At 38.3% G+C, this 104,812-nt stretch overlaps 5 protein-coding genes across 6 annotated transcripts; 2 read left to right on the top strand and 3 right to left on the bottom strand.

Annotated features, from left to right (window-relative positions):
• Window positions 1-5,432: 5,432 nt before the first annotated feature.
• On the top strand, window positions 5,433-22,168 carry LOC109039233 (cytochrome P450 6a2). The gene is made up of 5 exons (XM_019054641.2): window positions 5,433-6,626; window positions 7,481-7,869; window positions 12,690-12,917; window positions 13,582-13,833; window positions 21,981-22,168. The coding sequence occupies exons 1-5, from the start codon at window positions 6,157-6,159 to the stop codon at window positions 22,151-22,153; spliced, it is 1,512 nt and encodes a 503-aa protein (XP_018910186.2). The 5' UTR covers window positions 5,433-6,156; the 3' UTR covers window positions 22,154-22,168.
• An 891-nt stretch (window positions 22,169-23,059) lies between these two features.
• Window positions 23,060-39,737, bottom strand: LOC109039258 (ubiquitin-conjugating enzyme E2 W). The gene is made up of 6 exons (XM_019054668.2): window positions 39,487-39,737; window positions 37,585-37,676; window positions 37,021-37,123; window positions 26,517-26,672; window positions 25,608-25,683; window positions 23,060-24,158 (listed from the first exon to the last, which is right to left on the bottom strand). Exons 1-6 carry the CDS (start codon window positions 39,511-39,513, stop codon window positions 24,145-24,147), a joined length of 468 nt encoding a protein of 155 aa, XP_018910213.2. The 5' UTR covers window positions 39,514-39,737; the 3' UTR covers window positions 23,060-24,144.
• Window positions 39,738-42,531: 2,794 nt separating this feature from the next.
• LOC109040278 (uncharacterized) lies at window positions 42,532-50,653 on the bottom strand. Its single transcript, XM_019056155.2, has 5 exons — window positions 50,214-50,653; window positions 49,321-49,575; window positions 48,512-48,625; window positions 46,740-47,076; window positions 42,532-45,814 (listed from the first exon to the last, which is right to left on the bottom strand). Exons 1-5 carry the CDS (start codon window positions 50,376-50,378, stop codon window positions 45,582-45,584), a joined length of 1,104 nt encoding a protein of 367 aa, XP_018911700.1. The 5' UTR covers window positions 50,379-50,653; the 3' UTR covers window positions 42,532-45,581.
• Window positions 50,654-50,956: 303 nt separating this feature from the next.
• Window positions 50,957-58,282, top strand: LOC109039290 (ubiquitin-conjugating enzyme E2 J2). Its single transcript, XM_019054712.2, has 6 exons — window positions 50,957-51,232; window positions 52,159-52,381; window positions 52,798-52,923; window positions 54,301-54,409; window positions 54,988-55,116; window positions 55,902-58,282. Exons 2-6 carry the CDS (start codon window positions 52,233-52,235, stop codon window positions 56,154-56,156), a joined length of 768 nt encoding a protein of 255 aa, XP_018910257.1. The 5' UTR covers window positions 50,957-51,232; window positions 52,159-52,232; the 3' UTR covers window positions 56,157-58,282.
• A 965-nt stretch (window positions 58,283-59,247) lies between these two features.
• per (period circadian regulator) lies at window positions 59,248-100,652 on the bottom strand. 2 transcript variants are annotated; one of them, XM_019054685.2, is made up of 27 exons: window positions 100,330-100,652; window positions 87,506-87,601; window positions 86,487-86,579; window positions 85,841-86,030; window positions 84,776-84,880; window positions 84,182-84,418; window positions 83,299-83,500; window positions 82,157-82,399; window positions 81,397-81,582; window positions 80,522-80,676; window positions 79,017-79,127; window positions 78,394-78,534; window positions 76,612-76,727; window positions 74,119-74,250; window positions 72,847-72,978; window positions 70,657-70,750; window positions 69,784-70,049; window positions 69,003-69,193; window positions 68,279-68,385; window positions 67,798-67,890; window positions 66,328-66,452; window positions 65,132-65,252; window positions 64,688-64,750; window positions 63,731-63,853; window positions 62,996-63,109; window positions 62,105-62,203; window positions 59,248-61,373 (listed from the first exon to the last, which is right to left on the bottom strand). In XM_019054685.2, the coding sequence occupies exons 2-27, from the start codon at window positions 87,589-87,591 to the stop codon at window positions 61,347-61,349; spliced, it is 3,552 nt and encodes a 1,183-aa protein (XP_018910230.2). In that variant the 5' UTR covers window positions 87,592-87,601; window positions 100,330-100,652; the 3' UTR covers window positions 59,248-61,346. The 2 variants fall into 2 exon arrangements, with proteins under 2 accessions (XP_018910230.2, XP_018910235.2); XM_019054690.2 differs by lacking the exon at window positions 84,776-84,880 and having other exon boundaries at window positions 100,330-100,651.
• Between the last annotated feature and the right edge of the window lie 4,160 nt (window positions 100,653-104,812).

Consider the following 104,812-nt stretch of genomic DNA (forward strand, 5'->3'; position numbering starts at 1 on the left):
AATTGTTCGAGTCCTTTGTCTCATCCGCGGCCCATTTTGAGGTACAAATTGTGGAACCTGGCGTACTCGTTGCTGGTGCATCATCATCCGAGTCTGAGGTATCAACAGATTCAATGGGTTGTGGAAAAAATCTCTGATACTCTACATACAGGTTAGCCACACCTTCCACTATGCGAGGATCATCATTAGCAATATTTCCTCTCTCAAATGCTTCAAGAACTTCTTGTTCAGCAGACTGTGAGTTAGCAGCAGCTTGTAAAATTGTTCGAGTCCTTTGTCTCATCCGCGGCCCATTTTGAGGTACAAATTGTGGAACCTGGCGTACTCGTTGCTGGTGCATCATCATCCGAGTCTGAGGTATCAACAGATTCAATGGGTTGTGGAAAAAATCTCTGATACTCTACATACAGGTTAGCCACACCTTCCACTATGCGAGGATCATCATTAGCAATATTTCCTCTCTCAAATGCTTCAAGAACTTCTTGTTCAGCAGACTGTGAGTTAGCAGCAGCTTGTAAAATTGTTCGAGTCCTTTGTCTCATCCGCGGCCCATTTTGAGGTACAAATTGTGGAACCTGGCGTACTCGTTGCTGGTGCATCATCATCCGAGTCTGAGGTATCAACAGATTCAATGGGTTGTGGAAAAAATCTCTGATACTCTACATACAGGTTAGCCACACCTTCCACTATGCGAGGATCATCATTAGCAATATTTCCTCTCTCAAATGCCTCAAGAACTTCTTGTTCAGCAGACTGTGAGTTAGCAGCAGCTTGTAAAATTGTTCGAGTCCTTTGTCTCATCCGCGGCCCATTTTGAGGTACAAATTGTGGAACCTGGCGTACTCGTTGCTGAGCTTCTTGTATCCTCCTACTCTGACGGAGTGCAGTTCCAGAGGGTCCAGGCGCAATTCCAGAGGGTAGCATTAGCTAGGACATGACACAGCTTTAATAGCTTCGAGTGGCATAGTGGGCGTCTTCGTCTGGAGTCTCGCCTTTGGCACACTGAGCACTGGACGTGGTCCAGTTTACAAGCCCAGAACGGGGCCGTGGTTGTCCTCTGGCAACTAATGCATGTAACGATTTCTAAGAAAAGACCAATGACTGAACAAAATTTCCGAGGCGAATCTCTTTCTTTCTTGGATATGAGCAAATACATTCGCTGTCATTTTCTCTGATAACAAGACTGCGTTTTTAAGCAAAACTTTATAGCACGGTGGATATGAGCAAATACATTTGCTGTCATTTTCTCTGATAACAAGACTGCGTTTTTAAGCAAAACATTATAGCACAGTGGATATGAGCAAATACATTCGCTGTCATTTTCTCTGATAACAAGACTGCGTTTTTCAGCAAAACTTTATAGCACAGGTCCCATCGGCCGTACGGATTCTCTTCGCACTTATGTGCGAAGGCGTTGTGTGTACACGTCAAGTAACGGAGTATTACGTTGGGGTGGGACCGCGTCATTTCCACGTGGTTCTATGAAGCTCGGGCTTAGCTCCGTAGCTGATTTTTCCCGGTTTTTTCACCGAATTGTCAATAAAAACATTTCCATCGGTCAGTTTAGGACTGGATAAACTGGTCAGGGGAAAGAACTGTAGCACAGACCACAAATTTCAATTCATCAACTTGGTCCGAAAGAAACACGTGTTCCACGCGCCGAGGTTCGGAAACGCTCTTAAAGAAGATAATTTACATGCTGCCTGGTGAGTAGCAGTAGCTCCCGTAGAATTATTTCATGGCGAGGACCGTGCGCGGACTCTGTCTCTCAGGGTTGATGAAAGATCCACCCTCTCCCGGGTCCAATTCAACAGTTGTAATAGGATGGTGATTTTGGAACGGGCGGGAAGAAGTCAAAAAAACTGGGGGGGGGGGGGGCGGCGGCAGGGGTACGAGATGAAAAGCCACACTCTCCAACTCCTCATGTACAGTTTCTGATTAAACTGTAATCGGTTGAATTATATGAAAATCATGACTTGCATTTAATTCTGTCTAGCAAGGTATAAGTAATCATTTAATCGAACACTTATGTTGATCGTAAATTTTACAAATTACACGCTCAATTCAACGCATTACAATAAACACAAACAACTACAATCTCTTATACGATTCATTGCAGCTAAGATATAGTGAGGAACACCGGCAATGTTGAAAAATCTGTAAATCGTAGAGAAAACATAGGTGTACGGATTGTGAGTAATGATCAAATAAATTTATCGAATTGGAATACGGGTGATTCATCTGCAGCAAATTTAATTATTTTATATTGTTAGTGAGTTCAGTTTTGGAGTTCATTCGCCAATTTCATTTTTTAATTGTTCTTCCTCAGTTTAGGGCTTCTTCTAAGTTTTATATGGTGTGTTTAGCTGCCTGGAGTTCCACCTTCAGTAGGCCTTTGACACTCTTAAGCTCCTCGATTTTCTTTTTGAGGATCGGAACCTCGTTAGAGCGCTTATGTTGGGACGATGACTGTCATGAGCAGTTAACCAGAGTTTCATGGCGAACGCCCAGTTCTTGCAATTGTCGGACCCCTTCAGCCTTTCAATACGTGGCATCCGTACTTCTGAAGTCATGGTTTCTAAATCACTCAAAAAAGTCACTTGACGATATAAGCAGCTTTTCTTCGGTGATCACTAGACACACGATACACGAGGACAGCCTAAAAGGCTTCAGCAAGGTTATTATTGTAAAACCGAGGTTTCATTCCGAACAAAACAAAACAGCACTACATTTTAGGAACAATCCGAACAATGTGATGTGTAGGCCCATAACCTGTCACGAGTAATCCGCTCGCACAGCACGTAAGTGTTTAATTCTGATCGCTGGCTTGTTCCTCTCTGAATTTTGAGGTTAGCAAGTACGCTGCCTCGCATATCCCGTGCGGGAGGGTTGGCCGCCCCTGTTGTGAAAATGTTTTTAATTTGGTATGGAATGACCCCTTTAGGCCTCCGTGAGCCGATAAGCTCATACCCTCCGTATCTAGGTATTCCAAGGCAGCCTGCCTCACCTAGTGTCCGTATTTACGAGGGATGTAAATAATAATATGCTTTGAATTGAAGAAAAGCATAGCGTTACGTATTGCCAAGAATCGCCACTACCTCTAATCAATTGCAGTCTTTTAAGACTGTTTGATGTATGCATTTTTTCCAAGTTCCCAACTCAAACCAGTTACTTATTTTCTTGCTACATTTTTCTTTTTCTTTTTTTGCTGGAAATAAATCTTATGTCATCCTTCATACTCACATGTACTAGACAAACTGATTTGTCGACTTACCAATTTTTTCAGCTAATATACGGCACTCGCATGTTATCCACGAGTAGGGTTTCGTAAATGGTTCTGTATGATTCTTTATCAGTTGCGTTATCCCTGTTTTCACATTCGGCCAATGGCATAAAGACTCATTATACATCCACTCTCTGGGGACGACAGACACAGTTTTTTCCTTAGTGAACTCAACAACATTGAATGAGGGAGGAACTGAGACCATTTTCTAGATTAATTCTGCAAGCAAATAAAAGAACAAAATAAAATTTGGAAGGGAATTTTGTACCTCATACGTACCTTAGCATTTGGGTACGTGTTATTATGTCATTCGATATGAAAAAAATTGCTTTCTACATGAAAAAGAAAAAACAATGTTAGACAAAGATAAATAAAATAAATGCTTCAGAATGCTTAAATTCGCATCTTGTCTAGTGGTCCACTATCCTGGCGAAGGACCAACCTCCGTTCTTGACTGAACTTCTCATTAATATGAGAAATTTAAATGCTATTTTTTATCATTATTTTATTAACTCAGCGGTATAGTAATATTCTGCAGCATAGAAGGGCATTGTCATCATCACCCTCTACGCTCCTTTAATTTCAAATTGTGTGGTATTCTTATGACTATTAGAGACTTTATTTTACCAGAGACGTGACCGCCAGTGGCAATTCTTGAAAGTTGGCAACATAGTATTTCCGCCATTTAAATGTATGTAAAACAATCGATTCTTGGCGAGGCAAATTGCCTCACCTAAAATCGATTTTTTTTTAATAACTTTAAATGTAAGGAAAACAGTGTTGCCAACTTTCAAAAATCTCCACCGTTGACCGTTAAATCAATTTCTTGTCATTCTAGTCATTTATAATTTAATAGTTTGTACTCTGTTCACGTTTTGCTTTTCTCTCTGTGAGGAAAAAAACATGTCTATCCATACTTACCAGTGGCGGAATCTCATGACGGCATCAGAATTCTTTTCTAGGCAAAGCTTTTTAAAGAGCACCCTCATGGTCGCGCCCTAATTGTTTCTTATTTGTCCCCTATCTCGCCACTGTTTTTCACATATTGTCACCGCTGAATTTTAGGTATCATCAGGCTGTGATTTTTTTTAACGAGTAGATATTATTTCAGAACTTAAATTGATTGTATTACTATTCTTCAATGGTGTAAATTAGCTTCAGTATCAATTTTGCCACTTGACCGACTTGTTTTCAAATTCTCTCTAGTAGTATACTATAGGAACTTAGGTGCCATGTGCTTAATTTTTGCACTTCTTTTTTATTTTTGTATGATTTTTCATGTCTGGGTTCTTTTCATTATTGAATGTTGTGTTGCCGTATGAAGGCGCATAATGAAATTAATTTTAATTTAACTTGTGTAGCTCATTACCATTCTGAAGTGTGACATTATTTTAATTTGAATTGTACTCTCAACTTTTTTATGTTAATAAATTTTCTTCGTTGTCTGAATTCTACCCAAGTTGTGATCATTACTTTTTTTCCATCATAATTGCTGATAGTGCTTGTGAAATACTTCGTAACATAGTCACCAGATTGCCGGTTCTCGTATTTCTCATGTCGGTCCCGGGTTCGAATCCCGGTGGTGGCGTCTTATTTTCACGGAATTGACGAGTATATCTGCTGAAACCGATTCTCCTCGGCCCTAATCCCTGAAAATTGGAAAAGCCTGGAGCATGGAGATCCCACGATGTCTACGGACACTAAACATTGTCTAAAGTTGGCTGAAGGTGCTAGACACGAAGCCATTAAACCAGCAGAAAAAAAAAAAAAAAAACTTTTGATTCAGCGCCACAGGCAACAACCACCAGGTTCACAAAAAGAATCATTTTTGATGACGAAGCATCTCTAAAAATGGAACTCCTAATGTAAATAAACTAATGCAGTTGAACAACTCAAATGGATTGCTCTTTGTTTCAGTCTTAGGTACATCCTCGACTCTATCAGTTATTTACCTACCTGATAAGTGCCGATACATTCCCATTCGTTTATTGACAGAGATTATATGTATTGTTTTTCAAACTGAATTGACGTAAACTATATTCTTTTCAATAGTAGTCTGGTAGAATGATGTCAGGGGCACTTCATATGCTTAATGATCCTATTTCCATAACTTCCGCCTTCCGAAAATCAGTCGCTACAGCACAGAACTGCAGCGCTTCATTGTGATTATTCAGTCGTGACACTTACTCGATTTAAGGTTCTTTTTTTGTGCATTGACTTTGATGTAAATACTCAGTCTTAAATATCAGTGAACAGTTTATTCAAAATACTACTTTACCTAAAATAAAAATAAAAATTTATGAAAAGTGAGAGCCCATTTACATAGCAAATACTGGATCACTCTCCAAAATACTTTTATCTAACAAAAATGAGGAATCTACACTTTTAATGGCTTGGAACCTTTTTTTAAGTGATAACGTATTTGTGTTAGTTTATATCCATGCCTCATTATATAATTGATAATGTAATCAAATCGGACCAAGCGCCTTTTTCAGCAGACTTTTTACCGCAGCATGACTGCTCACAATCAGTCCGGGAGTCGAAATTTAACGCGTTTCGACGTGCCGACTATTTAATATCCGTGATGTGTCAATTAATGATCTTCGTTTTGTATTCGACAAAAAAAGTGAATTAAGTGCCGATTTGTGCGATTCCAAAATGCATTACTATTAAATCTATTGCTAAATAATTCAATTATCCTAAGTATGATAAGATGCTTCTCTAGTTTTACGTTTCAAGAAAAAAAAATCAGTAATCGAACAGAGACAAGCATAGAAATTCTGCAGGAGAGTTAAAAATAACCGGCGTTTGTCCCTGACGGGTTGTCTCCTCCGGTTCTTTTTCATATCAAGAGAATTGCAAATTGTGCTACGATGATTTCGAACCTAACTTTGGTCCTCATTTTCATTTTATTGACTCTGATTTTTTACCTGATCGTCCACTTTAAAAAGAGGTACGAATACTGGCAGAAACTGGCCGTCCCGTACGTAGGGATATCCGGGGACATAATTTTTGAGACAAGAAAGACTAAAGCCGAAGCCCTCCAGGATCGGTACAATGAGCTTGCCCCGGAGCCCTTCGGTGGTTTTTTCCAGGCTGCCGTTCCGTTCCTGATCGTCCGCGACCCTGAACTCATACGCACGGTACTAATCAAGGATTTCTCGCACTTCACCGACCGTGCAACCGTTGTCTACGAGGAAATTGATCCTCTCACCTCTCACATATTCCTCCTGAAGGGCCAGCGCTGGAAGAACATCCGAACTAAATTGGCCCCAACTTTTACATCCGGCAAACTCAGAGCCATGTTTCCGCTCATGGAGCAGTGCACCGATGTCCTGAACGGGTAACTAACCTTACTCAAATCATTATCATTTACAGATTGGGGTAGGCTGAGGGTCATTGGCAGTGTTGCCACAGTCAGGGAAAACCGGGAGATTTTAGGGAATATTAAAAAGTCAGGAAAAACCTGGCAATGTCAGGGAAAATGACGAAAGTGTCAGGGCAAAATTGTAATTTACTCCTATTAGCCTTCCAGAATGGATTTGACGTTTGGAACAACGAATTTTGCCTGGAAACTATTTCAAATTATGTCTTTTTTGCCATCATATTGTATGTTTCATTCGTCAGGAAATTTTACTCAAGTGTGTCAGATCAGGGAACTGTCAGGGCGCTTCTTGCAAGTTAACAACACTGGTTTTCCTTTATTTAAATCTATATCAAAGAATCGATTCTAGGAATGAGACAGCCTGCCTCACCAAAAATCGATATAAGTATTCAATGGATTTAAATGGAGAAAAATTAGTGTTGCTAACTTGCAAGAATCGCCACTGGACTGAGGCAAATCTTCATAGAGTACATAGAGTCGTAATGCAATTGGGAGAGCTGGCGCCACTTTTAAGCATTTTCCATGTCCCGAATTCCGAGACTCCTGTGTGACGCCGGGTCACTTTTTCGATACATAATCGATTGTTTGCGATACACGGGTACCCGGCCATCCGATGACAACAACAACAACAACAAAGGAGATAGGAATTACCACGTATTCCACACCGCCATTTTGGATCGAAAATGTATCGAAAAAGCGACCCGACCTCGGCGCACACCGGGCTCGGAATTCGTCGAGCAGAACATGGCGCCAGCTCTCCCATTTACATTACGACTCTATGTACTCTATGGGCAAATCTTCTACACTGGCAGGTACCTGGAGGACCAACTGGACTCTTCCGCCGAGATCGAGGTGCAGCAATTGATGATGCAATTCGCGATCGACGTGATCGGGACTTGCGCCTTCGGGTTCAACTGCAACGCCATCTCGGGCTCCGAGTCAGAGTTTCGGGCGGTGGCGCGCAAGATGAGCCCCGGCTTCCTGAAATTCCGTCTTCGACACGTCTTGAATTCCATCAGCCCCAAAATCGTCCCTTGGCTCGGATGGAAAGGCATGAACCAGGAGGTAGAGGACTTCTTTATGGAGGTCACACGAGAGGCCATCAGACATAGAGAAGAGTACGAGAACAAGCGGACCGACTTTATGCAGCTTCTCATAAACCTGCAGCACGAAGAACGGAAATCCCTTCAAAAGGATACCGGTGAGTACCCCGCACAGTGGATCGAGTCAATAGGAGAGGTTGGACAAAATTCGGGAACTTTACACGCTCTATAAGCGTTTATAACTCCGTTAATACAAAACTCTGAGGTTCGAAAAGTGGCTACATTGATTTCCTCGTGAACTTTTCTTCTGCAAGCATACCTTGAAATTTAAAATGTGACGAAATGAACATCAACATTTTCAATTTTAGTAAAAAATGTGATGTCCGACCTCTCTCATTGATTCGATCCACTTTGCGCCGAAGTGGATCGTCTGCACTTTCGAAAACGATCCCTTAGTCGAACCATCAATCGATGGTTTCTGGATACTTTTTCAAGGAAATCCCAATCCCAAGTATAGCATGAAACGCCATAAATTCTAATTGCCATGGTAAAATTATTGCCACTGCATCGGAATGTTGTGTATCTTACTTATCTACCGATTGCAGGAACGTCTCTAATTAAAATTTTATTGCAATGAAACTGAAATGAGTTGCAATTTTTCTCGGCAATGCATGTTGCCTCTCTCTGACACATGGAGCTCATTTTGTTGATCGTTCAAAATCGGCATGTACTGACCAAATGCTGTAAAAATATTGCAATTTTATTGCCTTTATAACCGCAATGGAGGAGTTGCGTTTTGGGCCTTTTCCGGCCCCACCTGGATTTTGCTAAATGTTTCATATTTTCAAAGTACTAGTTTTAGGTAGACTCTGTGCCAAATATTAGACCGAACGGAGCCCATGCAAGGGCGCAGCAGCGCCTCAAACCCAAAATCCTGGAATCGAAAAACAATTATTTTCGTCGACTTTTTCGACTGTTATCACTCTTCCAGCACATGATTCTTGTGTATTTTTTTGCGTACTTTTCGTTTCTGGCCTTTTTAAAGGCCTCCGATAAATTTTAAGGGGCCTTATGGCCCATTGTTGCCATTTTTGGCCCATTTTTAGGGGTTTTTTTCCATTTAACACATTCAAAACTCAACTTAATCCAAAAACTGTGTACATTTTTGAAAAGTACGTAAAAAAATGAATAAAAAATGTTCAGTAAAATTTTTTCCTATGTTGCCAAATTTCCGAGAAAATTGGTCCCAAAGTGTCGAAAACGGCAAAAAATCGATAAATCGCCGCGTCTAAGGTTCAAGAAAGTGGAGTACATTTTTCATACTGTACCAGATAACAGCTCTTATCCATCCATACAACATACTAAAATATCATAGTTGTACCTGGATTCCCACGATGTGAAAATTGACCGAGATGTCGATTTTAGCGGCCTTTTTATACTTGAAGGCAGCTCTTTTGAATGTTTTTCGACCTTAGTCACCCTCTATGGGTGTGTACTATATGTATTTTTCTACGTACTTTTCATATCTGGCCATAAAAATGGCTTCCTGTGAGTTTTAAAAGGCCTAACGGTCCATTGTTGCCAATTTTCACCAATTTTTAGGGGTTTTTTCAAGTTTACGTGTGTGAAACTTAATTTAATCTAGAAACCGTGTACAATTTCGGAAAGAACGTAAAAAAATACATAGAAATGTGATTTGTACCTTTTCCCTACGTTGCCAAATTTTCGAGAAAAATCGTCCTGAAGCGTCAAAAATGCCAAAAATTGGATTAATCATCACGTCGGAGGTTCCAGGAAGTGAATTTCAAGTTTTTTTTCACTACAAATAACGTATCGAAAATGGAAAATTGCAATGCATCTCAAGGAACATGTAATGGCGCAGATGAACGTGACAAAACGGGCCCTCAAGGTGCTTTTACTTTATCCTTCACTCCAGTTCACCTCTTTATTCCTGTAACCTCGAGATAATCCTTGGTTCTCAAGATGCTTGCTACAGGCCAAATATACCGAAGAACAGAAAATGCGTGGAGAAAGTGTCCCACGATCCACATGAATGTCATAATTCACTTCCTGGAACCTCCGACGTGATGATTAATCCAATTTTTGGCATTTTTGACGCTTCAGGACGATTTTTCTCGAAAATTTGGCAACGTAGGGAAAAGGTACAAATCACATTTCTATGTATTTTTTTACGTTCTTTCCGAAATTGTACACGGTTTCTAGATTAAATTAAGTTTCACACACGTAAACTTGAAAAAAACCCTAAAAATTGGTGAAAATTGGCAACAATGGACCGTTAGGCCTTTTAAAACTCACAGGAAGCCATTTTTATGGCCAGATATGAAAAGTACGTAGAAAAATACATATAGTACACACCCATAGAGGGTGACTAAGGTCGAAAAACATTCAAAAGAGCTGCCTTCAAGTATAAAAAGGCCGCTAAAATCGACATCTCGGTCAATTTTCACATCGTGGGAATCCAGGTACAACTATGATATTTTAGTATGTTGTATGGATGGATAAGAGCTGTTATCTGGTACAGTATGAAAAATGTACTCCACTTTCTTGAACCTTAGACGCGGCGATTTATCGATTTTTTGCCGTTTTCGACACTTTGGGACCAATTTTCTCGGAAATTTGGCAACATAGGAAAAAATTTTACTGAACATTTTTTATTCATTTTTTTACGTACTTTTCAAAAATGTACACAGTTTTTGGATTAAGTTGAGTTTTGAATGTGTTAAATGGAAAAAAACCCTAAAAATGGGCCAAAAATGGCAACAATGGGCCATAAGGCCCCTTAAAATTTATCGGAGGCCTTTAAAAAGGCCAGAAACGAAAAGTACGCAAAAAAATACATAAGAATCATGTGCTGGAAGAGTGATAACAGTCGAAAAAGTCGACGAAAATAATTGTTTTTCGATTCCAGGATTTTGGGTTTGAGGCGCTGCTGCGCCCTTGCATGGGCTCCGTTCGGTCTAATATTTGGCACAGAGTCTACCTAAAACTAGTACTTTGAAAATATGAAACATTTAGCAAAATCCAGGTGGGGCCGGAAAAGGCCCAAAACGCAACTCCTCCTTTATTTCGATATTTTCATTGCACCGTGCCACTTGGAATATTGCCACGCTGCAGTAAGTAAATGAGGTATTATCGCAGGTACCCAAAAATTGACAAATGGACACTTCCACTTCAGAATAATTGATTTCAGGATATAGCCGTCAACGATTTTTTGTCCGCGCACCTGTTTTGTCCAGGAGTTAACGTCCACGCGTAAAATAAGCAACAGTGACTTGGTCCAATTAAGCGTAATATTTTGGTCCGTATGTACCAAAAAATTATATTCGCAATCGGAATAAGAAATCTGAGCCATAGAGGGAAGTGTTTGTGGTTTAACTCATTTTTTAAATGAAATGTTGCTTCCTTTTTTTGATTCATCTTTTCAAATTGTCATTGGTGACTACCTATTTGGTTTCATTTCTGTCCTTAAAATGTTCGATATCAAATTAACCTTTTATAAACCTCCTTTTTTATTTCTTTTTTTCCCCTTTTTTTTAAATGAATATCACTTCATTTTAAAAACACTTACATGTTTAAAACGTGGCAAATATTTGTAAAACTTTTCCCAAGCGATGGAATCGATATTAATCTCCATGAGACGCTGTTGTGTTGAAAGAAACCGTACAAAAATGAATAAAAGAGGGGGAAAATCAAGAAGCACGCAATCTTTGCTATTAACCAATTTGTAAATCGATCTTTTAGAGTCAAATACGTTCAATTTGGAGCGCTTGGTTGCGCGAACACCGCGTTGCCGCACTGTAAAAACACAAAATATAGAAGAAAAAATTAAAGTTTTATGGAAATCATTCAATTTGACACGCAACCACTCTATTATTTTCAAAACAAATATTATATTCTCCTCTAATAAATACTTTTTTTCCATCAATTTATATGAGAATAATCCATGCGCAGGGTTTACAAATAACATTTCAAAATCATGAGTTGAAAAACGCTGATTCAGCGAGTTTAAATGTTGGAGCCTAACACGGAGCGGAGCGGTGTGCTACACGCGAAAAACGCGCACTCCGCACTGCGGGGCGATTATTGAAATGATATCGACTGTATGTCAGCGCTTTGTCGTGTCGCGCCATCGACTAAGCAATTGCTTAGTCGATGGCGCGACACGACAAAGCGCTGACATCATCGACTAAGCAATTGCTTAGTCGATGGCGCGACACGACAAAGCGCTGACATACAGTCGATATCATTTCAATAATCGCCCCGCTGGCGCCTACAAACCTAAATGGAGACTTCACGCATTGCGCAATGCTTGAAGTATCCCCTTAGGTTTGTAGGCGCCAGTGCGCGGCGGCGGCGGACGCGCCTCAAGCAACTATTCACAACACAGGGTTTTTTACAATGTCACACGAAATTGAAGGTGCTCCAACTCATTTGCACATTATAAACAAAATTGTACGATTAATTTAAAGTTCAAAATATTTTTTCTCCCATTTACATTTTTGACGGAGAAAATTTACAAAATTACGACTTGTTGAATTTACCATCACTCCCAACACGCTCCCTCTCCAAATGTGGTTTTGGTACATTTATGTCAAACTAGGTCCATTTAAATTCAATTTCCGTAACACGAATAAAATTGCAGTTTTGTCACTCGAGATTAATGATGCTAATTGCGAGCAATCCGATATCGACGGTGAAACTACCAAACCACGTATCTCGGTTTGTGACGTCGCAGACTTCCTGTCATACTTTATTTTTTAAATGAATAACTACTGAACATCCAGTCTTGAAAATTTCTGTGATTTTTCCTCTTCGTGCGGAGAAAATTCTGTGAAAATTTCAAGGAATGATATTTATTTGGTCTACTTTAAAAAAATAAAATGTACGAGCGTAGATTTTTAAACACCGCAACCGAGATACGTGGTTTGGTAGTTTCACCGTCGATATACCGTTTCAGAACTGGTTTTCTCTGACTACATCGTCGCAGCGCAAGTTTTTGTCTTTTTCGTGGCGGGCTTTGAAACGATATCCACGACGCTTGCTACTTGCTTGTACGAGTTGGCGCTGAACCCGGAGGTGGCAAAGAAAATTCACGATGAAATCGAACGGGTCTTGGAAGCACGAGGTGGAAAACTGGACTACGACGCTCTGAAGCAGATGCGTTACATGGAGTGCGTCATCGAAGGTGCGTAATAAAATCAGGAAATCATAAATTCGTGACTTAAATGAAGCACTTTCTTTGTAGGTATCTATCTGGATGGGCTCAATAACCCATTCAGCTCTGATAAAAACCATAAAGGACTGATCACAGAATGCACCGAGCATCTTTGCTCTGGTTTAAATATTCGAAGGCTCGGTAAAAATCATGATTTAGCTGGCGGGAGCATTTCACAACTGGGGCACACACGCGGGGCGATTATTATTTTCTCACATAATTTTCTCTTCAAAACCTAATGAGATCCTAAAATGTTACATTAGCGGCGTAGCGCCCATGTAAGGAAAGAGAAGCACACTGCTTCCCCTATTTTTTCAGTTATAATATAAACGTAATTATTTTCCGAGTGCTGATGATGTCCAAGATACAGTACCTAAAAATAAAGAGTTGAGTCTTTTCTGCATCGAAATTTTAGTCAGTAAGAATCATCCAAAGCAATCGCTTTTACCCTCTTACTCACGCTGCAACACTGATCATTAAATGACGCAACTATTCGACCTCCTAGGCAACGCTAGGAAGTATCTTTTCATATTGAAGGCGCTTCGTTTTCGTCGACTCTCTTCAAATCTACACTGTTGATAGCCATGATTGATAATAAATTAACTTGAGTCTATGTTTTATTTGCTCTTTCCAGAAACTTTGAGAAAGTACCCACCTCTTGGTTTTCTAGAGAGAACATGCACAAAAGCTTACGAATTACCGAACTCACATGTGCTAATCAAAGAAGGCACGAGAGTGGCGATTCCGGTGTACGCATTGCACCATGATCCTCAGTATTTTCCTGAGCCTGAGAAGTTCGACCCCGATCGATTCAATGATGAAAATAGGTCGAGAATTGTCCCTGGAACGTATCTACCGTTTGGTGATGGTCCAAGGATTTGTATTGGTAAGTTAAATGAATTTATATTTCTTTGCCATGTGATGAACAAAAAGTAGGTAAGATATGATTGCAAGTGGTAAAAGGGACCACAGAAGCATTTCAGTGGAGCTATATAGTTTAGTCAGGTCGTAAAATCGAATTTTAAAATTCATCCCTGGTAAAAATTGGCGATAGGAGCTGCGTTTCAAAATACCATAGGATTTCTTATAGCCGACTAAAGAAGGCTATTGAAAATCATATAGCTGGCTGTAGAAAGCGGAGCAAATCATATAGCCGGGCTATACGAAGCTATAAAATAGTATACAGTCGGGGCTATAGTTCCTATCACCGTGCTTTACACTTTAGGTATCGCCGTTGGCTATAAAAGGCTATAGGAAATCGTGTAGAAATTCGTGTGCTTTGGAAATCATTAAGTTTGATACGGAACTACCTTAATATTTACAAAACACACATTATATTTTCCTTTAAAACATATTTTTTTTCATCAATTAAAATGAGAATAATCCATACAGAGTGTGCAAACATTTCAAAATCATGAGTTGAAAACCGCTGACTCCGTGAGATTAAATATTAGAGCCTAACACAAACGGAGCGGCGACGCACTGGCGCTTACAAACCTAACAGGGATACTTCACGCATTGCGCAATGCGTGAAGTATCCCTGTTAGGTTTATGTAGGCGCCAATGCGCGTTCCGCGCTCTCTGCCCTTAATCGCCATCGGCTATGAAAGGCTATAAGAAATTGTATAGCCGGCTTTAGGTCTATAGTATTTTGGAACACACATTCTACTGCCAATTTTTATCAGGGATATGGTAAGTAATATAATATATGGTAATATAGGTACCTAATGCTATCTGTGTACTAAGGAATAAGTTGTGAGCGGTCTTAGTCCTTGGGCTGAAAAGAAGCTTGAAGTTCACAGCCATAATTTCATGTCCTCAACATGATGGATTTAGGCTTCTGAATAGTTGTTTCTCAACGCACGTTTCTGGAACGACTGGCTTCAAACCGTCACAATTCCGGTTTGGTCTAAAATTTCATTGCCTCCCCCCCCCCCCCCCTCCCCCCTCCCCTATAATGATCGCAAATTTCTTCTTGACGATCTGTCAATGCTGAGTGAAAACTAATTCTGAGTCACTATGTATGGTCCTTTTTTTGTGGATAAACCTTTCTTGAGATGTTTCAACGCCATGTACCTAAAGCGGGTCTGGAAGAGGTTTTTTGTAATAGAATTGTCTTCAAAAAATATGCATTAAGTTTATCATGAAAAGCCGATGCCACGTACTGACATACGTCATTTGATGTATGAATTTCATTTTTTTCTTGTCAGAGAAAATGGCTTGATAAACTGTGCTGAATATTTTTTTAAATATATATTTATAATCGAAGTGATAAACAACTGACGAAATTCTATGACACCTATTTATTCACTCCATCAGGATTTTTTTCCCATAAATTTTCGGCAAGCATTTTTTGGAGAAAATCGAGTGAAGTGCGGTATTTCCCTAAGGGGATCCTCATATAGGCTGCAGGGCTCAGCCCCTCCTCAATGACGTCATCCAAGTACAACAAGTAGCAAAAGCTACCTGCTGAGGGGGCGCCGCCCCCCCAGACCCCCCCTTTCAAATTATATATGTGAGACTTTGAGTATCATAGAAGTCGTGCGGCGACATGCCGAATGAAATGCCAAAATTAAAATTATTGGATCAGATGATGAGCTGATAAAAGCCTTACCCAGTAATTTGGGAACATTTCTGACACAGTTTGGTTGCTTTAACTATCACTTTGATTTGCGAAGTACAAATCGTTTTCACTTCGTATGTAGTTAAATTTGATTTTGACTGACTTAGTTTCTGATGGATTCAAATTCATAATATACATTTAGGTTCCAGGGAAAGAAAAATGCAGATGAGCTACACTTCACATGAATATAGATTGATTAAAAATAAATAATCCGAAGAAGTGATGGAATAATTGATAATTGTTTACTACAGTAAATACTAAACCTAGGATTCATAGGAATTTTAAATAAAATCCCACCCATCACTAAAATAACCCATATGTATATACTCGTGGTGCCTGCTCTCGGCTCGATTTCGCCGAATGGAATTCTTTATCATCGCGGTTGTCCTTGTTGCGTGCGGGAGGAAATGAAGGCGCGCTCGCAGTAGCAAGAAGCAGACGCGCCAGGTTGCTTGCGACGCGTGAATGTAGCTTAACCTCCACAGATTAACAAACCGTCGAGCAGCCACGCGAAAAGTCCTATACCTACATAGAGAAAAAAAAGGAGGTATTTGCATCTTGAGGTTTGTTTACCCTGTGACGTAGGTCTGTACAACCTGGCCAGCGAAATCCGAAATTCGAACTATGAAAAATTGACCATAATTTCCGATTTTCCGAGGTGTAAAATACACAACTCAGCAGAAGAAAAAAAGAAAAATCGATTCGATATTTCTGGAGATAAATGTATCGATACGGACGATAAATAAACGTTGAAATATCGATACAATATTTTGGTCTAAAATATCGATAGTCAGGTGGCGCGGAGCGTCTTCGAGGGGTTGGGCCGCGTAGTGGCCAGTCGCTAGACGATAGAATAATCGCACCCGAAGCCAAATTGAGCCTCATTCGAGCGGGTCTCAAAGGGGGGCCCAAGGCTGCAATCGCGACCGAGCCTCACAGCGGTCCCGCTAGGCTAGCGGCCACCGACCCTCGGAAAAGTCGTAAAAACGAATGACTCAAGTTCACACGTGCAGGGCTCGGTGCATTGCAGCCAAATTGGTCTGTTTGTTATTCAGGGATAGTGTCCTAGCATAGGTTTATTTAAAAAAACAATTAAATAAGAGGAGGGATTTCAACCCTGAACAATGTCCTTCCCCCCCCGGACCACGGACGGCCTGTGACCCTGGCCGGCCCGGCCCGGCCTCTATGTCAGTTTCGGTGAGCACAGTTACAGAGATGGACCATTTTTTTTAGGGAGCGAACAAATCAAAATTTTGAGCCTTAAGTTGGTCGCAACCATATCCGGAAGTCGTTACAGTGACATTTTTGTGCAACATGCTTCTGTGGAAAGTGCAATACTTAATGAATACTTTTGACAAATCGTGTTTTTTCCGGTTTGCACTTCAAACGTGATTTATTTGTGGAGTGTCATACGTTCCTTTTTGAATTGAAAAACTCGTCAGATGCATTGGGTAATAAAGAACAGCATCTCTCATTTCTTAACGCAGGGGGCGGCAAATTTTGCATTTTTTTAAAATGTAGGTTTAAAAAAAATCGGATTCAGAAAAAAAAAATTACAAACGAGAAAGCGTCTTTCGGTGACACAAGAGACAGCACTTTTAATTAGTCGAGTTAAGAGAGAAACTAAACACGCAATTTGGCATGGAGCGGTGCAGCAGTGATGATGGGGACTTGAGATAAAAAGGAGAAGCCCTCAGCGCGGCGCACGGTGAATCGAGTCAATGAGAGAGGTCGGAAAAAATTTGGGAACTTAAAACGCTCAGAACTCCGTTTATACAAGAACCTAATGTTCTGCAAGCTGTTCCACTGGTTTTCTCGTGATATTTTCTTCCAGTATCACCCCTTGAACTTTAAAATGTGACGAAATAAACATCAACATTTGCAGTTTTTGTCAAAAATTTCATGTCCAACCCCTCTAATTGACTCAATCCACTGTGCGGCGGTCGGCGTGATACGCATAACGCCTACAAGCCTGTACGAATACTTCACGCATTGTGCCAAACACAGTGCGGTCAGCGCGGCGCGTCAGCGGAAGTTAAAATTATTAAACCACACTTATGTTTGTTCTTGCATAATTTTTATGTACCTTCATTTCTTACAAATGGAAGGCCTTGTTCACACATACTTAGATAGGTTTACGGAACTTAACTTTCGCGCAAAGTTCCGTGCGAACTTTCGCTAGTAGTGAGGGGCATAGTGTCCTTTCTTTTAATTTTTCTTGTTTTGCCGGTTGAAGATGCGGGTGTGATCCCTGCGAAACGTCCCGGGTTTCTTATTATATTTTATGTGTTTCTTTTTATTATTTGCGGCCTTAGTCCCGTTTTAAGTTGTTTCTCTGTTACTGTTTCGGGCCGATTAAGTTGTTTTTTATTGATGTTTCGAAACGAATGAGAAGGGGGCGGCAAAATACAGGTGGCCCATAGGCAGCAAGTAGGTAAATCCGGCCCATGGGCGGCAAGTAGGTAAATCCAGCCCTGTTTTTTAAATGAATTTTGAGTCAAATTTACGTGAGAAATTGATTTACCAAGATTATTTTTCTTAATTAAAATTAACTTTCTTTTTAATACAGTTTTTACGTAAATACATTTGTTCGTAATTTCCAATACTTTTTACGAAATTTTTATGTTAATTTAATAATTATGTAAATTTGACTTCCTTTTCCGAATTTTTTCTTTTTTCGCGTTTTACTGTGACTTTTAACAATTTTAGACTTTCTTTCCTTACTCTAGTAAGGATCTAGTCGTCAGAATCTATCCTGAACGACAACTTACATTCATGGAAAATAAAGCTTTAAATGTTCCTGACCATTTGTTACCATCCAAACTCACTAGAACACATTGTATAGGTATATGAAAAATTTGAAGAGCATCGCTGTCAAAAGCTAAGTTCTCCTTCAATTTAGCTCTTTTTGTATGGTCTACAGGTAAGGACAAAACTAACTGTTTTTGCTAAACGCTTACTATTTTTTATTCATAAAATTTGAAAGTCTCAATGAAAGCAAAGCTATGTCCAATCACAGCTAGGTATTTTTATTTTGAGACTGCACATCCCAACTTCTCCCACTTTTTCAGCCGAATTATTTTTTTTTTGGGCTAGATTTTGGTTGGTGCAGTAATGCTGATGGTTATTTTTAGAAGACTATGATGGTGAAACCTAAAGTTTCCAATGATATTTTATCAGCATAGTAAACTCAACCACGACTTCAATCATAAATAATTCCATTTAACGAAATCAAGCTGAAAGGCACAAGTAAGGGTTCATGAAAGTTGAAGTCATAGCTCAACATTATAGGGTAGGTTCAAGTAACTTTTAACGTGTTTTAGACTGTTTTTTCTTACTGTAGACCCTGAAAAACCACTTAAATTCAAGGAAAATAAAGCCTTAAATGTTCATACCCATTTTTAAATGTCAGAACTCACTAGACCACATTATATTCATGATAAATTTGAAGAATATCGCTGTGAAAAGTTGAGTTTTCCGTAGATTTAGCACTTTCCGTATGGTCTTTAAGGTAATGACAAAAAGTGCTAAATTGAAGGAGAACTCAACTTTTGACAGCGATATTCTTTAAATTCATCATGAATATAATGTGGTCTAGAGAGTTCTGACAGTTAAAAAATGGTTATGAACATTGAAAACTTTTAGTTCGATGAATTGAAGTTGTCCCTTAGGGTCCATTAGCGCTAAGGAAAAAAATTCTAAAACTTGTTTGAACCAACCCTATAATATTCTCCCACAGGATTCACTTTCAGACAGTAATAATTATTCAACATAAACATCAACCATTACTGATAAATCATCAAAGATCCTATTGGGCGAAATTCAGCCAAAAAGCACCAGTTTGGAGTCTTGACATTTTGGCCACCGTTGGTTGCTTATTTACGCTATTAAACTGTGACTCGATGATAAAGAATGCCATAGGGCGACATTCCGCCGAAAGGCACCTGTGTGGGTTCTTTACATTACGGTCACAGTTGATTGCTAAACGCTACCAAACCATGGCTAAATGATCAGAAATTCCATTTGGCGACACATGTTAACACTCTTTGAACATCTGAGGTATGAGTTCTGGAAATTTTGGCTATACTTGGTTGCTAAACGCTACTTAACAGTAAATGTTCAACAGTGACTTGATGATAAAGAATGCCATAGGGCGACATTCCGCCGAAAGGCACCTGTGTGGGTTCTTTACATTACGGTCACAGTTGATTGCTAAACGCTACCAAACCATGGCTAAATGATCAGAAATTCCATTTGGCGACACATGTTAACACTCTTTGAACATCTGAAGTATGAGTTCTGGAAATTTTGGCTATACTTGGTTGCTAAACGCTACTTAACAGTAAATGTTCAACAGTGACTTGATGATAAAGAATGCCATAGGGCGACATTCCGCCGAAAGGCACCTGTGTGGGTTCTTTACATTACGGTCACAGTTGATTGCTAAACGCTACCAAACCATGGCTAAATGATCAGAAATTCCATTTGGCGACACATGTTAACACTCTTTGAACATCTGAGGTATGAGTTCTGGAAATTTTGGCTATACTTGGTTGCTAAACGCTACTTAACAGTAAATGTTCAACAGTGACTTGATGATAAAGAATGCCATAGGGCGACATTCCGCCGAAAGGCACCTGTGTGGGTTCTTTACATTACGGTCACAGTTGATTGCTAAACGCTACCAAACCATGGCTAAATGATCAGAAATTCCATTTGGCGACACATGTTAACACTCTTTGAACATCTGAGGTATGAGTTCTGGAAATTTTGGCTATACTTGGTTGCTAAACGCTACTTAACAGTAAATGTTCAACAGTGACTTGATGATAAAGAATGCCATAGGGCGACATTCCGCCGAAAGGCACCTGTGTGGGTTCTTTACATTACGGTCACAGTTGATTGCTAAACGCTACCAAACCATGGCTAAATGATCAGAAATTCCATTTGGCGACACATGTTAACACTCTTTGAACATCTGAGGTATGAGTTCTGGAAATTTTGGCTATACTTGGTTGCTAAACGCTACTTAACAGTAAATGTTCAACAGTGACTTGATGATAAAGAATGCCATAGGGCGACATTCCGCCGAAAGGCACCTGTGTGGGTTCTTTACATTACGGTCACAGTTGATTGCTAAACGCTACCAAACCATGGCTAAATGATCAGAAATTCCATTTGGCGACACATGTTAACACTCTTTGAACATCTGAGGTATGAGTTCTGGAAATTTTGGCTATACTTGGTTGCTAAACGCTACTTAACAGTAAATGTTCAACAGTGACTTGATGATAAAGAATGCCATAGGGCGACATTCCGCCGAAAGGCACCTGTGTGGGTTCTTTACATTACGGTCACAGTTGATTGCTAAACGCTACCAAACCATGGCTAAATGATCAGAAATTCCATTTGGCGACACATGTTAACACTCTTTGAACATCTGAGGTATGAGTTCTGGAAATTTTGGCTATACTTGGTTGCTAAACGCTTCTTAACAGTAAATGTTCAACAGTGACTTGATGATAAAGAATGCCATAGGGCGACATTCCGCCGAAAGGCACCTGTGTGGGTTCTTTACATTACGGTCACAGTTGATTGCTAAACGCTACCAAACCATGGCTAAATGATCAGAAATTCCACTTGGCATAATGGAGATGTTGCATGTGTGAGGAATTTGCGATTTGACTGTTGAATCTTGGGTAAAAGGTCACGAGAAACATGATGGTGCCACTGGTTTTCACTGAAATCATCTCCCAAGCTCAAAAAAAAGCACTCTAGTTGAGGCCAAAATGGAGGGAATATCCCACCCTACCCTGAGAGTCCAAGTCTAGATCAAGACCAGCTCTCCATGCAAAGATAGGGAGCTAATACATTGACAGGGCTACCAATTTATCTGGGGACTCCAAAACTGAAAACACGGCAACCCTGCTAATGTATTTGCTCCCTATCTTTGCATGGAGAGTTTGTCTTCATGTAGACGTGGACTCTCAGGGTAAGGTGGGATATCCCCTCCATTTTGGCCTCAACTTGAGAGCTTTTTTTGAGCTTGGGAGATGATTTCAGAGAAAACCAGTGGCACCATTGTGTTCCTCGCGAACTTTTATACAAGAATCAACAGTTAAATTGCAAATTCCTCGCACATGTAACATCTCCATTGGGCCAAAATGGACCGATATCAATACCTCATATGTTACTTGGTTCCTCGAAAATTCTCCTCTTGGACTTAGCCTAAAAGTGTGGACACTTTTTAGCCTCCGGCGAAACCTAGAGTCTATACGGCTTCGCCGCACGACTAAAAAGCGCCTGTTAATCAATTTTAAATCAACATTTCCACCTAATACATACGCGTTTTAGCAGTATAATACAATAAACTTGTTTTTTTCTTTATGCTCTGCTCTCTATTATTTCAGGAATGAGATTTGCACTAATGGAGGCGAGAGCTGCTTTGACTTTGATCATGAGGAACTACACAGTACATGCAACTCCAAGAACACAGATCCCTTTAATTTTTGATAAGAAGCCATTGTTACTTGCACGTCCAGAAGGCGGCGTCTTCCTAAGATTTCAAAAGCGAGAGAATTAAATAGTTTCACGATCATTCAATGACTTATGTTTACTCTCTTTCCATAACCTAGAGATTTGCACCAGTTATATTTGTTACGCCTTTTGGTGTATAAAATATTTGCAGAGATTTTCCAAGGGTGATTTAGTAATGACAGGAAAAATTGATAGGTATGTGTGACACTTTGAAAAAAAAAGGGTGCGCGAATTTTAACCAATTAAGTACCATCCCTTGAAGCATGGGAAATTAATTGTGCTTTACCAGTAAAAGTAATGTACCCTTCAACATATGGGTAGGTATGCAGTCTCAACTAGGGGTGTAATAATAAAAAATGGTTATTTTATATTGTTGTAATAGTCACATGAAGTCAACTTTAAAGCATTCAACTTCAAGGAAACATACGATTTCTCTCAGTTTCAGATTCTATGAGATTGTGACGCCATTACAACTGCAGACCTCCCTTCCTTACTTGATGTAAATAAATTTTTTTACAGATGCAAGACTATTCACCTCCTGTCCTGATACATTTTTAAGAATAAATTTTATAAAAAAGAAAAAAAACGAAATCCACCTCTTGATCAAAATTTGATCATTTGATTACATTCTTCAGTTTGTAAATCTATAAGAAGGAAAATCAGAATATTAAAAAGCTCAAATTTGAGAGAAAAAAATCAAAGAAAATGCTGACTCGTTTTAGAACCTTGCGTGGTCCCTTCTTCAAGACTGAAATTCCGATTAATTGAATTTTCCAATTCTTTTTCCTTTCTTATTCATCCAGGGCACAGTTTGTTGCCTCATTTTTCTTTATTAGTTTCAGTTTTGATTTTGTTTCCATATATTTCATTGTAAATCTATCTTAAGTTTTGCCATATTTAATGATGCGAGTTGATTGAAACGGAAATGAAGAGGGAAAAAAAGAAGGCAGAATTCAAAATTTTGTCAATATTTATTGGATCGCTTACGCAGATGGAGGGTTTTGATGCCTTTGGAGTTTACAGTGAATAATTGAACTTTTATTATTGTTGGTAATTTTATTCCCTTAGACAAGTGGACAATAAAACAGAAAAGGAGGTTGCTCCAAAATAAAAAAGATTTTATAAGAGGAGAATGTATGCCAACAAAAAGTTGGGTGGAGAAGCAAGCTAACTGGTCGATTTTGGGGAAACAAAATCAAAATTGGGAGTCCCATTTCGGGGAAAAAAGTCAACAGCAATAAAAAAATTGGTAAGGCGTGGTTTTAATAAAATTTTACTCCCTTCATGCGAGACATGAACAATAGGGAAAAATTAGTAAACATGTAATAGAGATAAAATTAGGGGGGAAAAACTGAGGCAGGATAAATGGGAACGATAAAGCTTCACCTTGGGATTGACATTTTTAAAGAACCATGGGCACACAGAGGGGATACAAAAGTCATCAGAGTCGCAAAATCGAAACGTTAATTTGACTAACGTTAATTTCACTCAACACTATATTACACAATAACAATAAAACACAATGGCAATTAACGTCAAATTACAAGTACAAAATCAGCTGGAAACATATTTTTGAGGGGAAAATAACATAGGACGTAATTAATAAACTGTTCCAATCGCTTAACAGCTGTGATGGACGAAAATTAAAACGAGTGAGAAGCAAAAGCGGTTCTTCCGAGGGAACTTAGACCCAGTCAATTTTAGAGGCTCGGAAATGTCAAAATGGGGAATATAGAAATCATGATGGGGACAAACCTAGGGATAGGGGGAGGGGCAAAAGAAAACCGATCCAGTATCTTCAAAAGTCATTGTGAAGAACATTATGAAGGGAAGGATATGGTTTTGATCGATGATTACAGGGAAAATAAAAAATTTGGAACGAGATAACAACTTCACATAAAATTATACGAAAATTAATAATATTTACAAGCATGCAGGTATGTACACATCGTAATAAGTCAGTAAAATTCACTCATTATCCTTAACGTACTAGAATACAATCACAGACCACTAGAATTTGCATCGTTTCTTCCAGTTTCACACAGTGTCGTCTACAACAAAGAAAAAGAAAAGGAAAGCATATTAAAATTTGACCAAAGAAAAACATTTCACTCCAATATGACAATGATGATACTGGCATAAATTATGACTGAAAACTACTGAATGAGCTACAAAAGTATTCTGTAAATTAAACATTGGTGTTGATTGATCATATTTCATTCATATTTCCATTTGTCTCATAGTACAAACTAAAAAATGATGAAGATTATTTATAAGAGGCAGCTTTCCTATCACATGTAACTTTTTGAAAGGGTGACTAATCATAGCTACTCCGAAAAAATTTAAGATTTTTTTTTATTTCACACATACTTTCTCAAAAATTTCCAACTAAAAAGTCCAATATATAATATTCTATGGGGAAAATGAGGGAATATTTTGAAACACCCTAATCAAGATATGTGACCGTATCTGTGAAAAGAAACCTCATCTTAGGGGGGAAATTGCCCTTAACATTTTGAAAATACATGACGGAAGAAAATCCAGAAATTTTGATGTAAGTTTGATCTTGAAAGTTCAAAAATTGAAGAGGACATGAGAACTGAAGTTTCAAGGCAAAGATTCTTAGGTTGTAGTAAACTTAGTCTAAGTTTTTGAAAAAAATTGAGAGAAAATTTTTTTTCCCAGAGGATGGGGTCCTTTTTCTCAGATCAAGTCGCATGTGTGTATTCATAGTTTGACCTTAGATACGGAGGAGGCATCGGGTCAAATGTCTTAGGGCTATGAGAGGAAACTTCACAAAAATTCTACATTTTTCTTGCGGGAAAGAAATTTCTTTTAATCTTTAAATTGATCCTGAAGTTCTTGGTTTTTGGTCATTAAATTCACAGACACAAACAACATGTGCGACATCATATGCTTGAATCTGCAAGGATTCTGAATGGAGTTTTCTAGGTGACACTTGAAATGAAGTTAAAATGACATGGAAGAAAATTGAGACTATTGCTAACAGCATGGATTCAAATAATCCTTGATTGTTCCTTTAGAAAGTACAATAAAAATTAGGTAGTGAAGTGTATGGGTTCTTAAGGTGAATTTAGATCAATTATCCTTGAATGTGGCGGCCATTTTAGATAATGCGCAAAGTTGTCAGGTTGAAAAGATTCATTTGTATGATATGGGGTACTCGCTATAGTCTTCTTTAAAGAACAAGAATCTTAAGAATACCCTCATTTTTTGTTCAGATTGTGAATTTAGAGTGAATTTTAGTCTTTCCATCGGCACTTATCCTGAACTTTAAGTCATTTTCTAAAGGAAGCATCTCTCTTTTTTGCTCTAGCAAACAATTGCAACATACCTCCTGATGTTTATTGAACGTTTCTCAGCCACTGCCAAAGGTTCAGTTTAGGTTCCATTACAATTCACAACTAGAGGCTTCCATGGCTTAAGGAAAAAAATACTAAAAATGGGCATAATCAGTAAGAAAAAAAAATGAAACATACCATGATACCACCATTTTGTCTTCTTAGGATTTTTGCTGCAAGTTTTCACATAGAATGCATTGTCTGATGGCCTTTTCTAGAAAGAAAAACAATAAAAATTTGCTTACCAATTCAGAATTTATTTATTTTTTTTTTCATTTTTAAATTTAGTTTTTTATTTTTTTTTTCTGTGATAATCAATGTGTTCATACCAACTTACCCTTTCTAACCTTCTCATTGCATAATCAAATTAAATCAAATCACGTCAATCAAGTATCAACAGGCAAGAAATGTATATTGATGGATATTGATCGTCAGTTACCAATTTGATAGGAATCCATTTGTCACAGAACCACCTTTTTCATACCACCAGTTTGGTTAGTATATACCAGCAAGAGAAACTGTAATAGCAATATTGTGCTTTTTTTGCGACTAAACATTATTTAGCCATTTTGATCATGCAACGAGAACCTAGCTTTAAATCAAGTTTTACATCAGCCAAGTTTAAAAGTTGTCATTATTTGGGCAGTCTCTAATGTTTTAGGTGAGATTTCTCCAAAAACGTTTCATCAGGTGACTACTAAGTATTTGCAGTACCAGCTGCAATCTAATCTGCTTCGACTAAATGTTAGTTCTAAGTTTTAGTCCCCACATTGATAAATGAAGATTGTTAGGGAAAGTAATTTAGCAAAGCTAGCAATTTTCACCTCAATTTGGCGGAAAACATGCAATCTTGACGATAATGCACCATATCCTTTCCACTTGTAAAACCCATTTAAGGATTCTCCTCATTTTTAAATCTGTTTTTGGGGCCTGCTTACTTTTAAAATCCTTTTGCAGGGCCTTCCCATTTTGGCAACCTTGGCTCGGTTGACAGTATCTCATGGGTGCAAACAAATGTATTCGTAAATATTTTAAAGAAAAGCATACCTTCTCCTTGCAGCTGCTGAGCATTGAGATGATGGACAGGCAGACAGACTGCACCGACAGCGCTGGTGACCAGTCCTCTGTGAGTATTGATAAGCAAATATGCCCATTACTGTAGACATGTGGATGCACTGGAATGTTCGGCCCTATAAAAGTGACCTGAGAAAATTCTGCTGATTAGTTTTCAATTATTACTCCGTGGTAAAGAATCACCAAAAATATACACTTCTTCTATTCATAAATAAACTTGTCAATACCAAGGTGCATGTTTTGTGAATCTAAATTGGTCACATCATAAAATCAAAACGATCTAAGCAGGGGTCCGGAGCTAGCTCCGAATCGGGCTCCCAGGGTGGAGCTAGCTCCGGCCCGGAGCCAGGATTAGGCTCCATGGTTGGAGCTAGCTTCGGGCCGGAGCTCTGGCTCGAGCTCCAGGCCGCAGATAGCTCCGGCCTGGAGCCAAGATTAGGCTCCACGGTCGGAGCTAGCTCCGGGCCGGAGCCACGGATCGGGCTCCAGGTAGAGGCTAGCTTCGGCCCGGAGCTAAAATTTAGCTCAACGGTTGGAGCTAACTCCGGCCCGGAGCCCCAGATTGGGCTCCAGGTTGTAGCTAGCTCCGAACTCGGAGCTAAAATTAGGCTCTGCAGTCGGAGCTAGCTCCGGTCTACAGCTAAAATGTGGCTCCATGGCCGGAGCCAGCGTCGGTCCGGAGCTAAAATTAGGCTCCATGGTCGGAGCCGGCTCCGGACCGGAGCTTCTGAGACTATATATTTGGCTTGGCTCCGGCTCCGGCAACCGAAGCTGAGTAAAAGTAACATTTAGCAGGAATCCGGCGCTCGGAGCCTGGAAAAACAGATTCGTCTAGGCTCCGGAGGTCGGAGCTTTGGGCTGGAGCCATAGCTCCATTACGAAACTGCTTTATCAGATGTATACGATTTTTTGCTTCGATTTTGGGCCGAATAATTCGTCAATCGTCGCAAACAGTACTAACGATTGATTCGTGGTTGTCAAATCTACAATTTAATCGGAGCCGAATAATTCGTCAATCGTCCGCAAACAACTAACGATTGATTCATGGTTGTCAAATCTACAATTAATCGGAGCCGAATAATTCGTCAATTCGACAACTAATTGGAACCGAATAATTCGTTAGTTATCAGCAAACAACTAACAAATTATTCGTGCGGCGTTAAGTGAAGAAATAATCGGAATCAAATTATTCGTGAGCCGTTAGTTTAAAAAACAATCGGGATCGGGACCAAATAATTCGTTCGTTTTAGCAAATAGTTAATGCATTTTTACACTCACACGTTTACACTTTGCTTTTCTGGAAAAAATTTACGGTTGAAATTGAGATCCACTCTTAAATACATTCCGATTACTATCAATTGATCCACTCTCGCAGTCAGGCCCGCCACAAGGGGGGGGGGGGGGATACTGGGTCACTGGTACCGGGGCCCGGGTCCCGGAAGGGGCCCGTGCCCGTGCTGCCCGTAAAAAACCACTACGAATTCACATGCAACCCTTGTTTCGTTAGAAAAAGTGAAAAATTTACCCTAAAAATTTCGCAAAAGGTGAATAAATTTTCAAAAACACGCTGGGGTACTGTAGAATTCTTCTTAAATTTTCAAGATTTTCAGTACAGAAGGATATTTTTAGTAACTGCAATTCATTTTCTTCCGTCGTCAGATGCTAAGAGTCTCCAGTCAGGGCATCCTCGACTTTAATGGCTCATGGCGCAACTCCCTTGCCATACACAAACGAAGGGGGAGTCCAGGGGGCCTGGCCCCCTTAGAATTGAAAATAGTATCATAGCCCTCCCCCCCAAAAAAATAAACATTTTCCAGGTGTTTTGAATGCAACAATTCGCGCGTATTTTGTGCTGACAGTAGAAAAAAAAGCGTACTTATTCCGAAGCGGGAAGGGATTGAAGCGGAAATGTTAAGGTGCTCAATCCCCCATGATTTGTGGTTTGAAAGAGAGCAGTGGAGGTTAGGAGTCGTAGAGCGCGAGGGAGTGCTGTAAAGCGACTTATATGTATGTATGTACTTATTCCGCAGAAATTGATGGAAAAGTTCGTCATGGAAGCTTCAAAACGCGTCCGAATAGATTTATAAATTCAAACATTTCTCATGGGGTGGCCCTCGGACTCCCCCTCCCCCCGGTGCTTGGGGCGCGGGCCTTAAAACTGGTACAAGGGCCCGAGATGGGATGTGGCGGGCCTGCTCACAGTGATTACTTATACCTCAAAAGCCGGAGGTAGACGTTCCCGAAATATTTTCTCGGGAATTTCCGGCACTTAACTTTTCTGGGAACCTTGAATTCCTAATCTGATGAAAATAAAATAGATGGATATAAAATTCATAGCATATCGAAGCCTCACTGCGTTAAGTATCTGCTTCGCGCCGGCGGCGCCATCAGCCGCCGACCGTGTCTCTTATCTTATTCCTTTAGCTTCCGTGCATCCCTTCACGGAGTTCGCCAGACGTTCAGTCGTACGTCCGTTTTTAGACCTTTTTGACCGTTTGCTTTGAACTGGTTGTGTTGAGAGTGACAGTGGCCTCCTCCTGTCGTCCAAGACCATATTGGCACCCTTGCGCCTCAATCGCGTCATGTCTTATCTTTTCGGGCAAGGTATTCATGCACTGCTACGACCCGCTCGGCGCGGCGCGGCGCGGCGCTCGCTCACCTGATTCCTATAATCAGCCGGTACCGCTCCCCGGATCTCGGTCTCTCTTTATTCACCTTGTTTTCCTCATCGTTTCGTTGCCTTCGATCACGGCTACCTTTTTCTTTCATCCGAGTGTGGAGTCAACCATCTTTTCACCGTCACCTCTGCCTGTCGCATTAAATGTATGGTTCCAATTCACTTTTCGGTGATTAAACATCATTACGGCTTCCCATTTAGATATTAATACACTCAAAATTGGTACCCCATACGATTTTGATGTGCTGAATCCGAATTTGACCTCAGATTTTCTCTAAAAAATCATTTTTAAAATTTATCACCATGTTTTCACAAAAATCATGAACTCTTATTCTCATGCAAGTAGGCCTGTCCCCGAAACGATCGATCGATTTTTTCGATCATCGTTCCAAGACCTGTTCCACTTTGAAACATCGCTTCGATCAAAATGCCGTTTCGTTCTGAATGCCGTTACGATCAAGATGTTAATTTGTAATGTTGAAACAAGATTTACCATGTTCAGCAAATAATTGCAGATGAATTTTCATATTGATCACAATAATTTTTTCCCCCCCCGTTTCGATAAATAAAAGCACCAGCGTTAAAGACCATAGCAGCTCTGTCCCTAAATTCTATTATTACCATGTGTTTTGTTTACTTAGAATTACCAAAAATCATTCCATGTGCTTGTCCCCCTCCCTCCCTCCCTCCCTCCCAAAACAAAAAAATAATTTAACCAGGCAAACCATGAAAAGACCATGTCTCGATTCTCGTATATTTATTTCGATTACTTTATCAGAGCGATCGATCAATTTTGATTCAACATGCGCTTATCGCATTCACCCCAATATTTGGTAACTAATTATTTGTGACGTATCAGAGGTTCGCTGCTCTACCTCTCAATCTCAATACGGAGGGTAGGTATGGATTCGATCGACATGAATCGATCAAAAATTAAAAACGTGAATCGATCGACGTGAATCTATCGACATCGATTCGATCGACAAATTATTTAGAGGTGTTTTTTAGAGGTACAACGTCGCGAAGTTTTATAATATCGTCTTTTTTACTATTTTTTGCTATTTTCTTCAATTTTCTCAAAAAACAGTCACACGTTTGCAGGTCTTAATATTATCAGGAAGTAAAAATACGTGGTATGCATCGTTACAGCCGAAAAACGAAATACCGCGGATCGGCCCATTGTCGCCCCATTTAAGTCAATGTAATGTTTTTGGAGATTGTCAGCCTCACTGCGGCACCGGGCACGTGTTAATATACTGTCGGAGGACGAAAATATTTGGCAGGTATCATATTTGGATGGTAAAGATCTAATGTAGGGGGCGCCGGTTCATTGAGCGAAAACAAATTCCCATGTTAACTTGGACCACCCTATAAAGCTTGCGTCTTGGCCCGCGCGTTCAGCGGCCGACCGCGGTGCGCCCCGCCGGCCCATAGCCTCACGTCGTCATTGGACCGTTTGTGACCTTCCAGGCCCGCCACATCCCATCTCGGGCCCTGGTACCAATTTTCTGGCCCGGGCCCCTAGCACAGGGGGGGGGGGGGTCCGGAGGGCCTCCCCCGGGAAATTTTTGAAATTTTAAATCTATTTGGACGCATTATGAAGCTCTTATGATAGAGATTTTCCATCAATTTCTGCAGAATAATTACGCCTTTTTGTTTACTTTCAGCACCAAAAACTTTCGAATTGTTGCATTCAAAACATCTATAAATTTTTTTTGAGGGGGCAGATGATAATTTTCAATTCTATGGGGAGCCGGGCCCCCCTGGACTCCCCTTTCGTACGTCTATGGCAAGGGAGTTAAGCCATTGAAGTCGAGGATGCCCAGAAAGGAGCCTCTTAGCATCCGACAACGGAAGAAAATGAAACACAGTTACTAAAAATATCATCCTACATATACTCAAAATCTTGAAAATCTCTAAAAAAGTAAGAAAAATTTTATAGTGCCCTAGCGTGTTTTTGAAACTTTATTCACCTTTTGCGGAATTTTTAGAGTAATTTTTTCACTTTTCCCTACGAGACAAGGGTTACACATGAATTCGTAGTGGTTTGTCACCTGCGTCACGGGCCCCTCCAGGGCCCGGGCCCCGGTATCAAGGACCCAGTATCCCCCCCCCCCCCTTGTGGCGGGCCTGGCCTTATACGCTTGAAGACACGCCAAAACCGACGGAATTTCCGACCTAAGAACTGCAATATGCAATTTTGCCTCAAAATTGATACGTCGGTTGCCAAAATTTTTAATTTTGGATTTAGGCCCTTTAGGCCCTTTGAGGCACTGGTAAACATTTTTTTAAAAACATTTTCCTTTGAGGGAGTTCTTTTAGAGATCACATAGAAACTTTTTATGGGTTGAGCAACTTGCTTTTCGCAAAACTAAAAAATAAGGTACACCCTACCCCCCCCCCCCCCTTCCGCCATCTTGCCATTAGATCTGATTAAATGAAAACGGAAGTGAAGAATTAAGTTCACCCTCAACTCTGTAGATACGATTTAAGCGGCTCAGAAGTTGAAATAGTTGTATTCTGTATATTCGCAAATCTGTACACCGTCTTCTGTTTAAGTATTGTTGAAAGAAGGGCAAAAGCATACGTTTAAACAGGACCAAAGCTTCTGATTTTAAGCCCAATAATCTTTCCAAAAATAAATTCCGATCTCCGTCCGAAAGCACAGAGCCACATGTATATTAAAAACTCCTTAACAAGTTCGGGGCACCGGGCACCTCTGCTCTGATTATTTGAGTCCTTTCTACAAAAATAATTATCCAAAGACACCGTAAAATTGAAGGGGGGGGGGGGGTTCACGGAGCCGAAGATGCCGCACAAGAAACAGTTACCTCTCCTGTTTTAGGGAAAACAATTTTTAAAATCAAAACTGAAGTGGTCAAAAATATTGTGAGGCATAATCCGGCATTATTAGACTAGAGTACCTGTATAGCGAGAGTATGGACAGATCGCTTCATGAAGGGCTTAGGGCCCAAAAGTGCAGCCACCCTTCTAACCAACTTCTAACGCACAAAATTTCACTGCCAGTCTGCAGATTCCAATTCTAACCATGATGGCAAAGAATGTACAGAAATGAGCGTTCTTCCGCGAAATTGTGTAAATTTATGCAAAAACTGAGTCAAACACGTGTTTAATAAACGACGGTTCGTAACAATAGTATTAGTAAATCGTTCTGGATAATTGAAATTCATAGGTTGGCTGCATTTCTGGGCCCTAACTTTATTCGCAGAAGCATCGGTGAAGGCCTGATGGATTTTCGGAGTTTCACATCTGTCCATACTCTCGCTATACAGGTACTCTATATTAGACAAGATTCCAAAAGTGAGGGAGGCAATCGAGAATGCAAAACTCATGCGTGAGAAGTCACTCTGGCGGATTCATTAGTATGAGGGAGTCAGAGAAGAAAGGAACGGAATGGGCAGGGAGCGAACGAAAATCTGAGGGGAGAGCGATGCGATCGACGGACGAAGGTGACAGACTTGACACTCGATCGAAAAGGTATCCGTGATCGAGGTAAAACAAAATCAATATAAGGAAAACAAAGTGAATGAGGAGAAGGGAAGTTGGCAAGCGTGTCCCGGGAGGACTGAGGAGGGACCGAGTGTGAGTGGGCGAACTTGCCCGGAACTCCGGCTGATAAGGTGTGAATGAGGTGCCGCCGTGCCACCTAGGTTTCGGTTCAGCGAGGAGGCATTGTTACTCATCTCACAACAAAACCAGTTCAACGCAATCGGTCAAAAATGTGTAAAATGTACGCATAACTGAAAGAGAATGTGAGACAGACTCCAGAAAAGGATGCTATGAAGGGAGATAAGAGACGCGGCAAGTCCGGCGGGCGGCGCGGCGCGGCGCGAGGCAGGTACGCAAGTACGGAACGCTGTATGACGGCATTGATGTCCAAATCATTCGAACTTGTGTTCAAACAGTAGCGCTGATGAGCAGGCTACTCATTGTCAGCCACTGCGCACCCTTCGGTGCATAGCAGCAGTTGGGAAGCATTCTACGTATTCGCTCACTTTTATAACGTGATTGTAAAAAATCTGAGTCCTATTTCCAAAATCTGATTAGAGCGGGCTCATCTCGAAACAATTTCCTGCCGATAGCCGCAAGAATCATGGAAATCGGCTTAGTAGAAGGCTCAAATGAACCGTGAAAAAACATGAAAATTTAAATTGTTTAAATGGGAGAATTCGCAACTTTACCACGTAATATAAAAATAAAACCTGGGTCATATTTTCAAAATCTGAATAAAGCGCGCGGGCTCATTTAGAGAAAATTTCCCATCGACAGCCGCAAAAATCATGAAAATCGGCCCGGTAGAACGCTGGAACTAACAAAAAGCGTTACCAGATATGCAAATTTAGGAGGTCTCGGAGCTTATATATGTCGCAGGCAATTCGCAATCGCCGGCAATTTACAAGCTGGTGGTGGATAAATATAGGAAATCATAAAATTCAGAAATAAAAGAACGAGATTAGAGTGCTGATTATGTTGCCTGTAATGTGAATAGACACTTTTACATCCTGAAAAACGTGGCAGGAATATGCACACTTAGAAGAGCGTGTAGTGAACTCTGTGACATTAGTTGGATTGAGATCGGACAGGCAACTAAACTAACATCGTGACAAAACGTAGAGTATCACAAAAAATGAAGGCGCTTCAAGCTGAGCTCATACTTTTGAAGACCATAACCCTCAAAAATTGCATTACGCCGATGCGCATCATTGCGATTTATTGAAACAACGTGTGAACCGCTTGCAAATTGCCGGCGATTGCTAATTTCCTGCGACATATAGATAGATATTATATCCTCTCTCCATTATCATTGCAAAACCAGCCTAAACGAACAAACGCAAAATCGACCAATTTCTCGAAATATTACTTTGTACTTAGGCGGTTCTAGACCTTCATGCTTGGAGGTGCCCAGAGGTGGAAAATGTCGGAGACCGATCCCGGAGGGGACGATCGCTCAGGGGAGGCCTAAGTTTCGGCCCTCAAGTTTTATCCCTTTCCTACCCTCCTTTCTCTTTTTTTCTCCTTCCTTTCTACTTAAATGCCTATAAATTCAATGTAGAAAATTGTTAGCAAAACTTTCCATCAAAACTACAATCTTACGAGATCCCCCTCCTCCCATCACCCCTTGCCCGTAATCATTGAATACCTGCAGATTTCAAAAATTCATGAAATAAAAATATTGCCAATTTTTTGCGCTTCATAATACGATTTTTATTGACGTTTTTACTTGCCCAAAAGCCTCTTTCACGGTCCCGGTAACCGTACTTAATTTTTGCTTGGGGGTGCACGGCACCCACTGGCACCCCCGTAGAACCGCCTATGGCTTTGCATCAGCACAGAACAAACTGAACTATGTTTTCTTCACGAAACTCCAACTCCGTGCTCGAAGCTGCCAAATAAAATTTAAAAGCTACGCTCAGGGGGCCGGAGCCTACTATTTTCCAAGAAGCTCCGGCTCCGACGCCCGGAGCTACGAAAATAAAATCCTTGGATTGGCTCCGGAGCCCGGAGCCGACTTATTTTTTCAAGAAGCTCCAGGTGCGGAGCCCGGAGCCAACTATTTTTCTCATGGTGCTCCGGCTCCGGAGCCCGGAGCTAACTATTTTTCTCATGAAGCTCCGGCTCCGGAGCCCGGAGCTGGAAAATCAAATCAACTGGCTCCTCTCCGGAGCCCGGAGCCTTGTAGTTTTCTGAAGAGGCTCTGGCTCCGGAGCCTGGAGCTGCTAAATAAAATTGACTGGCTCCGCCCTGGAGCTCGGAGCCAACCATCCCTATCACGAAGCTCCAGCTCCGGAGCCTGGAGCCCAATATTGGGTCCAAGAAGCTCCAGGCTCGGAGCTGGAGCCTGAAAAACGAGAAGGAGCCGCCTTGGCTCCGGCTCGCTCCGGATCCCTGGATCTAAGGAAAAGCATGGAAGGCTATCAGATATTTTGCGATTTCAGAACATGTAGAGACTTAAGGAAGAAAAGATTCTCTGACTTTCCTATATTGCTTTTGACCAATGTGATAGAGGTTTTCTAATTTTCGCTCCATTATCTGCTGAAATGCACTAAAAAAAGAAACATCTCTACTATTAATCTAATGACTGTTGTCCAAGTTCTATATTGATGTTCAAAATAAATCCAATGACTACCAAGCTACTAGATACTACTGACGAGACTGACTACTAGTCATGGTACAAATTTAAACATTCTGATAAATGGTTGTTCTTCAAAATTTTATGTAAAACACGATTTTCCTCTACAAAAATTACGGAAATTAACTCATAACCAAGATTGCGTTTTTATTTAGCACTGGTTACAAAAAATTTTAATTTCCTGTTCACAAGAAAAACCTGAGTCTATGTTGATCAAATTACCCTTTATAACAGCCTTGGGCTTCTTAATCCAGCACAATTTCTTTGCCACACAATGTTCTTTAAGGCATTAACAACTGCTGAGCCGAGGCCGTGAGATTGAGGTTGCCATATTTTCATACCACAACCACTGTTACAGTGTTACATCAACGTTTGGTGTGCGATTAAACTCAAGAAGATCATAGATTTTTATGAGGGGAAAATTTGAATTTATGCATTGAAAATTGTTAATATCTTGCTTAAAAGTCACTTCCAATCATTTTTGTTGAAAAATCATATTCAAGGTATGTGAAATTTTGATGAAAAAACTAATCATAATTGTTAGTTTTGCACCTTGTCTAATGGTCCATTGATCTAAACATACTTTTCACAACAGTTGGAGCTTGTAAGATCAAATAAATTGGACCAAAGTAAACATTCTGATCTTTTCAGGGATAGGTACTACCTGCTTTACCTGACTTTTCCAGCTTCATAGACTTAGTTTTGGCAGTTCATTTCAAAAGTAATTTTCAGTAATGTTCCTTAAATAATATGTACAGAAAATGCTTTTCTTCAAACATTCAAGGACATACAAGGTAATTCATAGAGTTAAAAAAAACTTGACAACTTCAAAAATATAATTTAAGATAATTTGATAACTTCAGCATGTGTAGCAGTAGTAATTAAAAAAAGTTGAAACTTTTCCATAGTTATACACTCGGCAGGTAAATGATCTCTCACAGCTGACAGTCTCTTTTCCTTTGTCCACCATGCAAGTCATCAAAAAATAAATAATTACATAGAATAGTCCGATATTTTTTCTTCTGTAGTGTTTTACCTGCTGCACTGCATGCACAGGTTATGCTGTGCAAATTCAAGTAAAGTCTGAGCACTTACATAATTTTGGAGAGACAAAGAATCAGTTAAGGTTGGGAAAGACGGGCCTTTAAGGAATGATTTTGTGCACCTATTGCCATGAGGAAAATGATGAGTCTCTCATACAAAAAAGTGCATCTCAAACACAATACTTCAAAATTTCTCACTAAGAATTTATTTGTTTGTAAGAGAACTGTCAGATGCAATTCTTTGCATGAACGGTGATTTTGTTTACTCTAGTAAGGAAAAACGATACTTTTGGAGTAATTTGGTGAAAGTTCTCCCAGAATAAAAGAGAGTTTTCCCAAAGTTCAGAATATAAAATTTTTAGACATACTGAAACAATGCAAACAAGATCTGTCCCTTTGCCCAAGAAACGATGGAGAATACAACTAAGATCCCTATTACAGCTACACTAATTTCTTCACTTTAAGATTAATTTTTCTCCTATTTGCCATCATAAAGAAAGAATGGGGAGAATAAATGTAAGCTCAGCACATCAAATAGTTTCAAAAAAATGGAATGAAAAAAAAAAAAATTGACTGAACAGATATACTAGAAAACAATTCTCATACCTCTGGAGAATCAAAGGGGTATTTGGGGCTAAATTTAAATTGAAGCTGAAATTCTTCTCCGGCAAACAGAGTTTCATCAGCCCCTTTCATATAAATTGTCCATCTGTGGAATAGAAAGAAAAAATAATAGAATCGGAAGAATATCGAATGCTCATTGCTAGGTATTTTAAGTCAGACAAGTTACTTGCAATCCGAAGATGAGGAATACATTAAAATTATCGAATTAAGTTCATACTTGGAATAAGCAACCTACTCAATAGCTACATAAAAAGCTGACAATGTAATTCCTTGAAAACTTCCTTGAAGTCTTCTTCTGTTAGCAGAATATTTTGTGTAAAATTCAAACAATTAAGTTGGCTTGGTTCTCTACATAAAAATAAAATTGGCGCTGCAACTTTGAAGCACAAGGATAGAGATACATGGTTTTGCACTTGGGCCATTGATATGAAGCACCCTTTTGACAAAATTGATTCTTCTTGTCTAGTAACAGATGTTTTGACAACTTGCTGTAAGTTAGCAAATATGCACCAGGCAAAAAATAGGAACTTCATTGAAGTTACTCACATGCTTAAATTCTGTTCTGCCTTCTCACTATCGACTAGTACACCTGGTGGTGGATCCTTAATTAATGACAATAGTTCCTTTTGCAAGCGTTTCTGCAAAATAAAAAAGAAAGATCAATACAATGAGATTTTGAACATACTCTGAAATAATATACGATGGACTCAGTGATTAACTGTAATCTCAATACAGCTGTCTTCATTTATAAGACTTCAGTACTTTTTAATATTGACGGTAGAAGAAAACAGATCTATTTGACACCCAGTATGGACACATCTCATACGCTGTGAAATTTGTATATATTTTTTGGCCAGTACATGGGCTCATTGTAAGAACAGGGAAGGTTAGGTCAAATATTTAAGTTGATTACAACTCGAGCTCACTTATCCTGAGGCAAGACATACGTGATTCTTTGATTAAACCTGAAATGGTACCGGTCAACAGAGTGATCAAAGCATTCAAGTGGTGCTACCAATGTGTGTTAATAAGGACAAAAGTTGACTTTCATCCCAAAATAAGCGATGATACTCTAGATTACTCATCGTATATCGAGTATATCATACTCATTGGGAAGAAGTGTTCAAGTTTTCTTTTTTCAGATATACACAAAATAATACAAATAAATATTTTCACTGAAATGGATCCAAGCATGGATGCAGAATCTTCCAAGCTCCCAATTTTTCACGCGCCCGCCTGCCGGCTTTCAACATTTTTCTTGTCAGCTTTCCATGAAATTTTTCTCCGATTTTCAAAGTTATGACCTCTTCCTTCTTCTTTAGTCTAATTTGACCTTGCCTGAACAAAGGGGGGCAGGTCACCCTCAGAAAGTTGCTTTAACTAATCCTACGGAAAGAGATTTCCGACTTCGATTTTACAGACTGCGTACATAGTTATAATCTGTTTTGTATCTTTCAAAATGGTCTCACAATTGACCCTTCAGAAATTCCTAGTCTTAGAACTACTCCTTATGTAAAAATGTGTTATCCATAGATAGTGACAGAACTTAGAGAGAGAAACTAAGAGTGTATTCACGGCTGGGAAAATAGTACAGATAGAGCGGCCTTAAAATTTACTATCATTTACTCGTACATTCCAATGAAACACTCCGGAAACCTCTTTTCATCCTTTCCAAGCAACTGTAGCTGAATTTCTTAGGGAAGCTAATTTGCATCCATGATTGCTCCTGCGAACTTTCAACAATAAAACCTTGTGCTCATTGCTTCCGATTGTTTCCTTCAAATTTATCATCTCCCTGTACTAATCACTGTGCCATGAATTTATGGTGAGATTTGTAAAATGTAGATAACTACCGTGAGCAATACTCTTAGTTGGTTGACATAAAGTTTTGTTGAACAATGGAACAATGGCTCTGCCAATGTAGGAAGTAGGTAAATTGTCAGGTAGGTGGGCATGTACAATCTGTTAGAATTTAATGTAGGCAAATGGGAAACACTTCCAACCAGAATAATGGAATCACACTATGTAAATAAGCTAATAGCAATCAGCAGTTGTTGATCATGATGTGATCAAAATAGGTGATAATGTCATCAGGTGAAAAGTGATCATGTGATAAGTGACAGGCTACGGACGCTTGGACGTGCAAACCTATCATGCTGTTTGGCTAAATTTGGGTATTCTAATAAATTTATTGGGGTAAGATGAACGGAATAACGGAAATTTTTCTGTCTTACGCATGATAAAGTTCTCAATTTCTTCGACTAGTTCAAAGGTTGAGAAAGAAACTTGCAATGTCAATCACTGAAGTACTCTGAGACAGAAATGGTGATAACTGTTCTATTTTAATTGTTTTTCATTTAACGAAAACTTTAGACCGAACGTAAGTGTTAAAACATGGAAAAGTGGAAGGAATTACACAAGCAATGCGTGCAAGAAGATGCTATTTACCTCGCTTGGTCGTGGCAAAGATGTCATAGCAGCCTCCGCGGAAATTTTGAAGATTTTTTTTTCACACTTCGCACGAGAAAACTATACGCGAGCTAGGCGACTTGGAAGCACTCTCCATGCAACATCAGATGAGATGCATCGCGGTTTGTAGCTGGGGATCGTGAAAAATTAAAATAATCCGTCTGTAAAAGGTAAGAAGCTCATAAAAGTACTCTCTGTCTGATACTTTACTTTACTTTATCAATCAAAACATATCGTAATAACCAAAAAACAAAAGAGCCTGCCACCTCTGCTCGCCAACCAATGGGATGCTTTGTTTCAACTCGTTCCATCTTTGTGTTGCGAACCGGAAACAGAGAGCTTGGACCGGAAATGACTTCACATATCACGAGGCGGAAATTTCAAAATTATCTCTAGCCTCTTGGGTCTTGTGTGCGTTGCTAAAGAGGGTGCACTACAAAGACATTGGTGCACTATAGTCAGCAAGCCAGGAGTCAAACTCGTAGAACTAGAACACTGATAAAAGCATCCAGACGGAACTAGGCACAGCGCCATATTGCCGAGAGTGCTGCAGGGCCGGATTTTAGCGGACATGGGCCGCGGCCCAAGGTGGCAAATTTAGGTGGGGCCAGAGTTGCTAAAAGAAATTTCATCGAATGAAATTTCATGAAATTTCACAAGAAATTTCATGAAATTTCTTTTTTCCCAATGAAATTTCTTTCGACCGACAAAATGTCAAAAATGCTTATTTTTTCTAACAGAATTTGTTTTTATTTTTAAAGAGAATAATATTCGTCAATTAGACCAGTTGGAGCGCGGTCTTCTCTCAGCTTTTCTCTTCTGGTCTTCTCTTACTCTTTCTCTTCTGGCAGTTCTGGCTCATCAAGGGGAGGGGGACCGGGGACCCTAACTTCAAATTTCAAACTGTTAATTTCTGAAAAAAATCAGAGACAAATGAAGAAATCATTTAAATTGTTTCAAGGATAGTTCAAGATCCCTCCCTCCCTTTTGTACAAAAAAAGAAGGATATACTATTAGGGGGTACTTAGTACTCGGATTCTTTATAGTCAAGAAATTTGTTTTGCTCCAAATATGAAAGCTAACGTCTTACTTTATCCGTAAAATTTATTTTGGTGTTCAACCGGTACGGCTGTGTGTTCAACCAAAATTTAAGATAAAAAATTCAAAATTATGTTTTTGCTGTTTTACTCAACTTTCTGGGCATTTCTAAAGTTCCCTTTCACAGTTTACCACGTGTGTGTATAGGGACTTAAGGAGATTCATAAGTTTCAAGGGTTTAATCCTGAATTCTGCGTGTTAAATGAAATTTCTTTTTATAATCTTTCATGAAATTTCTTAACTCTGGCTGGGGCCAAATTTTGCAATTTTTTTAAACGTCGATATAAAGACAACTCGGATTCAGAAAAAAAATTACAAACGAGAAAAGGTGACAAAATCTCTCATTTCCCGAGAGTATACCTCCAATTTTGTCGTTTTTATGTGATACAATGGACAGCACCTTTACTTAGTCGAGTTAAGAATAAGAGAGAAACCGAACACGGAATTTCGCCTGGAAAGGCGCGGCGCAGAGAGCAATGATGACGAGAACTTGAGATAAAAAGGAGAAACCCTCGGCGCGGCGGTCGGGATGTAACACATATTAGCGCCTACAAGACTGCATGAATACTTCACGCATTGCGTCAAAGACATGCGGTCCGCAGCGGGTGGCGTGAAACGCATAGCGCCTACAAGACTGCATGAATGCTTCACGCATTACGTCAAACACAGTGCGTGCAGTAAGACTGCAGCAGCGGTCGGTGTGAAACGCATAGCGCATACAAGACTGTAGGAATACACGCATTGCGCCAAACACAGTGCGGTCAGCGAGGCGCGGCGCGGCGGAGGAAGTTAAAATTATTAAACCACATTTATGTTTCTTCTTTCATAATATTTTCGTTCATTTCATATAAATGGAAGGCCGTATCTACACAGAGATAGGTTTACGGAATACTTAACTTTCGCGCCAAGTTCAGTGAACTTTTGCTAGTAGTGTTGACAGGGCTTTCGCAAAAAATGTGTCCAACACGAGTAAACGCATCTTATGCACCCCTCCGCCTCCGGCACGTTCAATTGATGGTTTTTATTGATGTTTCAAAACGAAGAGAAGGGGCGGCAAGGGCCCTGGGGTGCTGAATACCTACAAGAATTGGGTGAGGTAGGGGCGAGGAAGGAGGAAAGAGAAAAGGAAATGGGAGAAAAAGAAAGAAAAAATAAGGAGAAGGAAATAATCCGTTTTTTATTATTTTTTTTTTATTTTTTTTTTTTTTTTTTAAACGATTAAATTTCATTAGTAGTCAGACTGCCGCTAGGAAAGCGCCGCATGACTCCGCGCGTAGACCGCTTTCGTCAGTGATGGAGCTCGATCTTGCCGAGTGGGAATAGACAGAAAACGAGGGGGAAAAGAGAAAAAAGAGGGGCAGGAAAAATTGGGACGAGAATAGATAAGCAATGACAGGGGCAACAGACGCCTTTTGGGAGTCAATACTCTTTAGAGATTTAATTTTTAAACAAGAAGGCGTCTTTCGGTGGCGGGGTTCATTGTGTCCATCTCTTCGAAAAAGGGTGACGCATAGAAAACGCCTTTATTTTGAAAAATACTTCCTAGCGTGGCCTCGATGGCTGAATAATTGCATCACTTACTAACCCATGAATAAGCGTTCTTCCAGCGTAGTTTCGTGAGCAATACGGTTGTCTCAGATGAGTAATTCTGATAGAAAGTGAACAAGAAAGCTCCCCTGAAAGATTCTCGTGGATAACTGTCTTCAGCAAAATCGACCAGTCTCTACTTTCATACTTGTTTCTACTGTCTAATTTTCAGTTTCCTGATTGATGTCCTAGGTGTTGTTATCATGCTGAAACGTTACAGTCCTTGGAAGTCTTTTTTTTTTTTTTTTACCTCTTTTATTGTGATTTCTTTTCCTCAAAGACTTGGTAGGTACAACTTAAAATTTTCAGGTTTTAGAAAATAGAGTAAGAAACACTCAATTCAATTAGAATTCTTCAATTTTTTTTTTTTTTTATTTCAACAGTATGAGCTAAAAAATATAAAAAGTAAATTTAACAATTTATTTTATTACATTTTTAAATTACTTTTTTACTTTACCAAAGTAAATACAAGCAGTCAAATAACATAGAATCATCAGGAAAATTATGCTTTAAAGCCAGACATATATTTATACCTATATACATTTAAGTGCAAAACGAAAATTTTCCCTGAAAGTGCTTCGTTTGAATTGTTTCCCTCCTTTCCCCCTTTATTTTGCTCCTTATTTTTCTTATGAAATTTGGAGATTGTTTCCAGGACACTCAGGTTGATTCTCCAAGAAAAAAAAAGAAAAAAAGAGGAAAAAAACTGTTGGGTTTAAAATAATTCATTGACATTTCAACGGTGTAAGTCGGCAATCACATAACTCGGTTTGTGACGTCGCAGACTTCCTGTCATACTTTATTTTTTAAACGGAAAATTAAATGACAGAAATTCTTTAAAACTGCCACGATTTTTCTTCTCTGTGCGAGGAAAATTCTGCAAAAACTTCAAGGAATGATGTCAGTTTGTTCTCCTTTAAAAAAATACCATAGAGGCCGAGATTTTTAGACACTGCAAACGAGTTATGTGATTGCCGACTTACACCGTCGATTTATTATTTTTTTTGTTAAAAAAATTTGTCTCTCTTTCCAACAGAGCTCATGAAAAATATAAGCACTGGCACTTGCAGGAGTGCGTATCGTTGGTGTAAGTGGGCAATCACATAACTCGGTTTGCGACAGCGCAGACTTCTTGTCTTACTTCATTTTTTAAACAGAAATAACTACTCAACGGCAATTCTTTAAAACTGCCGTGATTCTTGTTCTCTGTGCGAAGGAAATTTTGCATAAACTTCAAGGAATGATGCCAATTTGTTCTCCTTTAAAAAAATAACATAGAGGCAGAGTTTTTCAGACACCGCAAACGAGATATGTGATTGCGGACTTACGCCGTCAATATATAATATTTTCTGAACAAAGCCAACAATTTTTTATGTAAATAAGTACATCCTTCCATTGAGAAGCTTAAAAGTTTAATGAATAATTTTGCAGCAAGGTATAAATACGCCCAATGTTTTTTTTGTATTTTGAGAATAAGTAGGTAAGCATTAATTCCAGCAAAAATTTGCAAAAATCAAAGACTATTGATTAGTATTACACTATAACTTGTGAATCAACGAAAATAAAGAAGTATTGTAGTTCTGAGTAAAAGGGGGAAAAAAGGAAACACAAAACTCGAAAGTAGGTAAGTTTGAAATTGTGGTTACAAAGGAGAAAATTATACATTGCTTGACAAGTAAGTGATACTTACTCCCATGCACACTACATTCAATGTGCGTGTGCCAATAGGAAAGTAATAAATAATCAATTATAAAGCTTGGGTACCAACTAAATTGAAAATACTTGGCAAGCAAAGCTGATTTAACAGTCCAGAAGATGTAGACAGCGTTTGCCAAAAAGAAATTACATAAGAGCAACATCATCCTTACAAAAAGCACATATCTGCATACAAAGATCAATTGCAGAAATGCTGTTTCTGAAATGAGCCTAAACATTTGTTATGTTTTTTGACTATGGCTGTCCATAAAAAATTGATTAAAAATAAGAATGTTTACAAGGAGTTAAGGGAAATGATGTCAGAAAAAAAAAATTGATTGCCTCTTGCAGATTTCAAAAATACTTTTAAGTACGGCAAAAATCCCTGATTAATGTCATGGTGATTTGGCCAATACGAGCTAATGTATAGATGGTTTTATAGAGACAAGAGATAGGGTTGTAATTATTGTATCTGAAAGACCCTCAGTTAGATTCATTCTTAGCTGAAATGTAATAGAATCACTCTCATGCCGAAATGTTTACTGGGATACTATTTATTTGCAAAATCAAAGCTTGGTATGATTAAAAATCTTGATTGAAAATTTCACTCAAAAAAATCATTAAATTAGCCTCAATTATGACTCGCTCATGAAAAAATATTGTTCCAACACAAAAATGTTTAAGATGCATACAATGTTTTGCAATTTTGGTTACTTTATTGCTGATTCATCCGCTTTGCCTTCTTGTTTCATGAACATTTTCATTATTTAAGGAATAATGTAAGAAACCAAAAAAGAAACAAGTCTGGCATCTCTAAAGAGAAAAATGTCTGCATTTAATACACATATTAATAGTCAAACTGAATACAATGACCCTCTCCTTTAGAATCATCACCTCTATTTTTTTTAAAAGGAGGACTATCAATAAGGGTTTTATTAGGACTACTGCAAGCTGAATTTCTTCAACTTTACGATTTATTGCTCATTGAGGATCTGTATTTTATGGGATGCATATTGAATTGGTCATTTCCTGTCTCTGCGGTTTTACTGCTGGCTTAAACTTGGGACTGAGGGCTGACTTTGGTGAAAAATGCGGGTTTGCGGTTGAATACAAAAAATCCGCATATTTGGTCAAAATCAGCCTACAGGCCCATAATTAGGCCAGCAAGGGACTTGAAAAGAGACCAAAATTGACCAAATCATGATGCATTCCATAAAATATAGAACCTTAAGAATTGAAAAAATCGTAGAGTTGAGGAAATTCAGGGTGGGCCCGAAAACGTCTCTTATCCATACCCAACCTCCTTATGATATTGATGTCATTAAAAATGATGACTTCATTGGAACATAATTTTTATGTTAAATCTCACTCCAATCAAATGCAGTAATTTTAATATGTTCAAACACATCAATGTTACTGCTGCATAAGTTTTGATCACTAGCAAAAAGTTGACAGAAAACTTTAAAAAAAAGGATTCAGGCAGTATGTTAATTTTATTTACAATCCATGCCTGCATAAAAGAAGTCTTTTCCAAGGCAAAAGTCTTTGTAAACAAACATTATGGCCCATTGTGTTCGATTAATTGTAAAAAAATTTTTTTAAAAAAAAGGCAAGAGAAGGGTTGCACTTTTTTTAAAGCTCAAGATTCCTGAGGAAACAACTTTGACTTTTTATAATTCACAGATACAACAGTTTCAAATAATTGACACCTCTGTAGCGTTTTCTTTCAGGCGTTTGTACTCAAGCAACGCTGCGGTTTCCGTTACGTTGTAGAAGTATGGATTTTGACTAGAATAAGAGTAGAGTGATTCATTGTAACCATAATTGATGCCTAAAATAATACTGATTGCAGACGCATCATATGCATGACAACCTGCATATCTGTACAGAGGCTTCTTGTCAAAATGACACCCATTTGGCTGAGACCCTGAAAACAAACAAAAAAACATGGACAGTTAGTAAGCTGCTTAGCAAATTTTGGAGATACGCCATCAAGGTAAATATGAATAACTGGATACATTCAGTTATTTTTTTTTGGGGGGGGGGGGCGAGGCAGGGATATTTTTCTTCTTTCTCACAATGGGAATGTTTAATTTTCGGTATTAAATAAGTGATTTTTGAAACCTTGATTCATGCATTTTATCAAGAGAAAAAAAATTATAGTCATTTCTAAAGAATTGAGGGGAGAGAATCACATTTTGAAACTTGAGATGGCTGTTTTACATTCAAATTTTGGGAGCATATTTTTTGTTCTAGAACTCCGCTATGGATACATCTGTTGAAGTAGAAAAGTTACTTGAACTTTACTGGTAGGGGTAACCTATCGGTTTTTGGTACGCTATTGAAACAGCTCTATTAAAAAGTAGAGTGACGATAATAAGACATGGTGATTCCTTATTGCACATGTTCATTCTTTTTGTACGTGCCTAGTGTGTAATGGCTGGACAAACAGGCTTATATCCTAGTTAAAGGAGAAAGAAGAAAGAGGTAAAACCCTAACCGATAGCTACTGGAGTTTTTGGAGCTGGTAAAAATGAACAGTTTTTTGACGCACATACTGGACAACAATCCTTTGACTTGAGCTTGTACAGTTCTGATGAATCCGCCTGTTTTCAACAAGAGCTGCCTTAACAGAGTGTATAGGTTACTTTGAAACAAGCTATACTGAAGGCTTTACGGACAAGGATTCACTTGAACATCTCTACTTGACTAGTATGGTGTCCTTCATTAATCAAATTTGAAAGAAAATTCCACAATTGTACGAAAATAGTAATATACTTTGAAAAAAGGGTTATTACTATTTCACCATCTCTATCTGGCAAAGTTGGAATAAATCAAAGTGAACAACTCACCTACAGGTGCAATACAGTCTTGAAGTAATGAACATTGGACCCATGGTAACATTATATTTTCATGTACAAACTTAGTATTAAATAGCAAAATGCTAGTAACATCAACCATGCGTAGGAAAAAGAAATTGTCGACAGGCATTCGAAAGTACTCAAACATTTTCAAATGTGTCACAGAGGAGACTGCACGGCTAGTTGACCAGCTTAAAACACCTGCTCTACTGGAATTGTTCTTAAGTTTTGGTCGCAAGGCAAAGCTAACCAACCGATGGATATAATTACTCTTTAGTCTGAGATTATTTTCCAAAAACAGCACTGCCCCTGCTCGATTCAAGGCATCCTGAAAAAATAACAAAAAAATGAAGTGAGGTTATAAAGTCAATCAGTCAATGGACCACTGTACAAGGTACGAATTTAAGCATTCTAATACATATTTCTTTACCAGAATTTCACGTAGAACACGATTTACGCAACGAAAATAACTGAAACCAACTTCTAACGGAGATATTAACATTTTTATTTCACATTGGTTAAGAGGAATTTGAACTGCCCGCTCACAAGAAACTCAAAGCTCTACGTGAGGCAAATCGCGCACTACAACGGTTTCAGCAAGCTTCTCAAACAATCAACGTTCATTTCCCACCATGTGTTTTTCAACCTATAAGTAATTTGCTATAGCTGAGCCGAAGTGCCGAGATTGAGGTTGCCAGTTTTTTATATCGCAGAGACTGCCATGATAACGTTTAGCGCGCGATGTGAATCACTTAGAGCATTGAGTTTTCATGAGCGGGTGGTTTCAATTCACGCACCAAGAATCATTAAATACCTTCGTAAGGAGTTGATTTTGGTAACTTTCGTTGTGCGCATCGTGTTTTACGTGAAATTTTGGTGAAGAAACATGTATCAGAATGTCGAAATTCGTACCTTGTCTAGAGTCCATTGTATAAAGCTTGAAGTTGGTAAAAAGAAAATTCACCGTTGAAGACTAAAGAGAATGTGTGACTAAGAGAATGATGGTGATACAAATACTTGAATAATTTGGTCTTCATTTCTGATCTTTTTGATCTTGGTTTTACAGTAATTATTGCAGTTGATTTAGTGCTTAAATTAAATGCCTCATATTGTAATACTGTGCAGCAGCACTACATGCTCTGCAGTAGAACAGCTAAGAATTCTCTCAAGTTACTAAGATGACTTCCTGGCCGCTGTAAGGTGCTGAGTTTGTACTATTTTAAATTACAAGAGACAAAGAAATAAAAAATGAATATATTGAGGGTAGGTCATCTGAAAGGCTGATGTTCGGATATCTAACTATGAGAGAAGAAGAATTGTCTCTAGTAATGTGGGTTTTTTTTCTTATTACAAAAAGATGGCATTGACTCATTCTTGGTGTTCTTTATCTATTTAGCCAAGATTCCTTCTGGAAATTTTTTTTTTAATAGATGCAAGAAGAAATCAAATGAACCAGATGGACACATTTAATTGGAATCAGCTAGCGACACCTAGCGATGCCTGATTTTTTCTGATATTTCATCCTTTAAACAGAAAACTGAGCATTACTGTAACTTGAAATTTTGTAAATCAGGGAAATTTAAGACACTGAAAACGCATTTAGTATTTTAGTTCTCGGTCATAAAAGCAAAACATGAGAGAAAATTAGGCAGTGTAGAATGCAGTCAGGCTGATTTTATTTAAATCTGTCCAATTATAGATGAGTATTTGCACCAGATTCTGACAGCTTGAGTAAGAAGTTTGACGCAAAAAGAGGAATTTACCTGTATTATTAGAGGACGATATGCATGAAAACTTTCTATTGACACATGATTTGGAAAAACACTTAAATTGTAGTCGATAACGGTGCACGAACTGCTATTACAAATGTTGTAAATCTGAAAGAGGAGAGAGAAAGGGAGAAAACAAGGCAATTAGAATTTAGGTTGTAGACACGCAAAAGAGACACCTAAACAAGAAAAAAAGGAAAGGAAATGTTCTACTTGGGGTGTCTACAAATTTGGCTGGGAAAAATTCTAACTTTCAAAAGTTTCCCCTGACTTTTAACAGGGACAATTTGCTTGCATAGAATTGCAAATGATTAATATTTGGGTTTAATTTTGCTGTAAATGACAGAAACAAGAGAGCCTTTTTTTCAGGTAATAGTCAGAACATCAAGAAAAATTGAAATTCCTCAATGAAATGTATTCCTCCTCTATTTACTGTTCACTATTAAATACACCTGGGACTCAGATCATTGAGCCTTGAACCAGACTGAAGCTCAGTTTGATTGTGTGCACAAGGTTGATATTATTTTCAGATTTCAGGTTACAAGACTTTCCAAAATTCCAGTCTTTTTCATTAAATTTCCTGACAAACCCCAGTGTTCCAGACCAAAAGAGATCCTAATGTAGTCTTCCGAATATTGACGCTATGTTTTGACTATCCGCTGGTGTTTCCTACAGATGCGTATTTGAACACTTCTTGAAATGCTGATTTCTTTTAGTTTATTGCAGTCCAACTGAAGATGACTAGCTAGTTATAAATAACATAATGGTGTATTTTCCAAAAGAAATAAATTATTATTACTTACAGTATTTAAGTAGTATGACTGGAAACTTAAATTGTATATTATAATGGTATGGTCAGGAAAATGGCGTTCGATATTCCTTATAAATCCAATGACTCGCATGCTCTGTCCACTGAACATGTAGGTTACAATTACAGGTAAGCTGGAATTCTGCCATGTTGCGACAGGATACAATCTCGGAGAGCTACTGAAACCCAGAAGGTCTAAGTACTGTTCGTCCACTTTCAGGAGCTTCTCCTCAGCAACTTTCAGGTTGTCCTATAACATTGAATAAATAGTTTCTTAAAAATGGCACTTGTGCAAAAAGCCTGCAAACTAGTACTCCGTTAAAACTCTTGCGTATAACAGAGGGAATCTCTCTAACATGAATTGTATGATACCTGCGTTAGAGACCGAGCACAGAGGAAAACTAAAGGGGAGATGCTTCCGCATATTCTAGTCTCTACAGCAAGGTAAGGCACAAACAATAATCAAAGCTCAGTAGCCTGCAGTACCTTCAACCATTATTGTGGTATTTCTCAGAATGTTGCCGCTCAGGCTTAAGTAAGGCATGAATTTAGAGCACAAATAGTACTACTTGCCCGATGAACACTGTAAGTACCATATTTCTCACATAATCTTCGGTAGGCTTTAAGACTCGACAACATCTATCGCTAATGCTTTGATGACATTATCAATCGAGTCCATTGCATTAGAATTCTCTAAAAAAAACCATTGCAATATGAGATGAAGGGTATCTATATTTTGATATCAACAGCCTCTGCACTAGAATGAATTGATGTCCTTCAAATTTTCTGCATTCAGAATATCAAAGCTAGCTCTCTCGAACCTCAGCTTTTTACCATGACAAAATTTACAGTAGTATAACTCATGAATTTGAAATTAAAACAACAAACCTGAAAGCTTTTCAGCTGTTTGTGGGTCTCTGAAACAAGTGTTTGAATAGATGGTCGTTGATCTTCAAATATGAAAAGGAATGTACTCATAGCAACCACAAAAGTGAAACCAAACAGGCATGTCTTGGATCTTTTAAAGAAAACATAGGGATTAAACGAAAACATTGCCTGACAAACATTACCAAAATTTAAGATCTCAAGTCACTTCACTTAGTTTTTTCATCTCCGGAAGCGCTTCATAAAATTTTGAAAACAGCATTTGTCTCCGTGTTTAATGCATATAAGAGACGATTATAGACATAGGGCTACATGGCAGTAGTATTAAATACAAATTCAACAACTGAAAGTTTATATGATTAACTTTAACTTTAGTAATTACCGAGCTTTAAATTCTCTATTATTGTTGGATACAAATACAAACAATAAGACATAACCTCAGTTCAATAATACGTGCATTCATCAAAAACCTAAAATACAAAACCGATGACCAGAAATCGCGAATAGGAATTTCGATAGATTGCTATACTGATCGATAGGGGTAATCACTCAACACCGTTATCTTTAACATACTTTAATTATTTTGAGCAATTATCGCACTAAAAATTTAAGATTTTCAAGTATTTTAAATCCTAATTTTAATAATACGTATCAATCAGGCGGTATTCATTGTTAATTTAAATCAATAGCTATCGATTCACATTTCAATTGAATATATCGAAAGTGCTATCGAATCATTGTTATCTTTCTGGATACTTTTTAATCGTCGTCTGAGCTAGGATATAATAAGGATAATTAGTAATTACAATTTCCTTCATTTTCGCCCACATTTTCGACTTTTCCCACAACTAAACGGATCTGTCTTGCGTCAATTTGAGTTCTCTCCTATTTCGGTGCCCGGATTTTTTTTTTCCTACCGATCTAGTTCCACGAACTTCGTTGTTTTTTGCGCTTGTCAGTGAAGTGGCTCCTTCTTGTCTCTCTGTTTTCCTGAGGACAAGGAAAATCCTTTACTCCAGGAGGTAAGATTTTCCTCTGATCATCAGCTACTGCTTGTTAAGAATCTTTCTCGTTTTCTCAAATTCCATCTTCGTTTTTGGATTCATTGGTCATCTGCTCTAAGATAGATGAATAATACTTAGGTTGAAGTTCGACCAACTCACGATATATCTTAGCCAGGAAAGAATCACAACCGTGAAGAGAGAGCTGACACTGTATCTGCTGAAAGGAGACTATGCCTGCTGTATATTTAAGTACTCGTGAGGGCTTTTTTTTTATCGCGGATCAGGGTGGATCGCAGTGGAACGCACTGGATTGGAATCCTGAGCGATCCGGACCGATCCAAGTGTTCCAAGTGATAAAAAAATCCAAACTTGGAATTTGGTTCGATTTGTTATTGTTTTGATTTTTTGGGGACGGCAACTTCCGTGCATTAGGTTAGGATCACAGTGGATCGCGAGCTCGCCCCACCTCGGAAGAGCGATCCAGCGTTCCACCCTGATCCACCTGGAACGCTTGGATCACGCTGAGGAACGGAATAAAAAAATACCGATGTTCATCGCGTTCCACTGCGATCCGCATAAAAAAAAAGCCCTGTGGTAGCTTCTTTTAGTGTGAGCCTAAAGTCTCAACAGAATGACTGGTAAACCTCCATTAAATTAGTAATGTTTCACTCGGTTAATTATAGATTCGCAACTAGTTTTCACTTCTTCAGAAAGTCTGATCGCTAAGCACATACTTGGTTATCAAACTAAAGAGGCATAGGAAAAACCATTGTTGAATGGTTCTTCTCGTGCAGAATCGAGAAACTTTAATGATTATCATATAACTCTATTTGAAGGCTTGAAAACGTAAACTAATCAATATAAAATACTAAGGAAATTTGCAGTTACTTTAATGTATCAACTGAATATATATATATATATATAATATCATTTTTTCATTCTAGCTGATATGCTCCCAGTCAGTTCGTAAACCAATGAAAATCACTCTCTCCCAGAGCAGTCTTCAGAGGCAGGACAGATGTCGCGGAAAACAAATTTTGGAATGACGAAAGGCAACGGAACTGTAAGCAGTGCCACTGCTCGGCTGAAGCAGGATTACTTTCGCCTGAAGAAAGATCCAGTTCCTTATGTTGTTGCTGAACCATTACCATCCAACATCCTCGAGTGGTAAGTGATTGACTTACTCAATTAAGTATGAGCAGGTAGCAGTTGAGTTATTATTTACAAAATAAGAGGGAAAGAAGGTAAAAATGAAAATCCCTCACCACCAGTGTCCCGTCTTTCCATGGAACCATGTGCCAAATGCGCCCAAAATTTGGGCTTTGGCACTTTCAAATGGGGGAGGAGGCTCGTGGCACTTAAACAAGTTAATGTATCCCCATGTTTTTTTCTTAACTTGCGAAGCAACGACAGTCAATAAAGTGCATGCAAAGAGTTAATTTGGCCCCTAAAAAATTGTAGATGACTCCTAAAAATTGGGCTTCCCATTCAAGGTGGCTCTTGTTTAGGGTGTACGTAGAAAACTGCTTATGACTCAATTTTCCAAGGGAATATTTAAATCAATTCTTTTTTTGCTTTTGTAGGTACTATGTTGTCAAAGGCCCGGACAACTCTCCTTATGAGGGTGGAATGTACCTTGGCCGATTAGTGTTTCCGAAAGAATTCCCCTTTAAGCCACCCAGTATCTACATGATCACACCAAATGGAAGGTAATCAACATTTATGTCTTTTCCATTCTCAAGCTCCATAGTTACACCGAGACGATATTCACTGTAACGTACAGTCAAACCTTACCAAGTCTGTATCATCTGATAGATTGTACTGCCAAGCTAAGGAAAAATGCGGCATGAACCTCCAGGCAATCCCAAATTTCTCCTTCCAAATTGCTAATTTTTAGGAACATTTTTGAATGTCTACCAATTTCTCAAATAATTTTGTTTGTAATTTGATCTAAAGTTTCTGAAAATTGCAAGGAAAAATATTCACAATTCTCCTCAAAAATGAACATTTCATCGAAAGAAATTTGGCAACTCTTGAATGTTTATATGACGTTCTTCCTTAGCACGGCAGTGTAGGAGGGAGCTATGTATGTGCATCGGATGTGGGCATGCACTTCACGTTACTCTATGCCACCACTCTATGAGAAGATTGTGCTTCAAAATCCACAACCGTCTTACAAAGTAAAGGCTTGTGTTGACTGATGCATATCTTATGGTGTGAGGAGGCCTGCCTATTTTTCATTTCTGTATGTGTGGCGCTGCTTTTTCTGGGTGCCGGCTGCAGTCATGGCAGTTACAATGTCGAATAATTCTGACACATTCTGGGCGTAACATTCAAAATTACAAATTGGAATACTGGGAAGTTAGAATATTATGCCAGAATGAGCCCCTGATTCTGATGCATTCCAACTTACAAAGGTTTACCCGGAACAAGGAAAAACTTGATGAATGAATTTTTCTGTAAAAACTTTTATTTTAAGAGCACTTTTATAGCCATTTGTGAAAAGAACATCAAGTTGCACAATCATGAAACTCACGATCAAGTTATGCATTTTTGATCCGACAAGCCTCAAAGCTATGGCCAAAGTGCAAAACCACGTATCTCCATTGCGGCGTTTCTTAATTTCTGCTCCTGTATATTTTTTCAAAGAGAAACAGGCCAACTTTATAGCTTGAAATCCTTACAGCATACTTTGCTTACGGAAAGGGAAAATCAAGGAAGTTTTCAAGCAATTACGTACACTAGCTTTCCAAAGAAAAAATAAAGTATGACAGTCGCAAACAGGGATACATGGTTTCGTACTTTGGCCATTGAAACACTTGGTGCTTTAAATACCTTTAAGTAAGCCTCCATTAATACTATTAAGCTATTTAATGTCTGCTTGCTGTGTGTAACCTAATAATGCTGAGCAATGGCCTTCAATTTTATATTACAAGCAAAATGTTTAAAAAATCACTGTTTCATTGATGGCATTTCAATAGCTAAGTGTGTTGTGCTCGTTTCTCATTCTGTTCTCACCTAAATGAACGGAACCTAAACTTGAGGCATGATCTTTTGGCCAAAACTGTAATTTCTGCTGATTTCAGGTTCAAAACAAACACCCGTCTCTGTCTTTCGATAAGTGATTTCCACCCCGATATGTGGAATCCTGCTTGGAGTGTTGGCACAATTCTTACAGGACTTCTAAGTTTCATGGTTTGTTTCCCTTTCTTTCATAACTATTTTCATCGATTTTGATCAGAAATAAATTGATAGCTATGGTTAATCATGAATTAGTTCCCAAAAATTCACCCGTAGTTCAAGCCAAGCAGGGTGTGGGTGAAGTATGTCTTGAGCAAATGCACAACTTGAGTTAATTGCAACAGCGCAAATTCTTCTCAACCATGCATTTGCGACCAAATTGTTGAGACGGAGAAAGTTTTTTTTTATGAAGTCAGTGGTCTTTGTCTCCTGAGCAATCTTATGACTTGGGTATGGAATTATGGAGGTTTCGTGAACGCGCGCGAGGTTTACGGAAATAATTCCATACTTGGGCACACAACCTGAACACACACATGACCTGAAATGTAATACCGAATACTGATACATACCTATTTTTTAGCATAATTATCTTATTATAATAATTTGTAGAGACACCACAAATTATTTTCTTTTCTCTCATCTACAGAATTAAATTGCATTGTATTTTAATGAATAAATGTTATCTTGTAACTTATTAAGTTTTGGTGTTAGTAATTAGTTAACAACAACTTTTTTTTTGTTTTTATTTCTAGTTGGAGAAAAGCCCAACCCTCGGAAGTATAGAAACAACCTTGTATGACAGAAAGCAGTTTGCAATTCAAAGTTTAGAATTTAATTTAAAGGACAGGTTTTTCTGCGACCTTTTTCCAGATTTAGCTGAAGTAAGTCAACAGTCAGTTATTCCTTCTCTTTGTCTCGTACCATATTTCATTTTTCTTGTGCTTTAATAATTTACATTTCCTCAAAAAGAAAAAAAGTTTTTGCACTTTAAGCATCTCCAAAAGATGTCAATGACACAGTTAGGTACAGCGTATTTGTCATTGATTCCCTTGATAATGGTGTGATTCATGGAAGAAAGTTAACCTTTAAGAAGTTTTATAAACTGCATTTTGTGTTAAATTACACCAAAACAACGGATGTTACAGTTTGTCTCCCTTACTTTGAATATCTGATTTTGCAGTAATGTGCCATCCTATAAAAATTCCCCGCAAACTTAGCTCTTTTATAATGCTATTTTATGGTGATGTGCCGTGCCATCCTATGAAATAGCATTATAAAAGAGCCAAGTTCATGGGTAATTTTTATAATGCTATTTTATAGGATGGCACAGCAATATTGATGCCGTATTGCACTCATCTATTTCATGATGCAAACAAATCAGAAACTGCCATCACTTTTTTTTTTGCTGTGACATTATTTGAGTGCACATTGTCTTCTGGACAATATTTTGTGCAATTGTGCTTATTTAGGAGGAGCATATTTCTTTTTAAAGGAGTTGTGACAATCTTTGTTGGCCTAAGCTCAGATTTTTGGAGGCCATGTGAGCTGGAGAAGGATCCGCATCCGAGAGTTGAGGAATCCAAAAATCGACTTGAGTAAGAAGATTTCAGATCACTTTATTAGTTGTTCCAGAGTATCCTTTAATTCCATTTTGTAATTTTTACAGGAAATTAAAGAAGCCCTGAGAAAAAAAGCAGAGGCCGAGCTGGTGGCGAAGAGCAACACATCGCTGAATAACTCATCTGGTATGAATGGCACTTCATTGGCAAACGGTTCGCTAGGTCCAAACGATGATTCGGGCGGGCTGAATGGCGATCAGGGTCACTTGAGTAGCGCCATTACCAACATTTGTGTAATAATAGGCTTTGCTGCCTTTGCGTACACTGTCAAGTATGTACTTCACAGCATAGCAACAGACTGAATTCTCTCCTGTAAGTATGCCTCCCATTGCGTCCCTTGATGGAGAGCTGACTCCCTATCTCCCAAGGAGTACCGATACAATTACGGAACTTCCAAGTGCTCTAGGAATCAATGCATCTACTTTGAGGTGATCTTGTATCGTAGGATAGGTTTGATCCTCACTTTGGTGATTCTTTGGTTGATATGTTCGTTGCTTTGTCTCAGGAAATGGCACTAGAACTTCCAATAATGATTTCAAAGTTGATTCAGCACCATACCAATATTGTAGCAGTGAGTATATCCAGGCACAATTTTTTTTTTTTTTCATGCGAAAGTTCGATTTTGGATAAATCATAACAACAGCATTTGTGCTCTATCAAATTCTGTCGTTCCTTCCATCTTACAAACTTCATGAGAACTCCCTGCAGTTTCCAAATAGGTTTTTAGTTTTGCCACACTGCAACTTGTTTCTCTTGTAGATTATAACATTTAAAAGTTCTCAAGATTGCATTGAATGGTTGAATGTGGTAAGACCATCCCAATGATTTCAATAAATTTTCTTTGAAATGCTGAGACACACTTTCAGGCATTTATCTCTAAGTTAAAAAGATTTTTTTCCACACAGAACAACCAGTTGAACTTAAAATGATTGAAAAATGATAAAACCCAAAAGTAATTCGATAGGCCTTTTAAATGTTCACATTGTTTATAAATGAATTTTCCTCTCAAGAATCTGTCATTAAATTTTTGATTCGTGCAGTTTCGTTGATTGTTAAAATTGAATTATTACGGTTTAAAATACAATTTTTTTTTCATGATTCTCTTTGTATGATTCAAAAAGAAAAGAAAAAAATCTGTTCAGACCTGCCATCATTCAGTGCTAGAAATGGTCTAAGTCTGGCAATAAATGAAGAAAACACTTGATGATAACTTGTATTGCATAGTTTTTGAGATAAAATTAGTTTTCCATGACTCTGCCAGTTTTTACTGGCAAAAGATTTTAAAATAAGAAAACGCTTATTTGCGAGTTCAAATACGCTTTTTATTACTATTCATGGCATTTTCATATTGGAAGGGGAAGGGGGCCAACAAATTTCAAGAATGATTTCGATGATTTTTTTCTGATGAGCAGTTTTTGTTTTCTTTTTTTTTCGCAAAAAATTAATGTAAAAATAATTCATTTGTATTCTCATGTATTATTGTATGGTTTTTCAAAATTGTAGTGTAGGCAAACCTGTCATCAATAGTGCTTTGGAGGGTTATTGAGTCTTAATCTCATCATCAAGTATCACCTTAAATCCCCCTATCAATTTTCTGAAAAATGGTGCTGTTACTTTCTGTTTTTGGTGGTGGAATGAAGGTACCTAGGGTTAGAGACTGCCTCTGCCTGAAACCTCTCACCGATTTCATAGTACGCAGTGCTTCAGTCTGCAGGGCTAAGAGAAAAATTGGGTTAAAGCTGATCTTAACCAAAACTAATTTTTTTTGCTTTTTTTTTTTTTTTTTTAAATTGGATGGATTTAACGGGAATCAGTCTAACTACATCAGATGTTGTCTAATTGTATCACATGGTCTGTATGTTTTTAACAAGAAGACTAAGCAATATTCTGACTTGAAATTTTGTGAGTATTTTCTCATATATGATGTATGGAAAATATTCACCAAACATTTCAAGGGGTTATGTTTTTTTGATCTCCGTCAAAAAATGAAGACAGAAAGCAAAAAAAAAAAAAAAAAAATGGCAGAAATTAGGCAAAGTGAAATGCTGTTAGGCTGATTCTGGTTGAATATGGGTCCATTTGCGAAATCTATTGGCACAAATCCGGAAGTTTTGATAATAGAAAAATTTCTTGAAAAGTGACATGACATTCATGGTTGCTCTGAATCAAGGGACCATCCCTCTTCCTTTCGAAATGTTATTTTTTACTTATTTTATGTACATTTCAGATCTAAGCTCTTGTTTTGTATCACCTATTATGATTAGTATTCCGGCAGGCGCCCCTCACATTACCTATTAAAGTGATAAATCTAATTAGCCTCCTCAAGTATCCTCCGTTTTTTTTCTTTAATTCATAAATGTTTATGATACATTTATTCTGAGTTAGTTTTATTATTCTTTGTGAAAATAAATGTTATATTTTTGTTTCATCATGTATAGCTATTATTTAAAATTTACTTTCTTTATTTTTACAACTTTCTGTGATCAGACGCTCGACGCCAAGAAATACCATAAACCAACACAGTGATTAAATGAAAATAATTAGAATAAAAAAAGGAAGGGGAGGTACTTCATAACAGGTTTTCCGCTTCAGCACAAGCTTCATTTACCACTTTCACTCTTCAGAGGGAATACATTACATGATTAATAAGTGAATGAATCATATAAATATCGTTTTTCTGTGACAAAAATCACGTCCTTGAATGGAAAATTTCAAGAGAGGTCCTTCTCATTGTTTTCCAAAATCTTCATAATTGAGGCACTAGATGTAGGAAAGATACTTTTCCGTTGCTATGTTTCAGAATCTTTGCTAATATTTCATTCATTACAAGGAAAGTGAATGCATGCATTTTATTAAAATTTTTAACTGTAAAAAAAACTTCTGGGAAAGTCACTCATCATTAGCAACATAGATTCACTAACGCGGCAACCTAGAAGTCGAAGGTGTAAGTCTGCAACCACATAGGTATTTAGTTTGCGGTGTTTGGTAATCTCCGCTCCTATTTTATGTTGAGAACAAATCGGCATCATTCCTTGAAGTTTGCGCAGAATTTTTGTCGCACAGAGCAGAAATATCACGTTTTTCAAGAATTGCTGGTTAGTAGTTTTCCATTTAATGAATAAAGTATGGCAGGAAGCCTGCAACGTTGCAAACCGAGATACATGGTTGCAGACTTATTCCGTCAAAGTGCCCTTTTCGCACCTAGCACTCTAATAACAGATAAAGTTGTCTACATTGTTGTATAATCTGAATCAATTTTCTTTAGCACCACTAATGGTTCCAAAATTCCCTTGGTGCGAGAATGGAGGTGGGCTTAAGCTTTAAAGTGGCTTTCGTTGCCTTCTTGCAAGGTATCATGTGCTGAGTAAGCAATGATCGAAAAAAGCAAGCACATCGGTTCATAAATACAATTTAATTTCAATTAAAAATATAAGTTAATACATAAATCACGATTTTTTACAGGCAATTAAAAATAATTCTGCTTAAATTATAAATTCCGTCAAGTCACCTAACTTGGAACAGACACCTAACTTGGAACAGTTGGGGGAATTTTTCGTCTGCCGCTCGTGGCAGCACTGCTTCTCTCTGTTTGTTTACCTTTGTGTGCGGATCTCACGGGCTATAGGTTAAGGCAGCGAATGAAGCAGCAGAATCCTGTTCCCAACTGTTCCAAGTTAGGTGTCTATTCCAAGTTAGGTGACTTTTTGATCTTTGACGATGATCATTTACGTTCATGATTATCTTTTGAAAAAGTCTCCTTTCTTAAAAAAAATGAATCAGTCCAATTTATACGTTACTAATTGGTCATTTAATAAACTTAGCTTAGAGTCATCAAGATTCTACTGTTGCTGATGACATTATTTTACCAGCCTCAGAAACAGAAGAATAAAAAAAATTAACAGAGAGGAAAGTCTTTCATTACATTCATCAGCATTCAATTTTTTTTATAGAAAAGATGATTGTATTAGTTTATGGTAACTCGACAGTAACTCGAAAATATGAATGTGATGAACATGATCCTTGCCCTGACAAAGATAAAAAAAAAAACAACAAAAAAAACAAAACAGATAAAACTTCTACTTTAACAGTTAAGATGAAATTGTAGGCGATATTTCCTACTTCATTTATCAAATTGTGCAAAAAAATGTCCTCTAGTAACTCCCAAAAATAAAGAGCTTTTACTTCTGATGAGTTCTTTCAACACCGCTTTTCATTAGCTATACTCTAGTAGAATGGAAACTGGCGAATTGGAATTTGGAATCCATACGTCAAAGATTGAAGTACCTGGGCAGAAGAGAGAGGCTGTAGAATTAATGTAAACAAGATAAAACTTGTTGACATCAGAGAATTGATTTACAGGTGGATAGAATTTTTCTTTGGTTTCCTCTCCCAAAAAAATGTTTCAAATAAAAAAGATAAAGACTACCCAGATTACCTACTTATGAAAAGGGGGGGGGGGGGGTGTGTGAAGGAAAACATTTATCTGGAAAGTACAATAGTCATTAGAAGTAAGGAAATTTAAAACCTGGTAAGAGCTGTCAGATTTAGCTAAGACTGTGCAAGACTTAAATCTCTTTAAATGAACCTAAATTTTCTTGCTTTGGGAACAATTAACAGCAAATCGATGGCCGAAGTGCAAAACCACACATCTTCAAATCTGTTTCAAAATTTCCGCTATTTTATTTTTTGAAGATAAATGGTTAAACTACATAACTTGAGATTTATACAGAGTATTTAACGAAGAAGGTAGAAAAATCAAGGAATTGATCAAGAAATTATGTTCACTAGTTTTCCAAAGAAAAAATGGAGTATGACGAGAGGTTGCAAACGGAGATAGTTAGTTTCGCACTTTGGTCATCGAAATTTTTCGAAGACTGGATCTATTTTAGGGCTACTAAATGTCCATTAAATGAGAGAAACAGTTACACAATCTTGGCAACACTTGAAAGCACTTACCTGGTATTTAATTACATAATAATCTTCACCCGCTGACCAATCAATCGGTGCGACAAAAAAGTTATCATAAACCTGATAAAACAAGAGGCTTTCTTCTTTTTCCATGCCCCATGTAAACAGGTAAAACGATCCAAATAAGGATGTTAAGTATGATTTCAGTATGCAGTTTAAGTAATCTTGAAGATCTTCAGTTAAAAACTATTTGAACATCTATTCGCAAATCAAGCCTTTTTCAAGGTCTTGAAGTTTTTTGCACCGCATCTTGAATCATACGCAAAGATATACTCCTAAGTTGTTAATTTCGAACAATTTTCAAACTTCATTTTAGACCTTATCGCTTTCCTTCGATGCCGTGAGCATGATCAGCGTGACACTGATTCTTCTTCCTTTTGATCGGTAAATTACCATCAGAAAGCCATTTCCTTGGAGAATACCATGGTGAGCAATGTTAGAATTGACTGTCAACTAAGAAATGTGCATTTTAGCGATGGTCAAATCCTCCGAAATTTTGAATCTTAGACATATTTTTATCTTCTTTAATTACCACTGGCAGTGACAGTCACCTAGAAATTGAAAACAGTAGAAAATTAACAGAAGGTTATAAGATTCGAATAACTTTGATTCATTACAAAATGATATTGAGTTCTTGTGAAATTATAATGAGTCGTTGCAGACATGAGATTTGGTCTATTTAGTAACTTTGCAAACGCCCAAAAATCAGGTTGAGAATAATGGAAAAGTCTAAAATCCACACCTTAAAGTTCAATATGCTAGGTAAGCTTCATAAAACACCTTAAAATTTCCTACATCAGCCGTCTCTTTTAAGCCATTCACAACCAAGTTTACTATAAAAAGATGAAAAAAATACTTAACTTAGGCGAATCTGTGAGAATGGAAACACACCAACTAGGAAACTTAAAAATGCCAATTTTCATAAAAGCCATTGACGATGGCGTATCTCTGTCGCCTGGGGTGTTTAAAAAGTCCCAAAGTAATTGACCTTTGCCACCAGAAAACTTTTTCTCAAACATTTTCTTCACCTACTGCACTGTTTTTTTATCTCTAAAATAATAATGCAGAGTTGGTGTGTTTTCATTCACTCTAATTTAAATGAAATCTGTGGCAATAGCCTTATTATTGAATTCGTAGAATACCGGGGTTTGTAGAGTGGTATGTTCACTAGCACCCTCCATACGGACGAGAGAAGCTGACAAACTAGCCTCTTTCAGAGGGCATGATGATGGTATTTTTTAACCTTCTACCTAACATAAAATATTTTTCTGAGGAAACTTACGGACACAGGTATAGCAGTTGTAACAGGTGGAGGAAGAGGGGCTTCTTCTTCAAAAATCATGACCATTTTGTCATAGTTGAACGGTTTGCGTTTCCGTGGCTGAGGGCACGAAGAGAGACATTGCAATAGAAAAAAGACCTGAGAAACTGATTCTTTAAACCTTAGATTAAGGCTAGAAAGATGGCTAAAATACTGTTCTCATTTTTTCATCGATTTTTTTTTCAAGAAAAACAAAATTTGAACCTTGTTGAACCTCCGTTCAATTGTACACACTGCTGAGTTGAGTATTGACAGTAGAATTTTACAGATATGAGAAAACATAATACCTAATATTCTTCCAATGCCAAGCTCTTATGAAATAGAGATATTGACTCAGAAGTATGTCAGTCATTAAAAGTTATCCAACTATTGTACCAAAAAACATCCATAGCTATTATTCTATGCTACCATTATTTCCAGAGAAATATTACATTCTTCATTTTATGTAGAAACATGGTATGGTTTGTATATCTAATCCTCTCTTTCCAGCATACATTAAAGTTGCTGAGTCTCTGGTAAATTAATTATGTTAATCTGGGATAAAAATGTATGCCTACAGGATGGGCCAAAAGTTCCAAGACAAATGGCTAACTTTTAAACGGGTGCATATAGAAAGATGAAATTTTGACGCTGTTTCAAGGTCATTCAGGATACTCTCTCAGTAATTTTAAGGAAAAATTTTGGAAATTATAAAAAGTGCTGATAGCTTAAAAACAACCTCAAAATTTCATTTTCTTCTGAGGTGCACCTATTGATAGGTTGGGTGAATGTCCTGCAACTTTTGGCCCACACTTGGCAGTACATCATGCGAGTGTAGGTGGATAGAGGAATGAAAAGAAGATGAGAGCTTACTTTATTGGAAGTTCCTTCTTCGCCACTGCTGGAAGAGTCCTCCAATTTCAAAGAGTTGTAGATACCTTCTAATTCCAAGTACAGAGTACTTAGCTGCTCATTCACCATGTCAGGCTTAAAAAAAAAAAAATAAATAAACTTCATTCTGTGCATTTTACTTTTTCTCATGTTCACAAAAATATACAACTTCATGAAAGCTGGTAGAATGTAACTCAGAATACTTCCTGCAAGCTCAAAGATTTTTAAAACTGCCTATGTAGTAGTGGAAGAAGCTTTCATTCTGGTGTTATGCTTCATACAAAACAATTGATTTCAGCAATTTTTGAAGTGTAATCATTATCAATAGAGAAATTTTAATACATTTCAATTTAAAAATCATTTCTACAAGCTCTCTGAGCCCCTAAATTTTCATTTTTTGTCACAATTTATTCTTGCGTTCTACTGGGTTCATTTCCATGATTTTTGCAACTATCAACAGGTGATAGTCCCTAGATGAGCCCGCTTTTTTCAGATTTTGGATACCCAACTCAGGTTTTTTAATATTAAGTGATAAGGTTGTGAATTCTCACATTTGAACGATGTAACTGTTTATTTTTTGTTAAAATTCGTTTGAAAGATCTGCCAAGCCGATTTTCATGATTTTTGCGATTGTTGATGGGAAATAGTCCCTAGATAAGCCTGTTGTTTGCTTTTCTCAAACCTCGAACCGTTAAGTATTTATCAATGTTTACAAACCTGATTTAGTTTGGCCAGTGCTTTCATATCAGCTTGTAGAACATCAGATATCCCTTTGGTACTAATTTGATAGCGAAACTGTAACTCAGGAGTGATATCAACACCCTCTAGCCATGTCGGTCCCTGTAAGTAAAGAAAAAATGACTAATTAGCACAATGTAAAAATTACATGCTCATCTCATCACCCTCCAGCCAAAACATCACGAGCGCCATTTACACTCAGACGCTACGTTGCCATACATCTCAAAATTGTTAACACTTTTTCCTTAAAACTTTTGCACATACTTTCATGAAAATTTCAGAAATTAATCTTGATGACAAAAGGTACATTAAGTAAATTTGAAGTGATTCTGCTCATTTGTTTTTTCTTAAAAATATTTGACAAGTTTGATGAGTCTGGCAGCATAGTGTCTAAGCACAAATGGCTCTTGTAATACTTTGGCTGGAAGGTGACGATCCATCATTTTGCCTAAGAAGAATATTTACAGATCATATAAAAATAATTTTTAAGTTCTTGATGCCAGAAAGGAACTCAAAGCAATTTTTGCAATTTACATTACAGTTACTTTCCAATTTTTACCATCATCTCATACAGGAAGTTCCAGACTAAAAAATTCGAAAAAAGGGAGCAGAGATTTGCAAAAATATAATACCTAAGCTATTGATCCCTATGATCCCCATGAAATCCCGTCTTTTCCAAGTTACTTCCAAAGTCGAATTTTTAATATTTTGCAATCAAAGCAAGCTAATTTTGAGCCAAGTGCTGGAAATGGAAAAAAAGAGGTTTGCACGAGAAGACGCATGATACTCCTTTCGTTCTTTTTTCTCTTAAAAGTATATTTGGAATTTTTTTTCAGCTGTTTTCTCTTTTTCTACTAGTTTAAATCTTTAAAAAATTTAAAGTTATTTAGCAGAAAAAAAATGAAGAAGCAAAAAAAGTTAATTTGAAGTGCATACTCTTCTGAGGCATTTCTTTCCTTCATCATCATTGGTGCCATTCAGAATACCCCACAATTCATCCTGTACAACAGAAGTTTGCAACATTAACCAAAGAAACAAAATACCAGAAAATGAAAATTTAAAAACTATAATATACTAAGTCTGGACGATAAAGTGAGTTAAGTCAGTTCAATAACTAAGAATCAATAAGTGGTTATTTACTTTCTTGCAGTTTTGGTGCAATCACGCGATAACGGTACAACAAAAGGTTGCGCAATCACAGATTGAAAATTTGTTGGAGGAATCCAGAAATTTGGCACTGCCCTTAAAGGAAATTAATAGGGACTAGGAAAAATATCTAGTAAACCGCAAAGTCTAGAAAATTGCAGACCTGGTAAAGTAGGCTTTTATCGATTTTGTTTTTCTCATATTAGACAATAAAAAGAGTTTTGAAGAAAGTACCTCATATTTTTTCACATCGTCACCAGACGAACTGCGCATACTGTCGTCCATCTTTTCTTCTGTTTTCAAGAATGAATAAAATGAAGAATAATAACTGCTTTCATCACCTGTTTCACTAAAACTGGAAAAGAAACAATGAAAAAATAATGAACAAAATAATTGGACATGCTATATAGCATTTTTAGGAGGGGTTCTGTCGAAGTATATACTTTAAGAAACAAAAATTTCATTTTTTTAGGATACATCTGATTTATATGCATAGAAAAAACCGATTAAAACAGAGGCCATGATTTTTGTTTGAGTTATCAATGAACATTGTTCTAAAATATCTTTAAAAGGTGAATCGCCTATTTAAAGATGAGCGTAAAAGTCAAATTTCGAGAAAACATGAAAAGGCTTGATTTCTTCCACAATTCTTCATATTTCTGTTCAAAAGAACCAAACAATGTTCCCCATACCATCTGTAATAAGACCGTGGTAATAAAAGGAGGGTTGGAGAAATTAGGGAAGAGATCAAACATTTTCATATTTTGGTGGATAAGCCCTCCTTCCACAAAACCGCTCAGCATTGCCATTTTTAGCAGTATTATGATGGTCAAGTGGCATGCATGTTCGATGAAAATCTTGAATTGATAAATTGATAGTTTTGCCACCACTCAAGACTCATTGTCAAGACGCATTGTTTTTACCATGAGAAAGCACTCTGCGCTGCAACAGGTGGCTCGGAAATATCCCACCAAAGCAGATAGGTATTCAAATGCTAATAATAGATTCTGAAAATTTGGCAGTTACGCCTTTTTTCAAAGAACCGGTTCCACTATTCTGCGTTTATTTTATGTTATTGATCTTAATAATTATGAGAATTTTTTGTTACGTTTATATCATGAGTGCCTCCGTATTTTTCAATGTATCAAAGTTTGACAAAGTACAGGAAATCAAAAAATTTCAAAGGAGGGTCGATGTGATAAGTCCTCTCAAAGCAGCTGTGATACTTGTCACAACTAAACCACAATCTAACAGAGAGTGATTTGTGATCACTGAAAAACCTTCGAGAATGTTATAAAATGGGAAAAAAGGCTTTGCATCTGTGAGATTTTTGAGAGACGTTACAAAATCAATGTCTCTCATGATTTCAGAAAAACACTTAAACTAGTGATAAAACACACACACAAACAAAACGTAAAATTAATACTCACCTAAACTCTCCACTTTCCTCTTTACCCCCTGGAGCATTGTCTTTCCCCCCTGGGAAAACATTGGAATTGTAATTGTTCGGAGACACTGATAGGTGTCCACCTTTTCTTGATGCATCTGACTGCATCTACAAAAAAAAAAAAAAAAATTATTATCTTTCATAGTATCACTATAAGTACACTAAACCTTGGATACATCACACACCAACTGCAAAAATGCGAATTTCCGTCGCGGTATTTGTACACTCAAAATCTATGTGCCTGTTTTCTAACACTGTGACATGAAATTCTCACCGAATATTTTTCACATAGAGAAGATAAATCACATGGAAAAAATGATATTGCTGATTTAATAATTACATTGTTAAAAAATATGTCCAACATGTTTAAATGTAGATTTAACAATAAAAAATGCTAATTTAATCGACCCTGTGGTCAAATTAGCTTTTTGCTATATGTAGTAAAATGTACATTTAAAACATGTTGCACATATTTTTTAACAATATAATTGTTAAATTAGCAATCCATTTGTTTCCTTGCTTGGCAGTTTTCAAGAAATAACATTGAGTAGTTTTCAGTGTAGAAAATAAAATGCATCAAAGGTCTGCAATGATGCAATCCAAGATACGTGTCTCTACAGCTTTCACAAATGAAATGAATTTTAAGATGAGAGCTTTGACGAATGGGCCAACAAACTTACGGTTCCACTTGTAGTTCTGTACTACAAAATTAAGTCCAATTAAATTTTGAGCTTTTGTAGGCTAGGGCAAGGTTATTACTTTTTTACAATTTCCAAATTCCTTGTGTTTTCCTCGTATTTTCTCTGTTAAGTTTGCAGATAATAACTCTCTATTAAAAAACATTCATCACAGAGGTGCAACTTCACAGCTCCGCAGAGACTATGGTAACTGAATACTTAAAAAACTACCCTTGGCTTGTAAAACTCCTATCAGACTGTACTCCCCTACAATACTATTCTACAAAATGTCGAGTTTACCTACTGATGTTAAAATAGATGTATTAGCCAAAAGCATGTTTCACAGTCGCTCCATAAACATTTTTGACTGCTTCATATGATCAAATAAATGGTAATTCTTTGACATCAAAATAACTGACATAAACATTTTTGATCAAGGTATTTACCTAAGAAGTCAGCATGTGCTAATAGCTGTGGATAATAATTTAAAATTGAAACAAGAAAACAGCCAGCTTTTGATTTTAAACTTATTTTCACAGTTACTTTTTTACCAAATTAGTGAATTCTTTTCAAAGAAACTACTTTTCTTTTCAATTCCATAGTTAACGCCAAACTCTCTGGGTTTTCCCTTTTTTCCCAGTATAATTGTAGAAACCCTAGTTTTTGTAGGCTAGAGTCTATTTTCCTGACAATGGTCACATGCAGATGTGTGCTATAAAAGAAAAATTCTGAGTCATGATTTGAGTCTGAAAGAAAAAAACCATGAAATGACTTACTAAGATGAAAGATGATCTAGCAGATCCAGGCTCAGCTTTCACAGAGGTCGCTCTTGAGACAGGTCGATTGAAATCAGAGCTCGGAGTCATTCCCTGTACAAATGAGAGAGAGGGTTATACAAATATCATACTGCAAAAAGTATTTTCATCCTATACCAATTTTACAGGTCAAATTAAACGATTATCAAAATGTCGACAGCCAAATGCGAAAAATGTGTATCTGAATTGCAACATGAAAAAATTTCCGATTATATTTTATTTTCCTCTTAAGAAAAAGTAATCAAAATGTTTCCTTAAAATTGTGTGTGATTATTGTAGAGTAAGTATGGACAATTCACAGAATATTTCAATAGAAACGGTCGCTCAGTTTGTTTGTCAAAATCAACGAAAAAAAGAAACGGAGACGTAAGTACAACAAGGCAATCTGAGCAAATGGAGTTGGAATTTCCAAACAGACTCTTTGTACATATATGTGTCTTACCGATTTTGACCCCAAGTTAGAGAGGGGCGGTATAACAGGGCAAGGTGCGTAGATCATAGGACTGTAGCCTGGCCAGTTTGGATGGATCATAGGAGACATGACATAGGCTGAAACATAAAAACTTTGAATTTAGCAATTTGATTTGCTCAGAATGACGACAAAAATTTGCTGAAAAAAAAATACATATGAGAAAAAAATATGCGCCTTGTTGAACCAGTCAAAGTGTTGACTTTCTTACCTTTAGAGAAACAAGCAAATGAAGACAGCACATAAAACTGACTGGTATCAAAGAAGACTACCAGAAGAAGATACCAAAAACTTTAACTAATAATATCTCACACTGGCATAAATATTTCAAAAATTCTTCAAACCCATTCCCCGGTATCTTCTGAGATGAGCTTGTCAACTTTTTTTATTTTTATGTCATTCATAAGACAAGTTCATTTCAGTATATTTTTAATTCTGAACTAAGCATATATCAGAAATAATAAGAACTTCGATGGCACAGTAAAAATTCTACTGAATTATGACTCACTCAACTAGGCAAACTTAGTGAAACGAATTTTAACAAATTTGTTTTGACTACATAGGGTCTGGTGGAGGAAAACTATACATACTAAAATTGAATAAACTACTCCGCCAAAGTTTTGGAGAAGTTTGTCCATATAGACGTAACTGAGGGAATAGCAGGAGCTAAAACTTTGCTAGGTAAACATATCCAAACCTTGATTAGTGGCAATATATGTAAACGGGGGGAAAGGTGGTCCAGCGTGTTCCGGTCGAATTTGCTGTTCCCTTGGGATGTAGTAAGGGGGTAGACTTGAGGGTGTTGCTACTGGCATGACAGCTGGCATTCCTGGAGCTAATCCTGGGTGCATACCAGGTCCCATTACTGCTGGGACACTTGTTGGCACACTGAGGAAGGACATAAAAAAAGAATTCATTAGCAGAATCTAAGATGGAATGATGTCCATTTATGGTATAAGCACCTATCGATACATGTACTCATAAAATAAAAAATATCAATGGCTAAATGCAAAACATGCTCATCTCAAATGCGATGTTTATTTTTACCGATTGTATATGATTCTCTTCAAATAAAATTAATCAAAATAATCCTTGCAATTTTGGGTGATTTTTTTTAGAATAGGGAGAGAAAATTTACAGAAAATTTAAATAGAAGCTGTTGATTTGATTTCTTTTCAGAAAATAAAACATGAGCAGAGAATTCAACATTACAACCTGCGGTTCACATTCCACGACCTTAGCTATGAATATACAGCAGCTTTTAACTCACTGTTTACTCCAAATTAATAGTATAAGCTTACAAACTTCAAAAAATTTAATAATTTTCTGAGACTATAGGTATTGTGAAAAGCACGAAGTAGATTAGTAATGTGTGATCGCAGATCTCCTAACCAATGACTTATGCATTAAACATCTGAACATCAAGATATTGTCCCCTTGATTTAGATTTGGATAAAGAAGTAAAATGTGCTATTTACGATTCATTGTGGTCCATATGTTGCAGCATTGGTCCATTGTAGGAGAACATGGGCCAGTAAGTGAAATTAGAGATGCTGGAAGGCTCTGGAGGGTTGTAAGCGTTTCCAATGGAGCTTTGCATCGTCACAGTAACAACTGATCGCCGATTATTCTGCCTGTTTGTATCATGAGGCTGATCATTTCCGTGTATTTGCTTCATTGATCTGCGGTACGGGCCATTGTCCCAAGAATGTGAGCCGCTTCGCTTTACACCATGTGCATCGTCCTGCAATAAAAATGAAGTTGCTTAGCTGGATTTAGAAAAGAAAGTTTGAGGAATTTGTGGGAAGTTATGGAAGCATAAAACTTCCACATGTGAAACAAAGGAAACTTATCGAGAAACTCAGGTAATAAAATTATTTTATTATTATTTTCTAGAATTTCGATTAAGTCCACAGCTGAAAAGAATATGATTCTTAAAATTGGGAACCATACATCTTGATGGTAGTGTTATAATTTTCCAGCTATACTAAAAGAGTAAAGTTACTCTTTTAGACAGGAGACAAGCCTACTTAATTGTAAACAAATTTTCTCAGAAAATTCCCGATATTTTCAAGAAGCTATTTTGATTTGTTTAAATAAAAATTTGATTTGTTTGACAAAAAATTAACTATGATAGGCAGTTTGCGACATCATACACCTAGACACTTACTTTCTTGGTTTAGCCATTGAATTGGTGATTTAACACATATTCAAAAGGTTCAAAGCGCGAATTTTACGGTTGTCAGCCCAAAATTTCTGAAGTCCTCTGTAGGAAAAAGCACAATAGGTAAATCTCTACCCTGTCAGAATCCTTTCCTTATAAATATTAAGTGATAGATCCAAAAACTTACCACTCTGTCTTGTGGTTTTGCCTTCACTTTCAACATTTTACCGCGCTGCGCACGATGATTGATTACCATTTGTTTCTCCATGTCTTCATTGTGTCTATATACAAGAACAAAACTCAAGTTTTAAACTGAAAATAAGTGAACTATAACAAAATGACTTTTACCAGGTAATGGACTAAACGTAGTCTAATTCTTGGTGGAAGTCATTGAAACAGAAAAAAACCTTGATACATTTCTCAAAAAAATAGTAAGCAGAAGTTCTCAGCTTACCTAGTCGTGCACTTTTTCCTGTAATAACTTCAAAGATAAGAAAAAATATTTTTAATTTGAAAATAGGTGTTCAGCTTTACCTCCGACATTGAATCTCATAGAGGAATTGAACTTCAAGCCTCTTTTTCTCGGTTTGATCTAGATCTAGCTTGGGTCCTTTGCCTCTCTGCTTAACTTCTCTCGACTCTCGACTAAGATTTCAATTACTTACCTCCAAGGGTGAGTAAAAACACCTCGATTTTCGAATTTTGCCATCCAATAGCACAAAATTGTAGTACTTAAACATGAAAAGAAAGTATGCATGAGGGTCATCTTTTTTTAATACATAAAAAAAAGAAAGAAAGCTTAGAAAACGGAATAAAATTTTCCACTAGTTTCAGCAACGCCTTTTTGCAATATCTCTACTAAAACGGATGTACGCTTCCTTGCTATTAGATTGCAACCTTTGGAAATTTTTCAGCGCTTGCAGAAGAGTAATGCAACTTTGTGACTAGTCCAAGTCCATGTTAACCATTCCTAGCGTGATATTTTATGTGTTTTAGATGGACAAACTGACTACTCTTCTCCACATTTACCTATTCTATCTACAAATGGTACTACTACTTTCCTTGAACTTCTCTGTCTTTCTTTACACCTCATCTATTCCATCTTTTTCCTCTTACTATACCACCTCTCTCCTCTTGCTGACAAACTGACTCCTCTTCTCCACATAATTTCTTATAACCAATAGCGCTCCTCCTTTCCTTGAACTTCTCTCTATCTTTCTTCGCATCTCATCCGTTCTGTCTTCTTTTTCTTCTCTCTCTTGCTATAGGTGCCTCGCATCTCCTCCAGCAAGAGATGTAATAATTAAATTCCATTATTAATGAGAGTTTTTCTCCACCAAAGTGCTACTCGCTAATTTCTTAGACTTTTCCAGGCCCCATAAGTTCCCAATCTTGCCAAGTTTTCCAGACTGCCAGAAACTCTGGTTCCCTCAATACTGGAACTACTCAAGGTTTGATGTTCTTTTGGAAGGTCTACAAATTGTGCATCAAAATGTCACACATGGAAGTCTGCATTCTTGCGAAATGAAGAATTGATGCTGATAATCCATTGCCTGGAGCTTAACTCATGAGACTTTAGAGAATTTTGCGTGTTCATACTGTTTTACTTACTATCAATATCATTGCAGTTTGCTGTTGCAACATGTTTTAAAAAAGTATCCACCCTCAACCACAAAAAAATAACTTCATCATCCTTTTAACCCCTTTTAATCCATGACAACAAAGTGGATACGTCCAATGAATATTTAACATGCTCACAAAAAAAATTCAGGAATCTTACATAGATTATGCAGCTTTGAGAATGAAAAAGTAAGTACTGTTTGAAGAATTTTAAAGCACTTTTCAAGACCTATTTGTAATTTACACTGGAAGGTTTTCTCTCCATATCAAAATTTTGAGTTAGGATTTTGTCTATTTTTGTTTTGTTTTCTTTCTGCTCCTTTTTGTCATTATCAACTCTATACACACAACAAGTATTAATCCTCGACAATTAGTAAAGAGTAAAATTCCAGCACTTCCCAAAAAATCAAGCATTTCTAAGCATTTTCAAGGCCACCCAAACCATTGAAAAGCAAAATTTTTACATTCAGTCTAACAAAAAACTGACTTTTGGTTTGAACTTTTGAAAAATTCATGCAGCTTTATCCCTTATGCGCTACAACATACAAGCTGAGGAGAGAACTGACTGAATAGAATATATACAGAATCTATACAGAACATCATGAGCTGGAGGTAAATTCCTACCATATTCTCATTATTCTTTTAGTCTCAGAGTTCAAAAACTGAACATTATAAATATTGGCTCACAACAATGACTCGAGTAAATAATAATCGATAATTACACAGATCAAACTGAATTATTTGGTAAATCTCTGACCTGCTTAACATTTCTTCGGTCAGAGGCGGTGGCTGATAATTAATTTTACTCTTTTTATAAGTTTTCGCGTTCCGTGAGCTTCCTTTGCTGCTTCTGGAACTGCTGCTTGCACTTTGAACATTTTCACATGGTCTGGAAAATAGACCAAATTTCAAGAAAATTAGGAAAAATTACGATGGGTTTTCTACAGTGTGACCAAGACTGAGAAATGTGAGACAGGTTTCTAAAATGTGTTTGCATAGGCAAACATTCCTTCTCCAATTTTTTGTGAGGAGATTTGAATTATCTTGAACTGATAAAAGGACAAGATGTTTAATTTTTCACAGTTTTTCCCTCAAATTCCTATAGATACCTTCTCCCTATGTTCTGACAGTGATGCAGTAGCAACAGGCACGTTGATATAGGTTCAAAAATTTGAGGAATATTTCATTGAAAGAGGCAGGAATAACTAAAACTCAAACAGCATGTGAAGACCTTTTCGACCAAACAGGGTATACACATATGAGCTGTTTGCTCGGAAATTTGCGATAACTCATACCCTGAATAAGGCACCACTTGAATCTCATGTTAATAGCTGCAATAGATAGGTAGACATGATCTTTTTGATGCTAAAAGGTTGACCTATTAAAGAATTTCTGAGCAAACAGCATACAAGCATATAATGCCTTTACTCGAAAATTCTGTTTTCAGTGCATCATTTCAAGGTACCTATGAGATGAGCAGTTTACGTTTTACCGTACTTTCTAACCCACAGGAATTATTTTTTAGGGAAAAGGGGAGTGAAACACCCATAAATGAACTACTAAGGGAAAATGCTCATTATACTGCGTTGTTTCTTATCCGTTTATCTAACAGCTTTGGAGCCAGGGGAGTTAAAGTTGGGAGCCAGGTGAGTTATCTTTCTTTGTCATCATTAAAACATATATTTGCATCAACTCATATTGCACTTGTTTAAGCTTTCCTCTCAGAGACACCCTATTTCTGAGCAAACAGCATATAACGTAATTTCAAAAAATAATGATTGCAAACCAGAAATAACATTTTATACTTCTGTTTTGGGTGGATTTTGGTCCACAGGGAAATAATTGATAGAAATAAACCATTTTTAGTTTAGTTCTGACGACATACCACAATCTGAGTATGGATGAAAACTTTAAATAAGATTTTCTGACACCTGCTTTTTTTGCTGTATGCTGTTGGGTCGGAAAGGTCCTCATATATCGGAACAACGTAATCGCATTTTATTAGAAGATGAACATAATTTGCTTTTACCTGTCTTTGGAATTTGATGGATTGGAAGAGGATGATTCTTCATTCCCTTCGCTTGTCTCAGGAGTAGAATTCATTATTTTATTCTCACTCGTTCCATCAGAAAAGGAAGTCTTTGGTTGACTTTGGAAAAATCTAGAATCAAATGAGCAGAGCGGATTTTACACCAATTCAGTCTAGGAACTTCTGAAACTTTGCAAAGGACTTCTATGGTTAACGGTTTCTATAGCATGCTTGTAGATTGTGAATTTATACTAAGTACATACATAAAGCCGCTTTTATAGCGCAGCCTTGCGCTCTGCGACGCCCAATCGTCATTGCCCCCTATCCTCCCAGAGATCATCAGGCAATTGCCACCTTCTGATCTCCTCCTCCACCCCTTGTCGCCAACCTTTCACAGGACGTCGACGCCGTTGCCTTTCCGGGAGGAGCCCAATCGAAAACCTGCTTGGGCAACCGATCGTCTGCCATCTTTCGCACATGTCCATACCAGACCAACTGCTTGGACCTGATATCGTGCACAATGTCATTCTCCACACCCATTATCTAGAGTACTTTTACATTACTTATACTAAGTACCTTTGGTGGATTTAATTTGTTCATAAGTATTAATAATGGTTTTGTTTTCCTGGCTTAATTCATGTTTTCATTGATGGTGTCAAATATTCTCTCAACAGCTCTTGGTCCTTTACCTAACGTTGACAGAGCTTTTCTATCATGCTAAGGAAGAATCTCATTAGGAAATTTTCTCCAGTAGAATACAAATTTTCAGAGGGACCGGCAAATATTTCCTGCCAATTTTTCAGAAAATTCAATGAGTGCACTTGAATCTACAATACATGGAAATTTCAAATAAAAATATTTACATCTTACTGCCATAGTAAGTATTCTCAAGAGCACATGGTTAATCAAAGCTATGACTCTCTAAACACCGCGGAAGTGTTATCTGCCTTCTCCTCCAGCGTAAATCAAAGTATTTCTGATAACACACAACTGACACCTTCTGTTGAATTTTCGCTACCTTGCATAAACATCTGCACGGCGAGATAAGAATCATCCCTTGCTCAAAAAATGGGAACAGGCTTTACTTTATGGACAGCCAATGCATTTCCTCGGTGTTTTAAAATACATCATATCAATGGTCTTTGAATAATGTGTATCTTGATTGCCACGTTTAACAATCCCTGATTACATTTTATTTTCTCCAAGAAAGACTAATAAAAATATTTTACATCCTTAAAATTTTGTGAGATTTTTTCTGAGCGAGAGAAGAAAATTCATGACAATTTTTGATAGAAACTGTTGATTAGTTTCCCTTTAAAAAATAAAAAATGAACAGAGACTTCCAACGTCGCAGTCTCAGACACACTTTTTATTTCTTTAGCCATCGATATACAATCAGCCATACTCGAAAACTTGCTGACGATGCTTCTAGAGATGGCGTAGATATAGTTATTTTTCAAATTGTAAGGTTCTTGAGTCTTATTCCTACTGGTCCATGGAGAATCAATCCTGAGTATTCTTTACTAGGGGGCTACGCCCCCTGGCTGCTACGCGGCCCAACCCCCTGAAGGCGCTCCGCGCCATCAATGGGCCGCTTCGCGGCCCTATTTTTACCCTCCTATCAATGTTAGTTTTATTTTTCCGTTAAAAATTACGATATGAGGTATACTTTAATTTTAAACTTTACTTAGAATTACTTTAAAATTAAAAGGACGCGTTCTGAAATGACTGCTCGATGAAATATTGCAATAAAACAATGAACAATGATAGTCAGGTAATAATTAAGGTTCCATGAGTCGGGGATCGAACCCACACTGAATTCAAAGTGGACGCATTCGAAGTCTTAGACGACTCGGCCACCGCACAACGTGAGGATACCAGTGCGAATCTTGTGTAGATAAGTGTAGAGCTGATGCGCAGGCTACACAGCTACTGCGCAATCTCCTCAACCACTGCGCATCCTCCCGCGCATAGCGGTAGCAGTACCGGAGCATTCTGTAAACTCACTCACTTTTATAACGTGATTTTAAAAAAACCTCGGTCCTTTTTCCAAAATCTGATTACAGCGGGCTCATCTAGGGCCTATTACCTGTCGATTTACGCAAAAATCACGGAAATCGGCCCGGTAGAACGCTCAAACGAACTATGACAAAAAGTATAAATTTACATTGTTCAAATGGGAGAATTCGCAACTTTACCTTGTAATATAAAAAAACCTGGGTCATATTTTGAAAATCTGAAAAAAGATGGCTTATCTAGAGACAATTGCCCGTCGATAGCCGCAAAAATCTTGAAAATCGGCGGCCCGGTAGAACGCTGGAACTAAGCGTTACCAGTTTCGCAAAATTAGGAGGTCTTGGAGCTTATAGTATAGAAGAAGGCATGCATTCAAAATGACTTCGCTGTTATATGGATTGGTCTTTTTCAGTAATGTTTCTAGGGTACTGGGAGCAAATGAAATTGAGTTTACTTAATCCGAAACTTGAAACAAACCTTTGAATATTTTCGTTGTAATTCAACTGGGTATAACTGGGAGGCGTCTCCGAAGATACCTTGCTACCATACTCATGATGAGGTGAAATCTCACCAAGCATGACAGAATCTCTTTCCTGAAGCAGAGAGAAACAAAAAGGAAAACGTTCCAAAACAGTTACGCAGTGAACTTTCATACACTGCAAGTTGTGTCTCTCACCGTCCGACTCATATTATCATCATTTTTGGACTTGCAGAGTATGAACTCTAGAAATGAAGGACATTTTAGCTGTGAAAAATGGATGGAATGAACAGTGTCTCATTCCAGATAAGAGAAAACAATTCTTACGGGATACTTTGGGACTTTGCAGAAACTTGCATTGGAATTCAACTGAATGAGACCAATTTCTAGTTTTCCATGGGCTATTTTTAGTAAGAGATGAGACTTGTCAGTTCTTGTTCAGAGACTCACATAATTTTACTTGTTGGTCCAGCGGGTCAATTTCATTGATGAGCCTTGTATGTTTGCCAATCTGCTTCTCAAGTGATAAAAAAGTGAAAAAAAATTACTTGGCCATATTAAAGGGATGCAAGGGAAATATGTACCGCTGACTTCTCAATTATTGCATTTTTTTGGTCAGATGTAGGGTGAGCATTACACATATAGCATCAACAAATGGTTTTGAAAGGGATTTCAGGACTTCTGGTCCAATTTCTTTTGTCCATCAATTTTTTTGTCTGGTGTATTATGTCCACGGTTTTTCGCCCTCAATATCTTGTTCGAGTAAAATTCGTCCTAGTTTATAATTATTCAAACCCTATGGTCTTCCAGCGTTTTTAGGGCACATTTTTGCTGTCCAGCAAGGTCATAAGTCCACTTAAATACAACCAACGATCCATTCATCAAGAGACGGAGATTGTGAGTGACATGTGATTATGAAGACACATGATTTATGTTCATTATGTAGATATCAGGCGATGATAAGCAACGTTGTCAGAAATTACAATCATTACAAGGAAACAAACTCAGTTAAAAAGTACCTCCGAGCCTGTGCTTACCACCACAAGTTGTATGCACCACGCACAGATCCAGCACACTCAGACAAAGAGGATAAGGGCAAAGACTGAGTTGAGCTGAGAGGTTCTTATACATTTTATATAGGCATGTTTTTCTCTTTTGACTGGGTTTTGGACCTAAATTTTGGACCGAGGTTTTTGACCTTGCTGGACAGCAAAAATGTGACCTAAAAAAGCTGGACGAACGATAGCGTAAGACTAACTGTTCGGTAGGACAAATTTCACTTGGACAAGATTTTGAGAGCAAAAAACCGCGGACAAAAAAAATTGGACAAAAAACGTATGAACAAAAAAATTGGACCGGAAGTCCTATAACCTTGAAAGAGAAAAGGATTATAATTCTATAGGAAGAAGAGCTAGCACCTACCTCACTGCTGATGGAGCTTGTATGCCTGCTGTTTCGGGGCAAATAAGAGGAGCATGCAAGGGAAGAAAGGGAAAAGAACGGGATGAGTGGCGCACACCCTAGGGCAGCTTTTGGGCAAGACTCCCTGTACAGGTAAGGTGTTTTCACATTTTTTAAAGGAAAAAAAAATAGCACTAAATTTTGCATAATTTCTGCGACTTGGCATCTTTCAGAAAAGTAAGAGGTGACAAGAATCACTCTACACCCCAAAGATAGAGCGAGATAGACGCTTTCATTGTTTGACCATCAAACAGTGAGATGAGTGAGATATTCTACATGCGGAGTTGATAAAAGAATTATAAAGAACTTTTATGACTCACCGAAACATTTGCATCTTTCTGAGTGTCATTTTTGGTCTCAGGCTTTGTGATTTCTTCAACCAAAGTTTCAATAAAGGAGGCTAGATCGCGGCATCTTTTTGAAACTTGAACTTTAACGACTCGATTTGAGGCATTGACCGGCTGCAGACAGAAAAACAGTAAGAGAGTTGACATGTGAAACAGCATCAGCAAACTAATATATTTATAATGCTATTTTAAAAAGTATAAATTGAAAATCAGCTAAAGAAGGAAGTTCTTGAACAGATTTTTACTTGGCTTCACTTCAAATCGATGATGCACCGATAATTTGATCAATAATTTTCTCTCTTTTTCATTAAAATTCTTCCCTTTTGTTAAATTTCAAATCTTGCACATATCTGAGTATGCTCTGTTTTATGTAAACTTCATTTAATTAATTTTGGATTCATGCATTTTTACTTCACTGAACTTTTGATTATTTTTTCGGATAACAATTGAATAATAGCATTTACTGTTTTGTTGTTCAATAACTCTTTTGTATGACATACTTGGATAAATATTAGCACTGAGTTCAAACCAAAAGATCGTTCATTTTAAAAAGGAAGGAAACTACTAATTTTTCATTTTTATTATTTTTTACTTACTTTTTGAAGGATCTCTAAAATTTCCTTCTTAAGGAGTTCAGCTTGGCTATCAGTTTCAGGGGTAGAATCCTCAGTTTTTGAAGGTACAGTGACATCAACATCGGCAGGACCCTTAAAAATGATAAAAATAACGTGAATATATTGAATAAATTTCACCAACAGGGGAGAGAGAGAGAGAGAGAACCAGAATCAGTAATGGTGAAAGTAATAAAAATACCTAAAATTAGCAGGAGTAAATCTCAACCACTATCCATCAAACTACAAAGCAGCAAAAACCATAGCCTCAATACGATAACCTCAAGGAGCTGAGAAAACCAAGGCACACACTAATGTATAAAAACTGCTACTATCCAAAACATTTTGCATCATTGTAATCCCAAGGGTCATCCATAAAGTAATTTAATGCAGCTCGGATCTCAGAAGCTGAAAATAATGAATCAAAACTGTAAAATTTTCCTGATTCTTCACATCCAGTGCTCTCCAAACAGCCCAATTTTTTTAAATTCAGACCAACGTTTTGGAAGAAAATTCATCTTACCTAAAAAGTTACCCGCAAGTTCCGTCAGCCAAACAACAATATGCCCATAAAAGATGTGCATTGCATGGTCACATAAATACTGTCTTTTGTAAGGAATTTTTGACATTGAGGTACGATAATAACACCCCCTTTTGTAGTTTTATTGAAAGAAACAGAGTGGAAGGAAAATTTAAAAGGTTCCCTTATGATTTGTTGGTCGTTGGTTGCTTTTGCCATCTAAGAGTATCTATTGCAAAACATCACCAATTTTGAAAACCTTCATCACAATTCAATTCAATTTTTATTTCTTCTTCTTTTTTTTGCTACAAAAAGCAGAAATAATACAAGTATATATGATGATTTACTAGTTGCGTATACTAACACATTAACAAGTTTTCCGAATGTTTGTAAATGATGGATCTTTTGACGAAAAGGCCAGAATGCTGAGAGGTCAAACAATGGCCTGGGCATCCCAGTTGGCAGAGACGATTTTGCGAGTAGTGTAGTTTGCAAAAATGTTGAAATAGACCAGCAGAATACAATTGGAAAAATTTATGAACCGCCTTTCAATGTTGAGATCTAACAATGAACTGTTGCAAAAATGCTGATTGGAAAGCTCAATTTTAGGAAAGAGTGTGTGTGATGGTCCCTTTACTTAGTAGAAGGAATTCACCAAGAGTTTTCCACATAAAAATTAATTTTCTTACAAACAGCTCTTCTAAATTGCATAAAACTTGAGCTTAACTGAGAGCTTTGGATAGAATGAATCATTTCATGCATTTTTAGTTCTAGGATATGAGCTACGGAAAACTTACTTCATGACTTTATGGTACTTAATACTACAAAAAATCACGATGCAGAGGTTCACTGTTATGAACACAACGCGCTTTTGAACCACTGAAAAGCAAGGTCTTGGTAATGATATATTATAACAGAAAAAATGTTCGTAGAAAGTTGCTAATTCAATAAGAAAGACAAACGTTCTTACTTGGATCACTTTGTGTTGTCCAATGACAAATTCTAAATTTTTAGTCCACGGATTGATGAATGTTGACCACTCGGTTTCAATGACAGCAAAGCTCCCATTTTGGCATTTAAATTTGTAAGGTTTGCTTGCAACAAGATGCCCCTGTTCGCTCATCACTGAAATAAAAAAAAATAATCATGGAATTGACCAAACAGACCACAGTCTGAGTTTCAATTCTATCATCAAAAAAATACCTACTATCTGGTGGTAATGGGACAAATATGAGGAGGAAAATTTGCAATGCTAATAGATTCTAAAATGTACATTTGAGGCCTGTATTCAATCCACTCCTGGGAAAGGAGTATTAGTTCGCATGAAAATTGTGCACAACAGGTCATTCAGTTATTTTAGAGCAAATTTTAACAACCTGAAACAATTGCATCAGCGAAGTTTCATAATTTCAAAAAGAGCATGAGAAAAAAATTGATGAAATTTTTCGGATTTTAAAGGTGACAGAGTGAAATGATACGGCCGATTTTGTAGGAGCATGAATTAATGACACTTCATCAGTGAAATTTTGCAAAGTAGTGTCTGGTAGACATAGGTGATTTACGGATCAATAATTTCTCACTTGGTATGACAATAACTTTATGATATGTGGCTCTCTGTTTAAGGATGACCTTATTGTTTCTGGGTTTACTATTGTGGACAAGACACACCAGTTTGTTGTCATACTTGAGATTTAATAACAATGAGATGCATAATCAGAAAGAGACTAAAAGCTCTATGGCTAAAAGCTCTACAAAAGCCCTCTTCACTATGCTCATAAAGAGAAGAAACTTTGTATTTAAAAGATTAACGTCAGAAGTTCTAGATTATTTATTTTTTTATTTTACCTTCCTTGTATACATCTCTTAGCATGGGTAGATCCTCTGAACAGTAGAAATTGAAAATTGAGTGATTCATCATGTCCTGAGGTAGATAGCCTAAATAGGAAACAACGAGAGAGTCTACATGACAAAAGACACCATTCGCCGAATGCCTCGTCATGAATTTTGGAGAGTTGATGACTTCATTACTACCTAAAATATAGAATAAGACAGGTTGGCACAAGTTGATAACGGTATTGGTGAAAAGTAAAAAGTTCTATCAGTGCCATGTGCAGAGGGCGTTTGAAATAAATTGTAAAGTCAAAATCTAATTTAAAGATCATAACAATTTGTTTTAGCCTAATTGTTAGGTTTTTTACAATTCTATTAAAAATATTTGGTGGAGCAGTAATTTTTCGTAAATCCCCCCCCCCCCTAAGAAAAGAATAAAATTCATTTTGTTTTAGCAAACAGAGATAGAACATTGTAATTCTTGGAAAACTAGTGAGGAATACGATCTTTTTCTCATGAGGTTAAAACAGTTTCTAAGAAAAAACGAGGAGAAAATGTTTGTTCAGCGCCACAGTCTAGACATTTTGCAACGTCCATCATAAAAATCTAAGTACCGAAGACTGTTGAGATTCTTACAGATCAAGAGCTTTCAGTTAAAACCAATCCCAAGTAAATTGATGGAGCAGAGGGTGTAGTAGATCAAAAACAAACCAAAGAAGTCGCAACTTTAAACTTTATGGAGGATTAGAAAAGCAAAGAGACAAAAATAACTTACTAGTGTATGCAGAGAAAACAGGTTGTACATTTATCACAGAAAAAATTCCATGGGGAGAATTCAAGAAACAGCTCGATTCCGAGTTGGCAACGATTTCCTTAAAACTAAGAGTGAATTGGCAAGCGATGTATTTTACGTCCCTGTCAATTATGTTGAAACCTGATGATTTCAGACCGCGATAGCAACGTAAATGGCAGTAGAAGGTAGAATTTTTTGCATTGTGTTTGCTTGAAGAGGAGGCATCTGAAAAAAAGGTTAAATTGCGATCTTCGATTTTAGAACTTTATTCTTTTTTATCTTGACTTTCAAGACATTCAAGTAAGGTGTGCCATTTTCAACAATGGTATCAATCTTCGTAATGGTTCAAATTTTTACTTTTTCAATAGTTTTCATTGAATTTTACTGTTTGTAGGGTAGAGGGCCTTACACAAGAGTTTTGATGATTTTGCTAATGTGAATGTAAAATTCAGTACTGAACTGTAATTTTCATTACAGAGAGGAAAAGTCATTTCGACACAATTTTCCCTCAAGGAAATATGCTATTTGGTGCGACAAAAGTGGAAACCAGACGGGAAGGCGAATACAGATGCGTTTCAGGACTAGGTATTTGGTCCCATCATCAGCACAGCGTGGTCTACTGATTTTCTGCTTGGAAGCTTGTGACTGGACTTGCTCAAAACATTACATCTCATTGAAGGAAAATTGAGCTCGGTTGAGTTTCTTCCCTCTAAAATTGTGCCTCAAACACAGCAGATTAGAATTGTAAATGGCTTTCCCTCAAAACTACATTTTTGAGCCGGAAATTTCGAATCACCTACCTTCAGCCTGATTTGGCATTTTAGGGCTTCTTTAGACACAAAATGTTCAAATGACACTAATCTGTGCTCTTGTTTTAATAATTAAATATTGAATTTTTGTAGACTCACATTCTTATTCCTGTCAATGATATAAAGTGTGCTTTGTTCTTTTTTGGCCTTACAGGGTAGAATAAAATGCATTCAAAGCAACCAATATCCCGACTCCCCAACAGTCTGCTAGAGTGAGAAAACGAGGCGTGCCTGGTCTTCTGCAGCAAGCTATTGGACCCAGACTTCATAAAAAGTATTGTGAAAGAGAGAGCTGAAGATGATCAGGTACCATACCTGCACTGAACTGATTATCCAGGAACGGTTTTGTAACACCTGAAGTAACATGACTAACGAATGCTATTCGGTCCTTGGGATGCACAAAGTCAGTGAAAGAACGCCCCAGCCACATATCTTTGTGAAATCCCAAGACATCTGTTAATCCAGACGATGTGTAGAGAACTATTCCATCATGCATTGAAACCACAACACAGAACTCCTGACAGTTAGGCATAGAAAATGCTGTTGTTAGAAAAAGCAACTTTCATCATTGATACATATCGTGTAAACAAGAGGTACTAAGACTAATAAAAAACACCTTCCGACAATTAAACTTAGTTCTGCTTATAGAAATGTAACCTAGGTACCCAAAATATTTGTCATTATTTTTCCCTCTTCAAAATGATAATTATTTACAGTTTTTATTGATCAGGTTTTGAAGGTTTGTTTTTTTTTTACTTTGCAATTTGAAAGTTAGCCAGAAAGAAATTCGACAATGATGAGCGATGCGTCTTTCAGAACTCAAAAGATCAAAAATTGTCTGCTGTCACAAATTGACTCATTTACAACACTGAAAGAGCAATGTTAAATTTGACCCATTATGTATTTGCATCCATACGTTTCAGAGTTTTCACCATCTCACAGAGGCCAAAATTTTAAAAGCTATTTAGCGTTTAAATACACATTGAACAGTCATTAAAATATCTACGACTCCTACAGCATAAGCAGTGAGATACAAACAGATGGTGAAAGGGGACAAATATTTGACCTGGAGACTTCAAATATGGAATCCTAGGATGGTGCAGGGGAAGATTCTAGAGGCAAAATATTAAAGAGATTCCATTTTCAGGAAAATAATCTTCATCCCTGTGAATTATGGAGGAATACTTAAAACAATTACCTTTTCTTTCACGCTTGTTTCAACATAGCTTTTGAAAGATTCATCATTTTTCTGGTTGCTTCGGATGAACTGCTCTTCATCTATATTGCTCGTTTGCAAATCTGGAGGGTGAAGTTCTTTATTTTTCATCTTCTTGAAACATAGCAACGTTTGAGACAGTGCTGCCATTTGCAATGATTCGTTCTCAGCCGAGGGTGTAGCTCCATTGTTAATTATGGAACTTAGCACAGAGTCCGGCTGTAAAAAAAAATTATATTGATTCAGTCAGATCCTCAATGCCAGGGCTGCTTGAGCCATCTAAAGGTTTCAACTGGACCGCTGGTTTGGCTTTGGTTCAATTGTAAAATTCCAGTTCGAGATGTCGGACTTAGTGCGTGGTTTGGGAGGTATCTGCAATTTTTAGCAGATGCTTACAGTTTATTTTTGCTTTCCTTGGCAAAATTTTGTGGTTTGGCAGATGATTATGTGCGATTGTGATTTAACGTAAGAACTCAGTTTTTCCGGAGATTTTCCAAAAATTCCACACAAATCAATAATGGTTTTGCAGATTCTTCCAGTTTTTTGCAGAATTTAGCCAATTGCGCTAATACTTACGTGTGATCCTAATTTTCTGCGGTCTTGAACAACCTCGCGTGTTTTTCCAGTTTTTTGCAGACACTTGAGGGTAGCCGCGGATTTTTCTGCAAGTTCGGCGGCTACCTGCGGACATTCGCAAACAAGATGGAACAGAACAGACCACAGCAAGACAAAATACAAGCAAGTTTTGCCCTTTACCGGCCACTCGCTTGTTTTCATCGCTGTGATTTTCCATTTTTTCTATAATTTTCAGTCATATCTGATGTATTTGGCTACAGCAAATACATTAAAAATCTTTAGGAAAGTAATGTATTTTAATTTTCAGAATTTTTTCCAGTCTTGAAATATTGCTCTTTAATCATGCCATCAATATGAAAGAAGATCCTACTATGATTACACCTGACTTATCGAATGAGAAAGCTGTTTTGACAAATTTTATTCAAATTTTCAACAGTTTTTGCCAAAGAAAAGCTTTCATGGAGGACAAGAGGTTCGGCTTGAGGTTCAGAAACCTTTTCAAAGGTTTGGTTTGAGTGTAAAATTTAAGATTCGCAAAATCCTTTTTACTGCAAGGATATGAAGCATTTAAAACCAATTATGTCCTTGATACAACCAATGCACCGATCAAATTGATAATTCCATGAAGTTATTAGAAATTCAACTCAACAAATCATAAATAAAAATCTAAAAAAATTAAAATGATTTGATCAACCTTTGACAAAAATTCTACTCTCTAAAATGACATATTAAAAATAAGGGCTTAATAGGTAATTGCATTTTGCATTGGCAAACTTTTTGAATATTTTAATGGTTGGAATGGTTACCAAGTATTAATCTGTAGAGTGTAATAATGAGATTTTCATGAAAACAAAAAATGGCTTATTCATGATATTATTCAAATTTCTGCACAAAGGTAAATTTATCTACACCTTAATTCAAGTTGAAATAGTATTTTTATTCACTGGATGTATTATATGCTTTTGAAAACAAGGGGCAATTGATGAAGCACAAATAATACCAACTGGTGCCAGTTGACTATGAATTACGGCTGAAAAAGAGTGAGAAAAATTGGATTTCACTTACCGGAGTGCTTTTAACTTGACTTGAAGCAGAGAGTTCCTCACTACTGGTTGCCTCATTGATGGTAGGAGTAGATGTGGGTGGGGTTGGAACAGTTGAGCTCGAAGTGGTGTTGCTTGATTTTATTTTCTTCTTTTTATGATCCTTCACCTTGCTCTTTTTTGCTGGTTCTGGAAACAGCTGGTCATTGCTCCTAGGGTCCAAAAATCATGGAGTTATCTTTCGGAAGTTTGATTGTGAGGTCAGAAAAATAACGATTTTTCAGCATGAAAAGAGATCAGAGCTGATGTTAGAGCCAGACAATTTTTCAAGGAACATCCATCCGATTTTCAAAAATGTTTTAAGAACTTTAAACACTGAAGGCTGAAGAAAAAGTTGGTCACCATTTCAAGTTTATAATTTGTATAACTACCTAATTAGCCTTGCTTGATTACCTAGGTTTTTTTTGAGAAAGGATCGTGCCTTTTCCAACTCCAAAAATAGTTTCTAATTGAACACACCTCGTAGGTACGAGAATATTTTGATCTTTATTCAATAAATCAATTCGCTTCAAATTTTGGTGAGCCCTCTTCTGAGGACTCGTTGGAGCTGAGGGCTAAAAAAAAACCAAAAATACGAAATAAATTGAATCAGGTACTGAAGAACTTACCCACTTCCTAAGGTGGAGCTTGATGGATGCCCTCCGTAGCCACTGCTCGTGCTGGAAGTGGTACTGTGATGTGAGTGCGACTTGGAGCTTCCACTGAAAATATCACAAAAAATTGAATCAAAGCAAGAAATCAGCATTTCTAAAAAAAAAAAAATAAATAGATCGTTCCTGATATGTGACTAGCCACGGTAACAAGGATCTCCGAGTCCACGGGTGGGGAATTTTTAATGGAGAAATTTTCGCATAGTTGGATTGAAAAATCCAAACCTAGGAGTTTGATGGCAAACTCCCTCTAGGAAATACCCCCTTAGTGCCTTAAGGAATAATTTGCGAGCAGTTAACTTCATCTACGTGCCGACAGAGGACGTAAAGAATAATCCGGCAAATTCCATGTCCTCAACATAATAGATCGAAATTCCTGACAGCGTTTCCTTGAAACCACGTTTTCAAAACTACGAGGTTCAAAATAAAAAAAAAAAAACTCCGGTTCGATTTGGCATTTTTGACCTCAAAATGTTTGTTCAAATGTTCTTCTGAGCTAATTTTGATGACCCAATTTTGGGTGTTTTGTGGACTGAAGCCCCTTTCCTTATTGAAGAGTCTTACATGAAAAATGTTCACAAAAGCCTAGATCCATATAAAATTTGCCTCTTAATTTATTCTCCCTCACAATCATAGACAAAATTTGCTAACAGACCCGAAACTTGGTGCTAATTTCTTTAAAGGCAGGATGAAAAAGCATTTCATGTCCAATTAAGCTCTGACTCCACACTTACAGCAAACCTGATGAAGCCATGTACAGGAAGCTGACAATTAAAATATTTTTTTGTTTTTGTGACTAGTCATTGAAAGACTTCAATGAGGGTGGAGGCACCTTTCACAAGTATTTATAGGCATGAGAGTATTTGAAATTAAGACTAAAGGTAAATAACTCTCTACCGATGAGATTCATGCGTTTCTTTCATGAAGAATAAAAGCTTCACTGAGAATTCAAGTTCAATTATTAAAAGACAAAATACCTTCTTCGAGACTGACTGTTGGAGCAGGTTGAGTAAGCTGAATCGTTAGACACTTTTGTGTTGGAGGAGCTGGCTGTTTCCTCCATTGCTGGTGAACTGGAATTTGAATAAATATTAGACAAAATACATCATATTTTTACTCTGAACGGTAGTAGGTGAGCACTTAAGAAATAAGTATTCGTCAATTTACTAAAATTTAACATTTAAGGGAGGTTTTTGGACAGCAATATAAGCGGCTTGGGGGTGCGAATATTAGCTCGCAGTAGCTCTTTAACTTTCGATCCGTCCCGGCAAGGAAGACATACTAATTACTCGCCTCGCTGCGTGTCTCTCATTCTGTCAAGTTCGCCTTCAATAACCGTGATGGCAATATGATCGGCTCGAGAGCAAGAATAGTTGCTCGCAGTAGCTCTGTCCCTTTCGATCCGTCCCGGCAAGGAACACTCGCCTCGCTGCGTGTCTCTCATTCTGTCAAGTTCGCCTTCAATACGTGATGGCAATATGGGCGGCTTGAGAGCACGAATAGTTGCTCGTAGTAGCTTGGTCACTTTCGCTCTGTCCAGGCGAGAAACACACATTGATTAGTCAAAATAAAAAATGGCATTACCGGGGACATTTCTTTTTTTTTTTTTTTTTCATTTATTGAATTCAGTGTTTGTTTGGCATTATGCTGGCATAAAGAGATGCGTAAGAATTGACCGGGATTCGTCCGCAGCGGACTTTTTGAATCTCCACGCACTGTGGCCAAGTAAAAGACACGATATGAATTATCTCGAAAAATCTTCTGTCTCACTTGCATTGTCACTCACACTCATTCATCGAACAAGAGACTACCCTTTGCAATCCCGATTTTTCCGCGGGTTCTACACCTACAGGAATGAAATGTCTCGGCTGTCGTATAAACATCAAACTCCATTAGGGCCGGAAAATTAAAACCTCTAGGATCAGCGGTTCCGGAGATAAGGTGGTCAGCGGTGAGTGCGTGTTTATTTGTATTCATACATACAGCCGGAGCGGACTTCCGCCCTAAATCGCCGGATAATCGAATATTTATTGTAGATGCTGACCGACTTCAGCAAAGGGGATTTTCCTCGAAAGTCTCAGAGCAGGGAATACCTTAGAGACTTCACTTCTAGGGGTCATTAAAAGGCCTCACCTTCTCGAATTTTCGCTCACTGGAGAAGAACCACTTTAATAATGTTAACGTACGATAAAATCAAATAAATTTAAAGACCTATAACCTTGCAAATAATACTTAATTAAGTAACAAAACTTGCATGGCAGCTAAAGAGGCCTTGGCAAGGTTATGGCTCTTTTAATTTATTTTATTTTATTTATGATTCGCATTGCTCATTGAAAATATGTTTGAATTAACGTACGATGTTTCGCGGCACGAAATCGACTGGATGTATGGGTGGAACAAAGGAAGGAATCGAAGGGAATCACCCCCTCCCCCCCTCTCCGGTTGATACCACTTGTCCCCTAGTCCTTTTCTGTTATGAGACATTCAATTAGGAAGTATCGGATTTAACTCATCTGCAACTTGTCCATAAGAGGGGCAGATTTTAAAAAAATAATTAGAGGCCGCCCTCATAATGAAAAGGTATAAAAGGGCCCTTAGAGGCAAAAATGTCTGATAGTGGGGCCGATAAGCGTAACAATCGTGCACTTCTGGAAGAAAGCATGAAAATTTCAGGGATTCATCTCTACCCTATAGACATTCGATTTAGACATAGACCCCAAAAATCTGAGCCCCCTGGGGGGGGCAGGGGGGCCTCCAAATTTTGAATTTTGAATAACTACTGAACGGCTAATGTTAGCGTAATTTTTCTTTAACAGGACGATGGGAAATTTTATTAGGAACAAAAATGATTCTTATAAATTTTTCTGTGGGATCGATATTTAAGGCTCCAGACGGGAAAAACCATCGGGGGACGGGGAGCCGGCCGTTCTGATGCAGATCCGCGAGTAGAATCAAATAAGTTTTGCTCTTGGAGCCATCGTTTTTTAAAAAAGTGACTTTAGTTATTTTAAAACTTCAGCATGTTTTCTGAAGTCCTCATACTCTTGGAAAGTCGATTTTAATAGTGGTCAATCTTCGTTTTCAACAGAAATTTTTTTTTGGCCTCTTTTATCACTGGAAGTTAAATTTTTTGTCCGTACCGTAGACCAACTAAACAGGCTTGTTTTCCTATCAATACGTGCGATAATAATACCGTTTTAAGTTTTTTTGCACTCATAGAGCTATATTCTTGTAGAAGAATAAAACAAAATATCCTTCAAAGTTTTTACTTTCAAAATTTAGCCCCCAGATTGCTCTAAAGTCCGATTTCTAGAATTTTGCGCCATCATTTTTCTCCTAAAAAAGCCAGGAAATGTAATTAAACGCTTAGTTTTAATTAATTTCTTTAGAACTAACTTAGAAGATGTGGTAGACAACTTTTTTAAAGAATTTCTACAGGTTTGCTCTTTTTAAAGCTACAAATTGTACAATTTTTTACTGGTCTACGGTACAGGACAATAACGTTACGGTACGGACAAACGGGCTACGGTAAGGACGAAGAGGCATTCGTAAATATTACTGTATGCAAGGGCCTAATTATTTTAGAACTGAAATTCATTGGGGAATAAACTGCTAAGTTATAGCATAGCTTATAAGTGCCACTTTTATAAATAATTACAGGCAATAAAGGTAAAAAGAGTAAGTAAATCAGTTTTTCAAAAATAATGAACTGCTTTTATTTTAAAGTAAACGCATTAAATAATTAGGGACAAATCTTAGAAGCTGAGTTCTTAAAACAAGCTTGACAACGTTAGAACGTTTTAGATGCACTTTTACAAAATAAGAAAGAAAACAAAAAGGTAAATTTATCGAAAATGTGGTCACAAATCACCTTAAATAAATATTTAACGGACAATAAGAAAAAAATAAGTTAGATATTAACGAATAAATATAAAACGAATAAATTGCTATGAACTTCAGATGAAAAAGGGGACTCAAAGTTCTAAAAGAAAAAATGAAAAAAATAAAAAGATGGCGATCCTTATGCAATCATAAAAAAAGCCTCCTTCTTCTAAGTCGCGTCGTACTAAAAAAAAATACGTCTCTCTTTTTTTTAAATTCCAAATTTTGGTGATAGATAAAATAAAGTAAAGTGGGATGATCTATCAAACAGCGCACCGATTTTTGGATGACTTTCGCATTTTGTCCGTACTTACCGTAGACCCGGCCGCATCGCGCGTCAGCTACGGGCTACGGTACCGGACGGCTACGGGCTACGGTACGGACGGCTACGGTGCGGACAAATCGTGTGATTATTGGCAACGGTGCTCGGGCATATTCACGCATGTGGTTGAAATTCTGGATTTGAGGTTAAGATATCAGAACGTATCAAAAAATACCAAAATTCGAGAGTTTGAAGTGATTTATGCATTAAATAGGTAGGTATACGGTAAGGACATCCTAGATGGTCGTTAAACCTAGAAACTCATAAAAAACTGTCAAAATTTACTGTTTCATTGCGGTTTTTTTTCCTCTGCTCGACATCAGCGTGTGATAGTCACGATAACGCAAAAAAAGTAAACAAAGTTCATAAGTGCTGCACTCTAACGGACGAAATGATGCTGAAAAAAGGGGGCTACGGTACAGGACGCGAATTCCGCAGACAAGGCTGCTTGACGCAAAGACGGTCAATATTTTCACTTATTTGGATGAATATAACTGAAAATAATAAGTTAGGTACAAGTTGAGTGTGAATTTACACCAGAAGTGGAAGTATTTAGATGCAAGATGATGGTTATGAAGCGTTAAAGTTGCGCACTTGAGTCGCAGACAGGCTACGGTACAGGACATTTCAGCTGTTTACGGCCAAAATTCTGATATTAAATGGCAAAAACTGCCTAAAACGATGTTGGGACCTGATTAAGCGTAAAATTTTGAACAAATTTAAAAAAAAAAAGGTCAGATTTTTCCATTTTGAAGGGCTAAAAAGTTGGGAGACATGGTAGAGCAAAACTTATTTGATTCTACTCCCGCGCGCTACGCTGCCTGCCCGGGACGCGCGCCGCGGCGCAGTACGGTGTTACCGACGACACAGCCGCTTGTATTGGTTTAATCTCAACGATGCGTGGTTTTAAAAATATTATGAATTTACCGTAATGCCTAAATACCTTAAAATAGGGCTTAACTTTTGCAGGTAATATAGGTATACAAGCAAAGCGCACGGCAACAGATGGAGAATGGGGTTAAGTGCTGGAGTTCCGGACTGTTTTGTTGTATGGGTTTGTCAAGTTTTATTAAAGCATCCGAAATAACTGTATCAGACATCAGTTGAATGGAATAAAATCTGACGCACAGTTGTCTCGCGAAGGGGGCTAAAAATCACAAATCTTATTTTTATACCACGATGACCTGAAAAATGATTTTAAAGTGTTTTTTTTTCTTTTTCTCGGTGCTGCGCCACCAGAATGGTATCTAAATATGTTTACATACCCTAAAGTTCCTGGGAGACGGCTTCCAGCCAGACTTTGAAGACAGGGAACCTAATTTTGTAAAAAATGAGCATACATAAACATGCTTATTCTCCTATCTTTAAGGAACATTTTGGTACATCATTGCTACGTTTAGGCATTTTTTTAAGAGGACCAAAACCACCTTCAAAACTTGCTCCAAAAAAACGTCAAAAGAATCTTGAGAAAGCTTGATACGGATAAAAGACCCCTATAAAACCTTTGTTGGACTGTTTCTTGTACAGTACAAAGAATATTATTAAGTAATAATTAGCCGCCAATATCCGCTAATCTGTAAAGACGGTCCATTTGAGTGATAGGAAGTCGCGCCTACTGGGAACCTATCCTGCTCTTATGTCATCAATTAAATCGCGCATCATACGATATCCCGTAATCTCGGTAATTTTGCAACTGATTACTGATTATTGATTTTGACTGATTTGTTGATATTTTGACCAGAAATTGACCTTTTGATAATCTCTAAAGCTAATTCGATCAGTGCTATACTTTACGATAAAGTTTGAGGTGTACGTTTTGTGCATTGCATATTTTGCAAGTCCCGTTTCTTGACAATTGTCTCCATCTTACTTACCTATAACTCTTCCATGAGCTCCATACAAATCAAAAATCAGTACGAGATTTGCGGGTTGAAAAAAAAGAAATGCAATAAATTTCTTCCTGAGGTACTGGTCCTTCTCAGAGGTTCTTTAAAGGATCAGAACCTGCATGATAAATAAATTTCCTCCCATATTAATATTTTTTTCAATACAAATGTTACCAACTCCACTCCAAACTCCAAAGAACAAAATAAAAGATAACATACATGGATTTTTTGTACTGCTCATTCTATTTTTTATGTCTCGTGGTAAGTACCAATAATATCTTCAAGGGTGACTCGATAAAAAGAAGCGATAGTATTCAGATATCTTCTTTTTTTAATTCATTTAATATATTTTTTCTATTTTTTGAAAAATGCATATTTGTTGAATGACTGAAAGAGTGGGGAGTTCATGAAAATAAAAACTTCTATTGACTGGTTGGAGGGAAAAGAGGAGAAAAGAACATTGTCGGAATGTTCCGTATGTATCAGTACCTATGCAATTGCGAGAAACCATTTAACATGGACGAAAAACGATATTAGAGGAAAGTGAGGGAAATCTGGTAACCTTAGTGGCGAAGGGACTGTGAAGCCCCCCCCCCCACCCTCTCCACACTCCTCAAGTAATGCCTTTGCATCAACTTTTTCGAAATTCTTGCTTACGTAAGCAGCTCATGGTTCCATTCGCCGAAAGTAACATGAAAAATAAGCTACCTAAAAATAAGTTATCAAGGATCCGCCATTTCCAATAGTTATGAAAAAGTGGGTCAAAATCGTATTAAAACTTGTTATGTCGCTCTAATATCTTGAAAAAATGTAATTTTTTGCAAATCTTACGTGAGGAAGAGGTAATTTACTCTGTACTGAGGTCGGAAAAGCTCTGTATTCAGAGAAAACAAGACGCGTGATGCGCGATAACCGACCCCTCCCATTGACTCGGCGCTCTCACATTGGAGTATTTCGCCTTTTGCTTGTTTTCATATATTACTAATAAAAAGTGGGGCTTATATTACTAAGGCAAAGTATTTAGGCATTACGGTAAATTCATAATATTTTTAAAACCACGCATCGTTGAGATTAAACCAATACAAGCGGCTGTGTCGTCGGTAACACCGTACTGCGCCGCGGCGCGCGTCCCGGGCAGGCAGCGTAGCGCGCGGATCTGCATCAGAACGGCCGGCTCCCCGTCCCCCGATGGTTTTTCCCGTCTGGAGCCTTAAATATCGATCCCACAGAAAAATTCATAAGAATCATTTTTGTTCCTAATAAAATTTCCCATCGTCCTGTTAAAGAAAAATTACGCTAACATTAGCCGTTCAGTAGTTATTCAAAATTCAAAATTTGGGGGCCCCCCTGCCCCCCCAGGGGGCTCAGATTTTTGGGGTCTATGTCTAAATCGAATGTCTATAGGGTAGAGATGAATCCCTGAAATTTTCATGCTTTCTTCCAGAAGTGCACGATTGTTATGATATTTTCCACTTATCGGCCCCACTATGATGGGGCCCCCAGACGTTCCCAAGAGTCTCACTATGAGACATCGACATCAGACCAAGTTGGCAGGTTGGCTCCTGAAGCTGGCTAGCGAAAAGTCGGAACTTTGATAGTACCTTTTCAGTACCTTCATGCGACGATCTTTCAAAAATGTAGAACCTTAAAATTTCCGCACGTATTGCGACAAAAATGACGTGGTCAGGAAATGTGAGGCTCGGTAATGATATAAAGATAAAAAGGGTTTGCATACTTTCCGGACTATTTTAAAAACACGCGCGGCATGAAGCGAGAAATTCCGGACCCTTTTGCAGAATGTCCGTACTTTTTCAGTTCTTCTGAACAGTCTCCAAAATATCAAAGATGTTTCCAAACTAATAGACGTTCTGCCAAAGTTTAGGAGTGATTGCCTTCAGCCCACCGGGCAAGTCCACCCTCGGTGTTTATGATTCGGTTACCCTTGAAATTCTACACTTTTCTGTGAGTGAAAACAGTTCAAAATTGCTCTTAAAGGAAGGGTATCAACATGGACCGTTTTGGGACCCAACCTGGAGGCCGATTATTGAAATTGATAGACAAAGTTATAGACAAAGAAGACCAAAGAGATATGGAGAGATCTGATTGGTGGAAGCGGGTGGTCGCACTGGACAAACGAGGTAGGTAATAGACTAACTAATAGCAACCCACGAGAGATCCGATAGTTAGTCCATTATTTTCTCCCTTTGTCTAAAGGAATCACCCATTTAAACCAATATGGTCGCTCCATGCCCCCTATGTCTTCTATATCTATCGCTTTATCTATCAGTTTCAATGATCAGTCGGGAGGAATATTCTCAAATCTACGATTTTTTGCTCATTGAAGGTCTAAATTTTATGAAACGCATCATGATTTCCGGTCTCTTCAGTTCTAGTACTGGTCGGTCCAAACTTGAGTCTTAGGGCCAATTTTGGCGAAAAATGCGGATTTTGTGGCATTCAACCGCAAAATCCGCATTATTCGCCTAAATCGGCCTTTGGACTCAAGTTTGGACCGATTAGTATTAGAACTGAAGAGGCCGGAAATCGTGATGCATTCCGTAAGATTTAGACCTTCAATGAGCAAAAACTAGTAGGGTTGAGAATATTCATCTAGGGTGGGCCCTAGAAGATACCCCTCCTTTTCGAACTTTATTAGAGGAGGCCCGTAACATATAGCCCCCCCCCCCCCCCCCCCCCCAGGAATGGGGAGTTCCCTCAGATCTCTCTTGGAGGTGGCATCTCCACTAATAATTCTCGGCTCGGCTCTGAATTGGACGTATTTCTACCAAACAGACCTATGTGGAGGTGAGAAATATGGGGTGTGCTCTAGAAATCTGCATAAGAAGCAATGTAAAAGTGGGCGTGGTTCCTTTTGAAGAATTGGCAAAGCGGGATATTGCATTCTATCAAAGAGACCTATGTGCAACTGAGTGCGGAACTCATGAGCCGCGGGCATGGCAAGAGAGCGTTGTGGACAGGGCTCATGAGTTAATGCCCCCCGACGAAGACGACGACGTGACGCGGAGGCTTTTTCATTGCCGCTGACGTCACTGGCGCTTTAATATTCTCATTCACTCTTATGGCCAGAGAACTAACGAGCATACCCCATATTTCTCACCTCCACATAGGTCTGTTTGATAGAAATACGTCCAATTGAATTGGATTTTTACCGTGCTCGGCAAAAACGCAGTGAGTATGAACATTCGAGAGTTACCAAATTTTCTCGGATAATAGAATATTTATTTTCGACGAGTCATGAATATTTTTCCTTGAAATGTTCAAGAACTTCATTAGGCAAAATTGGGAACGTGATACTCTGAGAACAGGGTGTCTACTAAAACAGGCTGGTCAAAAATAAGTACTTTTACAGTTCTTTTTCAGTACATTCTCCAGAAATTCAGTAAGTACCTCCTCCAACAGAAAAATGCCGTACTTTTTCAGTACCTCCATTTGACGAAATTATAAAAATTCAAGGTATTTTAAAATGCGACAAAAATGACAACAAAATTAAAAAAATCCGGACCTTTTTGCGGAATTTTTGCACTTTTTCAGTGCTTCTGGACCGCCCTTAAAAAATCAGCACAATTTCCGGACTTTCCGGACTTGTAGACACCCTGGAGAAATAGGAAGGAAAATATTGCCATGAAATTCTTGTTTCATCAAAGGAAATTTGGTAACGCTTGAAAGTTTAGATGTGGTTTTTGTTGGGACGGGAGATTTGCAAGTGGTGGCGTCGACGGGCGGCAGGCGCATCGTCATCGCTCGCTGCGTCGCACAGTGGATCGAGTCAATAGGAGAGGTCGGACATAATTTGGAAACTTTAAAAGCTTTTAACTCCATTTATACAAAACTTTGAGGTTTAAAAGTGGTTCCATTGGTTTTCTCGTGAAATTTTCTTCTCGAAGCACCCCTAAACATTTAAAATATGACGGAAAAAAAACGTCAAAATTTGCAGTTTGAGTCAAAAATTTCATGTCCGACCTCTCCAATTGACTCGATCCACTGTGCGTCGGAGCGGCCCCGCTGCACGTGTTCGACTTCGTGGTGCGCCGACTTACGTCATCCCCCGATCCCAATCCCGATCTTGGTGACGTAGACAAACGCCAATAATCCCGCCAGGGAGGGTTTTTTACGCACTCGCCGGCCGGAGTACACCCTCTTTCCCTTGATCGTTGACCCCATGACCGCGAAACCACCGCATACAAATAGATCCTTTGAAAAACAGCCAAGGATGACGCAGGATTTCCTTAACAAAAAACCTAGGATTAATTGAACGACAATGGAGATGTTGCATGTGTGAGGAATTTGCGATTTGACTACTGATACTTAAGTAAAAGTTGGCGAGAAACACGATGGTCCCACTGATTTTCTCTGAAATCAACTCCCAAGCTCAAAAAGAGCTCTCAAGTTGAGGCCAAAATGGAGGGGATATCCAACGCTATCCTGAGAGTCCATCTCTACATAAAGACGAACTCTCCATGCAAAGATAGGGAGCAAATACATTAGCAGGGTAGCCGTGTTTTCAGTTTTAGAGTCTCCAAATAAAGTGGCAGCCCTGCCAATGTATTTGCTCGCTATCTTTGCATGGAGAGTTTGTCTTGATATAGAGGTGGACTCTCAGGATAGCGTGAGATATGCCCTCCATTACGCCCTCAACTTTGAGAGCTTTTTTTGAGTTTGGGAGTTGATTTCAGGGAAAACCAGTGGCAATATCGTTTTCTCGCGAACTTTCACATAAGAATCGATAGTCAAATCGCAATTCCTCACACATGCAACATCTCCATTGGCAATTAGGAACTGCAATTTCCGCCGGCAAAAATTCGCTTTTCAGCGCTCCACCAGTGCCGTCGCAAGGAACCAAGCGCCGCACAGTCAAACGAGCCATTATAACAAGGGGGCAAACAAGTTTTGAAGAATGAGGACATTTTTGTCCAGAACGACACCGAAAAAAAAAAATTCGGAAAAAAAATCCGAAGATTTATCGATCGTGCCGACCGACTATTCGGGAGACGTTTCGTGAAAACTTTCATGAGTGGAGAGCGACCGTACTTTGAAAAATTTGGTGAAATGAGTACATTTTTCGGAAGTGAGTGGGGGAAAAATCCCGTGAAACTTTTGCACTTTTTGCACCCCTGCGAGTTGAGAATCAAGAAGCGTAGTCCCAATTCGGTAGCGGTGTAGTACCGCGCCGGGCCAGCCAGCGTAGAGTGGCCGTATTATCGTCCCAGTGTGAGGTGCCTTCAATTCCGTCAAGCGGCAATATGGGCATCACCCATGGTCGAATAGTTATCTCAAGAACGCCTTACGTAAATTAAGTCAAATATCCATAGCTACACGAAAAAAAGCGTGTTTATCTCCGATTGCAACGTTGCACATCTCCACTCATGTTTTGTTTTTAATTTTATTCGCTTAAAAAAAGTAAACAACAGATTTTTCGACAATTACTGCGAATTTTCTTGGATCATTTCAATCACACGAACAGAACATTTCGAGGAGGTAGTATACTATGTCTGAAGGAGAGATATACTTTACACTATATCGAACTTCCGAAAGTCAGATATAGTGTACACTAAGCTGACAGTACGACATTGCAACATCTACATTTTTAACTACTAAAAAAGCTGATATTTTCAAGTTGTTCGGTTATAAAACAACTTTAATTGATATATTTTTTTTTTTTTTTTTTTTTTTTTTTTTTTTTTTTTTTTTACTGGGGCACAATAATTTCTTCATCATGTCACTCGGAGATTAAGACTAAAGTTGACATTAAGATCCAGCAATCAGTCGTGATAAAAAAAAAGAAAATTTTCCGGGGAACTTTCACAATTTTCGGCAACGTGGAAGGTTTTCGCAAAAAGGTCAACACAACACGCTGATCAAAATTTTATTACATCTTGGGAACACGCAAGGTTTTCGCAAAAAGCACGCCACGCCACTGCGCTAATTTACCCTGAAAACCCTTGGGGGGGGGGGGGGGGGGGGGGTGTGTGACAGCGACAGCGTGTGGCTGCGAGCATTGCCTGCAGATGGGTTAGAACGACCAGCACAGCGCCTTCAATTTGTAATACGCAACACGGATGTCCGTGGAACAGCATCAAGGCGTTATTACTGATATCATTGACCTCGGGTCGGATATCAACACTGAAGCGTTAAGTAAGTAAAAACGTCGTATGACCCCTCGAGCGTTGATAAATTTCCTTCGACTAAAAACAAATTTCCGGGAAAATTTGTAGGCTCTTTTCTTAAATTTTCTGCTTAATTCAATTGAATGGTTCGGAAAATTTCGAGGAAAAAGGTAAGTAAGTATATTCCTAACTTTCCTCAAAAATAATATTTTGTCAGACGAAATCTGGCAACGTCTAGATCCAGGGTTTCTAGTTTTTTTTTCCATTTTCGGTATAACCCTGATTTTTCCTGAGTTTTGACTGCTAAATCCTGATTTCATAATTTTCCGAATCCTAATTTTTTTCAGAGAAAAGTTAAAATTTTTGCATCTCAAAGCAGAGCTCAAGGATAAAGTTCTAAGGCGAATTTGACTTAAAAATAGCTCGATAAAAAAATCCAATCTGACGGCCGACTTTTCTCACATCCTGATTTTACATCTGATTTTTCCTCAAATCCTGATGAAATCGGGATTAAATCCTGATGCTCGACACCCTGGGATCTTTATACGGCGTTTTTTCGCTGCATCAAACTTGCTTAGGTAGCAGCCAAGCCTGGCATGGGTGCTCTAGGACACCTTGTATAAACTGTGCAACAACTAATCAGGACTAGTTACTAGATCGTAGTGTCAATGACAGTTGTCATAAGAAGCTGATTCTCTAGTCTGCTTTGGCACTCTGTTCTTGGGAACATACCCTGTTTAGACTATTTACCACCCCTGTGATGGTTCCAGCAGCGAAAAATGGATACCAAGGGAGTCCATGGGGCCTCCATCGGAAAAATGATACATTCCTTCAAAGCAGGTTCAACCTAATATTCATCAAATTTCACCAGAGAAATGGTTACTTGAAAAAAAAAGAACCACCTTTGCCCCCTTCTCAGTGCCTCGGTGAATTGCTACACCTGGGTAATTGCCTTGACGGTAAATTCAGACATGTTATAGAGTTGATGATATATGACGTTCATCGCTTTGAGTAAACGGATTGATCTCATTTACAAATTTTTGACTGACAACAGGGTTAAGTACTTAAGTTCCTTGTACAGGAGAAGGCACCTGTTGCTGGTTAATAGTTCGATGAATGTTTCTCACAAAAATCTTGGCTCACAGCAAAATTTTGAAATGGCCATACCGTCAGTGGTGATCCGGCTTCTGAGCCAGCGATTCTTCAGTTGAATCTTCACAGAAAATTACTATTTGACAGAAAAATGGGTCCAAAACTACTATCATCAAAATGGCAACATTGGTGATAAGATTAAAAAGATACAAGGTCAAGCTACAGGTACTTGGCAGTAATAGAACCCCAAATCTAGAGCATTGAATCGTTTGGTCTTTTAGTGAGTATGACAGTGTTTCAGATATGAAGCTACCTGCATAAACTGTTTGTGCTTGGAAACTTGTTGCTCATAAATGGTTAAAAAACAAAACAATGGCATTGGATACGAGCGGATGTTATGTCTGTTAGAGCGATATCCAGCTACCAATTGCAAAAACCCATTTACAAGAGCATCAGATGATTACTTAGACTAGAGATGAAAGATTGTTTCTTACTTGATATTATCCTGGGGATGAAATCATTTGCAAAATCTCTGGTTTAGTCAAAACTGAGCTTGTCAGGTCACAAATTTTCCACGGATTATAGCACTCAGCAGAGTCAGGAAATTCCCGACAAATCAATCACTAATCACTTTACTACAGGCACGGAAACACTCAAATATGAATATTGAACTAAAAATTACCCGAAATACACAAATAATAAAGGAAGACAATTTGAGAAATAACACAAATTTACGTAACAAAACCGCGAGTACGAAGCTAAATCGACCTCATCGCGCTGGCTGTGAGGACAGGGCGACGAATTGTTTATCTCACGTACTCGTACACGTGAGTATTTGCCAACGTGAAAAAACAAAATCATTCGTACGACGGCGGCGAGCAACCAATCCTCAACCATTCCGCCAAGACAGGGCTGCCACACCGCTGAGCTTCGTCGCCGCTCCGAAAGATAGCGCTTGCAATCCACTGAAAAGCCCGCGCAGTTTTGAATTTACGCTCTTTTTTTCCGCGAGCGCACATCACTGATGCGACGGACGGCAAGAAATCTCGAGTCATTGGCTCGCTGAATCAGGACTCCCAAGTCATATTTTACGAATCCTGCACTTTCGATGTACGAATCATCTTTTATAGTTTTTCCTAACTTTCGGAAAATTAACGAAATATGCGAATACATAAACACCATTTATGTTTCCTTTCATTCCATTTTTTGTTTCATCTTATATTTCCTGACTTTTTTCTTATTTGTGTTAATATATATTGTTTATTATATACTTCACTATCGTTTTTCATGTTGTTATTTTTTCTATCAAATTATTTTGCTGATAATAATTTTACTTCGCTTTTTTTTTTTTCGAAAACACATGCCCCAAAAGGAAGGAAGTTGATTCACTGTTATCATTACTGAGTGGTATGTTTTTCGAATACTTCGGCGCAAAAAACTTGAACTTTTGAACCAGAGGCGGAGAGTTATGACGGTTCAAGGTTCGTAACTAGCCTCTTTTGTGCATTGTGATATTTTTGCTCTTGCTCTTGAATTTCTTACAAGTTGTGTTGGGCGGCGGTATCACGCAATTTATTTCCATCGACGGGGGTAAATCGATATTTGTCGAGCATAGTGGCGTAGTCAAAAGGGGAGGGTTCAGGAGGTTTGGACCCCCTCTGCCCATGACTGAAAAATACCCTTCCCCGAACTGTCATTTTCTAGGATTTTTATGACATTTTTAACTATACCAGGGCTGCCGTTTCCACAGGACCCCTAGAAGATTTTTTCCTTCTTTTAAATTCCAGACTCTCAAAGGGTTGTTGGATTTTTACAGGTAGATTTAGAGGGGTCCCAAGTCCGGAATTTTGGGGGCCGTGGAGTCATTAAATGTTAGGATTTAGGGCCCCTAATGGCCGGCATCCGAACCTCTGAGTGTTAACCCGGCCCTGAACTTGGAATCCCCTCCCCCTCCATGAAGAATTGTTGACCTCGAGCCCCCTCCCCTCATTCTGAGAACACGCCACTGGTCGAAGAAGGTATCCCTGCTTTTAAAATATATATAGGAGCAAATCAATGAATACCAAAAGTTTCTAACGGTTTCCAAAGGCTTCACTCAATTCAGCATAGGCCGTTCCCGACACTTCGGACTGAGGGGGGCAGTAGAGGGGTGACTCCGGCATGGGCGTAGCTAGGGGGGGTCCTGGGGGGGGCCTGCCCCCCCCCCCAGAAATCTCGTGGCCTCCCCTAGAAAAACGGGATCCTCCATTCCTCACCCCCCCCCCCTCGCTCTCTTCACCACGAGAGGTGGTCCCATGGCACCCCCTAGAAAAATTTCCTAGCTACGCCCCTGGACTCCGGGGCAGGCCCGCCACAAGGGGGGGGATACTGGGTCCTTGGTACCGGGGCCCGGGCCCTGGAGGGGCCCGTGACGCAGGTGACAAACCACTATGAATTCATGTGTAACCCTTGTCTCGTAAGGAAAAGTGAAAAAATTACCCTAAAAATTCCGCAAAAGGTGAATAAAGTTTCAGAAACACTCTAGGACACTATAACATTTTTCTTACTTTTTTAGAGATTTCTATCTATTTTCAAGATTTTGAGTATATGTAGAATGCATATTTTTAGTAACTGCGTTTCATTTTCTTCCGTTGTCGGATGCTAAGAGGCTCCTGTCTGGGCATCCTCGACTTCAATGGCTCAACTCCCTTGCCATAGACGTACGAAAGGGGAGTCCAGGGGGCCCGGCTCCCCCTAGAATTGAAAAGTGTCATCTGCCCCCCTCAAAAAAAAATTATAGATGTTTTGAATGCAACAATTCGAAAGTATTTGTTGCTGAAAGTAAAAAAAAGGCGCAATTATTCTGCAGAAATTTATGGAAAATCTCCATCATAAGAGCTTCAAAATGCGTCCAAATAGATTTAAAATTTCAAAAATTTTCCGGGGGAGCCCCCCCCCCCCCCGGACCCCCCTCTGTGCTAGGGGCCCGGGCCAGAAAACTGGTACCAGGGCCCGAGATGGAATGTGGCGGGCCTGCTCCGGGGGGCGGCTTATCCCGGAAAATTTTCGACATTTTAAAGGATCTGGCATGCAGTTTAAGTCAATTTCGTTATGGAAGCGTCCCTCCTTCTTTCCTACGTCCCTCGTCCCTCCTTTTTTCCGACGTCCCTTCTGTCTAGGTGTGAATGGCTTTAGATGCTAAAGCACAGCTTTAAAACTTATCTTACTACTACTTTCTTTCTTTTCTTTTATTTTCTTTTTACTACTCTTTTTTCTTTTCTTTCTTTCTTTCTTTCTTTCTTTCTTTCTTTCTTTAAAACTTGAGGCCCAACTGCCTAAGTTCGGGTCAGACACCTGAAGTACTTCGGTATGCACCGGAGTACTTTAGATGTGTGACCCGAAACCTTCGGTATGTACCTAAGTACTTCAAATGCCTGACCCGAGCTTCGGCAGCCGGACCTCAAGTTTTCGGATGCGTGGTCTGAAAACTTTAGAGATCCATATGACCTAAACCTCGGGTCCCATGTATGTAGTTTTTTTCTCCGTGTTCCTTCCTTCCTCCCTTTCCTTCTTTCTTCCCTTTTTCTTCCTCCTCTTTTTCGAGCGGAGGGGGGTGTACGCCCCCCCCCCCCCCCACGTCGCCTATGCAGTTTAGTCGACAAGATGGTTACGTCTCGGATCGCGGAGAGTGAGAGCAGGAGGTGGGAAATCATCCGGTTGTCGTGGTGGTCGTCGCCGATGCGTCCTGGGTCTCGGCTGGGTCGTCGTTAAAGCGTCCAGCCCACCTACAAACTAGGGCCTCAAAGAGGCTCATCGATGGAACTGTTGACTTTTGCCTTTCAAAGATCGTCGGGCCGACGATCTTTGAGGGTAACCGATGTGTTCGGGATACATCACAGATCAGATCTTGAAATTTTCAAGGCATTCCGTGCAGAAATGGCTGAGAAATAGAAGAATTAGTGCCAGTTTGAGAGCCCCAGTTTGTACGTGGGCTGGACGCTTCAGGAAGAGAAGGCGTTGAGGTAATCGATGAGGCAACAACGTGGGGCGCGGTGCGACAACATCGAAGCACGTTGAGGCGACCGACGGATGATTCGGCTCACGTGCGTCCCAGCTCCCCCTTCCGCAGCCGAGAGCGCCAGGATCTGAAATGACGCGACGCCGTGCTCCTGTGCTCTTAGCTCCGTCCGGCAAACCGTTCATTTTTCATCGCACCCTGCGCAGTCACCGCGATGGGAACTTTCCAGGGAGAATAACAGGTCGATAGGCCGGCTATGGACACAAGCAAACGTTATATCGACGGTGAAACTACCAGACCACGTATCTCGGTTTGCGACGTCGCAGACTTCCTGTCATACTTTATTTTTTAAATGAAAAACTACTTAACATCCAGTCTTGAAAATTTCTGTGATTTTTCCTCTTTGTGCGGAGAAAATTCCGTGAAAATTTCAAGGAATGATATTGATTTGGTCTACTTCAAAAAAATAAAATGTGAGCGTAGATTTTTAAACACCGCAAACGAGATACGTGGTTTGGTAGTTTCACCGTCGATATGGCGTTGTATGGAAACAACCTCTGAGTGAGGAGTAAATAGTCGCTCCTCTGACGTGGGGGCGTATCTTTTTAGTTAGTTAGTAGTTGAAGTTATATGGATATTGCAGTGCTCCCATTCCATAGGTACCCATCAAAAGTTCCGGGACTCGGAACTTTTTCGTTCCAATTTCTCTCGCCCCATGACCGTCAAAGGTTCCGCAATTCTTTTCAGATTTGTTCAAAAGTTCCGATAAACTTCCGGAAAATTTCGGAAATTTTAAAAGTTCCGGGAAAAATTTAGGAAAATCTCACAAGCTCCGAAATTCGGTTCGAGTTCTGGGAAATGGAAGCATTGGGATAATGGGGTTCACTTAGAAATTGAGAATCGCCCCTAAGTCAGAGGAACGACGAAATGTCCCGTTCCTTTTTTTGAGAGCAGTGGTGCAGTCGGGGGAGGGAGGTTCA

The sequence above is a fragment of the Bemisia tabaci genome, chromosome 1 (assembly GCF_918797505.1).
Source record: "Bemisia tabaci chromosome 1, PGI_BMITA_v3".
NCBI lineage: Eukaryota > Metazoa > Arthropoda > Insecta > Hemiptera > Aleyrodidae > Bemisia > Bemisia tabaci.

Excerpts from the sequence above, each read along its gene's own strand:
- LOC109039258 (XM_019054668.2), bottom strand. The coding sequence starts at position 39,513 with ATGACATCTTTGCCACGACCAAGCGAG. Across the intron at positions 37,677-39,486 it reads CTTTGCCACGACCAAGCGAG|AAACGCTTGCAAAAGGAACT; the intron begins GTAAATAGCATC and ends TTTATTTTGCAG. Across the intron at positions 25,684-26,516 it reads TCAGCAGCTGCAAGGAGAAG|AAAAGGCCATCAGACAATGC; the intron begins GTATGCTTTTCT and ends TTTTCTTTCTAG.
- LOC109039233 (XM_019054641.2), top strand. The coding sequence starts at position 6,157 with ATGATTTCGAACCTAACTTTGGTCCTCATTTTCATTTTATTGACTCTG. Across the intron at positions 7,870-12,689 it reads ATCCCTTCAAAAGGATACCG|AACTGGTTTTCTCTGACTAC; the intron begins GTGAGTACCCCG and ends ATACCGTTTCAG. Across the intron at positions 12,918-13,581 it reads CATGGAGTGCGTCATCGAAG|AAACTTTGAGAAAGTACCCA; the intron begins GTGCGTAATAAA and ends TGCTCTTTCCAG.
- LOC109039290 (XM_019054712.2), top strand. The coding sequence starts at position 52,233 with ATGTCGCGGAAAACAAATTTTGGAATGACGAAAGGCAACGGAACTGTA. Across the intron at positions 52,382-52,797 it reads CCATCCAACATCCTCGAGTG|GTACTATGTTGTCAAAGGCC; the intron begins GTAAGTGATTGA and ends TTGCTTTTGTAG. Across the intron at positions 55,117-55,901 it reads TTTTTCCAGATTTAGCTGAA|GAAATTAAAGAAGCCCTGAG; the intron begins GTAAGTCAACAG and ends TAATTTTTACAG.
- LOC109040278 (XM_019056155.2), bottom strand. The coding sequence starts at position 50,378 with ATGTTTTCGTTTAATCCCTATGTTTTCTTTAAAAGATCCAAGACATGC. Across the intron at positions 49,576-50,213 it reads AACAGCTGAAAAGCTTTCAG|GACAACCTGAAAGTTGCTGA; the intron begins GTTTGTTGTTTT and ends TCAATGTTATAG. Across the intron at positions 48,626-49,320 it reads AGTCATACTACTTAAATACT|ATTTACAACATTTGTAATAG; the intron begins GTAAGTAATAAT and ends CTCCTCTTTCAG.
- per (XM_019054685.2), bottom strand. The coding sequence starts at position 87,591 with ATGGAGGAAACAGCCAGCTCCTCCAACACAAAAGTGTCTAACGATTCA. Across the intron at positions 69,194-69,783 it reads CATATGGACCACAATGAATC|TGTGCCAACAAGTGTCCCAG; the intron begins GTAAATAGCACA and ends GTCCTTCCTCAG. Across the intron at positions 63,110-63,730 it reads CACTGGCCAAACTAAATCAG|CCTGACATGGTGAATGAGCA; the intron begins GTTTGTAAACAT and ends TTTTTTTTTAAG.